The sequence below is a fragment of the Pelodiscus sinensis genome, chromosome 3, assembly GCF_052426305.1.
Source record: "Pelodiscus sinensis isolate ZL-2025 chromosome 3, ASM5242630v1, whole genome shotgun sequence".
Lineage (NCBI taxonomy): Eukaryota > Metazoa > Chordata > Testudines > Trionychidae > Pelodiscus > Pelodiscus sinensis.
Window position 1 is genome coordinate 43445660 of NC_143054.1, and position 144179 is coordinate 43589838.

General features: G+C 43.4%; 1 protein-coding gene across 2 annotated transcripts; it reads left to right on the forward strand.

Annotated features, from left to right (window-relative positions):
- Window positions 1–20414: 20414 nt before the first annotated feature.
- Window positions 20415–94371, forward strand: AGPAT5 (1-acylglycerol-3-phosphate O-acyltransferase 5). 2 transcript variants are annotated; one of them, XM_006137756.4, is made up of 8 exons: window positions 20433–21190; window positions 47592–47661; window positions 49899–50014; window positions 55000–55089; window positions 61521–61611; window positions 76140–76301; window positions 90260–90383; window positions 91661–94371. In XM_006137756.4, exons 1-8 carry the CDS (start codon window positions 20972–20974, stop codon window positions 91884–91886), a joined length of 1098 nt encoding a protein of 365 aa, XP_006137818.1. In that variant the 5' UTR covers window positions 20433–20971; the 3' UTR covers window positions 91887–94371. The 2 variants fall into 2 exon arrangements, with proteins under 2 accessions (XP_006137819.1, XP_006137818.1); XM_006137757.4 differs by lacking the exon at window positions 76140–76301 and having other exon boundaries at window positions 20415–21190.
- The last annotated feature ends 49808 nt before the right edge of the window (window positions 94372–144179 follow it).

Genomic DNA, 144179 nt, shown 5'->3' on the forward strand with positions numbered 1-144179 from the left:
CATGGGGACATAAAAACTCCCTATATTATAATTGACAGGATTCAGAATAGGGCAGGCAACAGCTAACTGCACTCAAGTTCCGTACCAAGATACTTCATCTGTCAGAAGTTACCTATACACTAAGGGTGTGTCTAGACTACTGAGTTTTGTCGACAAAAGTGGACTTTTGTTGACAAAACTATACCAGCGTCTACACTACCGCTGAGTTCTGTCGACATAACGTCGACAGAACTCAGCAGTTTTGTCGACGCTGGTAAACCTCATTTTACGAGGCATAACACCTTCTGTCGACAGAGTTCTGTCGACAGAAGGTGTTATTGCCTGTAGGGTTGTGTCTAGACTACAGGGTTTTGTCAACAAAGCAGCTTGCTTTGTCGACAGAACTGAATGTGTCTAGACGCTCTATGTCGACAGAAGTTTTGTCGACAGTATCTGTCGACAAAACTTCTGTCGACAAAACCCTGTAGTCTAGACGTACCCTAAGTAACTGATATGAAGGCATTCACTCCAGTCTTCTGCCTTTCCCCAAATCTGTTTGCCAGTTGGAATCTTTTACCATCAAACACTGTTTTTCACATTCATAGTATTAATCTATAGCCATACTTTTTCCATGAAGTGGCAATCTCAGTCTCTTCTCTCACCTATGGCATATTTGTCTATAGAATCCTCATCACCGCAGTACAGGTTGTACCTCCCTAAACCAGGACTCTCTGGTCCAGCAATGGACCACGGATGTTTCTGGGCCAGAGAGCCCCGGGTCAGGAAGACCAGTGATAGACGGGGCTGAGGGCTCAAGTGATGTGGGGAATCCCACTGTATGACTAGGAGCCCTGTGGCAGTGGGTCTGCCAGGGCAGGGAGCTTCAATGGCACAGCCAGGAGTCCAGCTGCAGGGGTTCAGGCAGTGCAGGGAGCACCACAGCTGGGAGTTCTAGGGCTGAGGGATCTAGCTGGGGCCAGCAACACAACTGGCTGAGGACAGTGAGGACTGGCTGGAGCTGGAAGTAGAACTGACAGGTGCCTGGGAGGCCAGCTACAGGGGACCTCCCTTGGTCCAGCAAATTCCCTTGTTCAGGATCAATCGGGTCCCAAGGGTGCCGTGGGTCCAACCTGTATCTGAGTGCCTCTGAATCTTTAATGTATTTATCCTCAGAAAACTACTATATAACCACACATAGGAAGGACATTTGAACCCCTGAGCCAAACTGATGATTTAAAAACTGGACTAAGATGCTGAGATGACTTAATCCTATGACAGGTGTTGTTGCTGTACCCCTAGATAAATTATAGTGGGCAGCTGGACTGAAAAGGAAGTTCGGCAAACAAAGAATTACAACGATCACACCTAACATATTAAAAATCATGAATTAAAAGATACAGAGAAGCTATAGATAAGAAAGAGACATAGTTTCACAATGTTCCTAAGATGGTAAATGGAATGCTTAGAGAGACAGAAATCTGTATCTAAATAGGAAAGTAAAATCAGTGAAATGGAGCAAGCAAAATAAATTTGGTTTATGACAAACTACAAAAGAACAGCTAAAAATAGTTTCCACAAATACAAGGAGACTCATTAATTTTAGTGTGACTGCTGTCACTGATCTTACTTCATAAAACAGTGAAGGCTAAAAAGAATTATGGGCCTTTTGTGGTATATTTTTTCAGTGTCTGTTTTAACTTGAAAGTGCTTGTCTCTAGCTTCATCTCCCTCTCCTCCATCTTTCATGCATATAAGAAGCAGCACATCCCTCACCAGTTGGTTGTCCATAAATCTTCAAACAGCATAGATGTACTAGGACAGGAGCCTCAGGTGCCTCTTCCAAAGAAAACTGCCAGTTTGCTAAATGTTAGGAATTAAAGGGAAAAAAAGGTGAAAAAAATTCTAGGGAGAGCACTGTTTCATGCCATCAAACTAGTATATTCAATGCCAAGTTTTCCTCTCCCCTTTTGCAGAACCATCTGTCATCTGTTTATACCTAATGTGGATGAAGAAAGGTAATACCTTTTTGAGGGGGTTTTGATATTTTGTAATCTGGTTTCATTCTAATTAGAAATGATAACAAAAAATGTAGACATTCTCCATAAAAGAAATAGAGTCCTGGCTACAGAGAAGTTCGCATGGTGAGCTTCCCCAGAACTGCAAAGCCTGTGTAACTACCACCAGGTGGATTTGAATCTTGGACCTCTGGAGCTTAGTATAGGAGCCTCCACCCTTTGAGCTAAAAGCCAGCTGGCTCTAGTGGTCTCTTGGTCTTATCTGTTGCTGTAGTCTAGGTGCCACTGCATGGGACATTAGACCACTACACTGTTTGTTTTTTGCGGAAGAGGAAATGCAAAAAATGAGGTTTGCAGGATTTTGCGCAAAAGGGTTTTTTCCCGAAAAAATGGCCCCATCTACACTGTGGTTTTTTTCACAAAAAACCTCTTCCGCAAAAAGAATCAGAAGAGAATATGCAAATGAGAGCATGAGATTTGCTAATGAGCGCTTCATTTGCATTTCCTCTTTGGCAAAAAACAAACTGTGTAGATGAAGCCCAGGTGTGTGGGTTACACCTGCAAGTAAAATTACCCAGTAACATTCCATTTGCGGTCCTGAGGAGCCTGGCAGGTGAACTGGTAGGAAACCAGGCAGGTTTTCATCAGAACGTTGGTGAAATTGAACCCAAAGTTTAGATTTCACCAAATCGGCAAATTCCAACTAAACAGTGTGTTTATGATCAGCTCTACTATCACTTCTCTCTCTTTTGACACTGCTGTCTGGAGAGAGGCAATCACTGGACTTTAATAAATTTCAACTCCTCCTCTCTTCCATGGCCCAGCCCTCTCACACCTAGAAGGGGAGAGATGAAAAGTTCCTGATCTTACAGAAACATGCTGACTCACTGAGAAACCAAAAAAGTGCTATTAAAGAATTCCTGTTTACACTAAAAACAGAATACAAAAACCAACTCCAGAACAATTTATCAGAGGGGTAGCTAGGTTAGTCTGAATCTGTAAGAACAAAGAGAAGTTCTGTGGCACCTTATAGACTAACAGATTTATTGGCGCATAAGCTTTCGCGGACAAAGACCCACTTTGTCAGATGCATGTAATGGTAATTCCAAAGGCAGGTATTAATATACAGGCATAAGAAAAGAGTTCCAATCAAGAGAAAGGCTAGAGATAACAAGGTCAATTCAGTCAGGGAGGATGAGGTCCACTTCTAGCAGCTGATGTGGAGGTGTCCTGTGATGGTACCACATCAGCCTCACCATTACGGGCTCATTCACCTGCACATCTACCAATGTGATATATGCAATCGTGTGCCAGCAATGCCCCTCTGCCATATACATCGGCCAAACTGGACAGTTCCCACGTAAAAGAATAAATGGACACAAATCAGATATCAGGAATGACAATACACAAAAACTTATAGGAGAAAACTTCAATTTCCCTGGACACACAATAGCAGATTTAAAAGTAGCCATCCTGCAACAAAAAAACTTCAAGAACAGACTTTAGAGAGAAACTGCAGAGCTACAATTCATCTGCAAATTTGATACTATAATTTGAGGATTAAACAAAGACTGTGAATGGCTAGCTAACTACAAAAATAGTTTCTCCTCTCTTGGCATTCAAAGTTGTTCTTTGCCCACGAAAGCTTGTGCTCCAATAAATCTGTTAGTCTAAGGTACCACAGGACTTCTCGTTCTTGCAGAACAATTTAGTGGTCCATTTAGCTCAATATACTGCTGCTAGCAGTGACCAATGCCATGTACTTCAGAGAAAAGCATAAAACTACACGATACATAAATTTGGGCAAACATAGAGCAAGTGCAAATTTTTTTCTGATTCAGCTATAGGCCCAATAATTTTATCATAGATAAATTCATTTCATAGGCTATTTAACAATTTCCTCTAGGAATAGGAATTGCAGGTGACTTCTCGGAATACATACATTACACGGGCTAAAGCAGAGATTTTTCCAATGTTCCCATAAACTCAAATATAAAATTACAAATTAATAAGATACTATTGAAAAAAAGATTCACTGAGTAATATATGGGGATAGTATAATCTTCTAGTATTTCTTATTTTGACCTCTTTTTTTACATATTTTAGGAGGCAACATTAAATTTAAATATGTGATGCAAATCAGGTGGAGTATCAGTGAGAGTAGTAGTATGATATGGCAATGGTGGATTAATGAGATTGTTTAACTGTTCATTTCCAGACTTTCTAACTTTAGGTTTGTAAATGTATGTTTAATTTTTTAAGAAAGAATAATATTGGGGGGATTTTAGGTATTAGCTGGACTCAGAAGCATACCTGAAATTTGAACAGTTTTTATTGAAGGTTTTTGTTAATGAATCTTGGTGTATTGTTTGAAGGAGTTGCTTATGTGAAATGGACTAGTGCACTTGTCCGGCTGCGTGGGAAATGTCTTGCTTTTAATGAGTTGCCAGCTTAATGACCAGTGGGATTTCAAATTTCCTTTTTAGATTTCAAGGAAATGATTAATATCTGTCTTTAAATATGATGCCATTATTGTGAAAAAGGAATTCCATTCATTCATTTTGTGTCTAATTTAAATGGGATATATCGGAAGTGAGACTATATTTCTTAAAGGACTTGCCTTTACAAATGATACACAGTACTTTTCCGACAGAAAAACAATGACAATGGTAATAGAGTTCTGAATTTACTAGAAATATTTGAATTCTTACTATAAAAATGATCACGTTTAAATAATTGTTTGACTGAATAACGACTTCAATTTGGAAATGATTACAATGGGATACTAAATTAGTATCAGGTATCAATTAAAATAATATTGTCCTTAAAACAAAAAAAATTAATTGCCCAAAAAGAAAAATAGCAACATTAGGTAAAATAGCAATATTTTTAGTATATTTTTCATTGATAATGAAGCTGGCAAGCCTGGTCCATAGAGAAGTATCCCAGAACAAATCTTCACTGGCTGTCATATGCAACATATCCAATTACCTCTTTTAGGGCCCACATCCTGTGTACAGCCCAAGAAAATGGAATATGATAAGGAATTTCCAGTTTTGAAAATACCATATCATTTCTACAACAGTTCTGTTAGTAATAAGGAAATTAAATTGGTCTTCATGATCTTCTGAGAGTTTATGTAAATGGCACTGTCTAAAAGTCCTATTGGAACCATATTCAGAGACTGACTGGCCAAAATGCATCACCCATTTATGCTGCATCTGTTGGACCAAAAAATTTACTCTCATACCAGCTGCTGTACATCAGCCCTGTTTTCATGATGGGATTCATGATGGAAATAAACTATTTAATTTGACCAGCCCTGACAAATGAGTTCATGTGCTAGCAGTCCTATACCATCGCAGACCCTCTCCCCACCCCCGACCTCAGTAGAGTGTTGTGCAGGCACAAGAGTCTACCTTCACACAGAGTTCACTGAAGAATCAGGGCTCAAAACTGAAACTGCAAAACACACATATTTCAGTTATAATGTACCAAGAGATTTTACTTTAGCTATTTTGAAATATCTTATAACAATTTAAATGGAGGCTTACAGAAAAATAAGCAGAAGGGGTTTAAAATCAGAAAAACACTATTAATCAGATATAAAAAGGATAGTGATAGTGTCAGGACTCTTTGGAATGCATAGAACAGAAGAATCATAGAATAGAATCATAGAATAGTAGGACTGTAAGGGACCTCGAGAGGTCATCGAGTCCAGTCCTCTACCCTCATGGCAGGACCAAATACTGTCTAGACCATCCCTGATAGACATTTATCTAACCTCCTCTTAAATATCTCCAGAGATGGAGATTCCACAACCTCCCTAGGCAATTTATTCAAGTGTTTGACTACCCTGACAGTTAGGAACTTTTTCCTAATGTCCAACCTAAACCTCCCTTGCTGCAGTTTAAGCCCGCTGCTTCTTGTTCTATCCTCAGAGGCCAAGATAAACAAGTTTTCTCCCTCCTCCTTATGACACCCTTTTAGATACCTGAAAACTGCTATCATGTCCTCCCTCAATCTTCTCTTTTCTAAACTAAACAAACCCAGTTCTTTCAGCCTTCCTTCATAGGTCATGTTCTCTTTAATCATTCTTGTTGCTCTTCTATGGACCCTCTCCAATTTTTCCACATCTTTCTTAAAATGTGGTGCCCAGAACTGGACACAATACAGGCAGTCCCCGGGTTACATGGATCCGACTTACATCGGATCCCTACTTACAAACGGGGTGAGGCAACCCCGCACTAGCTGCTTCCCCCCAGCAGACCAGGGAGACGCGAAGCTAGCACCCCCCCCCCCCCCCCCAGCAGACCAGGGAGACACGGAGCGGCTTTTCTCAGCAGACACCTCAGCTTGAGAATAAAGGACTGAGGGAAGTGAGGTGTGGGAGAATAAAACTGAGCTCTGGAGAAATGTTTGGCTAGAGTTTCCCCTACAATATGTACCAGTTCCGACTTACATACAAATTCAACTTAAGAACAAACCTACAGTCCCTATCTTGTACGTAACCCGGGGACTGCCTGTACTCCAACTGAGGCCTAACCAGCGCAGAGTAGAGCCGAAGAATGACTTTTCATGTCTTGCTCACAACACACCTGTTAATGCATCCCAGAATCATGTTTGCTTTTTTTGCAACAGCATCACACTGCTGGCTCATATTCAGCTTGTGGTCCACTATAACCCCTAGATCCCTTTCTGCTGTAAATAGTTTTAAGATTAAAACTTTAATTAGATTGATATAAAGAGTATTTTAGATTTTTAAATCAGTATGGCTGGCCAAAATGGCATATAAGGGAAGATTTCATTTCCTGTGATGTAACGGAAGATTTTATTTCCTTTGGGAGATTCTCTCTCTGACAGCTAGAGGCTGACATAATAGGAAAATCCGTTTCCTATGACATAGTAATTCCATTTCCTGTCATGTAATGGTAGTTTCACTTTTGGTAATGAATGAGTCAGCAAAAAGTCCTAACTTTGATTGAAAGCTGACAGTTTCAAAGGAATAGGCTGGACTTCTGGTGGGAATGCACTACCAAGCACATGTAAGTACATGTGATAGGGTAGGTTGGATTAAGTTATACTAATCTCTGGGAATTAATTGGCTGGAGCTTGATGAGTACTCATATATTAGGCACTTCCCTCCACAACTCTCAGAGGCCATAATTTACCCCGATGGGCTGCATATACCCCACCACTGATATAAGGCCAACAGATGACAGGCTAAACTAGTAGTAGGTTTGGGGCTTAGTGGAGAAAAGAAGCTACCTGAGAACTAGTGGCAGCAGAAATAGACCCTGGGAAGAAGAAGCTGCCTGCAAAGAAGGCATTCCTATTCAGAGTTTTGCCTGTCAATAAAATTGGATGACTGTGTTCTGAAGTCTTCTCTTACCTATCTAATAATTGCCTGATCAATTAAGTATTTAGTAGTGAATGATAAATATTATATGTTTAATGGTAAATGTTAAATACTAGTGTTAAGTGTATAGTTATATTATAAAGGGATTTTTGGGGAGGGGGCTTTTCTGTGCCACTTCATTAATTTAATTGTAAACTTCATCGTATTTATCATTCTTTCCTGCTATGTCTCACATTGTAATTACTTATTTTTCTAAATATATATTATTTCTATTTTCAAAGAATTAGAGCTTGTGTGCCTGTTCTTGATTGGAGGGAAGTATTAATGACTCTAAGGGTCCACAAGCCTAGCTTGATTTCTTTAGGGCACTACAATGGATATTGGTGTAGAGAAATTGTTAATTTTCTGGTAACAACAGAAGCACAAAAAAAGTGGTTTATTTTTCTACACAAGGAAAGGAGAACACCCAGTCTTCCCCGCCCCCGCCCCCGCCCCCACCCCCACCCCCACAATTGGATATAATCACTGGCTAAGTAGCTGCAAATTAAGTTAAAAACTCTTTTGTTGTTCTGTTTGTCCCCTGCTGCGGCACGCCATGCACCTGCGGCAGGGCATGCCCAGTCCACAAGGGTTCAAGCCCTGCAAAAATAGTCACAGTCCTATGCCCTCTGGCAACCCTCATTCAGCCTGCTTAAAGTGTCTGCGGGAGGCTCACCTTGCAGAAGCTTATAAGATCTGCAAAGCCTTCAAACCCTGTGCGTGAGAGAGTCGCGTCTCAAAATCATTTTGATGGAGGTGGCCCTAAGGCCAACACTGACATCGGACCCAGCACCGGTCTTCCAGAACGCACTGGCGTCGGTGTGGGGCCGTTCGGTGCAGCGTGTTTCTCCAGCACCGCACAGACCCCGGCACCAGTCCCAGTCCCCGGTGCTTCAGAGAAAGAGAAGGCCTAACAAGGATAGGTCTCCACCGAAGCACATGCCCTCAGTGCGCCCTCCAGTGGGGCACGTGGTGCCTACAAGTCAGGAGCCCGGGCCATCTCCATTGGGCGGACTTTCATTTCCACATAGGGAGATCAGTTCTCTGGAGGACTTTCCCGAGCCCTCCATACCGGAGGCTCTCGAGGCAGTGAGGGTCCTCGTTGACCCCTCTCCCTCGCCTCCTCCTCTCACTCCGACCCCCTCCAGATGGCACAGGACGAATCAACACCGGCCTCCCTCTAGGAAGCCCAAAGACTTGGCACCGGTGGCCAAGGATCACCGCCCAACCCTCCTTGCTCCGCTGGCACCGCCCGCCGCACCAGCCGCCGAGTCATCCCCGGGCCCAGGACCCTCCCAGGATGCGGCACCAGGCTTGGTGCAGTACCATCACCCAGCCCTGTCCTCGGCACTGGCCCCTGTGGCACGTACCTCTACACGGGACCCCCATGCCGCCGTGCTGCTGCCTCCGCCTCGGTACTGCGGTAAGCCCAAATCCATGGCCACACACGCAACAGCTTCTTCGGTGTCCATGTCGGCACCGCTTTGGTCCTCCTCAGAGTACTCGTCCGACTCCAAGGCAGAGTCCATTTGGTCGTTGAGGGGCTCCCGATCCCGCTCTCGACACTGCATTCTGTCCCATCTGTACCAACAACAGTGGGCGCAACCAGTCCCGGTGCCGATGCTACAACAGACATGGCCTCTGCAATCTCCGGGCCAGCAGCCATTTTACAAGCCTTGGGCATACCACCAGGGCCAGGGTGTGGACCCATCCAGGCCAGATTCTGTCTCTTCAGTCCCGTGGTCCCCTCCTTCGGCAACCCCCATGAGCAAGTCTCCTAACTCAGGGCAGTCGCTACCTCCTGGCCAAACCTCTCCAGACCCTTCTGGATGTGTGGAACTGGTGAGCCAACCTCCCTTGTCCTCGACGCTGGGTCCCTCGCAAGAGCCAGTGCGGATGGAAGCCCCTGTTGGGGAAGCCCAGAAAGGGTCATCATCTTCCTCCCGTGACGAGGCCCTTGGTGATACCCTGTCACCCATGCCCTCCATGGACTCTAGGGCTCATCAGGACCTTCTCTGCTGATTGGCCCAAATTTTGGGGCAGAAAAGGTTCTGAAGATTCAGACCCCATGATGGACATCCTCCAATCTGATGCCCCCTCCAGAGTGGCTCTGCCGGTCAACGAGACCGTAGCAAAGATCTCCAAAGCCTTGTGGCAAACCCCTGTGTCCATCCCCCTGACAGAAAGCGGGCTGAGAGGATGGCAACGAACACCTGTTCCCCCACTCTCCTCCAGGCTCTCTGGTGGTACAAGTGGTAAACCAGAGGGAGAGAAAAGGTCAACCTGCCACCACCCCCAAGAATAGAGATGCCAAGAAGACAGACCTGCTAGGCAGGAAAGTCTACCCGTCTGGTGACATCCAGTACTGTATTGCCAACCAGCAGGTCCTCTTGTCACACTACACCTTCAATACCTGGGCCTCCATGGCCAAATTCACCGACCTGCTCCCCAGGGACTCTCGCTCGGAGTTTAAAGCTCTCAACGTGGCCGATGCTGCTGCCCGTGTGATGGCCACAGGTGTGGTCCTACACCATAGCTCCTGGCTGTCAGCCGAAATGGTCAGGGCAGCGTGTGTGTGTGTGTGTGTGTGTGTTACACCCAAGTCTTCAACTACTGAGACGCAAAGTCTCGTTGCAGTGGGCAGCCTAGGAGGCTGGAGGGTGCCCCGAAAAATAGTTTAACATCTGTGACTTTACTGCTAGGACCGGGGTCGCGTCACAGAGGGCAGCCAACAGGCTCTCAGACACCCCGGTGTGTGTGTGCGCTATACACCCGAGACTTCAACTGCTGAGACCAGGGTCCCCTTGCAGTGGGCAACCTGGAGGAGGTTGACGGGCGCCCCAATAAGTTTATAGGGAGAGCTTATAACACCTCAGATTTTAGCTGCTAGAATCCAAGATTCCTTCGCAGCGGGCAGCCTTAGGGAAAGACTGAGAAGTGCCCCAATGGATCTGCCACCGGGGAGTGACACAATCCAAAATGCCCAAGCTCTCCCTATATCTGTCCCTTTGACCGGCTGAAGTTCTTTTGTTTGTGTTCGGTTCGGGTACAGCAGCACGGGTTCAAGTCAGAAGCTTGACACTCACTGGCTTATTATAGGAGAAAGAAAGAGAAAATAAAATAAAAGAAACTTGGTTCTATATATATATATATATATATATATATATATATATATATATATATATATATTATAAGTGAATGAGGGCATCCCACTTATTCCCAAAGTTTATAGCTAAATCACCTTACCAAAGGCAGTTTACAATAGAAATGAAGCAGTTTGCCTTAAGAAACTATAATAAAGTAACTAAACTTATAACAGAGAGACAATTAGAGTGTACACATAAAGAAAACACATTGCAGGTACAATTCTCACCCCTGCGTTCCAGACTTGGCGTGGCCAGCGTCTTTCTCTCAATCCCTCGGGAAGAAGTAGGGCGAGGTTGGGCGTCCCACGGACCTCGGGAGACAATCAGTACCTGCCAGCAGGTGTAGGTGATTGGAGCTCAAATGGGGTGGGCAACTAAACCCTCTTTATACCCCTTGGGTCACATGGGCTTCTTCCTGGTCTCAAGTGGCCAATTAGGAAAAATGGCTTTGAATGCCAAGTTTTCCACGAAGGGTGCAAAGCATAATTCACACCTGGGAAGATGCAGAAAATGGGCACCTCTGGTATGTGATGGGTGAAGATTCCTCTCCTGAGACAGTGCAGGCGTGTCAATTACTGATACTAGCCATCACGGCGACGGGAGGCCTCCCAGTCGTCAGCTAGCCCATTTACTGTCTGGTTTCTGTTTATGGTAGAGTCAGGGACAGGCACCACACCTGCGTTCCCAGGGCATCAAAGGCTGACTGCCTTTCTCTTGCTCTCTGGGGGGGGGGGGGAAACAAGATGGGGTTCGTGGAAAAACAAGATGGGGTTTGTGTCTGGCTACACTGGCTCTGGGGCTCTGGGGTCCCCCTGGAGCTACAAAACACCATCCAGGACCTCTCCTTCGAAGGTCCCTAGCTCTTTGCGGAGAAAACGGACCAACAGCTCCACGGTCTCAAGGGCAAATGTGCCACCCTGAAATCCTTGGGCATGCACACCCCTGCTATGCAAAGGCGCTCGTTCCCAAACAGGAGCGCTTAGTTCGAACTAGGAAAACCTCATTTTATGAGGATTAAGCCTAGTTCGAACTAGCTAGTTCGAATTAAGGGGTGTGTAGACCCTTAATTTGAACTAGTGGGAGGCTAGCCCTCCCCAGGTTTCCCTGGTGGCCACTCTGGCCAACACCAGGGAAACTTGTCTGCCCCCCTCCCGGCCCCGGACCCCTTAAAGGGGCACGGGCTGGCTACGGTGCCCGTGCCAGGTGCAAGCCTGCAGCACCCAGCCAGCAGACCCTGCACCTGGCACGGATCGAGCCACCCACCCAATGCCCCCCAGCCCTCCCCCTCTTCCTGGGACCAGGCTGGCGGCTCCCGGAAGCTTGCCCGGGACCGCAAGAGGTGGGCACCCGCCTGGGCTAGTGCAGACATCGTGGACCTCGTCCACGATCTCCGCACTAGGCACAGGAAAGTGGCCGGCTAGGGCAGGAGAGCTGCCAGCCTGGCCACCCAGGAGCAGGTGTGCAAGAGAATCAAGGGGGTCCACTGAGACCCCCGACCCTGAGCCCTGAGCTTACAATGGCCGTCCTGGGTCAGACCAAAGGTCCATCTAGCCCAGTAGCCTGTCTGCCGACAGCAGCCAACCCTAGGGACCCTGGAGGGAATGGACCGAAGACAGTGACCAAGCCATTTGTCTCGTGCCATCCCTCTCCAGCCTTCCACAAACCTTGGGCAGGGACACCACTCCTACCCCCTGGCTAATAGCACTCCATGGACCCAACCTCCATGACTTGCTCTCACTTCCCTTTAAACTCTGTTCTAGTTGTAGCCTTCACAGCCTCCTGCAGCAAGGAGTTCCACAGGTTGACTCTTTGCTTTGTGAAGAACAACTTTCTGTTACTAGTTTGAAGCCCGCTACCCATTCCTTTCCTTTGGTGTCCTCTAGTCCTTCTTTATGGGAACTAATGAAGAACTTTTCTGTATGCACCCTCTCCACCCAACTCCTGCTTTTAGAGACCTCTATCCTGTCCCCCCTCCGTCTCCTCTTTTCTAAACTGAACAGTCCCAGTCTCTTTAGCCTCTCTTCATATGGGACCTGTTCCCAACCCCTGATCATTTTAGTTGCCCTCCCTTCTCCCAGCCTCTCTCTTCCCTTCTCCCACCTCCTTTTCCCAGTCTCCCCCAGTTTTGTTCAATAAAGACAGATTCCATTTCGGAAGACACATTATCTTTATTTTGTACATCAAGAAGAGGGGCTAGGGAAGGGTAAGAGGAAGGAGATGAGGGAGGAATGGGGCACGAGCCCCCGATGGGGAGGACTGGGCTGGCTCTGCGGGCTTCTGGGGGTGGAAGCTCTCCTGCAGCCCCCCAATTGCCCCCTCTCCCCAGATGGCAGCCTGCGGCAAGTGCAGCCGGGCTGATGGCCGAGTGGTGTGATGTGCCCAGTGTGGGCAGTCCAGGCACTCCAAGCCAGGACTGCTTTGCAAGCGGGGCACCCCTGAGAACTGTCTGTCCGAGGTGGGGGTCGGGTCCCTTTAAGCACAGCCCTCGGCTAGCCTGAGACAGCATCTCCACGCTCTAAGTCCTCCTCTGATGCCCTCCTGGCACTGCTTCCGGCCATTCTTAAGCCCTGTTCAGGGTCCACTCAATGTGGACATGCTAGTTCGAATTAGCAAAACGCTAATTCGAACTAGTTTTTAGTTCTAGACGCGTTAGTTCGAATTAGCTTAGTTCGAATTAGTTAGTTCGAATTAACTCTGTAGTGTAGACATACCCTAACATCCGCATGTGGACTGCTGAAGGGTGTGTAGTGAATGAAACGGCGAACAATGGATTCATGTTTAAGGCAATTAAAATGTTACCATGAATACTTGGATTCTATCCCTGTCTATGCAACAGAATTCATGTATGATGCTGAACAAATTAAGGAAGCATGGATTAGATAAATGGACTATAAGGTGGCTGGAAAGCTGGCTAGATTGTCAGGCTCAACCAGTAGTGATCAATGGCTCGATGTCTGGCTGGCAGTCAGTTTCAAGCAGAGTGCCCCAAGAATTGGTTCTAGGGCCAATTTTGTTCAACATCTTCATTGATGATCTGGATGAGGGGATGGATTGCACCCTCAGCAAGTTTGGGGATGACACTAAGCTATGGGGAGAGGTAGATACATTGGAGAGTAGAGAGAGTGTCCAAAGTGACCTAGACAAATAGGAGAATTAGACCAAAAAAAATCTGATGAGGTTCAACAAGGACAAGTGCAGAGTCCTGCACTTGAGACAAAAGAATCCCAAGCACTGTTACAGGCTGGGGACAAAGCAGCTAAGTAGCAGTTCAGCAGAAAAGGACCTAGGGATTACAGTGGATGAGAAGCTGGATATGCATCAACAATGTGCTCTTGTAGCCAAGAAGGCTAATGATATATTAGGGTTCATTAGGAGGAGCATTTCCAGCAGATCAAGAGAAGTTATTATTCCCCTTTATTCAGCATTGGTGAGGCCACATCTGGAGTACTGCATCCAGGATTAGGGGCCCCCCCCCCCCAGAAAGGATGCAGACACATTGAAGGGCAACCAAAATGATTAGGGGGCTGGAGCACATGACCTACAAAGAGAGGCTGAGGGATTTGGTCTTATTTAGTTTGCAGAAGAAAAGAGTGAGGGGGGATTTAATAGCAGCCTTCAACTTCCTGAAGGGAGGTTCCAGAAAAGATGGAGTGAGGCTGTTCTCAGTGGTGACAGATGGCAGAACAAGGAGCAATGGTCTCAAGTTACCATGGGGGAGGTCTAGGTTGGATATTAGGAAAAACTTTTTCACTAGAAGGGTGGTGAAGCACTGGAATGGGTTACCTAGGGAGGTTGTAGAATCTCTATCCCTAGAGGTTTTTAAGTCCCGGCTTAACAAAGCCCTGGCTGGAATGATTTAGTTAGGATTGGTCCTGCTTCAGGCAGGGGACTGGACTCGATGACCTCCTGAGGTCTCTTCCAGCCATAGGATTCTATGACTTCATGATTCTAAGTTACTTAAACCAAATGTTTCCCAGATGGGCATTAGACAGGTGTTAATTTCTGGGTACCTGTTAATGTGCTATCGCCACCAAAGCACTGACTCATATCACAATTTGGCATTGCAGGGACTCTTTCTATCACTTGAACTATCTTACACATTATCAAGATAGCTTTCCCAATTATCACCTCTAATACCATTAACTCACAAACATCCCACTCTCCCCACCTCTAATATCGTCAATTCACAGACACTTACCTTCCTCCCCCCCCCCCCCTGCATCCCCCTCCTGTTCTGAAATGTGATTTGTCCTTTTCATATGTGTTCATTTTTTTTAATTGTATCCTTTGGTATATATGGTTGTGACTATTTTCTTCCACTATTTGATCTGAGGAAGTGGGTCTGGCCCACAAAAGCTCATCACTTAATAAACCATCTTGTTAGTCTTTAAAGTGCTACATTGTCCTGCATTTTGCTTCAGCTACCCCAGACTAACACGGCTACATTTCTTTCTCTCTAGTTTCCCTCTATCCTCTGGTTCCACAATGCTTCTGTAGTTTAGCTGCTGGCCAGTCCCCTTCTGACTAGGCCAGGTTTCTAGTGTTAAAGCAGGGTTAGCCTTTCTTCCTTATCCTGGCTTCCTCTTGTATTAACTCCTAAAAGCAGCAAGCCCTTTTTATCTATCCTGCTAGGCACTGATTGGCCTCAGCTTACTTCTAGCCTATGTAAGTGCTGAAAAGCCAGCTTTTGCAGGTTCTCCCTGCAGTTCATCATCAGAGGACTCTCTAGGCAACCCCTGTAGATCTAAACTTGCTTCTCTTCCCTACCAGCAGGGCATCATCTTAGTGCAGAGAGTGTCGAGGTGGTGGGGCTTCCGACCAGGTGCAGCAAATGCCTGATACCTCCTACCAGTGTTCAATTTAAAGACTAACGAGATGGTTTAAAGTGCTACGTAGTTTTTCCTTTTGTTTTAGCAAGATCAGACTAACACGGCTACCTCTCTATTACAGTAAACTTCTGATAATCCGGCACCTTTAGGACCCAGGGGGTGCCGGATTATCAGATATGCCGGACTATCAGAAGGGGGGGCTATGAGGGGTCTGGAGTGGGGTGGGAGCAGATGCCACCCCAGACCCTTCATAGCCCCCTCTTACGACAGTCTGGCTCTGCCCCAGGCGTCCCTGATTCAGCCGCTGCTGGTCAGTTTCAGCAGCAGCTGAATCGGGGATGCCTGCAATAGAGCAGCTGGGGTGCTGCCGGGTTGGTCCCGCAGCGCCAAGGGGCGGCGCTACGGCACCAACCCAGCAGCACCCCAGCTGCTCTTGGGGACGCCTGGGGCAGAGCAGCTGGGGTGCTGCGGGGTTGGTCCCGCAGCGCCGAGGGGCGGCGCTACGGGACCAACCCCGCAGCACCCCAGCTGCTTTGCCCCAGGCATTGGGATTCAGCCTGCTGGTGAAACTGACGCTGCTGGTCAGTTTCAGAAGCGGCTGAATCCCGACGCCTGGGGCAAAGCAGCTGGGGTGCTGCCGGGTTGGTCCCGTAGCTCTGCCCCGGGCTTCCTGGAATCAGCCGCTGATCTGTTTCAGCAGCGGCTGAATCGGGGACCCCTGGGGCAGAGCAGCTGGAGTGCTGCCGCATTGGTCCCGCAGCGCCAAAGGACGGCGCTGCGGGACCAACGCGGCAGCACTCCAGCTGCTCTGCCCCAGGCGTCCCCAAGAGCAGCTGGGGTGCTGCCGGGTTGGTCCCGCAGCCCCGAGGGTCAGTGCTACGGGACCAACCCGGCAGCACCCCAGCTGCTCTGCTCCCGGCTTCCCCGATTCAGCTGCTGGTCAGTTTCAGCTGCAGCTGAATGGGGGAAGCCTGTCCGGCTGCCCCAGCACTTCCGGGTTCCTGATGGTGCTGGACCATCAGGAGTCCCGGAGCATTGGATGCCGGACTAATGGAGTTTTACTGTACTATTCAATGTTCAATTTGATATCTTTGGGTCTGTGGGGAAGTGCTGAGCTTTGGAAGGTGGTGTGCATACAACGTAAAATGTGCTGTATAATGCTAAATATTCCGAAAAATCAAGTCCTAATCATTCTAATGAGACATCCAAAAATTACTGAATACTTTTGAGTTTGTTCTCCCTGTATTAAAAATCCTTAGGTGCAATGCCACAATACACTTATCTTCTCCAGTGTATATCACTTTACTACTCTCTTGTGAAGTGCCCTGAGAAAAATTATAATTCTTTTTTCAGAACAGGGTTCAAATATTGTACAATAAAAAAGGTCTGGAAGGACATACTGAGGAGAAAACACAATATTTAACAACAGCCAGGTAGAAGTTCTGTAAAATAGTATGGGTATGTCTACACTACTCTCCTAGTTCGAACTAGGAGGGTAATGTATGCATACCGCACTTGCTAATGAAGCCCGGGATTTGAATTTCCCGGGCTTCATTAGCATAAGCGGGGAGCCGCCATTTTTAAATCCCCGCTGCTTCGAACCCCGTGTAGCGCGGCTACACGGGGCTCGAACTAGGTAGTTCGGACTAGGGTCCTATTCCGAACTACCCTTACTCCTCGTTTCACGTGAAACGAGGAGTAACGGTAGTTCGGAATAGGACCCTAGTCCGAACTACCTAGTTCGAGCCCCGTGTAGCCGCGCTACACGGGGTTCGAAGCAGCGGGGATTTAAAAATGGCGGCTCCCCGCTTATGCTAATGAAGCCCGGGAAATTCAAATCCCGGGCTTCATTAGCAAGTGCGGTATGCATACATTACCCCGCTAGTTCGAACTAGCGGGGTAGTGTAGACATACCCTTAGTGATCTTGTAACTGGAGACTTTATCATGATGCATATACACAACGGGGCCAAATTTAAGTTGCAAAGTTGTGTTTGCTTCAGAATTTCATCTTTCCAGGTGCAAAAATAATTTCTAGTCCTAGCAGAACAAGATATCAGACTATAAATCATACTGTTCCAATTACCACTTTGGTTGCCTCCTCCATTTGAGTTCTGACATGATCTTATTGGCTTCTATCTCAAACTTATTTCTGAACATGAATTGAAATGGAAGTTTTGAAATGGTATAAACTGTATTAATTTTCACTGCTAGCAATCCAGAAAATGTTAGTGGCAAAAAATCACATCAAAACTGAAGTGGAGAAATAAGATGCTAATCAGAATAATGTGATTTCATGAACTGTTGTGTGATTTGTAGGGGCCTCTTGGCAGGGCAGAGCAGAGCAAATTATTTCCAAACACTATTTTTTCCCAAATACTGGTTCTAGATAAGTGAACAGAAACAAAATATTGTGATCTCAGTAGTAGTAACTTGAAATGCTATGACATCTGTGCAATATGATCGTGTTAATATTGCTATGAGAACTTTGACTTTCCAAATTTGGGAGTTTAAATGTTCATACTTCAGGTGGTATTTACATAGTGTTTCATTTTTATGCATTTGATTTTGATGTGACATTATCTGGCTTCATCCAGTCTAATTAATATTTTCTAGTGTATAGGTTCTTAAATTTGCCAACACCATCATGTAATTAATCCAACAAGGAAGAGTTTAAATATTTTAAGCTGTTGCATTTAATGCTTTACATTTCAGGGTTTTTTCTGAAGGAAAAATGTGGGGGCTAAGCAAAATGCCATTGAGGTATGAACAGTTATGTGGAATTTATATGTGGAAGCCATAAATAGATCAATCAATATGCACACATCTGTGAGTCAAACAAACCTCATTTGCAAGGGCTAACCCAAGTTCCTCTCACCGTCAACCAAAGCACAGGAATTTTAGACACGTCAGCTTGCCATCTCACCTTAAAACTAAACAAAAATACAATTTGTCAAAAGTGCTGTTTCATCTAAGCTGAAATACGTTAGTTTCTACAAAATTTTCAGCATGAAGGGGGAAAGAGTGAGGGAGTGTATACTTCCTGAACTAAAAACTCAATCAAAAATAAATTTTGACACAATTTTATTTTCACAAAAGTGTTCAAAAGGCTTGGATTTCATTCCAGATTTCAAAAGCTGTCATGAAATACAACTGTCGTCTGGTCAGCTCTAACATACAGCATCTGAGGGCTTGTCCGCATGTGGAAATTTACCCACATAATTATACGGTTATATAATTATACTGATGTAAATTCCCACATAAGAAGTGCTGTCACAAGTAGCATTATACCAGTATAACTGCTATGGTATAATTATATTGGTAAATTTTCCCTAAACATCAGTAAGTAAAGAGTTGTATCCTTTACATGATCCTGAAGACTACATGGAAAAAGCTAAATCATTTTAGCTAAAATTAAACAAAACAAAAATAACCCAAAACAACCAATTTGAGGCAGACCCTCAGGATGTAAATTTCAGGCTGAAGTTATGCTATGATAAAACTATAAACAACTGAAAACAAACTTTGAATGGGACATCTCAGGCACCTTAATAACAAGTGGCACTAAGTAGATCTGTCCACAAAAACAAGCAGCCCAATTCCAGAAAAAAACCTTTTTTGCTAGGTAGAAACAATCCACTAGCAAGACTCAGTTTGCCAGTTACTGTATGGCTACGTCTAGACTACATCCCTTTTTCGAAAAAGGGATGTAAATTAGACGTATCACAATGGCTAATGAAGCGGGGATTTAAATCTCCCCCACTTCATTAGTATAAAAATGGCTGCCACTTTTTTTCGGCACGGAGATTTGCCGGAGAAAAGCGCCAGTCTAGACGCTGATCTTGCAGAAAATAAAGCCTTTTCCGAAAGATCTCTTATCCCTCTTGAAATATGTATTTATTATTTATGTCTGTAGCAGTAATATTTTGGACCTCATGGTTCCAGACACTGTACAAATGTGTGTCAGACAGATGGTTCCTGTGCCAAGGAGCTTGTAATCTACCATCCAGCATGGCATTTTCAACTTCAGCATAGCAACACCTATAGGGTGCGTCTAGACTGGCAAGATTTTGCGCAAAAGCAAGCGCTTTTGTGCAAAACTTGCCAGCTGTCTACACTGGCTGCTTGAATTTGCGCAAGAGCACTGACGTTCTAATGTAAGAATTCAGTGCTTCTTGCGCAAATACTTTGACGCTCCCGCTCAGGGATAAGCCCTCTTGCGTAAGAGGGCCAGTGTAGACAGGCACCTTAATTTTTTGCGCAAGAAAGCCCGATGGCTAAAATGACCATCGGGGCTTTCTTGCGCAAAAGTGTGTCTATACTGGGCACGGGTGCTTTTGCGCAAAAGCACCCGTGCCAATCTAGACGCTCTTTTGCGGAAATACTTTTAACGGAAAAACTTTTCCGTTAAAAGTATTTCCACAAAATCATGCCAGTCTAGACTCAGCCATAGAGAAAGATCAGCAGCATACACCAACATCTTGGTATACTGGCATCCCAGCTGAGGGAACCCTCACCAAGCCCACTCCCCTGTGAGCTGAAAAGTGACACCATTGCTATGGCACTGATTGGCTTAAAGGCGCTCTAAGGTGGATGCCCAGAACAGGGGATTGTGAGATGTGTGACAGAAAAGGCAGGATGGGCACTTGGCCTGGCGTGCAGAGACACACTGGATGGTGGTGGATGGGGACAGTGAACAAGGGCCAACATCCAGGTAGGGCAGGAGGAGCTAGGTGCCCATAAGCCAAACTGTACAACAGGAAGTAAGTGCCTGAGGAAGGGCTGTAGGGAGGGGCGAGCGGCAGGTAACCGGGGAAACTGGAACTGCAGGGGTGGGTGCTTGGAATGGGTCTGTGAGACTCAAGAGTGGATGTGTGTGTGGAAGGGAGGCGGGGGGGGGGGAATGGCAGATGCCCACCAGGGAGGTGTGCTGGGCGAGGGCAGGAGTCCAGAGTCGGGGCTGAGAGTGGCAGGTGACAGGACGGGGCTGTGGGGGTAGGCGGCAGCGGCTGACGAGGACACGGCTGCGGTGGGGGCGGGCCAGCAGGGCGCTAACACGGAGGTTAGGATTGGCGGGCACTAGCGGCGGGGCGGGAGAGAGGGTGCCCAAGACGCCGTGGTGACTGACGTCCAGACTGGGGCGGGGAGACTGAGTATCCGGGACGGGATCTATGTGGGGGGCCGAAGACCCAGGGCTCTGGCGGGGTGGCGGGAACAGCCTGGCCCCTGCCAGCCGGCGCTGCCCAGCCCCGTCCCGGGGAGACACCTCAGGCCGCAGCCCCACCTACACCCTCTGCTGAACGGGGCGGGGCGGCGGCCTCCGGTCCTTGCCCGCCCCCGGAAGTCTCCCCGCAGCCACTGAGGAGCCACCTTGTTGCGGCCCGCGCCGCTGCTGCCGCCGGGCAATCTGGTGGAGGAGGCGGCCAAGGGGAGACGGAACCCGGCCCATCCCCCAGCTCCCGCCGCCGCCACGCTTGCTCCAGCCCGGGCGCCGCCCCTGCCCGCCCCCGCTGCGCTGGCTATGCGGCCGGGCGCCGGAGGCGGCTGGAGACAGACCGGACGCGGCGCACGTGGGTGCTGAGGGGCGGCGAGGCCGGGCCGGGAAGATGCTGTTGTCCCTGGTGCTGCACACCTACTCCATGCGCTATGTCCTGCCCGCCGCCGTAATGCTGGGCACCGCGCCCACCTACGTGCTGGCCTGGGGCGCCTGGCGCTTGCTCTCCGCCCTGCTGCCCGCCCGCTTCTACTGGGAGCTGGATGACCGGTTCTACAGCATCTACCAGAGCATGGTGCTCTTCTTCTTCGAGCGCTACACCGGCGTGCAGGTGAACCCCCGCGCCTGGCACCGGGAGTGGGCAGCGAGCAGAGCGGGGGGCCGAGTGGGCACCAAGGGGTCTGCATTTGGGGCCACTGCCAGCCAGCTGCTACGTGGAGGGCACAGGATCTGTGCTGGGGCTCGTGAATGCACCCGTCGCCGCCGTGTTGCTTGGGTGCCGAGCTGTGCCACTACATGAACTGCTCAGACTGAGCCAGGTCATCCCGTGTCAAGCGTTTGTTGTACCTAAATAGACATACATTAGGCAGAGTAGTCTCAGTGAGATCAGAGTACCACGAAGGCAAAGAAAATATACTTAGGCCACTGGCTATCCACAGACCTAGCCCTCTGTTTGCACAACCTCTCAATTCAAATCTTCTTGTCACTCCCTTCCTGTGTTCTTGTCTGGGTTTTACAGCTAAGCAAGCTGCCTTTAATTGCAGCCACTTGACCTTGAAACCCGTGAGCTGCAGCCTTGGAAATCGGTGATAAAACTCCTACAGACTTCTCATTTCTGTAGGCTCTGGCTTTTCTTTTGTAAGCTGGGGTAGAGGTCTGACCCTCTTATTTTGCAAAGAATCATCACAATAAGTTTATCTGGCACTTTTCATTCACAGCTGTAAAAGTGCTTTAAAAGGAAGACCAATATTATTATGTTCATTTTACAGATATGGAAACTGAGGCAAAGAGACATCTGCATAATAACATTGTGGAATCCAGACGCGCTCTCCCCTTTTAGTGTTTTTAACAACAGAACCATGCTGTCTCTTTTGCACAATCACCATACTAGGTAATAAAATAATAGACAGGAGTAAGGCAAACAGGATTAATGAAACTACTAGAAATGACTGTTGCTACCCAAAGAAAAACCTGTGACCTTCCTTGAGTTCTTTGCAAATAGTGGCTTCAAACATATTTGTAGTATTGAATGATCACTATGAATATATCTTGGGTTATATAAAGTTGTTCGTGTCTGACTTGTGTTTCAAGTTAGACTTTTTCTATTATCACTTGGTTCATAGTAGAAGGAGTGTTAAAGGGGTACCTTTGAGTTAAAATAAAATGTAAAAATTAATATATTGTTAATAATAATAACTTCAATTATTACAACCAATGAAAGTAAACATAACTTCCCAATATTCATACTGCTCATTTTCCTAAGTTCACTGAAGTTAATTGGAGCAGTGATTTCTAGTAGCTCTGAATTCAGGTTCAAGATCTCAAGGTAGAAACCCAGAATTGGAGGCCTCTCTTGCAAGTTTCAGCCTGCTCTTTCACCTATCAATATCTGTATGTGTGCACATAACTATACAGGCAGTCCCCGAGTTACGCGAATCCGACTTATGTCGGATCCGCAGATACGAACGGGGATTTTCTCGCCCCAGAGGACTGGAGTGGCGGGACACCTGGTCCCGCCGCCCGCCTCCTTCGGGGCGAGAAAAGCTGCTCCCCGTCTCCCTGGTCTGCTGCGGGAGCCAGCAGACCAGGGAGACGGGGAGCAAAGCGGCGCAGGACCCGGGGCTGCTTCCAGATCAGCTGGAAGAGCCGCGGGTCCGGCCCCGGGTCCTGCGCGGCTTTGCTCAGCATCTCCCTGGTCTGCATCTCCCTGATCTGGCCCGGGTCCTGCGCCGCTTTGCTCAGTGTCTCTCTGGTCTGCAGACCAGGGAGACACTGAGCAAAGCCGCGCAGGACCCAGCTGGACCTGTGGCGCTTCCAGCTGATCTGGAAGCGGCCGCGGGTCCGGCCCCAGGGTCCTGCGCCGCTTTGCTCAGCGTCTCCCTGGTCTGCAGACCAGGGAGACGCTGAGCAAAGCGGCGCAGGACCCGGGCCGTACTGCGGCGCTTCCAGCTGATCTGGAAGCGCCGCGGGTCCAGCCCGGGTCCTCCGCCGCTTTGCTCCGCGTCTCTCTGGACTGCTGGGGGGGACGCAGCTAGTGCCCCCCTCAGCAGACCAGGGAGATGTGGAGCAAAGCCCGGGGCCTGTGGTAGAGCAGGTGGGGTGCTGCCGGTTGGTCCCGCAGCACCGCTCCTTGGCGCTACTGGACCAACCCGGCAGCACCCCAGCTACTCTGCCCCAGGAGTCCTGATTCAGCCGCTGCTGATCAGTTTCAGCAGTGGCTGAATCAGGACGCCTGGGGCAGAGCAGCTGGGGTGCTGCTGGGTTGGTCCAGTAGCGCCGAGGAGCGGCTGCGCTACTGGACCAACCCAGCAGCACCCGAGCTGCTCTGCCCCAGGCGTCCCCAAGTTAGCCGCTGCTGAAACTGACCAGCGGCTGACTACAGGAAGCCCGAGGCAGAGTTGCTCTGTCCCGGGCTTCCTGGAATCAGCTGCTGATCAGTTTCAGCAGCAGCTGACTTGGGGACCCTGGGGTTCTTAAGTTGAATCTGTATGTAAGTCAGAACTGGTGTCCAGATTCAGCGGCTGAATCTGGATGCCAGTTCCGACTTACATACAGATTCAACTTAAGAACAAACCTACAGTCCCTATCTTGTACGTAACCCGGGGACTGCCTGTACTTCATTTTTACAGAGCACATTGTCTTAGAGAATCTCAAAATTCTTGACAGATATTAATGAATGAGTCTCCCAATGTCACTGTGAAGGATTACATCTTCATTTAGATTAGGGAAAATTGATAGATATTCAAGTATCAGAGGGGTAGCCGTGTTAGTCTGAATCTGCAAAAGCAGCGAGGAGTCCTGTGGCACCTTATAGACTAACTGAAGTGTAGAAACATAAGCTTTCGTGGGCAAAGACCCACGTGGGCAAAGATGCATCTGACGAAGTGGATCTTTGCCCACGAAAGCTTATGTTCCTATACTTCAGTTAGTCTATAAGGTGCCACAGGACTCATTGCCGCTTTTAGAGATATTCAAGTTTACATTTTCAAACATGTCTTAGTTATGGATCCCTATGAGTCACCTATGCCGTGCTTTTCAGAGTACCTGAGCACCCTCTTAAGTCCAGTTATAGTCAATAGGAGCTGCAGGTGCTCAGCACTTGTAAATCTAAACCCTGAGTGTCTGAAGATAGGTAACCAAAAATGGATGCTTCTGAAAATGTTGGAGTAAATCAGGAAGTTTGTTACAGAACTTGAAATGGATCCCAGATCTCTTGGTTCTAGTCCTGTAACAAGACTGTTCATCCTAGCATGATCATTCTTGAAGATTCCAGGAGCCAAGTGGGTGATACACATAATTTTATTTACAAGCTTAATGCATTTCATTACTAATCTTAAACTTCTCCTGTGTAGAGGTTAAATGCATAAAGTGCACTAATACACTTGATTTGTTATATAAACTAAAACAGGGAGGTAGGATAATGTTATGTTTAAGGCACAAGATTAGAATCTGGGAGTTCTGTTCTCTGCTGTGCCACAAATTGTGTGACTAGCCAGTTGTAGCGACTTCTGTCTCCATTTCCACATCTATATAATCTAGGGATATAAAAACCTCCCAGAATACTTAACTGGTTAAACAGTTTGTTTTAGCAGTTAACCATCAGCTGTGGGTGGTTGAGGCTGCTCCAGTCCTGGCTCTCCACAGCAACAGGTTGCTCCTTCCCAGCTTGGGCCTGGGTGGTGGGGCCTGCTAGACTGCCTTGGGAGGGGAGGGTCCTCTAGTTAATTGGCTAGTCAGTAAGTATGTCAAGGGCAGATGCTTATTAGTTAACCTTTAACATCCCTATAATTCCCTATTTCAGGGTGATTTCAATTGTTTGCTCTTTGTTCTTAGCTTTGTGTTCATATAGCATCTTCCATCCAAAGATCTTGGTACATTATTATTAATTAGAATTGATTTTCCAGAGGTGTAAGATCAGCTGCTTAACTCAACAGATCGTAAGGCTAAAACTCAAAATCGAGTATATATGTACGATATAAACCATAACTAAGTTTGTATGTGGTTCAGGTTTCCTATTAGGAAGGTGCCTTGGGATAAGTATTATGAACAGGACACTTATTATTGAAAAATACATACTCTGTCAAACATCTAGCACTAACTATAAGAAAATAAGAGCAGAGAATACCAAGGAAAGACAGAGAATGGGAAACATCAAGAAAACCACTGGCTATGCCTATACTGTACTGTGCTTTTTTTCTTAATTTCTCTCTATTGGTTCAGTGCAGGTACAACAGTAATGGCAACATAGGCCTTCAGCTACTATTTTTTATCATAGGATCAAGTAACCCCGCTAAGAGTTGCAACAGAGGATGATCTTTGAAAAAGTGCAGGCAAGACAAAAAGAAAGAGGGAATAGAAAGGAATCAAAAACTAAAAAGCAGGAGAGTTCCTTCAAGACCAATGCTTGTGGAATGACACTTGTGGCTTAAAATCAGGAGATGGAAAAGTAAAGGGAGGGAAAAAGGCAAGCTGAGAGTAAGAATTAGTCAAAGAAACGCCAAATATTTGATCTCTCACCATTTTCAGGGGTAGAAGGAGAGAATCCTTGGAACTTGTTTTATGTATATATTCTATTACTACTTTTTGTTGGAAAATATTCCACAGCTCTTAACTTGGAGAGGGCTAAAGTGATGCATAGGCCCCAGCCCTCCAAATGTGTCAGCATATGTTTGCAGAATTGGGATCATAATCATAAACTGCTATTTTCGGGTTGTCAGCCGACGGTCAGGGCAGTGAGTCCCTTATGACCGGCTGAAGTTCTTTTAAATTGTGCTTGGTTCTGTTACAGCAACTGAAGGAGTCAGGTTAAAGCTTAAACAGTTACTATTTTATTGTTACAGGGTAAACTTAGTTGTTAAATGCTACTGCTGTGTTACAGATAACACAGCCACTACAAAGGACAGGGCAGAAATTACACTAATACGTCACTTACAGGTACCATGAAACCCTTTTGGTTCTCTGAGCTCTTATTAAATGCATGCAAAATAGACACATAGCAGGTATATATTCTCACCCCTGCGTTCCAGACTTGGCGTGGCCAGCGTCTTTCTCTCAATCCCTCGGGAAGAAGTAGGGCGAGGTTGGGCGTCCCACAGACCTCGGGAGACAATCAATACCTGCCAGCAGGTATAGATGATTGGAGCTCAAATGGGGTGGGCTACTAACCCCCTCTTTATACCCCTCGGGTCACGTAGGCTTCTTCCTGGTCTCAAGTGGCCAATTAGGAAAAATGGCTTTGAACACCAAGTTTCCCAGGAAGGGTGCAAAGCATAATTTACACCTGGGAAAATGCAGACAATGGGCACCTCTGGTATGTGATGGGCGAAGATTCCTCTCCTGGGACAGTGCAGGCGTGTCAATTACTGGTACTAGCCATCAGGGCGACGGGAGGCCCCGGGTCGTCAGCTAGCCCATTTACTGTCTGGTTTCTGTTTATGGTAGAGTCAGGGACAGGCAGAACACCTGCGTTCCCAGGGCATCAAAGGCTGACTGCCTTTCTCTTGCTCTTTGGGGGGAGGGGAACAAGATGGGGTTCGTGGAAAAACAAGATGGGGTTTGTGTCTGGCTACAGGGGCACATAGTTAGGTTAACATAGCAGGCAACAAATTTCCCCAGTGTCAAGCCCTCATGCTTAAAATAAAATATCACTAAAGCAGTGTTTCCCAATTGGTGCTCCGCGGAACCCCAGGGTTCCACGAAGCAATAGTAGGGGTTCCGCGAGGAGCCGGCACTCTCACCCCCCACCCCGAAAGGAGAGCGCCGGTGTGATGGGAGGGACCCAGGGACCCATCCCAGAGCGGGAGGACTCACCGATCCCTGCGCTTTATGAGGTGCTCAAATGGCAGATGCCTGTCTGTGCCACCTGTTCTTGTGCGGCAGCACAGTGGGGCTGTACTGCCACCAAGGGAACGCTGAGCTGGGAGATGTCAGCTGACCGCCGGGCCGTGTGTCCAGTGTGGGAGGGGGAAGGATGGGTGACATCAAGGGGAGGGGTTAGCATGGGGGAGCCAGAGCAGGGAATTCAAAATGACTGCAGCTTCAAGAGACAGGGCGGAAAAGGTAGCAAGGGGGACGGGAATGGGAACAGAATTGGAGCGGGGGAGGAAACACCAGCATTATTCCAATGCCTGGAGTTAAGGCACGGAGGTGGTGAGTTTCGGAACTAGGGGAGCACAGGGGGCTGAAGTCGGAGGTCCCCGGAGGTAGGAAGAAGCCAAGGGCGGGGCTTGCCTACAGGTGACCTGCGGGCTGGTGCATTATGGCAGGAACCCCACCAGCCAGACAGGTCCTTACCTGAACCTGTCTTTAGAGCCATGGGGTGGGATCCGTCTCCCTACCCCCACCCGCCAGCAGCGGGGCAGAACTGTTGGAGATGCTTGTGGTATCGGACTACAAAACGGACTGCCATTGAGGCAGAAACAATTGTAAACTGGTTAACAAAAGGACGGCCAGGCGGCCATTTAAGCCAGAGTAAACTGACAGAAAAGGGGGAGAGGACTGCCATCCCTTTACAGCCGGCTAGCCAGCATAGGCGTATGGAGGCTGGGGCAGAGGGAACAGTTGCTCCCGGTTGGCACACCAGGGGAATGCTGGACAGAAGTGACCCCACGTGACCCACAGCGGGGAGGGAAGCTCTTCCCCTCCCCAAAGGAGCCAGCATGTGCCCCCTGAATAGCTGGGGCTGTGGCACCCAGCAACTTAGTTCCCGGGCTTTTCTGTGCGATGTGGAGGAAGGGAGGAAGTTCAGGAGACCCAGGCTGTGCAGCTCAAACTATGAAGGCAGCACGCTCTGCCCTGGAACTCCCCATGCCCTCCCCCTCCCTGCCCGCAGGATCGCATCGCGGAAGTAAATTGTTGGGGTGCAACAGCCCCTGCTGCTCAGGCAGCGCACACACCAGCTGTTTGGGGAGGGGGAGTGCAGTCGCACACTTCCCGGAACCCAGAGGTGCTGCAGGATTGTCAGGTACTGGTCCCAGCTGCCCCTGTCCAGTCCCTCCCCCACTGTCCCCACCAGCACCCAGCAGCACCCTGTCCCTGGCCCCAGACCCTTGCCACCCACCCCAGGATCCAGCATCGCCCTGACCCCCCAGCACCCTGCCATCCACCCTAGCACCACCCTGTCCCTGGACCCAGAACCCTGCCTCCCACCCAAGGACCCAGCACCACCCTGTCCCTGGCCTCAGCACCCTGCCACACACCCCAAGACCCAGCACCACCCTGTTCCTTATCCCAGCACCCTGCCAGCCACCCCAGTGCCCAGCAGGACCATGTCCCTGACCCCAGCACCCTGCCACCTGTCCCATGATCCTGCCCCAGTACCCCGCCACCTGAGCCAGCATCCTGCCACCCAGCAGCACCCTCTCCCCAGCCCCAGCACCCACTAGCATGCTCTTTCCTGCCTCCACCAGCACAGTTGGGACCACATTATTTATGAGAGGGGTGAGGAATCAGAAAAGTCAGTTCCAAAAACCTCCAAGCCTCACTAAAGACAATGCTAAAACCTTTTGAGTTTAACATAATATTTTATTTAAAAATGAAGCCTGGCCAACAAGCCCCCAATTGGGGCCAAACCCCCATCTCAGTGCAGCATCATAATACTCCTGCACCACCTGACCCCAAATCTGAGCCTATCATACACTGGAACCCCCTGTCCTGAGCCTCTTACATCACCAACCTCCCGCACCCCCACATCTTCAGTCTTCTGCCACAACACTCCTGCACCATCCACACATCACAAATCTGTGTCCTGAGCCCATCGTACTCACAGCCTTCTTGCCCTGGGCCCCTCACATATCCAGCCCAAACTCCTGCACACTTGCATCCACAAGCCCATGGCTTGCTCAGCACCCCAACTTTCCACCTGAGCCCAACACTCCCCAGCCTGGAGCCCCCTCCCCGAGCCAACATCCCCTTCTCTTGCATCCAGATTCCTTCCCAGAGCTTGTAATTCTCACCCCTTCCCACACCCAAATCTCTCATTCCCACCCCAGAGCCCGCACCTCCTGTCTCAACCTAGTGAGAGTATATAATGGCTGGGGATAGCAAGTGATGGAGAGGAGGGGAACAGAGAGAATGAGGCCTCAAGGAAGAGGTGGGGGGGTCTTGGGGAAGAGGAATGTGATTTTCATGGATCCCCGCCTCCCCCCCCCCCTTTTTTTTTTTTGCTTGACAAATGTAGGGGTTCCTTGAAATTCTGAAAAGCTGAAAAGGGTTCCTTGGCCAAATAAAATTGGGAAACACTGCACTAAAGTATAATCACACACAGATAGGATACAAGAATGTTAATATTATGTTTCTATGGCACTCTTCATCTAAACTAAATGCTTACAAACATTAAAGCATCCTAACATCTCCCATAGGGGAGGTAAATTATTGGGTGATATTGTAAATTAGTATAAATGGTACATAAATTAGTAGAAATGGAAACAAATCTAGCTTAACTCATTCTCTAGTTTTACAGACTGGGATTAGTCCATATGGCTAATTCTGACAATGCCCAGGAGCACTAGCTTGGGTTACAAACATATAATATGGAAATATAAATGCAATCTATTGGAAAGTGGGACACACTCCTTTCCCTCTTACACATCTATCTTGTTGCAAGATCATTGTGTTCTTAAGACACATTTATATTTTCTTTGGCTGTTGACTCCCCTTCGCTGTGGTATGAGCTACAACAGTGTTACAATATATTTTGCTAGCTGGAATGCTTTTTAAATTTAGTAAAGTGACTAGACGGCTTGACAGCAAAGGATGTTAAGTGAATGACTTGGTGGGTCAAAATTACACTGACACAGACAGGTGCAGCCAAGTCATTGGAGTAGCATTTGCTATGTCTTTGGCCCCAAGTTTATAAATCTTAAAATGTATTTGGGCTGTTTGCAGTTGTTCACTTAGTATATCAACTGTTAGCATGTCTGTTGTTCCTTTTTGAATCCACCTTTATGATCTGAAGGGGTTCTGTACCCATGCCTACATTTCAGGGAGCCCAGAGTTCATATGCTCTTCTTTCAAGATGTGATTGAACATTACAATTATTAAAAATATTTCTGTGATGAGAGTGCTTGAATGGATGAAAATGTTGGTAATGGGCTATGATAAAGCCTTTTGTCTCTCAGTAACTATTTAGACTCTTATCACAGTTACTGTCAGGGTGATAAAATTAATGTCTGTTGTGTTTACATATTTCAGAGCTGATGAGGGATAAATACTCTTGATTGTAATATTTTCCAATTGAATTTGATATTTATGTTGATTGGCAATGTAGAAATGCTAAAGAAGAAGCTTGTGCGATTTATTTAGGAGTTATTTTCAAGCTGCAGGGTTTTGATAGTGATGTAAAATCTGTGACTAATTTACTTTGAATGTTTGTTCATTTTTTTCCTTGGCCAACATGCACACATCTACCTTTCTATCTCCATCTGCACCCTCTTTGAATAAAGAAATGTTAGAAGTGAGTCTTCAACTAGAAGCATTATGGAATTCGAACTTTCATTGCCCATGTAGTACTCAAGTTATTAGGAGATTTGTATGTGTCTTATTGGTAATGCTTCCGCAGTTATAGTCAGCATAACTATATTGTTTCTCACATCTGTTACAGAGTATGTGCTATGCCACCACTACACTATGTTGTGTAATATACTTTTCGCAATGGGTGTTAATAGTTTGTAATACTTAGGTCTTGTCTGTACTGGGAAAATGGCATGGTGTTAGAAAATGTGCTGACTTAATACATTGTTTAAAAAAAAAACATTTGGCACCTAGCTAGACAAGGACAGCTGTGTTTAAAAATGTTAGCTGCTGAAGCCTAGTAATGCCTTGTTTATCCTAGAGGACTCACTGATACTGACCTTGGTGAAGCTATAGACGCAATTGAGACATGTTGAGGGAAAAAATCCAGTATAGTCACAGCCTAGTATTTCTATCTCATGCCAGAAGCTATTAGTGAGGCAAATGGATAGCAAAAGTTTAGGAATGGCTAAGGGGACAGGTTTGAAACTATAAGGAGTTTGTTGAGGGGAATGAAAGTTACTGTTCCCTGGAAAGGGCATCTCTGTAGTGATAGACACTGCAGAAAAGTGCTAAGTCTCATGATACACGTAATTAAACAAGGAGATGTTGGGACATGAACTGACTTGATCTGTAGTTTTAAAATTATAGCCCAGTTGTTTGGGTCTGGCTTTAACACACTTTAGAAAGGATCCCTACTTTTTCACAATTACCAACAGGATACTCCCAAACAGAGACTGGTTTTAGAATAAACTGCCTCACTAGGGATGTTAGGCAGACAAGGTGTGTAAGATGATGTTTTATTGGACCAATTTAGGGATTGTCAACAAGAGTATTCTTATTAAGGAATATGTGCCTTTATATAATACAATATTTATTTGTGTAAATTATTGTACAAATAAATGTTAAATGATGCTGCTTGAACACAATGGATAAATTTTCCAAATGTAGATACCTAACTTTAGATACCTAAATCTACAAATAGATCTAAGTAACTAAAGACTGGAACCTGAGTGAAACTCTGCCCATATTCTATATGTCTCAAACATGTTTTTGGAGATTGAGAAAATGCTCCACTATGGGTGCATATGTGTGTGTAAGATAGATAATGTGTCGATCTGAGCTCAATTTCTATTCTGATTGCCTTTGACTGTCACACTAGAGGTGAAAGTGATGTCTTGTTTAAACAGACAGTGACGGTGTTTCCCATTCAATTGGATGCCAAGTAGAAGTTTGGTATATTGCAGCCTATGACTAACGGTGCGTCTACACTACAGAGGAAGATCGAAGCTCCCACTGTCTATCTTCCAGGGTTTGAATTAGCTGTCTAATTAAGACAGCTAATTTGAAGTAAGAGGGCACTCCAGTCAGTGCCAGTAACCCTGTTTTCACGAGGAGTAAGGGAAGTTGAAGGAAGAGTGTTCTTCTTTTGATTTTTTGCAGGCTAGTCAGTGCCTAAAGCTGAGGTAATCTACTTTGACTTCAGCAATGCAATTAATGTAGCTGAAATTGTGTATTGTAATTCGACTTTGTCCTGTACTGTCGACATACCCTAAGAGACTACGGTAGATGTCAGCACTGTGAGATTCAGTTAAACTATACAGGCCTGGCACTGAGATGTTGTATACTTGAGGCTTCCACTGACTTTGATTGAAGTTGCGGGTACTTAGTAGGCTTCTATTGTACAAGCCAAAAGTAACCTAAAAGCTCAGGTATTTGGCAAACTTATTTGAGTAATTATGTAAATTGTACTGTCTTCTTAATCTTCAGATTATAAGATTGTACATGAGTTTTACAGCAATATCTGTCATCTATAGTTGTATCTGTATCTAGTATTAACATATAGAATTGTCAGTAAATATAAAGGGATGCCTTTAGGGAAATCCTAAGAAGTCAAAAATACGTTGCATTGCACTAAAAAGAGAAACAACTTCTGAATAATACGGAGAGGATCAAAACCAAAATGTGTTTGTTTGAAAGGGTGAACTTCAAGAACAGAAGGATGAACTAAAAGGATAGGCTTTTCTAAACAATTATTTAAACAACCTGGTTTGTGATTGAGAATCAGGAGATTTGACTTAATCACAAACAGGATTGTTAGGATTAAGTCAAAACTCTTGGTTTTCAATATAGTGCTCTACCCTCTCAACCTCCATATAGGGTAGTTTCCCCCCTCAACTGCATTTTACCTGAGTGATGGCAGTTCCTTTCATAAAGGGTGACTAATGTGTAGGAGTTGCTTTATTCCTACATAAGCTGCTCGTTATTTCAAAATATTTTTCAAAATAATGAGTGCGCTGTTTTGCCATTCCGGTGAACCTCGTTGCATGAGAGATAAGGGATGGCTTGAAATAGTGCATTATTTTGAAATTTGGTGCTGTGTAGGGACTCCTGTACATTTCAAAGGTGGAATGTACAGGCTCCCCTCCTCTCTGCCCCTTGCTGCCTCTTTCTGATAGACAGCAAGGGTGGGGAGGGAGTGCCTAGTCGACTAGTGTGTTGACTATCCGATAAGCTTTTGCTTATCAGATAGTCGACTAGTCAGTTAGTCGCTTACATCCCTAAGGGTTGACATGGGTAACACAGGATCTCTACATTTGCACTGTATCAGTCTCAGTATATTGACCATAACTCAGCGCTAGGGGTGGCTAGATGTCCCAGATTTATAGGAACAGTCACGATATTCTGCGCTTTCTCTCATTAAAAGCATCGCTTACCCACTACCTCTGTCCTGATTTTTCACACTTGCTATCTGGTCACCCTACTCAGCACTGCTGGGGAGTGGTGTTATGACGTAAGCATAAAGAAAAGCTTATATCAGTGGGAGACAAATGTGTTGTAGATACATGCACAGCTATATCAATACTAAGTATCTTACGCAAGCCTAACTTTGTAGTATAAATTAGGCCTCACTTTCTATGGGGCTCCAGTCCCAACTCTGCTAATGACTTTCAGAATGATGTGGGACAAGTCACTTGCCTTTATTTTAAAAAGGGTCCATTAATTGAAAGTACTTGAAGATATTTAGCATGTTTGGTTGTTCAGTATCTCAAAAACAAACAAACCTCATTTTAGTACCGCAAATTAGTAAAACACTTTATGCTTGTAATTTTATTGATTTCAGAGTAGATTCTTAGGTATGTAAGTGTTTTCAGGATTAGGATCTAAGAATAAAACAGTTAAAACATAGGTTAGCACTATACATCAAATGCATAATCAGAATAAATAAAATACTAAATTGATAGCTCTATGTATAATTTCTAGACAGAATGAAAGTAAATCAAAATAAAGTAAATCAAAGTATCTTCATTAAATCCTCTGCCTCAGTGCAGCCAAGTAAAGGATTTCTCAAACATCTTAAATTATGCATCAGACTCCCTACAAGGTGACTGTGAAGTTCAATCTCTGGGGTTTGGCAACAGTTTCTTTCCCTGAATGCAAATAGAACACACAAGTGTACTATATTTCTGCTTTATTAATCTGGTTTGGATGAGGTTTTCAAGCCAGGAAACTGTACTTTGTGTCTAGGGATATAAGTGAGCAGTCGAGTGGTCAACTACCCAATACGCCTAGGCTTACCAAGTAGTCAAGTCCATTACTCGCTTCCCCCTATTCTGGGACAGGAGGGAGCAGGAGACGGTGCTGTGGGAGCTGGCTTAAAAGCTGGTTCCCCTCCCCTCCTCAGTAACACCTCCCCCTGCCCCACCATGCTGCTGCCTCTGTTAGAGGCAGCAGCTGGGGGAGTTGAGGGGCGACTGCTTCAGCAGCAGCCCCTGTCTGTGGTGGCCTGGGCTGGCCTCAGGCAGAAACTGCTCTGCAGACGGGCTGCTGATGGACCTGGCATGAGCTGGGACTGAGCAATCCCAGCTTGGTCCGAGTTTGCTACGGGTCCGTGAGCTACCCTGGCTGTGCCTCTGTATTTTAAGTGTAGTAAGAGCTGGGCTGCCTGCACACCCAGCTCTTACTACATTTAAACTGCAAAGGCATGATGGGGGTAGCTCCCGGACCAGTGAGAGCCAGGACTGAGGAAGCCTTCCCCTATCGACCAGTCGTGTAGTCGATAAAAGTTTTATTGACTACAAGGTTAGTGGATTACATGCCTCTTAACATACTTGTGGCTATGAAGTCACTTTTGTCCATTGTATTGCTACATCTCATATCTGATTAAGCAGTTGTATAAAAATAAATTTTATGTGAATGTAAAATATAAAGGATTTTTTTAAAGAAAAAATACGATGTAAAACCAAGAAGTTTGGAGTTGCTCTTTCCTCACAATTAATGGACTAAAAAATTAAGGGATTCTTTCCTTCCCTCTTCTTTCATCTCTCCTGTCAGATGGTAAGTCGCAGTAGTCTTACCATCTGAATGGAGGTTTGAACAATACTTAAAAATAAAAGGTAGAGAGAGCATTTTGTTACCCTTGAAGCACTAATCCAGTGGTAAGGATATTAGCCAGGGAATTGGAAGACCTTAGTTAAAATCCCTCTTCTGCCACAGATGTTCTCTGTAACAAGTAATTCAATCTTTGTGCTTCACCTACCTATATGAGTGGGGAATGGGAATAATACTTCCCTACCCCTCAGAAGTGTTGTGAGGATAAATACATGAGATGTTCCGATACTATGGTTTTGGGGGCAATATAAGTACCAGAGAGAGAGTTCAGTGTTCTAACGCCTGCAGTAGTATTCTCTCTCAAGTCCATTACTGTCAAATGAAGGAGAAAGCTCAGTGATCTGAACTGCTCCTGAGAAGCCCAATATGGGCTGTTCAAGGGAGGGAGGGAAGATTTTTTTTTTAAGTACAAATTTGAACAACTTCAGATATAGTTGTGATTGTTATAGTACATAAAATAGTCATCAGCAGGGCTCGCCAAACCGCGGCGAGCCCCACTCGCCAGCCGCGCTGTCCAGTGCAGATCGTTCTACGCATGCGCAGATCACCCAAACCCGGCTCGCCACAGGCGAGTAAATTGCATTATTTGTCGAGCCTTGGTCATCAGAATAGTTATAAATAGTCATTTGTTTCCTTGAGTGAATGTTTTCATAAGATTAGTAAAATTACAGGGTGTATATTGGTTTCTGAATGCATAACTTACAGCTCATTTGTGGGTGAGACCCTACTGTACACTGCTGTCTACTCCTTCCTAGACAATCATTTCCCATTCTGTATGTGTGAAATAGATGATTCCTTCCTAAGTGCTTTTGTTTACCAGGTAGTGCTTTTGCTTATGTCCTTCATCCATGTCCTTCAGACCATTTTTCTAGTTTGTCCAGATCATTTTCAATTATGACCCTATCCTCCACTGTATTTGCAACCCCTCCCAGCTTGGTATCATCTGCAAAGTTAATAAGCGTACTCTCTATGCCATCATTTAAATTATTGATGAAGATATTGAACAGAATCTGTCCCAAAACTGACCCCTGTGGAATCCCACTTGTTATGCCCTTCCAGCATGATTGTGAACCCTTAATAACTACTCTCTGAGAACAGTTATCCAGCCAGTTAGGCACCTAACTTATAGTAGAACCATCTAAGTTGTATTTGCCTAGTTTATTGATAAAGAATATCATGCAAGACCATATCAAATGCCTTACCAAAGTCCAGGTCAGGGGTGGGCAAAAGGGCCTCCGCGGGCTAGATCTAGCCCGCCAAGTGGATGGATCCGGCCCGCGGAGGCCCTGCTGCTCCCCTGCCCCCAAGCCAATTAGGGTCTAGGGGTGGGGGAGCACCCGAAGCCTTCTCCTCTCTGCCCCCACCCTGCGAGCAGCACATGGCGCTTTGAAGCACGGCATACTGCTCGCAGGGCTGGGTGGGAGGGAGGAGTGAAGGAGGCTTAGCGGCCTCCCTCACCCCCAGGCCAGTCAGGGTCTGGGAGCGGAGGAGCTTCATGAAGTTTCCTTTGCCCTTCCCCAGCCCTGTGAGTAGCCCGCGGCACTTCAGATTGTCACGTGCTCCTCGCAGGGCAGGAGGAGGGTGGGGAGCATGCCAAACCTCTTCCAGGGCATGGGTACCTAGTGGGAAGGGGAGGCAAACGGGCTCCCCCACCCCCAGACCAATTATGGTCTGGGAATGAGGTAGCCCTGCCCCTTCCGGGGTGGCCCAAGACTACTTCAAACATTTTTGAAGTGGCCCCAGGCAAAAATTATTGCCCACCCCTAGTCTAGGTATACCACGTCCACAACTTCTTCCTTATCCACAAGACTTCTTATCCTATCAAAGAAAGCTCTCAGATTGGTTTGACATGATTTGTTCTTTACAAATCCATGCTAGCTGTTACCTATCACCTTATTATCTTCTAAGTGTTTGCAGATGAATTCCTTCCTTATGCTCCATTATCTTTACTGGCAAAGATGTTAAACTGACTGGCCTGTAGTTTCCTGGGTTGTTCTTATTTCCCTTTTTATAGCTGGGCACTATATTTTCCATTTTCCAGTCTTTTGGAATCTCTCCTGTCTTCCATGGCTTTTCGAAGATCATAGCTAAAGACTCAGATAACCTCCTCTATTTGCTCCTTGAGTATTATAGGATACATTTCATCAGGCCCTGGTGACTTGCAGACATCTAATTTTTCTAAGTGATTTTTAATTTGTTCTTTTTTTAAAATTTTATCTTCTAAACCTACCCCCTCCCACTAGCATTCACTATGTTAGGCATTGCTTCATCATCATTGTTGTGTATTTTGTGTTTAACATGGACCTTGAATAAATTATTTTTTCTTTGATCATGCACATGGAAAAACTGTTATGATGTAGATATTTCATAAAGAATATTCTATTTAGAAAAGCTTTGTAATACTGTTTTACCAAAGTGAGATTATAAAAAATAAATGATAGTCAACCTTGTAGAGACAAATTATGCAAGTTACCTCTTGGATGTGGTGGATAATCATGGCTATATTATAGGATGCTGTCTTGGGATACAGTACTGTTTTTAAAATCCATCTTTCTAAGTTGTTAGTCATAAGGAAATTATGTGTATCAATACTGGTTTGGAGAGGGAAAGGGAGACACTAGAACTTTGTTTTATTAAAATATTTGTTCCCGACTTGTAGCATATCCCTCTTCTTTTATACAAGGTTAGTGATAATACAGTAAAACCTGTGTTATCCGGCGCGCTCAGGGATTAGGGCGTTCTGGTTATCTAAAAATTCCGGTTATCTGGGGGGGTCTCATTAATCTAGGAAAAACCAATGGACAATAATAGTAAAACTCAAGTTTTTAATATTCGTAGTTTTGTAGTGTGAGGCAGTTGGTCTCTCATTTCTATTATGAGTTAAAGATGATTAGTACTTCTTAAATAAAAAATTAAGCCAATCATGGTAAACCAAGACAGGCCTCAAGTATCAGACAGATAGCCATGTTAGTCTGGATCTGCAAAAGCGACAAGGAGTCCTGTAGCACCTTATAGACTAACAGATGTATTGGAGCATAAGCTTTCGTGGGCAAAGACCCACTTCATCAGATGCAACTGACAGGCCTATGCGCCTGAAGATGTGACAGTATTGTGGCTGAGGGCAATGCCGGTTAACAAAGTTTTCTAGTTAACCGAGTGCCGGATAACACAGGTTTCACTGTATACAATTTTTTGTTGTTCTTACTCTTCCAGTATTTAAATGGGAAAAAGATGGTAGTGATTGGTGACCTTCTGCATGAGATTTTGCTTCATAGGGATGGATTTAGATGTGGGTACCCCTCTTCATCTGAAGCATTATCTTTGCCAGGAAAGGTGCAATAGAGACAGTGCATCGAAGTGAGAAGAAAATACCTTTTAGAAGTAACGTGTAACATTATTAAACCCTTTCTCCCCTGAACACAATGGTACCAAACATGGCAAAACTAAACAATTATGTAAATGTATATTCAATAACAATTTTAAAAATCAACAGTTTAAATGATATGCTGGTACTGGCATATCAAACATGCAGCTCCACAGTTAGACTATGGCCTTGACTGACTGACTGTGCTTTATCACTGAATGCTCAGAAAATGATGCCTAATTTTTTTTTTTTTTTAAGATAACAGTTTAAATGGAGAAGTGCTTCAAATTGGCTTTCCATCATGGGCCAAAAAAGGGCAGTTCAGTGATCTGATCAGATTTAATTATTATGCTAAGAGAGTTGTAATGAGGCAGTGATTAAAACATCACCATCTAACCAGAAATTACTGAAGTCCTTTTGCAAACAGCATGTGCTTATTTACATAACATACACTACATAATATAATTAATTACAATCCCAAAATAACTTGTTACAAAATCTTTTATTTTATTTTGGTCTTTATGATTTTGTTAAACATCAATAGGGAGAAGAAGCCTACAGACTAGTAGCTGGCTTTTTGTACTTTACCTCTTGGGAAGACCTGGTTAAACACAACAGTTGGTAGCATTTTACATTCTGTAAGAAGTGTACTCATAGACTGAATTTGGTGAGGCTGGAGTGGAAATCTATCCGAAAACAGTTGAAAATTCCAGGACAAATTCCAGCTGTGTCATGGGACTCACCTTCTGCTAGGTCTCATGACATGAGTTTAGAGAAGAATGCCTGCTTCTTCTGCCATAAGCAGGAAAGCCAAAGGCATCCATTTAACAGTTTTAACACGTGAGATAGGTGAATACCTCTATGAAGAAGTCATTCTTAGCAATAATGTTGCATGGAAAGTAAATAGCAGCATTGATTTCAAAAGACATCCATCCATACAATGTTGCATGTGATGCGTCAAGAATAAATGTAATGTGTTGTGCCAAAAGGAAAAAACAAAAGAAATAAATACTGATTTTATTACCTTGAACTGTGCAACTCAGCTGGAGTTCATAAATTGTCTCACAGAGGCTCTAATGGATAGGAAAGTGGTAGTGATGACCGATACAGAGGCTAGTACAGAGAAATGCGTGCTTTGTAGGGATTGAAGAGGAACAAATGCTTAGTAGAGAGGCTTTTAAAGCACTTATTGGAGATGAACCGTGGGATATGGATGTAGATTTTAGCAACCCTATCTGCAGAAATGAATCGTAGCACATATCTTCAAAAACTGCCACATAATTGATCCTGTCAAAAGCAGAAGAAAGTGATGATGTCGACAGCAATAGGAAGACTGTTTGCAGCTGCTAATTTTTTAAGGGTGTTCTGTCTGTTATGGGGGTTTCAGAGATTCTTAACTAATTGAAACCTGAAAATGTGTGCCCTGTTCTACTTGAAGTTTTGCATCAGTAATTGCAGTGACTTCATCATCAAGTATAACTAAGCAAATTTGCATAAAGATTCTACTTCATGCAAAGCCTCATATGTACATGTTTGAGCAAAAGATAGCTTTCTTACACTTACACAACTACCGTTTGGCATTTTATAATCTACCACTAAAAACTGCTGTTAGTTTAACTGTTTATTCTAAAACCCAAAGCAAATTCTGTGTGCAGCTTATGCATAGGATAGGCTCCTCCAGTGACTATAACAAAATAATCCATCTGGAGACTACAATTGCAAGTGAGGCTCTGCACACACAGAAGTGAATGGAGCTTGTGAATTTTCCCAGACCTGATCAAGATGGTTTATATTTTGTGCTGCTAATAACTTAGATTTCTTTGATGGTGACAAAGGTATCCTTTGTGCTACTGTTATGGTCTGCTGTCAGGAATGTATTAATGGAAACATATCCTAGTCTCAAGTCCTGAGTGGATCAGCAAAGACCATTCCATGAAGGGGCTTATTATCTTTATGGCTTGCTTACTTTCCTGCCAAAATCCAAAAATTGGAGCCAAGAAGTCCAGATTTCGATGAAGAAGCAGTTGAAATGACTTAAAGTAGTACTACCAACATTCACTAACCTTGATTTCACCTGGTCATTGTGCAAAAGTCAGGTACACTTCAGGGACAACAAATCATTGAGCATACCATCATCTGAAGAAATAGAAGACATATTCTCAAATGATACACATGCCCACACCATTTGAGGAGAAAATTACATTCCAAAATGGGTCAGCCTTTAACTTGGCACTACGGAAACTGCAGGTACGAATGACCTGCATATGAATCCTGCCAATCATTACTGTTAGTTCTATGGTTGCTGTTTTGAATGCAACAGAACAATGCACAAGTGCCTGTGGAAAAAGCAAACTAATGCACATCTTGCATGGTCTTCCTAAGCCAGCACCAACTGAAAGTGTGGCCAACAGATCTCTCAGCATAACAATCATAGATGGTATGGCTAAGCTTTTGACTGTCAAGAAAAAATTAACCTTCTGAGATTCTTCATTATGAGGCTACCAGGAAAATAGTGAACTTATGACAAAGTGTGCTTTGTACTTTACATAAATATGCAGAAGAATCAATTAAAAACATTACCAGAAAGAAATGACTCCAAGGTATTGCACGAAATCATTTGTGAAGTACAAAATTGATTTTTGTGGGGTCAGTGTTACAATGAAGAAGCTACTGTCTCGCTCATGGGAATGATGACTTAACCACATGTCTTGCAGGAAAAATGCTCCCAGCATATAAAAAATGTTGTCATTGCATGGCATAATAAAGTTGTTGATTTTACACTGTTCCATGGAGTTTCTTTGTAAGTCCCATAAGTATGCTGATACTAAATTTATCTTACATGCCATCAGTGTCACACAGAGAAGTGCTAGTAAATTCTGGATTTTTGCATAAGACATAGATAGTCTAGTGTACTCTATGGAATGCTACCAAATAATTTTACAAGGCTTTGTTTTTATGACTACTGCTGTGGATCAGCATATAGGTATGTCTCCTATAGGTGCTGATCCTATTATTGGACTATTAAAGCCTCCATGGTGCTGGGTTTCCCACTCCCTTTCCAAGATGTGATGCTACTAGAAGGTTGGCTGGAAAGACCAAATTATCTTTTCTGGAAAACATTTGATTCAACCTCTGAAGACTCTCTTCAGAAAATGCTCGGAATAGCTGAGAGATTTGTGATGTGCATTCTGCACAATGATCATCAGCTGTTTATCAGTGGTTCTCTAGACTAAGACAACACTGATGATAACTTTGAATAAATGTTTTCAGTCCTACATATCAAGGCTAACTTCCCTAGAATTACCAAAGATCATTGTCTGTTTTCTACAAGTATAGTTTTAAAAAGTTGATTTTAAAAAAAAAACCACTCAAATATATAGCTAATAGGGATGTCAATGAGTAGTGAATAGACAATTAACCAATAAGCCTAAGCTTACTTGTATTCCCCTCCCCCTTTATGCCTCAGAATCAGAGGCAGCAAGGGGAGGAGCAGGAGTCAGTGCTTAAAAGCTGGTTCTCTCCTTCCTCTTCCCGCCCCCCCCCCCCCCCCCGGCACTGGCTTGTGGTGCTGTCTGGTCCCCACCCTGCTGCTACCTCTATCAGAGGCAGTAGTGGGGGAACAGTGGAGGCTGCCGCGAGCTGGAGCTGGGAGTCGGGACAGTAAATCACCCCCCCCCCCACACACACACACCATTTTGTAGAGGGTGATACAATTGAAACTAGGATTCTATAGATGTTTACTAATGAAATGACACATCCCTTTCTATCACTCAATTGCCCATGGAGTAAGATTTGACTATAGGTTGAACCTCTCTGGTCTAGTGCTGGACCACAGATGTTGCCAAAGCAGAGAGCCTCTGGAGTTTGGTGACAGGGACCAGCTCGGAATCTGTTAGCAGAGGGGCCAACCTTCCGTGTCTACAAACTTCTTCCTTTGGGATTGGTCAGGGTCAGGTCCCGAGGGTGCTGGACCAGGGAGGTCCAATCTGTACATTTTGCTCCCAAACTGAAAAGAGAAAGTTTAGTTTTGCAAGGTAGATGATTTATTATTTCAGTGGAATTCCTGTAAATTGTCAGATCAGGCCTGTAAACTGTTGCTTTGTTTCTGAAAATGTATAGTATCTACAGTCCGCATTAAAACTTCATATAATTTCCAGTGTAATGTGGTGGCCAAAAGGGCTAATGTGATCATAGGATAGTGTAAACAGAGGAATAGCAAAAAAGAGTTGGGAGATTATATCCTCTTTGTATTTGCACTGGTGCAACTACTGTTGAAATACTGGTGTCTACAATTCAAGACTAATGGTGATAAACTGGAAAAGAGCCACGAGAAAGGAAATAATTGTAAAACATGTCATATATTGATAGACTGTTTAGCTTAACAGGAAAAGACTAAGTGATAGCTGTCACAATTCATGAGGAACCAAAATTTCATAATGAACTTTTATTGTAGCAGACACAGGTATAGTAGGATCCAATGACTGAAAGTTGATTACAGGCAGTCCCCGGGTTGCGTACAAGATAGGGACTGTAGGTTTGTTCTTAAGTTGAATTTGTATGTAAATTGGAACTGGCGTCCAGATTCAGCCACTGCTGAAACTGACCAGCGGCTCACTACAGGAAGCCTAAGGCAGAGTTGCTCTGCCCTGGGCTTCCTGGAATCAGCCGCTGATCAGTTTCAACAGCGGCTGAATTTGGATGCCTGGGACAGAGCAGCTGCGGCACTGCCGGGTAGGACCCCACAGTGCCGCACCTCAGCGCTGCGGGGACCAACCCGGCAGCACCCCAGCTGCTCTACCCCAGGTGTCCCCAAGTCAGCCGCTGCTGAAACTGATCAGCGGCTGATTCCAGGAAGCCCGGGGCAGAGCAACTCTGCCTTGGGCTTCCTGTAGTGAGCCGCTGGTCAGTTTCAGCAGCGGCTGACTTGGGGACACCTGGGGCAGAGCAGCTGGGGTGCTGCTGGGTTGGTCCAGTAGCGCCCCAGCTGCTCTACCCCAGGCATCGTCGGCGAGAAAAGCCTGGTCTGCTGGGGGGGGGGGGTGCACTAGCTGCCCCCCCCCCCCCCAGCAGACCAGGGAGATGCGGAGCAGCTTTTCTCGCCCCGGAGGATGCGGGCGGCAGGACCGCGGTGCATCTGGGAGTCCCGCCGCTCGTGTCCTCTGGGGCGAGAAAAGCCCCTTCGTAAGTCGGATCCGCGTAACTCGGGGACTGCCTGTATATTTATCGGTTAAGGTATTTAACCATTGAAACAGGTTACAAAGGCTTGTGGTGAATTTTCCATTAACTTTTAAAATCAAGACTGATATTTTTCTAAAACGTTGACCTTTAGATAAAATTCAGGAAAGTCTTGTTTCCTGTAGTTATGCAGGAGATCAGGCTAGATCAGGGTTTCCCAACTTATGGGTCAGGACCCAAATATGGGTCACCATTACATTTCAAAAGGGTTGCCAAGTGTCTCCCCAGGTGTCTCTGCCCTCCCTCCTCCCCCCGTTTTTGAATTGCCTTGGGACATCAAGTCTTCCTGAATTGTCAAAATGGGTCCCCATCTGGTCTAGACGATCAGTGATCTCTTACGGCCTCATAATCTAGGAAATCCTTACGCAAGAAAATGCTTGACAATTTGTGACGGTTTTGTCATCTATTCTGGATATTTTCCTGGCTGACATCATACAATAATTCAAATTACAAGAACAGTTTTTAAATTGGAGTATTAACTATTGAGCTAAGGTTAATTCATTGGGAGTTACATCCATTGATGCCAGCCTTGAATTTGATGTGTTTCTTTGCCCATGGGAGGGTGCAATGGGTGCAAACGTACCCCGTCATGGTCCCCCAAATAAGCATGAGGGGGCTGTGTTAGGGCAGTGGGTCCGTGGTTCGAGCTCAGCCTGCCTCCTTTGCCCTGTGGCAGGGAGCCCGTGCTGGTGCTCCAACCTCCCCCCCTCCCCCCCCCCCCCACACACACGTGAATTTGAAGTGCCCGTGTTGGCTTTCTGCTTGGAGGGGAGAGAGAATGTGCGTCGAGGCTCAGGGCTATCTGGTTCGTGGGGAAGAAGCGCTCCCTCCTCCCCTGGGAGTGGGAGCAGCAGCGCATGGACACGCTGCCTGTGCGCTTTCCCTGCTGCTCTCATTGGCAGGAATCTGGCCAATGGGAACAGCACAGGGCACAAAGGCAAATGTGTTCTCCCCCACCCCGTTATGTCCAGGCTCCTGCACCCTTTCCCCCTGGCCAGATACCCTACCCCCAGCCTGCTCCTACATCCTCCCTTGTTCTTGTACCACCATCCCCATACCCTCAGCAGTTTCCTGTATCCATCCTGGCTCCTGCACCTTCCCTACTGGCCACACACTGCACCTTCCTTTTGCTCTTGCCCCCTCCCCCGGCCAGACACCCTTCTCCCAGCCTGCTCCTGCACCCTACCTCCCATCCAGACCTCACACCTTCATCCCCTTACTTCCCACCCAGACCTTGTACCCTTCCTCTCTCCTTCCCTCCCACCCACACTCCACCTCCCTCCCAGATCCTGAACCCCTATTCCTCTTGCTGACAGCCCTGTCCCACACACTAAGTTCCCCATTTTTGTCCCAACCCCAGAGCGTAGGGAGGGTTCACAAAATCCACTATATTTGGAACCTCAGAAGAATAGATCAGGCCTATGGGAAAACCTGAACCTATCCACCCTGTCCCTCCCCCTTCCCCAGTGGGGCTGGAGGGCCAGAGAAGTGAATTGGCTCAGTTGGGGGCCACATCAGTGAGGTGGGGGGAGAGGGGGTTGGAGAGTTTTTTGTTTTGTTTCTCACTTGTGTTGTCCCCAACTGATTTTTTCTGTGGGTCAGTGGCCCCTGACCCAAAAAAGGTTCCCCATCCCTACCATAAATAAAGAAAACATGGGAACCTTTTCTGTTGGACATAAATTAATATATTATTTTATTTAAAATGAAGTTTGATAAAATAACATGAGAAAGTTAAAGCTTAGTGTGTTTAATAAATTAATAGTTCCTTTCTTACTGGTTAAATTAAACCATTTTCCCTAGCTGCAGCACTAGCAAAATGATGGCTCGGGCGCAATTATATAATTAATGGTGAGTTTCTATTAGCAGCTGGTGGTTTACAGAAAGATTTGCCTTGAGCCCGGTGGCCATGGCCCAAAAAGTTTGAGAACCACTGTATTAGGGAGATAGAAAAGCACTATGTTGCCGGCGGATGGGCGGGTGGGGCTGGTGGCAGCATGGCATGGCCAGGGGAACGGCATTCCCCACCCATGAAGAGTGGCCCAGGCCTGACCAGGAGACCTGTCTGCACTCACCGGCACTGGCCTCACCAAGCAGGTGGAGCAGCAGCAGGCAGAGGGATCAGGGGGCTATGGTGGCCACGTTCCCCATCATGATCCCAGAAGGTAATTTCTATAAAACCTTTATTACTGTAAATTTTTAGTATGTTACAACAAAATCATTTTACCAATCTTTGTTTCCACTCATTGTTTTCATTAACCTCTCTTATGAACACTTATTGCAGTCCACATTTACAAAAAACACTCCCCACCAGAAATTCCTCCATACAGACCTGAACATAATAGACTTTTGTTAGCCATTTCATTTAATGATGCGCAGCTTCCTGATTTAAAAATTTAGCAGTGGACAAGATCATTAAATCTAGTTAGCAGGTCTCAAAAAGTTGTTGTTAGGGAATCATAATTTAGTGGTGTTGTTTCTAGTTGGATTCCATAGTGATTAGGTCCCTGCTGATACTGTTCAATATTTTCATTGAGGATCTGGAAGTAAGTATAAAATCATAGTTGACAGCAGATGATGCAAAGACTGGCAGAGTGGTACCATAATGGTGAGAGGGCGTTTATACAGAGAAATCTGGATCACTTGGTGAACTGGTCCTATTCAAACAAAGTGTTTTAATGCAGCTAAATGTAAAGTTATACCTTTAGGAACCTGACAAATAGACCATGCCTACAGACTGAATGATTGTCTCTTAGATAGCTGTGAGTCTTAAAGTCTGTGTGTCCCAGTGACCAAACAAATCAACATGAGCTCCCAGTGTAATGTTATGAAAGAATGGCTACATGAGTTTGGACTCGTGTCCGCATTTTAAAAAGAATATTGAGAAGTTAGAGAAGGTGCTGAAAAATACCACAAACGTGATTTGAGGGCTAGAAAAAATGCAAGAACTTAAAGATCTAAATCTGTTTAGTTTATCAAAAAGATCAGGAGGTGATTTGATTGCATCATTTGGGGTGGGGAACCTAAGGCCTGGGGGCTGGATGCGGTTACCCAGCTTGCCTAGATCCAGCGCCCAGGGCTCAGGGCTCCTCCCCTGCATAGCTCCAGTCCATCCTTTGTCCCTCCGTGAGTCTGGAGCACACAAAATCTACTAACCTAGGCCCCTTAGGCTCTCATGTGCAAGGGAAATGCAGGAAGTGTCTTTCTCCTTCTCAGTTGGGGGAGGAGGGGGCTGTTGGTTGGTCGTGGGGGTTTTTTGGTTTGGTTTGGTTTAGTTGTGGGGTTTTTTTTTGCTTCTCTCTTATGTGCAGCCCCTGACACTCCCCCCCCCCCCCCTCGTGGGTCAGCAACACCTGACCCAAAAAAGGTTGTTTTCCCCAGCATAAATACATTCATAATGAAAAAACATTGGATACTAACATGCTCTTTAGTCTATCAGGAGAAAGGTGTCTTGAGACAAGAGCACAAGAACCAGTGTCTCAAATATGAAACCAGACACATTCAAATTGGAAGTTAAATACAAATTTTTAACATTGGGGCACACTATCAAGAGAAATGGTGGATTCGACATCTCTTGATGTCTTCAAGACAGGATGCTTTTCTGGATGATCTATATTGGTCAAGTGCAAGTTATTGGGTTCAACATTGGGGTAATTTGGTGTTATTTTGTGTCTTGTGTAATCCAGAAAACCAGGCTAGGTGATTTAATGATCCTTTTTGTCTGAAATGCTATGAATTTATGAATCACTTGGGTATAAGTATCTGTCTGCATGGATCCAGTTGTAGGATTGAGACTCAAATAAGGAAATGTCTGTCTTACTTCAAAAGCAGTGTATACATTGCTCACTGTTTAGTAGTAGATTGTCCTGATAAGATCTCATTAGAGGTTATTTTAAATAACGATGGTAACTGGCTGAGAAGTTCTGTTGCTTATTAGTAAATTTGTTCATTAAGTCTCTTTATTAATTAAAGCAATGAATGTAAATAATGAAGTAATGTTTTATTTCTTTTTTAGGTTATAATCTATGGAGATTTGCCAAAAAATAAAGAGAATGTAGTATGTTTATCAAATCATCAGAGTACAGGTTTGTATCTCATTTGCACATTTTTTTCTTTGTTTTTCTACCTTGCAGCAAGAAATCTTAAAGCTATTGGGCATATTTTGTAAAGAGACATATTTCAGATTTGCCTCAGTAGACTAGGTATAGATAAGTAAATATATTTTAGCTAAATCTTTCTAGTATTTATTTAATCTGTATTTTTAAGAACAACCTTGGCAACAAATTACCTGGAAAATTCTCTGAGAAGTAAAGTAGACAATAGTTAGAGATCCCAGAATTTAATGCTGCTTTTCTTATACATTCATTGATTCTCATTAAGGTAATAGGAGGTATTTTTAAGAGAAAATTGTAAACTGATCTTGAAAATGAGCCTTATAGCCACTTGTTTCTTTAAAGGAGGGTATCACAAACAGTTAACACCGATTATGGTTTTGTATGGAAGTTTCACATCAGAACCTATGTTTTACATTTCTCTGAGTATTTCTGGACCTGAACCTGCAAAGTGTCTTTTCACATGATTCTGCTCAGCTCTGAGCACAGTTAATGAGAGTTGAGGGCACTTGGCACCTTGCAAGGTTCAGCCCTATCTGAATTACCACAAAATGTAAGTCATAACATTTAAATTCTAAAATCAAGATTCTTTCTCATCCCCTCCTTTTAGGGTGCAACTAAATTCAGCAGAAAAATAATTTTCCCCCCTCAAGCATCCTTCAGGATCAGCCCCTGAGTATTTTAATTTTCTTTGACTTCAGTGAAGGCACTTAGCTTCTTGGAGGAATAAGCCTTTTAGTCCAATCTCCTATACTTTATAAGATAACTTGGTCCAGCTCTGTTCATCCAAGTTCCTTATGTCTGGATGGATAGATAGATACCACCTGTAACTCAAGGATCAAGATTCTGTCACCTCCCTCCTAAACATTTGATTGGGTTTGTGCACCTTATCAAACAAGGGTTGTCTGAGTGAGAAATCCCACTGAAAACTACAGCTAAGAATTGATACCTAGAAATTTATAGGCTTTAGCGCCCATTTGTTTTAGTGGATTTTTTGGTTTAGGTGTAGAGTAGACTGATATCTGAAGATGTTGGTATTTGATTTATGTTGTGCTGCTTGTTACAGGAGAGAGCTGATAGTATTGTATTTTGGTTTTGTACTGTTAAAGAACTGGCTGTGTCAGTGGTGCTGGAACAATTTCTCTAGTGAGGATGCTGAGAGCCATTGAAGCAAACTATAAACCTTGTATATAATGGCAGCTGCTTCAAGTCAGTGGGTGCCGCAGCATCCCCAGCAATCCTAGTTCCAGCCCTTATGGACTACGTGCTCAGAGTTTCTGTATGAGAGATTTTTTTATTTTAAATTGAATGAAAAGACATGTATTTATGAAATTGTCCATATTATAGAGTCTGGGTAATGATCAACAATAATGATTCCATACCTAACCTGTTGATCGTGGTCAACTCAGCAAGAATCTCCTCCATCATTTAAATTCTATAGCACCTGCTAAATACCCACAAGAAGGCAAAAGCCTGGGAGAAAATAGTCTAGCACTGTACCTTGAAGATCAGTTGAATCTAGTTTTGGCAACCTAGTGAGGGCAGAAATCCCAAAACAAAGGTCCCTCCACAGGAATGATGTCATTGTGGTTTGATTGATTTGACAAAATCTGTTCTTTGTTTAGATAAGTGTTTTGCACTATTCATCATTGGGTTTTGTGGCTGATCTAAAGAGCATCATTGAAGGACTCCATAGGAGAAATCCATGGTGTCCTTGGAGGTAGGGATCATAAAAAAGAAAAAGGCAAGGAAATGAGGGAAAAGCTCAAGCTTAAGTAGGGACATTCATGGTAGGAGACCTTCCAGGCTTGGAGGAAAGGAAAAGTATATTTATCATACATGGTACAGAAAACTAGTAACTTAAAACAAAATGTCCTAATAAATGATCTGCGCCTGATGGCTCTTTGTGCTAGCAAATTGGTCATAATTAAATGCCACAAATTGGGCTTGCAGTTGATCAATGAAACTTGTAAACAGGCAAGGTATCTTTAAAATAAGATTTCTTTGTATTGCCATTGAAAAAGATATGTTATCTTGAGTGTTTGCTACATGCTTTTTTATTCTATTGAGATTTCTGGTATGAGTATCAGAAACATAATTACTGTTTCAGAAGCACTTTAGTGCTATCCCTGGTACAAAATATATTTTGTTTTCTCTGGGATATTTGAAGCGCAGCTTGACTAAAAAGTATTTGTTCTTTGTCTTTGCAGTTGACTGGATTGTTGCAGACATGTTGGCAATCAGACAGAATGCTCTTGGGCATATCCGATATGTTTTGAAAGATGGGTTAAAATGGCTTCCCTTGTACGGGTGGTATTTTTCTCAGGTAACTCCCATTTGTTTGTTTTTTTCCTACTGTTTGCACATGTAGTGTAAAATTTTTTATATTTTTACTGTGTATTTCTAATACTTATTATTCAAACGGAATAATAATTACTCCGTTTTTTTGGCATGCCTTTTATTTAAACAAGAAAATTGCTTGGTGTCATTCAGAAGGGTGTGAATTTGAACATTTATATAACATTGATTTAAAAGACAGCAGTTTATTAGAGGATGGAGTCTATTTTAACTAATATTTATTTAATCTTTCTAACGAATAAAATATTGTGCTTTAGAGTATTATCAGAATTAAAATCATGGAACAGAATTTAGAGGTGGTGTGTAACATGGGTTCCTTTATATTTTTTTCTCACTTTCAGACATTTACATATGTATACATGACAATATGTAAGAGACTGATTCATCTTTCCTTCTATAAATTGGGGGGCAATTTCTTTGAAGACAGTGGAATACCACTCATGTAAAATCAGTAAGAGAAGCAATGGGAGGATAATCTCTCAATTCTGTTGTCAAGGGAGGTTGAGGTTTGCCTTCATATTATTACCACTATAGAATGGTCAGGCTCGCCTTAAACTGCAGGTGTCATGAGAGCTCTGTATAGATATCATGACACCAATAATGGACTAGTACTTCTGCACAATTATCGAGGTTAATCTGTCCCTCATGACAGCATGGCTCCCTTAGTACAGTAGAACCTCAGAGTTACAAACCTCTTCAGATTGAAGGTTGTTTGTAATTTTGAAACATTCATAACTCTGAACAAACCTTATGATTGTTTTTTCATAAGTTTACTACTGAACATTCAGGTTCTCTATTGCATCCACTATCACTAAGTGTCCAAAGTTATTTTTGTAATTTTCCAAAATCTTGCTATGGCTCTCTGAAATATCCTGTGTTCAACTTCCTGACTATTTATACAGACTGTTAAGACTGTTTCTCTGAAAAGTGGTGTGAATACAGGTTACACTTTTATACACATCATAGTTATTAACTTTAGTTTTGTGTGTCCTATAACTCTTGTCACATTATTAAAGATATTAAATAGAAATGGATATACTAACTGTTTACAGACTTCGATGTTGTGTGGGATACAGTAGGACTGTAGTGCAAGCTAATAGGCATTTTATTGTCTTTATCATACCAAACACTGCAAAAACATAAAACACTTCCTACTTTTCCTGTTGACGCTCCGTCAGTGATGTCACTCACACTCCACTAAAACTTTCCAGTGATATGTACTTACGGAATACTCATGGAATTTATATTCACTACATCAAGTAAACATCCTGTTTGGAATATACACCATTTTTTGGATACCGAGTTTTGCAGAATTCAGGCGCTAAGGAAACATATTTGTAAACATAGTTAATTGTTCAGCTAGAAACAGGTTTTAAAGTACAAAGGGGGGAAAATTGAAATACAGACAGCATACTTACAGACGTCCAGAAATCTATTTTGAGACATACAGATATATTTTGATATTACTCAAAAGCAGAAAAAGTAGAAATTCAGTACGAATTAGGGAACTGGATCTGTAGAAGACTGTAGGATGTAAGTGACTAGTCAAGAAGTCAACTACTCACATTTCCCTTCCCCCGCCTTCGGTTACTTCTGTATCAGGCAGCAGGGGGGGGAGGGAGCAAGAGCCGCCTCCTATCAGAGGTGGGCGGGCCTCGGTTTGTGGCCAGTAGGGGTAGGTGCCAGCATAGGCACAAGCTGGGAATGAGCAAGTTGGACTTAATCCCAGCTCACGCTGGTCCAGGACCGCTGTGATTCCGTGTTTTGAATGTAGTAAGAGCCACCCAGCTATTACTACATTTAAACTGCAGAGCTGCCCAAGGGGTAGGTCCTGGACCTGGCGCAAGCCGAGACTGAGCTGGGCTTGCTCAGTCACGACTTGCTCCGGGTCTAGGACCTACTCTCGCTGAGGCTCTGTAGTTTAAATGTAGTAGGAGCCAGGCTACAGGCAATAAAGAAAAATTAACAGATGCCCATAACCTGTCTGTGACTTTTACTGAAAAAAAATCCGTGATACAATTTTAGCCTTAAGAAGTGGATTTTAGCGATTCTCCACGGAAGATATTCAATACAATTTAAACAAAGTCCTTCCAATCATACTTCCCTTACCTCTAACTAGTACCAGTTGAGATCAGAGTTTCTAGTTCTCCTCCAAATGGCTCAAGAGGGTTTCATAGGGGAATTAAAAGTAATGAGGTTTTATGTTTAAAAAAAAAATACCATTCTGATTCACACACACTAAAGGGTGGGAGCCTTTGCCTTACACTAAACCTCAAGAAACTCAATACTTTCATCAAGACATCTTGTTTCTTTATGCCACCCTATCCTCTATCATATCATCCTTTGAAAGATTGGCTTGCAACTCCTGATTTAAGAGAGAAGCATTTACAGATTTCCTCCTGTTTTAATTGAAAATACTTTTGTTTCATAGTGGGAGAGGACTACTTGCTGTACAGGATGCTTCCGTTTGGACTTTGTGCTGCCTCCGAGTATTCAGCAGTGGCATTTCACCAAAAAAGAGAGGGAATGCTCCTATACCCTTATTTGGAGGATTAGCTAAGAAAAGTATCATTAAAGGAACATCTTTGTATCTCTGCACATGTACTCTCTTCAGAAGTATGATTTTGTGATTAGTCAGAAGTGATTTCTTAGGGTTTAATCAGTCAACAAATCTTATCTCCTGTAGACTCTAAGATAAGCAGAGTGCTTTTTCCTCGAGAGATTTGTGAATGTAAAATTAGCAGTAGAAACTCAGCACTCTCAAAGGGTAATGTAGTATCTCAAGTTGATGGGACTCTTAGCTTCTATAATATATGCAGGTCTCAAAATAAAACTTTACAACACTGGCTCTTAGCCATCTACAAAGTACATACAGATGAATCAAAAGCTTTCCATTCCAAAGAAAGTGCTCCTATCTCTGATAGCAGGCTCAACCTTGTAGTGTCCTCAAAGGACACTGTTCAGTCATCTTACATCAATAATGGATGCTCAGTATGCATCCAAGATAGAATGGTATGCTCACTCCTGAAGGTTCACAGTCCAGAAACATTGGAATCTCCTCAAAGACAATGTTACATTAAACTTCTAGAGCTCAGAGCATTTTGTTAGAATGTTTTAAAATGCCTAACTTTGTGTCCAGCATTACATTTTAAAATAAAGGCTCACAGTCATAGAATACTAGAACTGGAAAGAATCTCGAGATGTTATCAAGTCCAGTCTCCTGCTCTTACGGCAGGACCAAGCACCATCTAGATCAGGTTAGATAAACATCTATCAGGGATGCTCTTAAATATCTTCAGTGATGGAGATTCCACAACCTCTCTAGGCAATGTAGGCAGAGGATGATGATGATCCTATCTCATGATCTCAATCTAATGTATACCAGAGCACCTCTTCCAGCTCAAAATAGCTGACCTATCATTCTCTTCAATTTAAGGTTATTTTTGTTAGCCTTATATGCCTTCCATTCTCTCATTGATAAATTGGTGTTTGCTCATGTCACAACATATTACCATCATATTGAAAATCCAGCATCAGCTTGGGACCTAAATTTAGTTTTCATATAGTTAAGGAAATATCTATTTGAGACTATAACAGAATGTTCTTTCCTTATGTATTTAAATCTGTCAAAGATTTTTACTGAAAAAAAATGAATGTAGTCTAATATAGTATTTAGAAAAAAACAGTAATTGTGCAGCAAAGATATAAAAGTGATTTGGAAAGATAACTGATTTTAATTTTGAACATACAAAAAGATTATTATTTATAACAATTAAAAATTTTTAAGTAGCAAATTTTATTTATCTCCTCATATCTTTTTTTCTTACGTTTCTCTCTTTTCAAATCTAACAGTGCACATTCAGTTGTTTTAAAATTTTAATAGTAATCTATGAGGAACAAATTATACAACTAGTGTTTTGCAGGGAATAGTTTAGTTTTTCATAAGGCTTCCCAGGAGAATGTTGTTATTGTGAACCATTTGCCACCTTCTCAAACAAGTACAGGTTGAATTTCTCTAGTCCAGTCCAGGATCTGACTATTGCCAATCCTGAGAATTTGCTTGATCACAGAAGGTCAATATTGTCTAGCAGCATTACCAACACTTCCACTACTTTCTCAGCTCTTAGAAGCTATTTGGAGTAAATTAGAGCTAAATAACACAGAACACGGAGAGCCAAGACTGATGTGTGTAAATAAACCTTACAGGCCTGCAGGAAGTTTGGCCACACTCATTAAAAGTTGACATCCAGATGTTGCTGGACCAGAGAGTGCTAGACTAGGAAGGTTTAACCTATTGTTATTTTAATTTGAGTATCATCGTATCTAACTTTTTCTTTGCAGTTATCAGACTTTTTTTTATTTATGACAGAGTATTATAGTATGACGTGATCTGTGTTGCTTGTTTACTACTTACATGTATTTACAATACAATACCCGTTAAGTATGTGTTCAGTATTTGTCTTGTATTACTATTTGCATTAAGATACCCAGATTTGAAATTCTAACATGCAAATACTTGAGCAGTAGAATTCACTCATGTGAGGAGTCCTACTATTTGCATGAATAAAGATACTTCCGTGTCTGTATTTGTAGAATTAGATCCTTTTGTGTCATTTCCAGTGTTATCTTTTGGTTCAGTGACATTATTAAACAAGACAAGTCAGGTGCTTTCTAATTCATCATGTGGACATTGTAATCTGCATGTATAACAATTCCCCTTCTATGTAAATTTGTTGAAGAGTATATATTGCTTGTGAAAATGTAAAATAGTGTGTCTTTCATTATGAAAAATAATGTTCTCTACTATGCAGGTTGCTATCTTAATAGATGCTTCTAATGACCTGTGATAATATCTAAAAATATTTGTATCCAAATGCTGACATTTGTTCTTTCATCAAATGTAATATGTGGTAAATACTAAATACTTTTAATTTTTAATTTTTTATATGCTAGCATGGAGGAATCTATGTAAAACGAAGTGCCAAATTTAATGAAGAAGAAATGAGAAACAAGCTGCAGGCCCAGGTGAAAACTGAGACTCCAGTAAGATTCATCTTTTTCTCTTTAATTATTATTTTTAAATAATTGATCTTTGTAACTAGAAATTACTGCATCAGAGGAATTATAATTAACTTCTAATTTTCAGACATTATGACAAACGATCATGTTCATGTTGTCTTTTATGTATTTAGAATGCTTATTTTTGATAGTTAAATCTTCTAATTAGTCACTGAAAAGCTTTGACCAATCAAATTAAAGTCTATATTATGTAGGAAAAAATCTTTTCCAATAAACCTTAGAGCTACCATTACAGCAGCTGTATTTCTTTCCTGAAACAGCCAATTTCACTGTTCCCTATATTTTAAAACAACATTTTGACTGCTGTAGTAATGCCTGTCATACTGGTTTTTTTTAATTGTATATCAAATTAGTTTGGTCTTTTGAAAATCAAGAAACATTCTTACAAAATATTTATTAATCAGCTAGCAGGATGATTAGTCATTTTTAAAGTAAGTGACATTTTAAAACTAAATAACTTTGCTACAGAGAAAAATCTCTTGACAGTTTTCTATTTGAAGAACAACTGTTGCTGCCAAGTGACTTTTCTCATGACTCCCTCTATGGTCTGTGTTTCAGTGGTTGGAATCCCCATACTTTCATTTGCATTAGCTACTGTGCATTAGTATATTGTGTTTTTCCTCTTTGTTGGCTTAGTGCATTATAACCTACTTGGTAACACTTCAGATATGTCAGTTGATCAGCTATGCTTTACATTATATGAAAAAGGAATCTGACAAAAAGCAGAAACATGGACAAATTGCTAATGTTGTGTACAAAAGACTAGCACAAGCATGTAGGGACAAAATAAACAAGGTTAAGGCACAAAATAGGTTAGACTAGGAAGGGACATAAAAAGCAGTAAGAAGTGGTCCTGTAGGTACAGTTTCAGCAGCGGCTGACTTGGGGAAGTCTGGGGCAGAGCAGCTAGGGTGCTGCCAGGTTGGTCCCCTAGCACCGAGGGGCGCATTCCCCCCACTCCCCTTATAGCCCCCCCCTTCCTATAATCTGGCATATTTGATAATCCAGCTCCCCCTGGGTCCTAAAGGTGCCGGATTATCGGAAGTTTACTGTACTACTCAGTATTTTTATTAATGACTTGGATACTGGAATAGAGACTGTGCACATAAAATGTGCAAATAACTCCAAACTTGGAGGTCAAGGTTACAATTCAAATTACAGTAAAACTCTGATGGTCTGGCATCTGATGGTCCGGCACTCCTGATGGTCCGGCACCATCAGGAACCCGAAAGTGCTCCGGGCAGCCGACCATTGGAGCTGCTCTGCCCCCAGCTTCCCCGATTCAGCCGCTGCTAAAACTGACCAGCAGCTGAATGAGGAAGCCGGGGGCAGAGCAGCTAGAGTGCCGCCGGGTAGGTCCCGTAGCGCTGCTCCTTGGGGCTGCGGGACCAACCTGGCAGCACCCCAGCTGTCCCCAATTCAGCCGCTGCTGATACTGATCAGCGGCTGACTCTAGGAAGCCCAAGGCAGAGCTGCTCTGCCCCAGCTTCCTGGGATCAGCTCATGATCAGTTTCATCAGCAGCTGACTTGGGTACACGTGGGACAGAGCAGCTAGGGTGCTGCCGGGTTGGTCCCCGTAGCGCCGAGGTGCGGTGCTGCGGGGACCAACCTGGCAGCGCCCCAGATGCTCTCTCCCAGGCATCCCGATTCAGCTGCTCTGCCTCGGGCTTCCTGGAGTCAATCGCTGATCAGTATCAGCAGTGGCTGACTTGGGGACACCTGGGGTAGAGCAGCTGGGGTGCTGCCGGGTTGGTCTCGCAGCGCCAAGGGTCGGCGCTACCGGACCAACCCAGCAGCACTCCAGCTGCTTTGCTGCAGGCGTCCCCGATTCAGTGCTGCTGGTCAGTTTCAGCAGCGGCTGAATCAGGGACACCTGGGGCAGAGCCGGACTATCAGAAGGGGGGGGCTATGAGGGGTTTGGGGTGGCATCCCCCCCAGCCCAGACCCCTCATAGCCCCCCCTTCCGATAGTCCGGCATATTTGATAATCCGGCACCCCCTGGGTCCTAAAGGTGCCAGATTATCGGAAGTTTACTGTACCTTGATAAATCGGAGAATTGATCTGAAATTAATAAGATGAATTTTAATATAGAAAATTGCAAAATACTGTACTTAGGAAGGAAAACTCATGCACAACTACAAAATGAAGAATAAACGAAAGGATATGTAGATTATAGTGCTCCATACTTTGGGTATGCATCAAGAAAGTAATACATTTTGAAAAGGGATGATGATCAATTGTTCTGTGTCCGCTGAAGGCAGGAAACAAAATAATCAGCTTAATATGCAGCAAGGGAGATTTAGGTTAGATATTAGCTAAACCTTTCTAACTTGTGGATAAGGGAGAAGCGGTGGATGTCATATACCTAGACTTTAGTAAGCCCCTGTGAGAACTTTTTATTAAGGCTTGGTAGAAGGTGAATGAGTAGATGTGTCTTGACTATTACATTTTCATCACTTTTCTGTAATGCTGGCTTAGTTCCATTTTAGTAGCCATATATTATTATGCCTGTGTTTGTGTATTTTTTGTTGTTTAAAGGGCCTGATTTTCCCATCTCTTATATGGTTTTAATTTGTTTTGAATTCAGTTGTATCTCATAGCAATTTCATGTTATAATTACCAACAAATGCTCTCAAAATTGTTGGCTGCTTAAAAATATTTCTTCTAATGAAAGTGATCATTCTGGGCAAAATGCAAATTTACCTTCAAATGTTTGTGGTGTATCTAACCACTTCAAGTATTAATATTACATTCAAGTAATATTCATGTTGTTGCATTTGTGTTTGAAATTTCATCGCATTAATATATTAAATATTTGTGCTTCTTCTCAATCTGCATAGGAATCCTTCCATTTTCTTTCAAGTCCATTGTGCTATAAAATACATACTACAAAACTACACTCATACTACATACATACTACATACATACTACAAAACATACATACTACAAAACTACACTCATACTAACCAATGGCAAGTACCCAAATTGCAAAATAGTCTACAGAAGAAAATGCTCACATTCAATAGTTAAACTTTGTCCTCTCATAACAAATTAGAGCCATTTTATTATCTCTGTAAATAGACTGAATATTATTAATAGCTGTAAGTTTGCCAAAAGAATCTATCTTTGCCTTTCTCACGTGCAAAAAAGTCTCAACATAACTTAAAGACCCAGCTTGAAATAACCACGAAAAATAGAGCTGCCGATTAATTGCGTTTAACTCACACAATTAACTCAAAATTCATCACAATTTAAAAAATCATGATTAATCAAAGTTTTAATCATACTGCTTTAAAAAAATAAAATATGAATTGAAATGTATTAAATATTTTTGGATTTTTTCTACATTTTAAAATACATTGAGTTCAATTATAAAATGGATAGTTCTCACTCTATATTATTTTTATTGCAAATATTTGCACTGTAGAACTGATAAACAGAGGAAATAGTATTTTTTGCTCATGCAAGTTTACCTCATGCAAGTACAGGTTGATCCTCTCTTAACCAGGATTCTTTGGTCCAGCCATATCCCTGATTGGGAAGGAAAGCCCATGGATATTTCAGGACCAGAGAGTCCCGTGGAGGGCTGGTGGCTTGGAGCCCGGTAGCAGGGCTGGTGCCCAGTAGCGACACTACAGAGGAAAGGGGAGACGGGAGGCAGTGGGATTCCTGGCCCTACCACCAGGCAATAAGAACATAAAAATGGCCACACTGGGTCAGACCAAAGGTCCATCCAGCCCAGTACTCTGTCTGCTGACAGTGGCCAATGCCAGGTGTCCAGAGGGAGTGAATCGAACAGGTAATGATGAAGCGATCTCTCTCCTGCCATCCATCTCCACCCTCTGATAAACAGAGGCTAGGGACACCATTCCTTACCCATACTGGCTAATAGCCGTTAATAGACTTAACCTCCATGAATTTATCGAGTTCTCTTTTAAACCCTGTTATAGTCCTAGCCTTCCCAACCTCCTCAGGCAAGTAGTTCCACAGATTGACTATGCTCTGTATGAAGAAGAACTTCCTTTTATTTGTGTTAAACCTGCTGCCCATTAGTTTCATTTGGTGGCCCCTAGTTCTTATATTATGGGAACAAGTAAATAACTTTTCATTACTCGCTTTCTCCACATCACTCATGATTTTATATACCTCTATCATATCCCCCCTTAGTCTCTAGTTTTCCAAGCTGAAAAGTCCCAGTCTCTTTAATCTCTCCTCATATGGGACACATTCCAAACCCCTAATCATTTTAGCTGCCCTTCTATGAACCTTTTCTAATGCCAGTATATCTTTTTTGAGATGAGGAGACCATATCTGTACGCAGTATTCAAGATGTGGGCGTATCATGGATTTATAGAAGGGCAATAAGATATTCTCTGTCTTATTCTCTCTTTTTAAATGATTCCTAACATCCTGTTTGCTTTTTTGACTGCTGCTGAGCACTGCGTGGACGTCTTCAGAGAACTATCCACGATGACTCCAAGATCTTTCCTGATTAGTTGTAGCTAAATTAGTCTCCATCATATTGTATGTATAGTTGGGATTATTTTTTCTAATGTGCATTACTTTAAATTTATCCACATTAAATTTCATTTGCCATTTTCTTGCCCAATCACTTAGTTTTGTGAGATCTTTTTGAAGTTCTTCAAAGTCTGCTTTGGTCTTAACTACTTTGAGCAGTTTAGTATCATCTGTGAACTTTGCCAACATACTGTTTACCCCTTTCTCCAGATCATTTATGAATAAGTTGAATAGGATTGGTCCTAGGACTAACACCACTAGTTATCCCTCTCCATTCTGAAAATTTACCATTTATTCCTACCCTTTGTTTCCTGTCTTTTAACCAGTTCTTAGTCCATGAAAGGTTAAACTCCTCTCCGCGATGGTGTAATACTTAGTCCTGCCTCAGTGCATGGTACTGAACTAGATGATTTATTAAGGGGCATAATCTTATGATTCTATGACCATTATGCTCCCCTGTCATTCCAGCTGATGTCATCTTTGACTCCTCCATCTCTTTTCTTCTATACATACATGCTGCATCCAAGTCCTGTCCGTTTTTCACCTGCAATCTTTCAATTCTGTTCTGTTTTTTTTCCTCCATCCACACAGCTGAAGCTTTCTTGTTCAAGTCTTTCTCACAGCAATCAAGATGTTGCCTCTTTATCTACAGCTTTGCAAACCACCCATGTTGCTCCCTCCAGTTACTTTAAAATTTAGCTGCTATGATTATTACATATTGCTCTGACCATGTCACCTCCATTTGCTTACTAAGGGCATGTCTACACTGCAGGGCAAAAGTTGAATGAAGATATGTAACTTCAGCTACATCAATTGCGTAGCTGAAGTCAAAATAACTTAATTCAGCTTTTGGCTCTGTCTACACAGAAGGGAGTCAAGGGAAGAACACTCTTCCTTAGACTTCCCTTGCTCTTCATAAAATGAGGATTACAGGAGTCAATGTAAGAAGTCTTCCATCTCAAAATTATTTAGAAATAACAGCTTGCTATGTAGATGCGCATTTTGCTATTTTGAAATGACACTGCTGTGTAGACGTACCCCAAGTTCCACTGCGTAAATCTTAAGCTGCAGCTGCCTTTCCTATCTTTTAGGGCCCTTCATAACTTTGACCTTTGACAATGGTACATTCCTATCTCTTATCACATTCCTTTTCCCTCCAAAGATTTCATACCATACATAACAATCTTGTCCTCTCAGGTGTCAGCTTTTTAGTCAAACCTCTCCGTAACTTCTTCTCCACTGCCCTTATTCATGGAACACCTTCCTTTTACTATCTATGAAGCCACCAGCTTTTCTTCCTTTCAAAGTCTTTTTTTCCACAAGACCCGCCTCTGTTATGAAATCGGAGAAATCAGCTATTAGGGTTAACAAAAACTGGCTGACATGTTTTTACACTGAGTACTAAATCATGTTTAATAGTTAATTGTCATTGAATTTTGACTTGAATAGTGTCTATATTACTAAAGGTTGTTACATAGGAACAAGAATTTTGTTCGTATCTTAGCTGTTCTTGCTATTTATTTCCTCAACTCACTTCCTAATCTTCCTTTTGATATGTGGGTTTTTTATCTTTCCTCTTAAAATTTGTTAATTCACCTAGTGGAATTTTATTCCAAGCTTATAAAACCTTGAAAATTGGCTTAATGGTGGAAAACAGTTTTAAACCCTAAATTTTAACATTGCAAATGCAACATTGTTTAAGTAAGCCTCCTATAGCTTTATAAAGAGCATTTATTTTCGTCCAGTACTTATAGCTGTATCTGGCATTTGTTTTTAATCTTGTGTATGAGACTAAAATTGTATGATTATTTTCAGAAATTATCTTCTAGGTCTGATTTTTTTAAAGTATATGCATATGTATTTTTAAATCCCACAGGTGTATCTTGTGATATTTCCAGAGGGAACTCGTTACGATCCAGAAATGCGAAAAGTCATTGCAGATAGTCAGTTATTTGCTGAAAAAGAAGGTAAGCAAAAATTTCAAAGAACTTTGTTGAATGAAGAGGGAGGGAACATTATTCTATTTTAATATCATATTTATGTGTTTGTGTGCAAGTGAGCTAGAGCAATGTTTCTCAACAAAGTTCTTTTTTTATAAAGTACACCTTTTTTAAAAAAATATTAGTACCCTCAGACGCACACAATTTTTTCTACCATTGCAACACATTTGTTTAAACAATTTAATCGTAGCTGAGCGGACAATGAAATTTTGGGGTGTAAAAAGTACAAAAATAATAAAGCGATGTAAAACTTAACTGAAATTTGAAAAACTGAATTTTTGTTTTGTGTTGATGTACCCCTCCAGACTTCTCTCGAGTACCCACAAGGGTACTCGTACCACTGGTTGAGAAACACTGAGCAAGAAAATGAGAGACTTTTTATGTAATTTATAGTATAAAATATTACTTCATGGCCACCCCATAAATAACTCTTTAACAAAAGCAACTATCAATCTTATTGATTTAGAGATGTTTTTAATAAATAAGTAATTAACTGAGGATTTAATGTATGTTTTCACATTGTACAAACTTGTGGCCATTTTCAAAAACAAGGTTGCCTCTTTGATTCAGGGGAATTACTTCACCAGAGCTTTTAGAAACATGGATCAAACCACTAGTCCATCAACATCCTGCTTCCGATAGTTAGTATGCTATCAACATCCTACTTCAATATCCTGCTTCCGATAGTCAGTATGACATGAGTAATGAATCCTTCATATGGAATGATCTGCCCAAGGAAAAAGTTAGTTCCTAACATTCACTTTAAGGAGACCTAGTCATGAATCAGGACATTGAAACAATATTGGTCAGCATAACAGGCTGGTCTCAGCACCATAGTCTAACTGTGGAGGTTTTTTTAGCCATTAAGACAGAGGAAAGTTTTAAGGGGGATAGTGAGATCATTAAGTAGACAATACAAGTTGGCATAATGAGCCAATTGGAGGCAGGAATTAACATCTCAAAATGTGTAAATTTTTAAGTATAGCACTTGGAAGAATACATTTCCTGGTTTTTGTTTCTTTTTTTATTTTTACCTGTTGATCAGAAGTTAAATAAAAAATACAGCAGTGGTTCTTAAAGTCATTTCTGTGATATGGAATTGAATTCAAAAGGATGTGAATTGCCATAGTGTTTTGTCAGGCTGTTGAGCTTTTGTTATTTTTATCCCAGAAGGATATAGATTTTTCTTCTATTTCTTAGGAAGAACGGAATGTGTGTGTGGTTTGTGTGCATGTTTAAGTCATGATGTATACTATTCTTCAGTATCCTGCTGATATTCTTCAGTATCCTGTTGAAAATCAATGGTGGGTATTAGTGATATTTTTGTCCTGGTCTTAAGTATACTCTGCTATTCTGTCACTTTACTGTGTTTTTTCATGCTCCTTGATGTTTCATAGCATCTGTTTACTAATTCTAGTACCTTCTGAGAGAAATATTCTGTTCTAAATCTTAAGACAAAATCTTAAGGTAGAATAGCTCAGTATGGATTAGTTCTCCCATTGCTGACTCTGGAAAGAGTCTTAAAATAAAGTTTACTTATGTTATTAAATATAAACTTAGCTTAGAACTACAGTTGTGAAAATAGTGTGTTTTGTTTGCAGTATCCTTTTATGTTCAGTTATAATTTCACAAAATTTAGTTACTGTAATTTCACAATTTAGTAATTCCGAATTCATTATTGACTGTTTAATGTTTTCAGGACCTGGACAATAAAAATAGTTTTTGTCAATTTCATCTTTTGTTGCAGTCAGTTGCACAATGGATTAAGGTTTCAGTTGTCAACCTTCTGGGGAATTTTTTTCTTTAAAAAAATTGAAACTTGAATAAAAATACAAGGAGACATTTTTGTCAGTTTGTTTATTTTTGTTAAACTTAAATTTAAGTTTGCTTAATTTAAATTTAATACAATTCTCTTAAAAAATTCTTTATCGGTTGAAGTGATGAGACATAAATAATAAAAAAAAGTTTGCTATAACTTGTTAAAGATCACAAATCTGTCTCAGATCACAAATCTGTCTCAGATCACAGGGGAAAAAAAGCTGTTCTTTCATACTTTGTACAAGTATCTGAACTCTGGAAACACTGACTATTTTGGGCATGATTTTATGAGTATGCCTAAGAAGTTTATTTTGTTTTTAGAAAGTGAGAACTATGAAAACCTTTTTCTATTTTTACCTTCTGTAGGCCAAATTGATTCTCTGGAAAAAAGCTTTCTGAAGCAGACCGCATTACAGCAGGATGAATTTATTCCACCCAATCTTTGTGTATAAGATTGATATGTTTCTTTGTCTCATTATTGATATTAAACATCATTTATAAAAAGGCTGCAGTGAGTACACACCCAGATTGAATGCATTGCAAGATAATTTTGGGACTGTAGAGGGGAAAAAATCAGATACTTCAGTGAACATCCAAGGAATTTATTTGCAAGTTACTGACCTCAAATACTTGACCATGGCATGATGCAATATGAAAGTGTAAATAAGCTTAACTGCGCAAAAATTAGATGGAATAGTATTGAACACAAAGAATTTAAACTAATTGAGGTCTGTGGTGAATGATTCTTTATTTTAGTTTTTTTTTAAAGAGACTTCCACATGATAGTTTACTGAACCATGAAATGTCAGGTCTTGTCTGCCTGATTTAGTCAGGAAGCCTCCTGTTTCTGAAACAAAAGCAAATGAGATGTATATAATAGTTTGTGCCTTACGGTTGTCTCTTTATGAAGAAGCTGATACTGAAGATTGTGCAACATAGGGAAACTTCCCTGTTAGGAAAATGGGCCTCCTCCTTACGCCAGTGCACTCAGAAAAAAGAATAGGGTTCTCTAACATGAAGAATGAGCTCAGTGAACTGAATTTGAAAATTGCCATAATGCAGTCTGCCAAGTCCTCAGCTGAGAATACTGCCAGGTTTTTTGTTTTCTGGAATTCTTTAGATTTTTGTAACTTTTGAAGGCTAACAATGAATTAGGGGGCATGAATATTCTTGTTTGGGGGAAGAAACTGAGGTGGACACATTGATTAGACAGTACAATCAAATATTCCTGTATATCTGAAGAAAAATACTATAAATCCAAGGTGTCCAATATGCTAACCACAAGCCACAAGTGGCTGTTTGGCCAGTTGAGTGTGGCTAGTTCGCTATAGCAGCAGCCACTATAGTAGCAACTGCTTCAGAATTGGTTGGACAGCACAGCTATAAATGGTTCCACGACTTTAAACCTGTGTATGCAAATAGGACTTCATTTGTAGCCTACAATCTATCTTGTAGATAGTATTTGTAGGTATGAGAAAGGAAGGCTGAAGATGGATACAAATACATAGTCTATTCTGTTGAATTTAACTTTATAACTGGCTTGCTGCAGAAATAACTTTACCTCTTTAGCATTGTAGTACCTCATGCTGGCTGTTGTAAACTATACTTGAGATTCAAATTATGCCCCTCTGAGTATGAGCCAAACCCTAATGAGCTGCAAAGTTAACTTTTTACTGCTGCTGTAGTATAAGTAACCTCCATGGTGATCTTGGTGTGGACTGGGTTGGGACAGGAAAGTGTACATATATATTGTTAGGGTGTAATGAGTAAATTCCATAGATTCTTCTTACTATGCTGGTAGGGTGGAGTTTCCGATAGGTAAGATTTGGAATTTCACAAAGGTCCTTAAATTTTTGGTAATCATAGGACTGATTTCTTCTTGCCTTGCGAAGAGAAGACTTTTTATTTTCTTTCTGGATGAGGAAGATTGAGGAGGAAGGGAGATGATTGCATTCTCTGTGTTCATACCTCATGATCTATTCCACAGTTGGATTTGTTCTGAGTTCAGAGACTGAAAGAATGCTAATGTGAAATTTTTGGAAAAGGAGAGTTTAGACTGCTCAGAGACTTTGTAAAGATGTTTCTTTTACAATTTAACAAGTCTTATGAAATCCATTGCCCTATTAGACAGTGTCTTTATCAGTTCCTTCAGTGTCTGATTTTAAATGAGAACAAAGTCCAGGTTAGTCCCCTTGGTCTCACAGTTGAGTTACTCAAAGGAGTCTCATTCAAATTAGAGTCTCCTGTTTCTCGGCATGGTAGGAAATGGGCAGAACATTTATACATTTATATCTATTTTTAATTAAAAAGTTAATTTCTGAAGATGGTGGTGTTTTGGGTCTTCATACTCATAAGGGAAAGCTTCCCATTCATCTCTGATAAATACTTTTTTTTCTGTGTTGAAATAATCTTCACTTTTATTTGAATCTGTTTACCAGAATGATACTTGAAGTATCATTGTACTCTTGATTTTCTTTAGATTATCTGATCATTTTAATGGAGGCCGGTTCTTTTTTGGTTTTATTGACCTCCCTAGCTTATCTGGTAAGACTTTGTATTTTTATAATAGTTTACTGAGTTGGTAAAATTAAAAAAAATTTCCTCTAAATATTAGCAATGAGAATGCCATTACAAGGTAAAGTTTGACATTATTTGATTGTTTTTGTTGGCTTTTAAAGTAAAATCTCATGACCTTAAATACTTTAACATAGAGTCCTAACTTTGTATTGCCTAACATTAAAAACAGTTTTAAACATAGTGAGTTGAGTTGTGAATTAGAAGCAGGCAGGATTCCAAAATAATTTTAACTAGCTGGGTTTAAATTATAGTATGTTGACTTTAGCAAAGATTATCAAATGATTGCAAGAATAGCTAACATTTTTATAAAACAGATATTTTTAAAAGATGTGTTATATGCCCCGTACATTCAATATACTGTCTACAGTATACTGTACTGTGTCTACAATATACTGTACTGAGCTAGGTATAGTAAATAACGCATTACAGCTTTTAATTTTTAATATATTTTTGGACATCTTCATTAACCAGATGGGAGGCCCAGAATTAGATATTACCTTGTGCTTAGATCTTCAAAGCTTACCAGTAATTCCTGGAATGGGAAAGAACTCCATTCTCCTTTTACAGTTAACATCTCACAGTGACCACTTTAGTAAGAAGATAACGTAAGAATGTCCATACTGGTTCAGACCAAAGGTTCATCTAGCCCAGTATCCTGTCTGCCAATAGTAACCAATGCCAGATGCTCCCGAGGGACATAATCTCTAATATAAGATCATATTTTCAAAATTTCATATTCCGTGAGTGCTTGCTCATGTGCATACCACATGCACTGTTGTCAGTGATTTTTTTCCCTCCATAGTATCCATCAGCCCAGCTCTAGCACCGTCTGGTGCCATGCACTTATGTGCCAGTATAAGGCGTGTCACTGATCATGAAACTGCTGAATCCCTTCTTTCCACCTGTGACAGTTGCTGGAACAAACTCTCCTGTTTTGGCAAGACTTCTTCTCTGTGGTTTATGTACCCTGTTTTCATAGCTTGTTAATTTTAAGTAGGGCTGGGCATACCCCGTGCCTGTGCATCAAATCTTGTGGTAGGCTTATGGCCATGAGCGACTTTCAGACCATAAGAGACTCACATTCCAGGTTTTAGGAGAGAGACTGGTATGAGAGACTGATGCCAAATCACTCTGGACTTTTGAACCCCTTACAAAGAAGTACAAAGATTAGACTGAAGGTTATCCTAATGGAAGTTGTGTTCAGGCTGGTCTCTGAGTGAAGAGACTTCCATCTTACACCAGTTGTGGATTTTTTTTGCATGAAGGGAATTGCTGGGATCAGTGGGTCCAGTTGGTGTTTTCACTTTCTCTTTCCTCCTGCTTTTCTTTTAGCTCCCGTTCTCTCAGTTCCCGTAGTCTCCGGTGCTCTTTTCTTCAACCAACAGTCTGAAAAGCTCTAACTTTGCAACAGTTTCATTGTTTTCACTCATTTTCCTGCTTTTTTTGTCCCCACATCTCTTTCAGAAATAAGAAAACAGAAAATAACAAACCAGTATTCTCCTCTTGACTGTTCTTAGCTAGCGTACCTCACTTAAAATCTTTCCTCCAGTGCAACAGACTCAAGGTGATGCCAGGTTTGGAAGAGATGTGCTGTCATCAGCATATTCATGAACTCCAAGTCCACCGCTTAATGTACTGCTTGTGAGTCACCTAACATGCAATAGACATAAGCAAGCAATTTAAGAAGAGAAAGCAGTTACTACCCTTCCGTAACTTTTACTCATGTCCATTCTATGACCCACCCTTGTTGGAGTTAGCCATTACTAAGGAACTGGAAAGGATGTATGATCGGCAGTATCTATTATGCAGGCACCTAAGCATGCATTACCAGAGGCACGAGAGCTAGCCTGATGGATATCTTTGAGGGAAAAATCTCCAGCAACGGTGTATGTGTAACACACATACCTAACGGGCAGGGCTCGCCAGCCACGCTGTCCGGCGATCTGCACATGTGCAGATCATTCTGCACATGCGCAGATCACCAAACCCGGCTCTTCCGGGTTGCAATCTACTCGCCCCGGGTGAGTAGATTGTATTATTTGTTGAGCCCTACTAATGGGAATGGACATGAGCAACACAGCTTGAAAAACAACAGCTGTGAAAGGAAAGTAACTTTTTAAAGAATTGCCTACATAAGGAACAGATAAGTAATAATGGGCTCTCTAGCAGAGAAAGGCATAATGCAGGCTAAGGCTGGAAATTAAAGCTAAACAAATAAGATAAATTTTTAAGTGAAGGTACTTAGAATAGTTTTCCCAGGATCAAGGTGGATTCTCTTTCACGGGCGATTTTTAATTCAGGATTGGATGTTTTTGTGAAAGATGTAGTCTAGGAATTATTTGGGGAAGTCTGACCTATGTAACATAGGAGGTCACACTAGTTGATCAGTCATCCCCTTCTGGCTTTTGAATTTATTAAAACAGTTCAGCACTCAATAGCTCCCATATGGACTACTAAATGAATGGTTCATGAAAAGAACTCTATTCCCATTTAGAGCATGATTTCGTATAGTACACCTCCCTATTGAGAGTAAGGACCCTATTCTTGATCATACTTTTTAAAAGCTAATAAAACACCTACTCTTCAGTGAGTAATATGTAAGTGCAGAGCTTGAAAATCAAGTCAGTATAGAGTTAATTGAACATGCGCAAATCATAGAGCATTTCTTGAATGTCGAGATTGTTGGAGTTTTTTTCTTTGCCTGAATGGATGTAAATGTTTCCAGAAAGATCTATTTTGGTGATGGTAGCAGGGCAAATGCTAGATTTCAGGCCAAAAGGAATATATTTGGGTGTGTTTAATGACATGTCCATACCAATAGCTATATAATTGCAGGCACAATACTGTAATATTCAGCAGTACTCACTAAATATTTTGAAACGTAACATAGGATTATTGGAAATGACAGTTTACAAACTTAAAAAAAGGCCGCCTATTAGCTTTTAAATATTTACAAAATTGGTATAATATTAAATAAACACAACTGGTAGAAGTAAGGCTTGTTGTACAGGCAGTCCCCGACTTATGCGGATCCGACTTATGTCGAATCCGCACTTACGAACGGGGCTTTTCTCGCCTCGGAGCTCACGGGCGGTGGGTCGCCACCCGTGTCCTCCGGGGCGAAAAAAGCTTCTCCCGGTCTCCCTGGTCTGCTGGAGGGGTCCAGCAAAGCCGCCGCCTGGGCGGCTTTGCTCGTTTGCCCGGGAGCAAAGCCGCCCAGGCAGCGGGACCCCCGCCGCCTGTGCGGCTTTGCTCCTGTCCCCCTGGTCTGCTGGGGGGGTCCAGCAAAGCCGCAGCGGCTTTGCTCGGGTGTCCCTGGTCTGCTGGGGGGGGTCCAGCAGACCAGGGGGACAGGAGCAAAGCCGCGGAGCACACCCGCAGCGGGACAGCCCAGGCGCTCCCGAGCTGTCCCGCTGCGGGCGTGCTCCAAGACTTTGCTCCCCGTCTCCCTGGTCTGACCAGCAGACCAGGAAGTTGGGGAGCAAAGCCTCGGAGCACGCCAGCAGTGGGACAGCCGCGGTGCGCCTGGACTGTCCCGCTGCCCGCGTGCTCTGTGGCTTTGCTCCGAGTTTCCCAGGTCAGCAGACCAGGGAGGCGGAGCAAAGCCGTGGAGGACTTGGGCGGTCCCACCACCCCCGTCTCCCTGGTCTGCTGGGGGGGGAGGGGTGGTGCAGCTAGTGCCCTCCTCCCCCCAGCAGACCAGGCTTTTCTTGCCTACCCCCGGACCAACCCGGCAGCACCCCAGCTGCTCTGCCCCAGGCGTCCCCAAGTCAGCCACTGCTGAAACTGACCAGCGGCTGACTACAGGAAGCCCGAGGCAGAGTTGCTCTGCCCCAGGCTTCCTGGAATCAGCCGCTGATCAGTTTCAGCAGCAGCTGACTTGGGGACGCCTGGGTTTCTTAAGTTGAATCTGTATGTAAGTCAGAACTGGCATCCAGATTCAGCCGCGGTTGAAACTGATCAGTTTCAGCAGCGGCTGACGCCAGTTCCGACTTACATACAGATTCAACTTAAGAACAAACCTACAGTCCCTATCTTGTACGTAACCCGGGGACTGCCTGTATATATGGTGCACCTTAGTCAGTGTGCTTAATGACCCAATAACAGCTGTACTAATGAAATAAAACAATCACTACACTAGGGTCAGCAATAAGCAGCCTGCAGGCTTGTTGCCCACCTCTGCGCTACACTCTCAAATAAACTTGCATAGAACAATGATGAAACAAAAACACCATATTACTGTTGAGTGAACACTTTTCACAAAGTAATAACTCTGTAGCTGATCTTTGAGTCCTCATCCTCAGAGGATGAGCCCTGGGAGCTTAAATTCATAACTTCTTGCTTGATACTAAAATAATGGACTGAATAGAGATACTGGATTTATGGCATATTATAGCAATCAGTCACCCATTTTACCCTCCTTCCCTTTCCTGCTTTTTTATTATTATTCCTTGATCCCCACCCCATGACTGATAATGGGCTACTTCATCTTAAATGATCCCTTGGAATATGGTAACTATTTACACTGAACAATCTGTTCCATCTTGTAGGTAACTGTGACACGCTGGATCTACACTGCAGTTAAAAAATTATGCCTGGCCTATGCCAGTTGACTTGGGCTTGGGCACTGTTTAATTGCAGGGTAGATGTTCAGTCTTGGGCCTCCCTATGTGATGGGGATATCATTACTCAGGCTGCAGCCAAATCCTGAACATCTGCATGACATTTAAATGGCCCCTTAGTCTGAGCCTGGGAAGCCTGAGTCAGCTGGTTTGGGCCAACCAAGACTGTCCAATTGCAATGTAGACATACCCTTTGAGTACCTTTCCAAGACCTGAAGAGTTCTGTGTAAACTCAAAAGCTTATCTTTCTCACCAGCAGAAGTTAGTTCAGTAAAACATATTCCTTCATGTAGCTTGGTGCTCTGATACTAACATTACATATACAGGCAGTCCCCGGGTTACATGGATCCGACTTACATCAGATCCCTACTTACAAATGGGGTGAGGCAACCCTGCACTAGCAGCAGACCAAGGAGACGTGAAGCTAGCGCTCCCCCCAGCAGACCAGGGAGACGCGGAGCGGCTTTTCTCAGCAGACACCTCAGCTTGAGAATAAAGGACTGAGGGAAGTGAGGTGTGGGAGAATAAAACTGAGCTCTGGAGAAATGTTTGGCTAGACTTTCCCCTACAGTATGTACCAGTTCCAACTTACATACAAATTCAACTTAAGAACAAACCTACAGTCCCTATCTTGTACGTAACCCGGGGACTGCCTGTACCTAAAGAAGCAAAATAGAGATAATAATTTATACAGATCCTTTCAGTTTTCACTTTGGAAACTGCAATTGTTTAATAGCACACAGCAGTATTATGAGGAAGTTTCACAGTTTTAGGTCAGGAAGTGAAAAAAATTCCTAGAGGTTCTCCCAAAAATACTTCATGTTATCTCAAACTTTGTCATAGCATTCTTGTAGTCTTCTGCACTGTAAAGAGTTATTTAAAGAAAGTAGAGGTAACAGTCACTTGCAAATCTTTTTAATTTTGCAGTGTTTTTGTCAAGGCCTAAGCAAAAAGAAACTGTTAATATTTAACTCTGTAAATTCAAAAATTCTTTAAGCAGTACTCTTTGCTTTGGGAACTCTGGTGTTAAGTTAGCAGGCAGTCTGAGACCAGGCAGTTTAAAGAAGAACATTTTTGATACACAACCAACAAAAGATAAAATATCTTCTTGTAACAGTTGAGGCTAAAAGTGAGTAACCTCCAAAGCCTTCTAATATTTTACTTGGAGAAAAAGTTTTGTTAACAGCAAGAGACTGGAATTTTTCACTTCACATGTGGTCCATTTTATAGAAGTATTTTTAAAAAACCAAAACACTGACTTCAGACCATCTGTTTCTGAGATTCAGTGCACGTTCAAACTTTGTGGAACTAGATCATAGTTTCATTGTCAAACACAGATTAAAGTACATATATTCTGTGTTCAAAAGTATTTTTTCTTATATAGAAATGGGAATGGTCAGATGAAGTAATTATTGATTTTAAATATTTTGATTAAAAGTTTTAGAAGTCTATGAAACTATGTACTTTTTTTTGTCCAGTCACCTACATCTCCCCTCATTCAGACAGAACCAGGGTGAAAGACACTGTCTTTTAGTGGACACGTTGGTATTCCTCAGGAAAACTCGGGAACTTTAGCTGTTCAGTTAATGTAGACTTCTTGACATTCCTTCACAGTTGTTTTCTTAATTCCACATTTTGCCACTACCCATAGAGTCACATCTGCCTCGACCTCTCTTCTGTTTTCACAGAATCACAAAATACTAGAACTGGAAGGGACCTCAAGAGGTCGTAGAGTCCAGTCCCCTGCCCTCATGGCAGGACCAAGCAGTCTCAATCATCCCTGATAGATGTCTATCCAACCTGCTCTTAAATATCTCCAGTGATGAAGATTCCACGACCTCCCTAGGCAATTTATTCCAGTGTTTAACCATCCTGACAGTTAGGAAGTTTTTCCTAAGGTCTAAACTAATGTCATTTTGTCCCTTGTTGCAGTTTAAGCCCATTGTTTCTTGTCCTATCATCAGAGGCCAAGGAGAACAATTTTTCTCCCGCCTCCATGTAACACCCTTTTAGATACTTGAAAACTGCTATCATGTCCCCTCTCAGTCTCTCTGAAACTAAACAAGCCCAACTCTTTCAGTCTTCCCTCATAGGTCATGTTCTCTAGAACTTGATCATTTTTGTTGCTCTTCTCTAGACCTTCACCAGTTTCTCCACATCTTTATTGAAATGTGGTGCCCAGAGCTGGACACAATACTCCAATTGAGGCCTAATCAGTGCAGAGTAGAGCAGAAGAATGACTTCTCATGTCTTGCTCACAACACTCCTGTTAATGCATCCCAGAATTATGTTGGCTTTTTTTGCAACAGTGTCACACTGTTGACTCTTGTTTAACTTGTGGTCCTCTATGTGGCCTTTCTGCAGTACTCCTTCCTAGACACACTCTCCCATTCTGTATGTGTGAAATGGATTGTTTCTTCCTAAGTGGAGGACTTCTCATTTGTCCTTATTAAACTTCAGACCATTTCTCTAGTTTGTCCAGATCATTTTGAATTTTGACCTTATCTTCCAAAATACTTACAGCCCCTCCCAGCTTGGTATCATCTGCAAATTTAATCATACTCTCTGTGCCATCATCTAAATCTCTGATGAAGACATTAAACAGAACCCCACTTGTTATGCCCTTCCATCATGATTGTGAACTGTTAATAACTAGTGAGAACGGTTATCCAGCCAGTTATGCATCCAGCTTACAGTAGCCCCATCTGGGTTGTATTTCCCTAGTTTATTGATAAGACGGTTATGTGAGACCGTGTCAAATGCTGTACTAATGTCTAGGTATATCACATCCACTGCTTCTCCCTTATCCACAAGGCTTGATATGCTATCAAAGAAAGCTATCAGATTGGTTTGACGTGATTTGTTCTTTACAAATCCATGCTGGCTGTTACCTATCACTTCATTATCTTCCAGATGTTAGCAGATGAATTCCTTAATTACTTGCTGCACTATCTTCTTATGTACCTGTCAGCTGGAAGCAAGCAAGTCAGGCACATGCTTGAGTATCTTTTTGAATTAGATCTTCATCTGCTCATCTTTACTGTGTTTGAAAAAATGGGTATTCCATGAGGAGTGAGTATTCCATCCACCTCATTATGTGCCTGCTTTCTTAATGGAGTTGAATAATTTACCTTTGAAAACTGTATTTCCACAACTTGTTGGTCTAGTCTTAAGACATATATTTATTTGCAAATAGCAAGGTGTTTGCTTGGGGATCTATTGTACCCTAAGATCACATCAAACTTTGCTACTTTTAATGGGTGGTGTTATAATTTATTGATGGAAGGCTGTAGGCCCTTTTAGCAGTCATTGGTAAATACAATTCATTCCTTCTCATATCTTGACTTTTGTAACTAATTTTTTTCCTCCCTGGTGGGAAAATAATTCTTTCCTAGCTGTATACTAAAGAAGATACAGAAAATAAGCTGAGTAGTCAAGGCTTATGAGTAGTCAAAGCTTATGAATGCTTCAGTTAGTATGAAGAGATGTTTTCTAAAGAACACTTTTGAAAGCCATCAGATTTTAAATTAAATAAAAAGCACGTATGGCGAGTAAAATTCACAAATAAAAGTTCAGGTTTGCGTTGCTAAACAGGTCAGAAATGCAAAGACTTCAGTTTTCATGCTTGAAATACAGTGTTTTTAAACAAATCTTATCAGTTGCATTATCAAATATTATATATCAAATGGCTGTGCTGAGCCAATCAAAACACACAGCTACAATTACTACTGTCATAAGGCTGGATTATTTAGTAATCTAAAAGGCTTACTTAGGAAAAATGGAACAGAAATTAGGTTGAATCAAAGGAACAATATAATATGAGATATCAGACTGTATAGTAATCTTTCAAGTGAAGTTGTGAAAGACCTGCTGCTTGATTCTATTTAAAATTGGTGTGGAGAGAACACTCAAATAGATTTCATAGTGAACAGTTATCCACTGCAAATATCTGAACAAAACAACCTTGTCTCTTTTCAGTCTCTGGCTTCATAATAATGTACTCCATGATTCACATTATTAGCAAAATATTATTTCTGTAGAATACTTATTTCACGCCTTATGTATAATCATTTTCCTTCTATCCTATCCTAACTTATCTTTTGCCTGTTTTCTGGCTTGATTTTATAAAACTGGAAACAGGATTAATCATATATTTTCAAGTTAAATGTGATGTGGCACTGGAGAATATGCATGTTTTTACTGTCCTTTGCTTTTTCAAAATTCTTAATAGCTGGATCCCATTTGTAGAGCCCCACCAGATTCACAGTCCACTCTGGTCAATTTCATGGCCGGAGAGATTTCAAATTGGTTAATTTCACAATTTCATATGTTTACATCTAGAATTTCATGGTGGTCTCACTGTGCAGGTCCTGACGCAAAATGGGATTGTGGGGGAGGGGCAGTTTGCAAAGTTGTTGGGAGGAGGTCCCAAGAATGCCACCTTCACTTCTGTGCTGCCTTCAGGCCAATTTGTGGACCCCTGAGAAAAATGAGTGTCCCAGCCCCGGAAGGAGCCCCAAAGGCTGTACCTCTATCTACTTAGTCAGTCATCCCAGATTCTGTCAGGAGCTATGGGGGAAGAACCCATGCTCTAGCTGGAGAAACCGGTGGCAAAAACATTGTGCCTGGGCTTCCAACAGCATGGGGAGATTGAATTTCATGGGGAAGGGCAGATTTAACCATTCATAACAAGCTTTTCACAGCTATGAAATTGGGTAGGGTCCTACCCAGTTGTGATGTTGCTGCTATTTCAAACAGCGCTCCCTTGGCAATGCTGGCATAAGCAGTACTGATGTCATGTTATGCAAAGTGAAAACAAATTCGTAGAGAAAATGGGATGAGGAACAGAAGTTGCAAAGAAACATGCATACGCAGAGAGGAGGACTGAATTATTCAGATACCAGCATCATTTTAGTTAAGAACAGAATTTGGTTCTTTGTATAGAGAAAGATATTTGATTGCTCTTAATCAGCCCCCTTTGGCAAACTGAAAAGCTGGCATTAATGGGTTATCACAGTATCCATATTTGTGGCTTCTGAGACAGTCAGATGATTGTGGTTATTCAGTACCTTGTGGAAGAGGGAGAATCAATATTTCAGGAGGAGAAACAATGTAAGCATATTGAAATCACCACTTACACTTTGCAGGTGGGGCCAAGAATAGCATCCTGTCTAATCATACATAATTTGAATAGATTTCTATGTTACTGAGATCAGTGGGTAGTGGGAACTCAATATTTAGTGGAGGAATTGTTTGCACTCTGGGAGTAAGATGTTGGGCGAATATTAAACTTTTTTGAATTTACCTGTGTTCATATTTCACTTTCTTGAGTTGGTTCCAGCAAATTTCAGGAAACAATCGTTATGTTCTAACATATCTTCCCAATTTCAACTCACTTTATATCCCAGTGAGATGGGAAGCAGGAACATAGGTCCAGTTAATTTTCTCCTATCAATGTGTGTTTATGCTCTTTTCTAGGGCTTACAGTATTAAAACATGTGGTGACACCACGTGTAAAAGCAACTCATGTTGCCATTGACACAATGAAGAACTACTTAGATGCAGTTTATGATGTTACAATAGCATATGAAGGTACTATGGACCACAAAGGGCAAAGAAAAGTGGCACCATCTATGACTGGTGAGTTGACATTATTATTTATTATTTCATACACACACTTATAGAAAGACAAGTCCAGATCCACTGCACAGCTCCTGCTAATTTGCACTGCTCAGATGACTAACAGCAGTAAAGCTTGATGGATCCAAGCTACTGAGACCTTTGCTTTGAGGGTCCATGGATGATAAGTATACATAATATAGTGACTCCTAAACAATTTGGTAAGAGGTTCCCAGACTGTAGGCTCCTACACCTGGTCACCTCTTCTGGCCCTCAGTTCAGGGAGTATTCCCGTGGCCTCATCCTTTCTATGTTCAGGTGGTTCCAAATGATTAAGATGAACTCTTGTGGCTATTGGCAGCCAGGAGACATTAACTTTTAGGCTTGTGCTGACTTCAGGTTTGGGAGACTATAAAAATTCCTTAAAGCCTCCCTCTTTCTCTCACTCTATCCCCATTTTTGTCATGCCTTTGTTTGTTTGTTTGTTTGTTTGTTTGAATGTCTTAGACTATTATTGGTAAAATTTATGAGGGAAAGTATACACTTAATAACATTATTTGAAAAATTGCAGGTAATATTAATAAAGAAGCTTCAGGGGGTAGCCGAGTTAGTCTGTACAGAAAAAAACAGCAAATGGTCTGGTAGTACTTTATAGACAAACAAAATATGCAGATGGTATCATGAGCTTTTGTAGGCACAGCCCACTTGTTCAGATGACCGGAGTTTTGAGTTTAGGATGCGCAGACCCAAAATAAATAGGAGAGGAGCGGGTGGGGAAGGGAGCAGAGGGTATAGAAAATCAGGAAGGTGGAGGGAATCAGTAAGAATCTGAAGATTGGGTAGTCAAAGTCAATTGATAGTATCCTTCCTGACATAGGAATCTACACAAAGAGCTGTTTGCACCTTCATTGACTGTTAGGTAGATAGTGTCCCAACCATCCTTCATCACGATTGAGTCCATCAGCTACATTCCAATCTTCAGATACTTACTGATTCCCTGCACCTTCCTGATTTTCTATACCTTCTGCTCCCTATCTCCCACTCCCTCCTTCGCCCCTCCCCTCCTATTTATTTTGGGTCTGCAAATCCTAAACTCAAAACTCCGGTCATCTGAAGAAGTGGGCTGTGCCCAGGTAAGCTCATGATACCATCTATGTGTTTTGTTAATATTAATATAGTTAGCGAAATTTAAAATCTTTTAGAAAACATAGCATGCAGGTTATTTTCAAATATGTAGGAGATTAGGATGAATTCATGGATATTTCTAACTAAACTAATTGGTGGTCGTTCCTATTAACACTCTTAAAATAAGAGGCAAGATTTTTTTTTTTTTTTTACTGTAGCAATGTAACTCAAGCTTACTCAAGACTAATATTGGCATGAACCTGATCTATAATTGTCATTTGTCTTTTCAGTACTTAGAAATCTGACTTTACATACTAGCTGATTGGGTCTCATTGACTTCAGAGTCTGCTTTGGTGCAAAGTTGGGGGTGAAGTTCAATTGTAACAAGAGTAAAAAGGATTCGTTTTTTTACTTATGTTGTTTGAAAGAATTGTATGCAAAATAAAGTATCTTTCTTGAGATGAGGCAACCAGAACTGTACCCAGTATTCGAGGGGTGGGCGGGTGGGGGTGTGTGTGTGTGTGTGTGTGTGTGTGTGTTTGTGTTTCATGGATTTATATAACATTTATGGTATTTTCCATTTTATTACCTCTTTCCTACTGGATCCTAACATTGTTAGTTTTTTTTGACTGCCTCTTCATGTTTGATATTTTCAGGGTACTATCCATGATGATTGCAAGCAATGCTTTTTTTGTGATGGTACTGCCTGGTGCGCAGTACAGGCACCTCCAGATGAAGTACCAGCACTTCCAGTCAGAGCTTACCTGGAAAGAACAGAACATACCAGCACCTTTGTATGTTAATGTCCGACAGTCGGCTGGGCCGCATGTCTTAAAAGGGCAATGCTGGCTCCACTTCCATCACCACCACCCCTTTTTTTTTCCTCAACAACTTTTCCCCTGGAGTGCCAACATTTAAAAAAAAAAAAAAAAGCACTGATTGCAAGATATCTTTCTTGAGTGCCAATATCTAATTTATACCCTGACGTTTTATGTGTCTAGAGGGAGGGGATTTTTTTCCAATATGCATTATAGGTAGTACTCCCTTAACTGGGGCTCCCTGATCCGGCAAATCCCTTTGTCCGGGACCAGTCAGCTCCCCAGGGTGCCAAACCAGCGAGGTCCAACCTGTACTTTTCAACAGAATATCACCTTCTATTTTGTCACCCAGTTTGTGAGATTCCTTTGTAATTCTTCACTATCTAGTTGTCCTTCAATTTATTTTTTGGCCTGCTTTTTGTTCTTACACTTGACTTTGTCCCTTTCTATTTTCCTCATTGTGATTTGATTTCCAATTTTTAAAGTATGATTTCTTTGCCTTTTATCTCCTCTTTTACTCTCTTGTTTAGACATAGTAATATTTTTTTTTGGTTCTTTTTTGCTTTATTGGGAATATGCATTTAGTTTGAGTCTCTATTGTGGTGTTTTAAATAGTTTCTATGCAATTTATATGCATTTTGCTCTTGTGACTGGTCCTTTTAATTTCCATTTACATAGCTTTCTTGTTTTTGTGTAGTTTCAACTTAAATATTACTGTGATGAGTTTCTTGTAGGGATGTAAAATCCCATTTAGAAAGTTAAACATTATGTTTAACCTGGTAACCAATCCCAAAGTCCAAGGGGCTGTTCCAGGCTGGCGAGGCTAGAGCAGTCCACCACTTGTAGTATGGCATGAATGGGAGGCTTTTCCACCCTGGCCATGTCCACCGTGCCGCGGGCTACTCCAGCCTGACTGGGCCAAGCCTGCCACACCGCAGATGGGAGCTCCTCAAGCAGGGCCCTCCGCAACATGCCACAGGATGGAGGGCTCGCCCAGCTAGGGCCCCTGTACCCAGGTTGGGCACTGCTCTGGTCAGACCCAGTAGGGCCTGCCACACCATTCCATGGGCAGGGGACTTCTCCAGACCAGTCAAGTGCCAGTTAACATACTTATTGGGTGACTGGTTAACCCTTTACATCCCTAGTTTCTTTGGTATATTCCCTCTCTCCCCCCCCGCCCCCCCCGAAGGATGTTACATTTAGTTCTATTACAATCACTATTTCCAAGCTGTTTGACTTGGAACACATACTTACTACTGAAATCAAGAATTGCTTCTCCCCTTGTGGGTCCCAGGACTAGCTTCTTCAAGAAGCAGTCAGATGTTATCTAGAAATATAATCTGTGCATCCTGTCCTGAGGTGATGGCTCTCCAGTCAATATGGAGATAATTGAAAGCCCCTATTATTATTGGATTTTCTTTGTTGTTAACCTCTCTAATCTCCCTGGGCATTTTACAGTCAAAGTGTTCTTTCTAGTCAGGTGGTCAGTAGTATATTATTATTGCTGTATTCTTTTTCAGGCATGGAATATCTACCCACAGGGGTTCTATGGTACAGTTGATTCATTTAAGATTTTATTATATTTGGACTGTTTTCTTTGACATATATTGTCACTCCCAGCTATTCTGTCATTCCTGGATATTTTGTACCCTGCTGCTGTTGTGTTTCATTAATGATCACTGTTCATCACAGAAACTTGTTAGACTATTATATCCGTACCCTTAATTAATACCGTGCACTCAATTTCACCCATCTTATTATTTAGCCTTTTAGCATTTGTATACAAGTACTTATATAAAATTTGACTATACAGGCAGTCCCCAAGTTACATGGATCCGACTTACGTCGGATACCTACATACAGACGGGGCTTTACTCACCGCGGAGGACGCGGGCGGCGGGACCGCCCAGACGCACCACAATCCCGCCGCCCGCATTCTCCGTGGGAAGAAAAGCTGCTCCGCATCTCCCTGGTCTGCTGGGGGGGGGCCCCGAGCAGACCAGGGAGACGCGGAGCAAAGCCGCGGAGGACGCGGGCGGCGGGACCGCGGCGCGTCTGGGCGGTCCTGCCGCCCGCGTCTCCCTAGTCTGCTGAGGGTGCGGGGGGCGCAGCTAGTGCGACCCCCCCCCCCCCCCCACCGTAGCAGACCAGGCTTTTCGCGCCAATGCCTGGGGTAGAGCAGCTGGGGCGCTCCCGGGTTGGTCCCCGCAGCGCCAAGGTGCGGCGCTGCGGGGACTTACCCAGCAGTGCCCCAGCTGCTTTGTCCCAGGCGTCCAGATTCAGCCGCTGTTGAAACTGATCAGCGGCTGATTCCAGGAAGCCCGGGGCAGAGCAGCTCTGCCTCGGGCTTCCTGTAGTCAGCCGCTGGTCAGTTCCAACAGCGGCTGAATCTGGACGCCAGTTCCGACTTACATACAAATTCAACTTAAGAACAAACCTACAGTCCCTATCTTGTACGTAACCCGGGGACTGCCTGTATTAACTTATCTGCCCTTATGTGATGTAATGAAATGGGACTCTTTCTCTTATGCATGTTTTCCTTCACTTGTGTTTTACCAACTTCTATCCTCTCTTCTTCACTAGACTAGAGTGTATCTCATTTAATAAATCCTTCTGTAAGGGATGTCTCTGTTCAAACCCTGTCATCTTTCCCTCACATCTTAGTTTAAAAACAGTGCCAAGCATACTTGTCCTCCATTCCTCATTCCAGTCTCAGTGGTGTGTTTTTGATGCATGTTTGAAGTAATTACTATTATTAACTCCCCACACAGAGAGGCAGGGCTTCCATAGGTCCTTGTTCATACACAAGGTAATATTTATCGCCAGAAGGACCATTGTCAAAAAGCATGTCAGAGTAGAGGGGTTAGAAGGGCTCAGCCTTCCCCTCACCCACTCACAAGAGGCAAGTCCTCTCCAGAATCTGGCTCACATGAAGAGGGACAGGGAGGGGAAGGACACCCATAAATTGTTGAGGAACCCCAGATCCTGGTGCGCACACACAAGAACTCAGAGTGTAAGGCTCACATACCCCTTCTCGGCTCACATACCCCTTCTCAGCTCACATGCGGTGAGGAGCAAGGAGAGGGAGAGGCTGTGACCCTCCTGGACAATCCTTGCTCTTCCAGCTCTAGGATTCTATGATTCACATGCACAGGTAGAATCTCCCCCCTCCCCCCCCCCCAAACACACACACTGAGAAGGCAAGAATGTGGGTCTGAGACAGCACTGCCCTTGTTCTCCCCTGCCATTCTCCCCTGCCACTCTCCCTTCCCAATGCCCCTCATCTCCTCAATCCTCCTTCAATTGAGGTCAACCCAAAGCTCCTTACCTTTATTCCCTCCCCCTCTCCCATCCATAAAATGTCTCTCCCAGCAAGCATTTGCATGTCTAATTTTTTTCGCAAAAATACTTCAATCACATTCACCTTCCCCCACATATGAGACAGATTTTTAGCAGTATGTCTTCTGGTTGAGGGTGGACTCAAACTGACTCTCATTGGATATGCTAGGTTCAGAAGGATTACTGTTTAATCATCTTTAGCCATCTAGCTGCTGTGAAATTTTCATCACTAAATCCTTCTGGCTCCTCTGTCACTGTAATCTGTTTGGTGCAATGACAAACATTGCAAAGTTTAAAGTGCCTAATTGAAGAGCTAAACACTTTGGTTAGTATTTTAAAGGCTAATGGATGGCAGCATGCCCTATATTGGAGTTGCTTACAAGGACTTGATACCCCCGTGCGATTATCTCAGCCCTGGTTTGATCTGTATCTGTGTACAAAAATTAGCTGCCAGAACATGTCAGTTTTAAGGAAAGCTGTTTTGATTCCATGGGCTATCCTGGGAACCTTTTTAAATAGCCCCTAATTTGGATCATGCTCCTAACCTCTTGGCCCCACGAGGCACACAAAATTATAAGTCAATCTGAGTAATTTTACAGAGTTTAAAGTACTTAAGAGTTGAGCTTTAAACATAATGCTGGTTTTAATCTGAACTGATGTAGAGTTGATGCAAGGTTCCTCTCCTGTGTGATACTGCATCACATTCAACCCCAATCACTGACTGAAAGATCTTCCTATTTGTCAGTTATTCATTGCTTCTTGTGTCATGACAGTCAAGTTTCTTGTGAACATCATATCACTGCTTGAAGCAGTGAGTGCAGAGAAATAATAATTACAATACCTTCTCCCACACCTCTGAAGTTGGTATCTCCTGGTAAGGGATGAGACAGTTTAGTGGGCTAATGTGAGAGAGCATTGTACGCTAGTTACCTGTTTAATTTTAATTTCTGTTAGACTCCAGTATTTTTGTTGGTACTTCAATGAACACTAACTTCATATTTGCATCTTTATATACTCTGCCTGAAGTTTTTAAAGCTAGCATATGGTATTTATATGGGGATTCTAGATTAACGTGTAAAATAGTAATGTCTGGCAATATAACCAGATAGGTTTTACTTCCTTGAGGGAAAATAATAGATAAGTAACCCTGTGAGAATAACTTCTTGGATTTTTTAGAAGAATTTGGATTAAATCTCTGTGTTTAACTATTTAAACACTTAAACAGGATTTTACATCCCTAATCCTTATCTGTGAGGATTTCAAGGTTCTCATAAACCTGGTATTGCATTCAAAATATATCCTTTACCTAGAATAGAAAATAGGTTTGCCTCAATAACTCTGGGTAAGTATTTCTGACTGAGCGTGGTCTTAAAACAACTTCAAGAAAATGTGAATTTGTCAGAGGTTCAGTAACATACAGCATCCACATTGACAAAGATGGTTTTTGTAAATTCCAAGGAAAAGTTTAAATGATTCTTATATCACCTGTAATGCAAAATGTCAGTCACCTTCTTTTCTGAAAATGATCAGTTACTACAATAGGTACCCCCTACCTCATGTAGCAAGAGTATTACCCCGAATGAATTGTGACCAAAGAAACAGAAATAGTGTTGGTCCCTAGAGTGTAACATGGTTTTTGATTAAACCAAGAGGCTCATAATTTGAAATGGTTCCTACACACGTAAAGACATCTTTTTTTCTGTAAAGTTAGCTTGTGGCACTTCCTTGCATGGAATAGGGGCGGTATTTGAACTGGAATATCGTACTGAAAAAGCCTATTGTCTTTGCTTCTAAATCTATTACTTCAGCATAATGTAACAATGCTCAAATTGATAGAGAGAAGTTGCATTTAATCTGGGGAGTTAAAAAGTTTCACCAGTGTCTCAAGAGGAAACAATTTACAGTAAAACTCCGATGGTCCGGCATCTGACAGTCCGGCACTCCTGATGGTCCGGCACCATCAGGAACCCGGAAGAGCTGCGGGCAGCCGGACCATTGGAGCTGCTCTGCCTCCAGCTTCCCCTACTCAGCCGCTGTTAAAACTGACCAGCGGCTGAATCCGGGAAGCCAGAGGCAGAGCAGCTGGGGCGCTGCCGTGTAGGTCCCCTAGTGCTGCCCCTCAGGGCTGCGGGACCAACCCGGCAGCACCCCAGCTGTCCCCGATTCAGCCGCTGCTGAAACTGACCAGCGGCTGACTCCAGGAAGCCCGGGGCAAAGCAGCTCTGCCTCGGGCTTCCTGGAGTCAGCCGCTGGTCAGTTTCAGCAGCGGCTGACTTGGAGACGCCTGGGGCAGAGCAGCTGGGGTGCTGCTGGGTTGGTCTCGCAGCGCCAAGGGACAACGCTACCAGACCAACCCGGCAGCACTCCAACTGCTCTGCCCCAGGTGTCTCTGATTCAGCTGCTGCTGGTCAGTTTCAACAGCGGCTGAATCAGGCATGCCTGGGGCAGAGCCGGACTATCGGAAGGGGGGGCTATGAGGAGTCTGGGGTGGCATCCACCTCACCCCAGACTCCTCATAGCCCCCCCTTCTGATTGTCTGGCATATCTGATAATCCGGCACCCTCTGGGTCCCAAAGGTGCCGGATTATCGGAAGTTTACTGTACTTTTGTTACAGATCATCAACTGCTAGCTTAAGTTTTTAGAAAAGGAGCAACTGACAACAATTTTAGCACAGAAATGGGCAACATTCTCGGGTGCTCACTGTAACAATAATGAGTTAAGGGTACCAGCCAACATGGTAAATTGCTTAACACATCTGCCATTGCAACAGGCAGGAAAAGATCAATGAAGTGGAGGAAGAGACAGTAAACGTATTCTGAATGGTACAAATTAAACCCTTGCCAGTAATAAATGCTGTGATACAATATGAAATTTAAAATGATCCAATGCTGGCTAAAGTTTATGACACTAGAGTGAGTGGACAGATTGCTGGGGCTACAAACTCCCACCACCTGCAAAACGAGCCCGCTCCAGCTTCATGCGGTTTAGGGGGGAAAGTCCCAAGACTTCATGCCAGAACTGGCTTCTTAGAAAGCGCATATGCTGCTCCTCCCCTTCCCAAGCAGTGTGTGCTCTTTCTTGTCTTCCCTTTCTTCCCCGTGCTCCAGGGGAATCTCACTTGTGTGGTCCCTGACTGATTTTTCTGTGGGTCAGTGACCCCGACCCAAATCAGGTAAATAAAGACAATGTTGAAACATTTTGTGTGGGACATAATTTTTTTTTAAAATGAGCCCTGGGCAACAAGCCCCCATCTGGCCACAGCATCGTAGCACTTCTATACCCCCTGCACACTCCAACTCTGAGTCCATTATACACCTGAACCCCCTGCCCTGACCCTCTTACATCCCCAAACTCTTGCACCACTCATACCCCCAGCCTTGTTCCACAACAATCCTGCACCACTCTCACACCCCAAACCTGTGCCCTGAGCCCATCATATGCCCCAACCCAAACTCCAGCACCCCAACCCTCCACTTGACCCCAACACTCCCCAACCTGGAACTCCCTCCCTGAACCAGCATCCCCTTCTCTACCTCCTCCTGCACCCAAATTCCCTCCCAAAGCTTGCACTTCTCACCTCTTCCCACACCCAAATCCCTCATTCCCACCTCCTGTCTCAACCCAGTGAGAGTGAGTAATGGCTGGGAACAGCAAGTGATGGTGAGAAGGAGGAATGGAGAGGGCAGGGCCTCAAGGAAGGGGTGGGGTCTTGGGGTAGGGATGGGATAGATCTTGGCTTACCCTTTCATTTTAAAAAGTGATCTTGGGTATAAAAAGGTTGACGACTACTGTTTTATAGTGTATAAGAATTGGGGAATATTTATTTAAATAATTTGAGGGACCTGTAATGTGTCATCCTGTCTAGTGTAGAAACTACCTGAACCCAGTCACATCAGTAAGGATGTTCAGAAGCAGATAATTGACTAATCGTGTACTTGATACAATTTTTATCGAGTACATGATTAGTCAATAAGCTGCAGCTCTGTAGTTTAAATGTAGGAGGAGTCGGGCTACCTGCCCCTGGGTCCCAGCCCACTGCAACTCTGCTTTTTAAATGTAGTAAGAGCCTTCTGGGACCCAGTGTGAGCAGGGGCCCCTGACTCCTGGCTTACGCCACGTCTCCCACTGTGGCTCTGCCTCCCCTGTCCAACCTCCATGCTTCATGGACATGGTACTGGGCGGGGGCGGAGGGGGGGGGCAGCTTTTAAGCCAGATCCCCTCAGCATCAGCTCCTGCTCCCCCCTACCCCTTGCTGCCTCTGATACAGAGGCAGCAAAGTGGGGGGGGGGAGTGAATAGTCAACTACAGGCAGTCCCCGGGTTACGTACAAGATAGGGACTGTAGGTTTGTTCTTAAGTTGAATCTGTATGTAAGTCGGAACTGGCGTCCAGATTCAGCTGCTGCTGAAACTGACGCCAGTTCTGACTTACATACAGATTCAACTTAAGAACCCCAAGTCAGCTGCTGCTGAAACTGATCAGCAGCTGATTCCAGGAAGCCCGGGGCAGAGCAACTGTGCCTCGGGCTTCCTGTAGTCAGTGCTGGTCAGTTTCAACAACGGCTGACTTGGGGACATCTGGGGTAGAGCAGCTGGGGTGCTGCTGGGTTGCTCCAGTAGCACCGCTCCTCGGCACTACTGGACCAACCCGGCAGCACCCCAGCTGCTCTGCCCCAGGAGTCCTGATTCAGCCGCTGCTGAAACTGACCAGAAGCGGCTGAATCAGGACGCCTGGGGCAGAGCAGCTGGGGTGCTGCCGGGTTGGTCCAGTAGTGCCCAGAGCGGCGCTGTGGGACCAACCGGCAGCGCCCCAGCTGCTCTGCCCCAGGATCCACAACAAAAGCCTGGTCTGCTGTGGGGGGGCACACTAGCTGTGACTGCCCCCCCCAGCAGACCAGGGACACAGGGAGCAAAGCGGCAGCAGGGGGTGCCTCGCCTCTGAAGCTTTGCTCTGGCGCGGGACCGCTTTGCTCCCGGTGCCCCTGGTTTGCTGGAGACGGTCCCCAGCAGACCAGGGGCACCGCGAGCAAACCCGCAGCGGCGGCGGAGTCCCCCGCTTCTGAGGCTTTGCTCCGGCAAATTTAATTTGAGCACAATAAATTGTTACAATAAGATTTCGTAGCTTAATTACAAATGCCATCTGTGTTTTCTCAAAAGCAGCAGCTCAATAAATTGTTCCTATCCACTGAAGTAGTTAAGTGGCTGCAGTGACATTGTGTGTCTAAAAAATTTAAAAAATGGATTAGTCGCGTTCAACCCTAAAATGAATTGCATAATAAAAATAGCTAAAGTAGGTGGCATGATTGGTTTCATTAGGGCATTTTATATAGATGTACTGGACAGCACAATTTAAAAATGGTCCTTGAGCTGAGAGCAAGAAGATTGGCTGAGGAGGGAAAAGGATTTTTTAACACTTGCAGCTGCAGATAAGAAAGTAGCACAGCAGCCTTGGATGCAGGCCAATCTGGCCATTTAGCTGCAAGGGTGAGTTTGGTGCAGATATAAGTAAAGAGATTGGATTTACATAGAGGGAAAACCTTGATGGGTGGGAGGGATAGGACTTTGATATTGGTGAACTGTTCTGAAAAGCTAGAAGAGGAAGTAAGGATCCATATGCATTACCTTTCCTCAGCAAATGCCATCATCAGTGCTCAGATACATGGAATTTCTTTGCCATGAAAGAACAGTTTCTTTTTAGGTTTGATTTTAAAATCACTTTTTTTTTTTTTAGTAGCAAACCATGAGAAATCAAATCATCCTTTGTTTTGCTATATTTCAAGAACTGCAGACACTGTGGGATTTTTTTTCTGTTTGCTTCTGTTTGTCTACATTTTTTTTATGTTGTTGTTGCAGTACTGTCGTGGGCTAATGTAGTTCTTTGCTATTTTGCAGTGACATGGGGATCTAATCAATATTCTATAGAATTTGAGAACAGTTGTAAAAATGCCATTTGGCTGTTAAACAATTGTTTTGAAATGCTATTTTAAATGGCTGGGGTTTTGTTTGCTTCTACTTAATTGTGTACAAATAAATGTCAGGGAAGAGCTATTTGTTTCTTTATCTAATGAAATCATAAAATAAAACTTGAAATGATTAATGTACACTGTTAAAGTTCCACAGTACTCCAGAACACTAGTTTAAATATCTTTTAAACCTAGTTTTCAACTTTGATATCTTGCTGGAGTTCTTTTAAAGGTAAACCGTATATATGGTAAAATGCTGCCTAAAATCAAATAGAAAAGTATTTGATATGATAGCTTCCAACCATTTGTTTTCTATAATCCATTTTTACATATTTCAGAAAGTTCCATGTTCAGGCTTCTAACCTTCGCCCAAAGGATGAGTTATGCCCTAATGAAAGTTCATGATTAGCATTTATTAAAATAAATCCATTCCCCTTTTGGTTTTAAAATATAAACTGTGCATCCTTAAGCATCTTTACTCCATTAGTTTCAGTATTAGATTCTAAGATATGAATCTCTCGTTTGTTTTGTTAAATTATTTCAGAATCTTAAATATGTGAAAATTGAAATACTTAGATACTCTTCCTCTAGAGAGATGTTATATGCCACTTCTGAAGTTTTTGTCCTACTTATTTTGACATCAAGATGTGATGTCCACTCCTCATCCCCACCTTTTAAAAAAAATGTCAGGGAATAGTTAAGAACTGGCAAGTATAGCTTTTGCACCGTGGTATCACAGAATAATACTGTTATGGTTGTGCAAGAATCAGGATGGTTTTCAGTTTTGACAGGACATGATATGGTGCATATGTGTGTCTGACTTTTTGCTCAAGTGTTGACTATTCCTGTATACCCCATATTTTGCATGGGTTGCACTGTTTGCTAAATAAAATTACAGGCACTCATTTTATTGCAGTGGGAATCTGTTTTCCATCTGTTGCCTGTCGATGATGTGTAAATGAATTTTGGACCCTTTTTAAGGTTTAAGATTGTCCAGATGTCGAGGTACTGCCACCTTCTCCAAAAATTCAGCATCAGGATGAGGTGCATAGAAGGCTTTTGTGGGTGGGACATCATGGTTACTATCTGTTAAACTTACATTTTCATCATTATTCATGAACATAGTGATATTGTCCACACAAAAAAACACAGCATGTAAGATCCATTAGTATGTAACAATTTAAATAGTCTAGCAAAGGAAACAGCTTTTTCAACTATTAAAGTGTTCTATTCATAATTGTCTTAGTGTTTGTGTAATGAACTCCTCTAAACATAAATATTAGGTAAAAAAAAGATGAAAAGCAACTTAACAGACAACAATCGAGCAATATAATGCTCTCTGTAAAAACTGAAAAATGAAAAGGTATTGAGCTGAGGGGTGAAATAATTCTAGGTGAATATATTTTAAAACAAGTTTACCATCAATGAGATGATATTGATTATCATTGTAAAACATAATGTAAACCCTGTGCCCCATCAAGAACACAGAAAAGCCAAGATTTGACCACCTACTACTAGCATCCCTACAACTTGTCCGTGGTGATGCCAGTGTAAAAGAAGCCTTTATAAATCTCAGACAGCCAAGTTAGCTAAAGAAAAAAATACCCAAGTTCTGTGTGATTTAGGATGCACAACAGTCAGGCCGTTTCCCCAGAATTTTATTGAAACATTATTATTCGTGTAAAGTAAATGAAATACCTGATTTGGAAGTAAAAGACACAATTCCAACTCAGAATGGGTTGGAACTTTCATTCACTTTACATTGTTCTATCAGGAATGTTGTGATACTGAAATCAGAAGCACTATAAAATGTAAAAGAAGTATACAATTCCAATTAAGACGAGAGGGGTACTGTTAATAGAGGACAAGAGTATGTTTTGAGGACTGCAATTTATTTTTAGCTATTACAACCTTAATTTATAGGTTATTTCCACTGTAATCCACATTTTCTTAGGCCTGGCCTACACTAAAATTGAAGGAAGAGAAGGCTGAATCAAGATATACAGCTCCAGCTACATTAAGTACATAGCTGGAGTCGATGTAACTTGATTTGAGATACTCTGCTCCCATCGACATATCTTACTCTTTGTAAGAGCAGAAGTACTGGCCACTGATGGGAATGCCCTCTGAGTTCAATTTAGCAGACCCACTAAATTGAACTCTGGAAGTTCGATCGTTGCTGTGTCGATCTTCCACTGAGTGCAGACATGTCCTTAGAGATGGCCAGGGAAGCTAAAGTAGCTTGAATTTTGTTATACAATAGTTCAAGCTAGAAGCAATTTTTTAAAAAAAATCTCTAACTTTTTATTTTAAAAGAAACCCAAAAAATTTGTATTAAATCTTAAGCCATTTAAACCAAAATTTAAAAATCATAGACTGGATAATTCTATGACCACTAACATGTAATAAATATGCTAAAGCAGAGGTAATCAAATCCCACATTATATATCATCAGTTGATTGCTACTAGGATCTTGAAAGAACTTTCTCCAAGTTGTCCAGTTGGGTTGGTTGATGTCTGATGCAGTTTGGAAAAGCAAATAGATTAAAAATTTAGAAGTACTTGTATCCCTTAGAAGCCTCAGTCCCCTCAGTGCTTTTGAAAATGGTATTTGTGTTTCAAAGTCACTTAGAATAAAATGTTCAAAACTTCTATAGCTATATCTTTTAGATTTTTTTTCCATGTAAAAAGTACTTACAAGACTTGGTTGTGGTTCTTTGTTGTTTGTTTGTTAGAGTTTCTGTGTAAGGAATGCCCAAAAGTTCATATTTACCTTGATCGGATCGAATTGAAAGATATTCCAGAAGAACAGATGTATATGAGAAGATGGCTTCATGAGCGCTTTGAAATAAAGGATAAGTGAGTAATGTTATTCGCCTCTGAGACTTAAGATTTTATATACTTCAGAGCAACTTATTTTTAGTATTATCACAATGACCAGTTTCAGATCTCCTATACGTGTCCATGGACAAAATCACCTACTCTGTTAATAACCCAATGGTAGGGATTTTCTGGAAACTAATTCTGTTTGCATTTCCAGAGCTTGCATTGCCTCAGATTGTTCCATTGATGGTAGAAGATAGTGTTTCCCACATTGGAATGTCCTATGGGGAGAAACACTCCCAGTGTGTGTCTGGCATACTTACAGATGTCTATGCCTCCACATCAGCTGAGAGTCCCTTCCAATTCTCTCTTGTTCCCCTGCAGCATGGCTCAGCAGGAAATAGTCTGCCATAATTTCCTCAGCTGGCAGCTATTGCTAGATATAAGTAGGTAAATACTAATTCATCTAGTTCCAAACCTCCTAGATACCCCTGCATATGTTCTATAAGTGAAGGGCTGCCACTTGTGATTGAAGTAGTTCTATAAGGATATATCCCATTTCAAACTCACAGGATAGTCGTTGTCCCTGGTGTAACTTCATTGAGGACAATGAACAAATTAATTTGATCTTTGGATCCCTATATATAGTACTGTTATCCCTTCTATACAGATTCAGAACAGAGCCATAGGTAGAAGTGACTTCTTCAGAATTTAGTTAGATACTAAAATATTGCTCTCTAAAAACAGTAGACGGAAACTGATTTTGTTGCTGAGCGAGTAAAGCAATATCCACTGTAGACATTTTGACTTCAGAATGTAAGAATAAAGTGTCTGAGTTTATTTTTAAAATCCTTTGAGTCTCTAGAGACTTCATTTATTACCTGTTTTGTTACATGAAGACACTTTTCCTTTTGTTCTCAGAGTTGCTTTGTTATGAATTATTGACAATAAAATATTATTTTTTTAAGATATGTATGTTACAAGATTGGAGACTTGTTTTGCTAGGTGCTGAATAAATATAGAAGTAGACACAGTAATATACAGTGAAAAGATTTGTTTTCACAGTTAGAATGGGATTACAAAGAAAAAATCACTTGTGGTGTTTTAAGGGATTAAGTTTGAGCACCCAAATAAAAAGCATTACTTTAACTCATTAACAGTATTTCTATAGCATGCTGTCTATTATTACAAAACGGTTGCTATATGCACTGCTAAATAAGTGTTTGTTAGGTAATGGAGGATGAGATATAAAATTATTAGACAAAATGAAATTGTTTTAAACCTGAACTAACCCATGAATTTGTCTCTCACAGGTTACTAATGGAGTTTTATGATGCAAAGGATTCTAAAAGAAGAAACAAGTTCCCAGGGAAATGTGTTCATTCGAAACTAAGCCTCAAGAAAACTTTACCATCCTTGCTGTTTTTAGGTGGCCTGACTGCTAGTATGCTTCTAACAGAATTTGGAAGAAAACTTTATGTAAACACATGGATATATGGGACTTTAATTGGCTACCTATGGGTTAGTATTAAAGCATAAGTAACTGCTGGTCTCCAATGAGAGAAAAATGTTCTCTTGTCTTGCACATTGCACCAAACTTTCTCCTGAATTTATAAAGAAATGCAAAGAAAGCCTTATTGATTGAACATTGGATAAATTAGAATTTATGATTTACATCTCTGTGTGGTTGATCTGGGGAAAATACTCTTAGTTATACAAATTTGCTACTGATTTTGCTGTAAAAATGACAGATAAACTGAGTTATATTACACATTGCTTTCCCTATGAATGAACATCCATCTGTATCTGCTGAAGATTAGTGGAAATATGTCTTTATACATATGTAACTTAAGTGCACCAGTGAATGTATTTACTAACAATAATTTAGGGAATATATATACATATTCTCCTACTATTATTCATGTTTCATTTTTGTAACTTTTCAGTTCATTGCAACAGCTCAGTTATATATTACAACTAACAGCAAAACTAATATTTTTTTAGTTGCTTTTCAATTTTATCTAAATATGTTCCTCAAAAGCTGATCAAGTAAATTCGTAAATCATGAAACGTTATGCAAGGCAGAGAAAAAGTTGCTAAGAACCATTGTTCATTGGGAAGAAGTTTTGTTTTTTAGTGCATGATCTTTTGATTACATTGCATTATTAGCTGATTTAATTATTTTACATATGCAAAACATTTAATTATAATTAATATTGAATCAATTGCTTATTTTGTGTCCTCTGTGTTTGTGCAGAAGAGAATATGTGCAGTATAATGAAATGTTAAGTTTAATTGTGGCCTAACCAGATTGTAGCCTACCATATGTCTATACTATGTCTACCATATGTCTTCATCAATACTTTGTTGAAGATTCAGCTAAGCTAATAGACCTATTGAGTATATGTGCCATAAGCAGTGTGAACTTCAGAAGTTTCCTGTTACCACATAATGATCTCAAAGCAAATTGATGTACTCTGTATTATACATGGTAATAATATAACTTCAGCAAGAGTGTATGTTATGGTAACAAGGAACTTTCAGATGTTCCTACTAAACTTGAAGCATGTGCCTTTTAATCTATGATTTAACATATTCATTGTCAAAAATCATTTAGTGTTATACTATTACCTTAGACTTTCACAGCTCCCTAGCTGATATATACTTCAGATGGATTGATGATTTTGGTGATGAATAATTGTGAAAGAAATGCATATCTGACCAGTATTTTACCTGTTTAAAAATGTATATTTTTTAAAAACCTCTTGTCAGCAGGTTCCTGTGACTATGGTTTCTGTAACTATTGTATCTGTGTATTACGTGGGAGATTCCCTTTTCTTTTGTCCAGGGAATAGACTATCTGCAGTAGGGTTCAGCTAGAGAAGATAAATCAGACTCACAGCATCGAAATGTAAGATCTAGAGTATGCTTTTATCTCACTTCTCCAACCTTTAAATGTGCATCTTCTATTAGCTTTAAAGGTGTTTACATTGCATAAACACATTAAAATAATATACATCTTGAAATTATCATAGATCTCAAATTCATCATAGTCAGTATAATTGAGCAAGCGCTTGCTTTTAATACATATTTTTCTTAACATTTTATAGAGGAATATTTACAAGTCCACCTTAACAATGATCCAGTACAGTTTTCAGTTTGTAACTCTATATTCTGTAATAATGGATTTTGTCACTGGGCATATTTATGCCTTTCATTCCGCAAGAGGTGTTGATGAACCATATTAAAACAATGACAGGGAACAATGTTTAGAACAGTATTGTTGTGAGACTCTTGAAACCATGGAAAAATAAGCCATTTTATGTAACAGGCAAATGTGCTTCCCATGTGTGTCATGCAGCTTGAGCTGTTCTTGACAGAATGGCCTCAGTGGATACAATCAGAACTCAGTGTTCTTCTGGTAATCTGACTTTGACGTGTGAAATATAAATTTACAATGAATCCTCGCTGTGTCATGATTTCATGTAACAGTCCAAAAATTAATAGTAACACTTAAGTATACAATACAAATGAATGCAAATGATTTAACTCACTTGTAGCAGAGTTACTGCTGTTTTGGAGGTGCTAATGACTAGAATTTTGGCTCTCCCATGTTTATACTATCTATACTGTAATTGATTCAGCAAAACAAAACAATTGGCCTGTTTATTTTGAATGTTATTCTCCTGCTACTTTTACACCATTTTTTTTCACAATTGATAAATTTTTGAAAATTGTTATGATTTGTTCATGTATAGGATGTTTGGAGCATTGTATGTGATTTCTTAATATGCACCGAAGTCAACTTGAAATATTTCTTCATTAAACAGAAAAAAGCCAGATGCTGCTTCAACTTTTTTTGCTGTTCCTATTCTTGTTTGAAATATTTTTTTGAAGATTTTATGATTGTAACTGTTGATTGCTGAATTATTCTTTACAAAAACAGTTAACATGCATGGTTTTAACAGTCTTCATTAAACAGGTTTGTGTGAACAAAAGTCAAATAAAAATGCCATTGTTTTTCTTTTCTGTCTTGCTAAAAAGTTTCAGGAACTTGGAATGTTTTATAAATGCCCATGTATGGTACTGAGTAAATGGTTATACAGTGATAGTAGCTTTGCAACTGAGTGCCTGCAAGATCTTTCATATATTATTAATCATGTTTATTATAGCAGTGACTAAGAACCAACAAAGAGCGGGGCATTGTACAGATAGCGTAGTCTGCAACCCCTACACCAAAGACCTTGCAGTCTAAACAGCCTAGGCCAGGAGTGGGCAATCATTTTTGATGGAGGGGCCACTCCAAGATTTTGGAAATTGATCAAGGGCTGCACTTTTCCATGATATCAATGGAGGAAGTGCAGAGTTTGGGATAGAGGTTGGGTGCAGAAAGGAGCTTGGTGTAAGAGATTAGGGTACTGAAGGGAGTGTGGGGTTTGGGAGGGAGTTTTGGTGAAGGAGGTGGTTGTGATCTGGGGCACTGGTCTGGGGTGCAGGGGTTTGGGTTGTGACCTAGGGCAGGACAGGGTTGTGACCTGGGGCAGGGGTTTGGGTTGGGACCTAGGACAGGGGTGGGGGTTTGACTTGGGGCAGAGGATTGTGGTGCTGGTTCTGGGAAGGTATGTGGGTGCAGAAGAGAGCTGAGAGTTTGGCTTATGTGGGGTAGGAGGGCAGGAGTGGAGGGCAGAGGGTTGGGGGAGGGCGAGCCTGGAGTGCCAAAGGCTGGCTGTCTGGGAGACTTACCTGGGTGACTCCCAGCCACCAGTCCAGCACGTTTCTGAGGCAGTCTCCTTGCCTGTCCCATCCTTGCACAGGCTTCAGGAGTCACATGAGTGTGCTAATAAGTATAAGCCAGAGGGGAAAGGGATGTGAAATCGGCCAGTGGGATTATGCTGGGAGCAGGGTCAACTCATGAAGCCTCCTACAGGCTCAAGAGTTTTGAAAGAAAAACGAGCCATCAGCCAATTTTTCTGAGCTGCATGCTATTGGGGTGAGGCAAGCAGGAAGCCTTCCTGGGGCTCCCTACTGCATTCGTGGGCCGGATCCAGCTTGAGGGGCTCAATTTTGCCCAGACCTAGGCAAGGCAGACAGGGAGTAGAGGAGAGGAGAGGAGGAAAAGCTGTATGATGGCACAGACTACCACTTCAGTGTCATGATTATTTTGTTAGGGGAATTAGGTGATAAGCTAAAGTAAAAGGAAGACAAGTGTGACAGGAAAGGAGAAGGGGGAAGTTGTGGAGTGAAGCTGAGAAGAAGAGATGTAGAAAGTGAGGGTTGGAGCAAACAGTCCATCAGCACAGCGTACAGGAAATCCAGTCAAATCTGTAGAAAGTTGTGTGTCCAACAAGCCCCTGCGTTAGCTGCTTCTCCAGATGAGTCTCTGGTTTGTGCTCCTCTGCAGTTCTTTTTCACCAAGGCTTCGGTGAGTATGAAAAAGGGAGGCACCATCTGGGTCCATGTTGGAGAGGAATCTTTCTTGCAACAGTCTTCAGCTCCTTGTAGCTCAAAAGAGAATATTGCTTTCTGTAAATGCATCAGCGTGATACAACGTGGACTGAGGAACAAATATATCTATTTGTTCTAAACTGCCCGTCAATAAGCTAAGGCTTGAAACTGGACAAAGGTTTCTAACCATCAGAGAAGTGAACCCCTGGAATAGTCTCCCAAGGAGAATAGTGGGGGACCAAAAAAAAACCCTAATTGGCTTCAAAACCGAGCTACATAAATTTCTAAAGAGTGTAGTATTATTTGACTGCCTGCACCTGCTAGTAGCAAATAAACAGGCAGGTGAGGAACATTAGAAGGGGAAGACTCTGATTTACTACAGAGAATTCTTTCCCAAGTGTCTAGCTGATGGGTCTTGCCAAAATAATGAGGGTCCAACTGACCACCATATTTGGAGTCCACAGGAATTCTCGCCCCACTATTTCCCCCTCCCCACTGCCCAGATTAGATGGGCAGAAACCCTGTGGGTTTTCCCTTTCCTCTGTACATGAGCCCATGGGTCACTTGCAGAGTTAAATTAGAATAACTGATGCATTCTGTGTAATTTTATATCTTTGAGGACTTCAGTAACTCAGCCGGAGGTTAGAGGTCTATTACAAGAGTGGGTGGGTGAAATTCTGTGTCAGGCAACGTGTGGATCCGACTTAGATGATCATGGTTGTCTCTTTTGGTCTTAAAGTCTGAGTCTATGAAAGCACATCTCTCTCTCAAACAGAAGTTGATCCAATACAAGATATTACTTCAACCACCTTATCTCTTACTGTGGCATGTTTCTTACTGCTAGATTTTGTGGACTTTAGATGTCTATGTGCCAAGAATAAGAAATGGAAGTGGAGGTTTTGTGGGGCTTTTTTATTTGGTGAAAAATAAATAATGGAAAGTAATTTTATTTAGATTGTTTTTCTTACTTAGAGATGGATTCCCCTGGTTTGGGGACTGTATGATCAGCCATGCTCACAAGGGCCATAGCAACAACTATTGACAGCAGGCTTTACTATTCTCCCCCTTTATAAGTCTGGGGACCACAGAAGTCTCTTGTCTGCTGCAGCTGTGCTGTAATTGATAGATCTACTCCAAGTACAGGAATTTAAGTAGAGGTGGTAATGGCTTTTGTGTGCTCACCCTTTCCAGTATTTTTTTCCCTGTTTTGCTCATCTGGCCAGTCTCACTAGTGTGGAGCCTTGTGGTCCTAATGATATGGAGCTTGGAATGTTTTTCAACAACTTGCAGACATGAAAGAAACAGAAATATTGTATCTATTTTTGCATAAGTCTGGTCCTTGATGCAATTCAAGTAACAAAACATAGTGATAATTAAAGTGAAAACCAGTGAAAAATACCAGTTTGTTTCATTAATTTAAAATGTTTATTATAATTTAGGGTAATTGAATTTCCTATTTAATAGTTCATGTAATCTCATTTTCTGAGAAATGGTTTGGCTTTGTGATGTTTTATGAGCTGTGTCCCTCTTCTGAAGGGGTTATGATCCATTATAATGAAATGGATTTTGCTGTTCGAAGTGTGGAAACTAAATATTTATGCAAGGTCTGTGTTAAACATACATTCCACTAGAAATAAGGGTGTGGGGAGAATAATATCAAAGAGCATACTATTGATTTTGAAAGTGCACAATGACAAGTTAAATATTGAAATTGGAACCAATATTTCTAAATAGTCGCTTGTACCTGATTCATGTTTATACAGTGAAAACGTACCCTTATTAGTTATTCTTGTACAAATTGAATATTTCTCAGCTTCTCTTTGATTTTTTTTAATCTTGTATAGAATTGTCTCCAATAGAAACATCTTGATTTTTTTTGTGTTAGATTCTCAGTGTAGCTCTACATTTGATGCAGGATTTTCCATCAAATTAGAATTAACCTAACCTATAAACCTGATTTTATTATTTTTTGTGTGGTTGTTATGGCAGCCATAGCCAGGGGAGTCTCTATCAGTGGCCATTGGCCAGAGCTACTGCAGAGCCTCTGTGGAGAATATCCTGGCCAGCTGTTGATGTGCTATAAAACATGTAAGCAGATGAGCGCCTGCTCTGTTTTCGTGTTCTGTAGAATTCAGTGGATGTTGTATCAGGCTGACAGAGGAAAGTCAGTTGAGTATCAAGTTGACCCCAGATGGCACTCAGATTGGGTAGATATCCTAGCATTATCTCCCCAGTAGAGCCCTGTGTGACTACACATTTCTATCTGCATATGTGGATATCCATGGATTAGAAATCAGTATTCATTGAACCACAGTTTCAAAAGAAGAATATGGTGCTGTCACTCCCAGGAGCCCTACACGGATCACTCCTCCGAGCCATGGCACTCTACCACTCCCACTTGGAAGCATCTGTGTCTCCTGTCTGGGGTCATACAGTACTGCTGGGGTGGGGCTATGGGCAATGCAGCTACACTGCCAGAAGAAGCTGCCAACATGTGGCACTGGCTTCTGGGAGCAGTGGCAACACATTTCTCCCTTTCTGCAGATAGAAGTTTGTATCCACACAGAGCTCTAGTCACCAGCACATTTTTAACATGATGCACCAAGTCTTGATGTGCTGAGCAACTCTCCCTTTAAATAATAATAAAAAAAAAGCCTTTAGAACCTTGAGTGCAGAGGCTTAAGTAATTTTGTTTCTAAAAAAAAAAATTGTGTATGTGAATTTGTGCTAGTAAAATACAAAATTGATAGCCCTGGTACAAGCGTCCCTGCTGATGTGCTTCATCATGACCTTAGAGGGATTGACCCTCAGGATGAAAGATCGTTTAGTCCCTGTGTAAATGGGATAGTTCTGGCTGGGCACAACTACGCTTGCATATAGCTTGATTTGAGTGCCAGGTTCAACAATGCAACAGGCTGTTTTCAGGAGATGGTGCTTTGGGGTGAGTTGAGATCATTGGAAACCTCCTGAACTGATAAGCTTCAAATGTGGATAAGATGAGGACATTGGTGAGGACCAAATGATTGGTCCTTACATGATTTTAAAAACAGTCCTTTCATGATCCATTTGAGATTCAAAAAGCACAGATGTTAGTAGCTAGTAGAAATGTGCATAGTGTGAGAGACAGTTAGGAACCGTGATGTCACTTTGTACCTAAACTAGCTACATCTAGGCCTGTAACAGAGTGGATTTAGGACTGTGACAAGCCTAATAAAAATAACCTGAGTGATGAGCTGGAGTTGAACTGAGGTTTTGTGCATCCCAGAAGACCAGCTGGTATGCTCTCCCAGAACTGGACACGGTGCTTTGAATAAGCTGAGCAGCTAAGGTCTTAGAGAATCCCATTCATTCCTTGGCTTCTCTCTTTAATAAATAAGCCACTTAGGATGGGGGGGGGGGGGTGGGTGGTGTGTGTGTGTGTGTGTGTGTGTGTGTGTGTGTGTGTGTGTGTGTGTGTGTGTGTGTGTGTGTGTGTGTGTGTGTGTGTGTGTGTGTGTGCGCGCACGTGCACCTTTTCACTAGGACATTAGAACCAGGAACTTAAAGCTGAGTGCTCCGTACTATCCTGTTACCCTCTCCAGGGCCTATGCAGTCATCTGTGTTCAGTCATTTTATAAACCTGATTTTATGCAGTTCTTGGCTGGGGGGAAGCTGATGAGCCGTGATGCCCAGCGAAGCAGCAGTGGAAGAAAATTTATTTGTGAATGAAGGGTTAACTTTTTTACCTTAAGGACACATTTACCTATTCTCAGTAACTTGTAATGAGGACAAGTATACTCTGCCTAGCCTCTTTAGTGTTCTTGTGTTTCATCATAGCACTTCTACCCTTGATACAGCATGGCTCCCCACTACCAGTATCTGTGGAAAGTTGGACACACACACACACACACACCCTTACACCTCGCTGTCCCTCCTCCTTCCTCTTCCCCCCCACCCCCCCAGTACGTACTATTGCTAGCAGGAGAGTTTCAATTACCTAGCATACCAATGCTTCCTGCCCAGCTGTTTTCTGCAGATGACTTGTGCTTGAGCAGGGAACCACTTTGGGCCCCAGTAGCAGGAAGCATCTGCCCAGTCTTCTGCTGCAGGCATATCCCATCTCCCCAGTGCTGCTGCTCTACAGTCAAGTGTGTGCCAGAGTCATACACTTGAGTTCTGTTTCCAGCTCTGTCACAGACTTGCCTGATGCCTTGAGGAAATCAGTCACCCTCTTTGTGCCTTGTTTTATGAAGAATTAGAGAGAGAAGACAACTTGCTTCTGAGTGTTTCCAAGGAGCTGTTGTTTGACCAAATCAGAGCCAAATATCTTGTCTACTTTCCAGCATTCAGGAGATTAAACTGTTCTGTGCCAGGCAGAGAAGAGAGACCTCCAACACCTGAGGCCCCTATCATGACAGATATCAGTGGGGTAGCTGTGTTAGTCTGGATCTGCAAAAGCGACAAGGAGTCCTGTGGCACCTTATAGACTAACAGATGTATTGGAGCACATAGATGGAATACAAGCTGTCAGGAACAGTATCCCTGATGATGCCACAGCACAACTGGTGGCTGAGCTCTGTGACTTTATCCTTACACACAACTATTTCAGATTCGGTGACACTATATACCTCCAAACCAGTGGCACTGCTATGAGCACCCGCATGGTCCCACAATATGCCAACATTTTTATGGCTGACCTGGAACAATGCTTCCTCAGCTCTTGTCCACTAGCACCCCTTCTCTACCTACACTACATTGATTACATTATCATCTGGACCCATCGGAAGGACACTCTGGAAGAATTCCACCACGATTTCAACAGCTCCCACCCCACCATCAACCTCAGCCTGGACCAGTCTACACAAGAGATCCACTTCCTGGACACCACGGTGCAAATAAGTGATGGTCACATAAACATCACCCTATACCGAAAACCTACCAACCGCTATGCCTACCTTCATGTCTCCAGCTTCCATCCCGGACACACCAGACGATCCATTGTCTACAGCCTAGCACTAAGGTACAACCTCATCTGCTCCAACCCCTCAGACAGAGACAACACCTACAAGATCTTCACCAAGCATTCTTGAAACTACGATACCCACATGAGGAAGTGAGGAAACAGATTAACAGAGCCAGACGTACCCAGAAGCCTCCTACAACAAAACAAGCCCAAGAAAGAAACCAACAACACCCTGGCCATCACCTACAGAATTGTTGGTGCCAATTCTGCCCTCATATCTACACTAGCGACACCATTACAGGACCTAACCAGATCAGCCACACCATCACTGGTTCATTCACCTGCACATCTACCAATATAATATATGCCATCAGGTGCCAGCAATGCCCCTCTGCTATATACATCTACCAAACTGGACAGTCCCTACGTAAAGGAATAAATGGACACGAATCTGATATTAGGAATGCAATATACAAAAACCTGTAGGAGAACACTTCCATCTCCCTGGATACACAGTAGCATATCTAAAGGTAGCCATCCTGCAGCAAAAAAACGTCAAGACCAGACTTCAAAGAGAATCTGTTGAGCTACAGTTCATCTGTAAATATGACACCGTCAGTTCAGGATTAAACAAAGACTGTGAATGGCTAGCCAACTACAAAAGCAGTTTCTCCTCTCTTGGTGTTCACACCTCCACATCAGCTGCTAGAAGTGGGCCTCACCCTCCCTGACTAAATTAACCTGTTATCTCTAGCCTGCCTCTGGAAATTTCCACTACGTGCATCTGTTGAAGTGGGTCTTTGCCCAAGAAAGCTTATGCTCCAATACATCTGTTAGTCTATAAGGTGCCACAGGACTCCTTGTCGCTTTTATCATGACAGAGAATTCATTAGATGGGATGTTATGCCAAGATGATCCTAGCAGATTATTCCATGCTGCTGAGGAAGGTGAACCTCCTTGCCCCCAAATCCTTGCCAATCTGATACCAGGGAAATTCCTCATCGCTGATGTTGATTATGAAGATGGGGAAAAAACCCAAGATGCATCTGGCCAGTTGCGCATTGGGAGGAACCAAATACAGGGTTTTATAATGGGAAATGTTGAGCTACATTAATAATAAGCAATTCTGCCACCTCTATCTATAGCATCTTTGTTTCTGATACAGATGATTATTCAGGCAGCTAGCTTTTCCTTAAGTAGTTTCCAGAATTAGGATGTGAATACATGTAAACAATTTAGAAAATTTAGAAATGTTCTGGTTTCTAAATTACCCATTGGTAACTTAGCTTTTCTTCTTGAACTCTTGGGAAAATCACCATGTAACTTGGGAGTTAGCCAGTTTCCAGGCTTTGAGAAGGGCACTAAGGAGCTCTGTACTAGAGAAGAATAACCGTCTAAAGCTACTTTAAAAAGGAGTTGTGTAGAACTCCTTCCTACAGCCAATCTTGCTTTGCCTTGCTACATCTTGGTAATAGTTGCCTCCTCTCAGCCGAGATCAGTGGTTTTCAAACTTAGGGTCTTGACCCAGTACTGGGTCATGGAATGTCGGGCATTGGGTCTCATTATTGCAGGGGGATCAGGTGACCAGTTGGGGATGCTAAGGCAGGCTACCTGCCTATCCTGGCACTTGCCGACTGAGCTGGGCCCCAGAAGCAGCCAGCAACAGACCCAGCTCCTGGGGGTGGAGGAAGGGGAGAGCACACAAGACTCTGTGCACTGCCCCTGCCTGGAGCACTAGCTCCACACTCTCATTGGCTGGGAACCTGCTGCTGGGGTGCACATGGTCTGCGCTGCCAGGAGAGGCAAGAAGCTGCCTTAGCATGCACACCCCTGTACCACTGACTGGGAGACACTCAAGGTAAGTCCCTCCTGCCCCAACCCTGACTCCCCCCAAAAGCCAGAGCTCCCTCCTACTCCCCAAAGCTCTCATCCTCAGGTACCACCCCACCCCCCAGAACTCACACTCTAGTCAAATTATGCTGGGTCATGAGAAAAAAGTTTGAAAACCACTGGCCTAGAGAGCTGTAATGTGAGGCAGCATGTGACTGCAACAGAAGCTAAAGGGCTTTCTTCCACTGAGCCCAGAGCATGCTGAAGAGCACTGCTAGCCACAAGTGAGCAGGGAGGACAAGCCTGATGTCTTGGGGATGGGCAGGACTCTTCAAACCCCTGTAAGAGGAGCTAGCAGAGAGCTCCAGAGAAGTTGAGCTCATTTATACCAGAAAGAGAAGGAGAAATAATGGTGTTAGCATGGAGCATAGGCTATAAGCAGAGGAGCAGTGCAGGCTGCAGGTCCACTGGATGAATGTATTAGTCTGAGGCATTGCAGGACATTGTAGTATACTTGTCTTGAGGGAGGGAGAGAGCTTGCTCACCTGGGGTGTATCTACACAACACCATAACACAAAATAAGATATGCAGTTTAAGCTATGCAAATTGTGTATCTCATTTCACTGCTATTTCTAAATAGCTGGAGAACATTTTCAAGTTACATTGTTATAGTTATTGCTCTTCGGTGAGTGCAACTATAGTGGGGAAATTGACAGCCAGGCTATGGCCCTGACCAGCTGTTAGTAGTTGGAAATTGTGTCCATAAAAAGGCATGCCTGTTTATGAATTACAAGGATAGGTCTGAGTAGGTTTACATGTCTGTACCTGCCAGGAAACTACCAGGATTTGTGCCGACAGTTCAATTGCACTGCAAAATTGGGTGCAGATTTTTGTCCTTAAGAAAGTGATGGGTACAACTGCTTTTAAAATGCAATCTTCTGAAAATGTAGCCCTTTAAGTCTTTAGAGTAGCGCCTTAAATTAGGTTCAGCTAGAACTGTTGAATGTTGTAACATGATCATCATGATGTTAACTCTGAGTCAAGAGTATTATGGGTTGGGGCTGTACTCCAGCTCTTTGTTCATTTTGTGTTTTCTGCCTTCTTTATTTTTATATCACTGAATAGAGCAACATGTTTCCAGCCTGGACAACTGTCTGCCAAGAATGTCTCTTGTGCATTGCCAGCTCCCCTACAAAATTGGGGCAGCCAATTATTTCAGTGTATCAGCACTTTAAATGTCTCATGTTGGGGTAACCTCTTTTCTTTGGAATAGTAAAAGAAGTTATGGCATTAATAGTATATGAATACCAGGCATGGGACAGTTTTATTGTGCCACAATGAAAGGAAACCCTGTGCTCCAATACCAGTTTGGAGAAACAGAATTTCATAATTGCTGAGAACAAAGACACAAGAAATTTAGGATACACTAATGGCTTTTTGCTACAAATTTATTAATCAGTTTGGAACCTCCTTTTGCTGTTGCTTTTAAAAAACAGTGGCACAATTATGCGACTTACTGCACTATATTTTATTTATGAAGCCTGCATAATGCACAATTGGATAGTTTTAATGTTTGAAAATCTCTTCTGCCTGCTAATAAATCACAACATTTCTCTAGTGCTTGTTTTGCTTGGTGTGTGCTTGTTAAAACTTGAACCGAATGAGTGGGAGCTGAGAGAACACTCAGGAGCTTCAGGCACAATGTGTTTTACTGACTGATTTCATTAAGCAAATGTATAAGTAAGCCTCCCAGCTCATGAGGCAGACCTTTAGCACACCATTTTTCCAATAGAGAGCAGCTGGGCCTGCTTCCATCTCAGATTCTGCATTGCACCATTAAGCCCCAACAGCTCGCCTTTCTTCTGTGCTGCATCTAGGCTTCTAGAGTTCTGTGAAAATCCATAGAAGGTCACCAATCATCATGCACTGGACCTTCAATCCGAGGCTCTGAAAGCATCTTTCAGCTATTGATGGATTGAGCCTTATGGATCCCAGTGAGGTATAGGGTAATATTGTTCCTGTTCTTCATACAGGGAGGCTGATATCTGGAGAAGGTGATTGGCAAGTCAATGTCACGCAGAGGTATCCCAGAAAAGTGTTTTTTCAGCATCCCTGTTAACCTCATTCTACAAGGAAGAAGGGATGTTCCGAAAGAGGCTTTTTTCCCCCAACAATTAGCCCAGTGTAGACAGGCCAATTGTCAGAAAAGCCTCTTTCAGAAGAAAAGTGGAAAAAGATATGCAAATTTCAGTTTGTAATTTGTGTATGTTTTTCCGGTAGAACTTTATAGTCTAGACCCATGGTCCCCAACACAGTGCATTTTTGTGTGCCCGCACCGGCATTTTAAAACTACTCACATTCACCCCTGCTTAGAGCAGGGTCGGCAGCCTGGGGCCCGCGAGGGAGCCCGATGCGGCACTTTAGAGGCTTGAGCCCCGCCCCCACCGCAGCAGGCAGCCTGTGAAGGCGCTTCAGTAGCTGGAGCAAACCTCACGCTGGTCGGGTCCGGCTGAAAGGCACAACAGCCCCCGCTCCCCCACGCAAAACAGCCGTGGTGGGGCCCTTTGTGGTGCAGGAGCTGCGAGCCAGCAGAGGAGGGTCCCTCATGGCCGCTTCTGCTCCCCCGCACAAGCCCATTGGCCAGACCTGGACAATGGCAGCTGCAGGAACCTACCAATCCCCAAGCACATGGCCAGGCAGGTCCTGTAGGAGAAACAGGAGAGCAGCGCGTCTCGCTGGTAAGTGTCCAGCCCCCCAGCTACTCCCACTCCGATATCTTCACCCACAGAACTCTCCTCCCAGACCCTGCACCCCAATCCCCTGCCTTGAGGCACAATTCCAACCCCTGGCCTGACACCCCCACCCCCCATTAAAATGTCTGGTATTTTCAGTTTCTCAGCTGGAAAGCCACTTGGGACATTCTTCCCCTGCCATGTAGAAGGGAGTGTGAAATTTAAAGGTGCCATGATTTTTTGGGGAGGCGGGGGAGAGGGTGCTTTTTTTTGCTCAACATTTGGACATCCCCCCTTTTTATTAATGCAGAATTTTGTTTAAAAATGAATTAAAATATAATTAAAATAAAAATTATCCAACTAAAATAAGTTTCTATCAAATTTACCCAATTCACATTTAATATGAAAATAGCCTTCCATTTCACATTTGACGCCTTTTTTTTGTTGGCGCCAGCCACACTCTTCTGAAAACATGAATATGCTATTGTCCACAAAAAGGTTGGGGACCACTGGTTTAGACACAGCCAAAGTCTGCGGTAGTGTAAGGAATAGAACCCAATATGAGTCAAAGGAATCTGTGTTTGTGTGGAAAATTAGAAGATATCTTGCCTTTGAAGACTCTAAATCAAAATACCCTTAAGCCCCAAAGCATTGAGTACAGCTCCATGCCTTACTCCTCAGAACTAACAGCTTTGATTACATTTTCTGTTTTGCAGTTATCAGAGTGAGAAAGAAGGGGAGGGGAGAAACAGATCCCCTGACTCAGACTTTCATCCCTTTATAGCAGAATATTATTGGGGTATTCACCTCCCAGTAGTGTGATGGGAAGGGATGCAATCCTCTGTGTGGAATGGTTTGCCTCCAGATCCAATGCTTTACCTCAGAGTCTGTTTTTCAGTCTGACAGTTTATTTATAGTGTCCTCTAGCAGGATTTATTAACAGGAGTATTGTGTATGTAAGACCTGGAAGCTGATTGTACCACTCTACTGCACCAGTGAGAATTCAGATGAATTATTGTATCCAGTGTTGGGTATCACATTGGATAGAGTCCAGAGGACATCAACAAAAATAAGAGGTTGGGGAAACCTAACCTATGAGGAAAAGTTAAGAATTGATCATGTTTAATCCACAGGAGAAAAAACAGAGAGGATGTAAGTCTTCAAATATGTTAAGGGACCAAAGAGAATGCTGATCAGTTCTTTTTTTCCACTAAGTATTTGGTGGTGCTTGCAGCATAAGAGATTTAGGTGAGTTATTAGAAAAAACTTTCTAACTATATGGCTACTTAAGCACTGGAACAGATTACTAAGGGTGTGTCTAGACTACAGGGTTTTGTCGACAAAAGTGGACTTTTGTTGACAAAACTATACCTGCGTCCACACTACCGCTGAGTTCTGTCGACATAAGTCTTAGTGTGTTGCCTGGGCACCCAACTCTTACTACATTTAAACTGCAGAGCCATAGTGGGGGAAGGAAGTTCCTGGGCCTGGCATGAGCCAGGACAAAACACCTTCCTTTACCGACTAATCGTGTAGTCGATACAAATTGTATCGACTACACAATTAGCCAGTTACCCACTACTTAACATCATTTGTCTGGATTGACTGTTTAACAGTGAAGCACATGGACGTATCAGGCCCCTTGTTGGTTTGGATTTAGAAACAGATCTGCTCAGGCCCAGCCTCAGGGTGAGGCGAGAAAGGCAGTTGCCTGGGGCCCTGCACTACCCGACGCTCGGCCACTCGTTGCCCAGCCAACCGCCTTGGGCCTTGCAAACTTTTCGACCAGGCCTGGATCTGTTGTTGTATATCCTGTACTCACGGTCACGAGTGGTGGGTGAAGCTGCTGCTTGGGGAGGGAAGCTTCCAAAACTATGGTCTCATCCATACTTCACCCCGCTCCACTCAGGCCTCGTCCCCACTCTGCCCAGACTACACCCACTCTCCACTGTCTGTCTTCTCTTCCCTCCCTCCCTGCTTGCCCCTTCCAGACAAATCCCTGAACCCAAATGTAGCAAATGACTTTTTTATTTTTAAAAACCTGCTCTTCTACATTTTTTTTCAAAGGACAATAGAGCATGTTTTCCACTGCATGCCGGATTGTGAAGACTGGGCATGCAGAAGTTACCTAATTAAAAGCATTATATTTGGGAAGATGGTCAGATTTTATTTGCAAAATCTTTGTAGTAAGGCGAGTCTGTTGTCCCACTGAATGCAACATTAAATATTATAGACTATATGAAGCATCTCTGCTCTTACATTTTCTTCATCAGTATTTCTAAGCTGATTTTAATTTTTTAAGGTACTCTTAAACCTTCATAAAGTAATCATTCCTGATTACTACATATTTAACACGCCAAAACAAAGATATTATTTGAAATCAATCAGTCAGATAGTGTGTTCATAAAGTTAATTGCTTTTAGAAAAGGAACACTAATATATGTTGTGATCTCCATAACAATAGGCATCTTCATGAAATTTCATCATCCATTTATGTTAAAATATTTTCCCTAAGATTTTAGGCTTAACAAATGATTTTATATTTTAATAAGGTATGATTTTGGTAGAGTGTTCTTTTTAAACTAGTTCATCAACTAGTCAGAAGTAAAGAAAAGGAAACTAATTTGCCCAGCTGTCTGGAAAAAAAGGAAAAACTTAAATAACAAATAGACTAGTAGCACCTTAAAGACTAACAAAACATGTAGATGGTATCATGAGTTTTCGTGGGTGCAACCCACTGCCCACGAAAGCTCATGATACCATCTGAATGTTTTTTGTTAGTCTTCAAGGTGCTACTAGTCTATTTGTTGTTTTAAGATTTCAGACTAACTCAGTGAATCTGAAGCTTTTGGAAGAAAAGGGATATTGTCCCTGTAAGAGCTCTTTTCAACAGAAGGGTGAAAGGAGAGCAGGGATGGACACACAGGACAAGAGGACTTTGGAAGCAAGTATTTTCACTGTAATAGTTCAAATTAAAATGTGTGTGTTAGATAAGGGTGGTCTTTTGAAGAATTTATTTTAAACTGAAGATCCTAGCATTTAAGATGAAAGCTAAATACTCAGCTTGTGAGTAAAAAAATCTGTGCAAGATTTTGTTTAGAGAAGTGATTTTATAATTTTCAGCAACAAACTAGCAATTTTTCAAAAAGCAAAGTTTTAAAAGAAGGTCCTGTAGACATATTGCACTAATGCAAAGCTGTTTTTCATTACCACATAATGGCTTTTTCACAGATTCAGTGTTATGCTAATAGGTCTGGCAAGCTGGAAGGTGTTTCACTTTAAATATAATAGATCCACTTCCCAGGAAGACTCACCAGGCTTCAAGAGCCTTCTGTAGGAGCCTGCATGGATGGTCAAAATAGAGATAGGAAGAGGGAAGAGATTGAACACTAAGACCCAGAAAGGCACTGTCTCTCCTTGCCTTTGATATCTAGAGCCCTGCCTGGGTACAACATTGTATCCACATCTGTATCTGCCACATTTGTGACTGTAGATATCCATAGATATAAAGCCGGTATGTGTAGATTTGTAGGACTCTACTTATACCCGCCACCAATGGCTCTACTTTTAATTGTTTCATGGATTCTTAACAGGTAGTGCCCTAGTGCTAGCTGTATTGAATCTAGTCCAAAGATGACTAAAGAAAAGGGACATCAACAAACTCACTATTAGACATTCTCATATGAAATGTTAAAAAGGGCACAGTACATCTTCTGGGAGTGCATACTGTACTTCACACACTACAGTATGGACCACTGTTGTGATCCAGCCTGGCAATTAATATGTTCCTATTGCCAAACTAACCAAAAACCTAAACAAAATAGAATAAAACTCATAAACATCTACAGTTTTCTCTACATATCCATTGGGGAACGTACCCAAAAATAAAAATAATAGTTCCACAAACAGTAATAAAAGGTAATAAAAGGCATTGTACCAATACTCTGGCACGTTTTAAAAAAAAAGGTGGTTTAAAAAAAGGAAAAGATCAAATGGACATTAACTGTTAATGGTGCTGTATAGTGTGGGGGATTGGGACTCGCAGAAATTGCAAAATGCCTGATAGGACAGGTTCTAGCTAAGCTGGTCTTTTCTACTTACGTTTGAAAGTTTGCATAAATAATAAGCTTGTTATGCTATTGATATGAGTTATTTGTCCTATGTGGAAGACTCTGTTTCTGTTTGGCATTGACAATCTTTTAAACATTTCTGTTGTTTGACTTTCCATCCTGAGCCATACCCGATGAAAAGCTGCATTGTATTATGTTACATTTTAATAGTGTTCCTCCAACTGACATAATGAAATACCTGCAGTGGAGCCAGAGTGTCCAAGGCATCCTGGTGTGTATTCAACAATATACGAGATGCAGCTGTGCATATTTCTACTAGTGCAATCGGTGGTCAAAGAAAACTGAAGAATTTAAAATGGAGGAACTTCTCTAGGCTAAGGTTACAGAACTGGGCACTGGAACAGTACATTGTTTATTTATGGAGGTCTGTATTAAGTTAACTGAACAGTGGAATGATAGACCAAGCAGTCTTATCTGTTTAAAATAGATAACTGCTGTAACTTTTTATAATTGTATATATCCTTTCTATAAGCCTATACTGCCTGCACTGTGCTGTATCCCCTTATCTGTGTATCTAACACCCACTCTTACTGCTTACACAAACAATAACTTGTACTGTCAACAACTTGGTTTATGTTTAATAGTTATTTTAGAAGTAGGAGGAAAAAGTGAAAGAAAAGGAAGAAAGTGGTGCTGGGAAGAACCCTGCACTGCAGGAGAACAGACTAGCTAACCCACTAGGTCTCTTCCATCTCTCATTGCTGTGATAATCCCTGCTGCTTAGAAAAACTCATATGGTTAGAACAAATTCAATGAACAATTGCTTACATTTTTCTGTATTTGTTTTGGGTTCATCTTATTATGTCTCATCCCACGCTCTCCCCTCTCACCTTTGTCTGGTGGTTAGCTTTTCTAAAGGGTTCTTTCACTTTCTGCAGGTCTCTTATCTTCCCATTTCTTTGTTCTCCTTCCTGTCTATTTGTTTCCTCACTCTTCTCCTGACCTCTACTCTTTCTCCCATTTGCTTCTATTCTTGCCCTGTATGCCATCTTTCCCAGCTCCTTTTCTTTATTACTTTCTCCCCTCTCCCACTTTCCCCCTTCTCTTTCAGGCTGAACAACACAGAGTCCTGTGGAGCCTTAAAAACTAACCCGTTTATTTGGGACAAGCTTTTATGATGCATGCATCTGGTGAAATGGGCTCCAAACCACAAAAGCTTATGCCCAGATAAATGTATTAGTATTTAAGGTGTCGCAAGACTTCTTGTTGTTTTTGCTGAAGCAAATTAACACAGCCACTCCCTGACTTGTTTTTCTGGATGGTTTCATGTCTATTTTTGACTGGTCTTGAAATGTTCTTTAAACATGGGATTCCTCATCTTACTCTCTCATAAACACGTTCACTCCGTTGATTTCAATGTCACCCCAGGCACTTGTGCTGGTGTGAGGGAGAGGCAAATCAAGTCCCTGGCACAGCACAATGGTAAAGTAAGGGAGAGGAGGCAAAAATCTCTGGGGTAAATGCTTCCCTCCTGCAGGGAGAGGAGGAAATCCTTCAAAAGGGTAAAAGCTGCTGGAACCCTTCCCCAGAGACCCTTGTGGCATTAGTGCCATATTCTGCACCCAGCAGAGCACAGGAGTACAGCCTGTAAACTTTTGAATATGAGGATCTTACTCAGCAAAGCCAAGGTTACAGTAGTACAGCTTTTTGCATTGCTTTTCCTAGCTGCTGCTTAGAAGTTCCATTCCTACCCATAATCCTCCCACATTCTAAACCTGAATTTGTGACTCCAACTTCAGATTCATAGGAAAGGAGGAGGTGCCATGTAGTCCCCTTTTCTCCACTCATTCCATTGGTGAAAAAAATGTAGCTACCCTTTCTTCTGTATTGTTTGCCTTTTTGCTTTGAAGCAGAGAGAGTACTTGATCCCTTTTGGTCTTTTAATGAAAGATGGAGCCACTCAGTTTTTGCACTATTTTGGTTAGGGAAGTGATTTTTTCCCCCTCCAAAATAGTTTTACCAGTATAAGCTTTGGTGTGAATGCAGTGATACTGCAATAAAGGTGTCTTATGCTGTTGTAACTTATTCCTCTCCTTGTACTTGTTTAATCAAGGGTGTGCTCATCACAACCTTTTATTGTGGCATTCAGAGTATTTTTAATTTGTGCAAAAATGTGAAAGAGCAAATTTGAGGAAATAGGCTAAACAAAAGTCCTTCAAACCCATCTCCCCCAAAATTCATATTTTAAGACACTCCCAGTAATTTTAATCTCTCTCATTTTTCACCTCCTAATGTAGTGCTGTGAGCCTACATTAGAAATTGGAGGAAAGGCTCCTAAAAATAGTCAATCAGTCTGCAATCATAAAATTTACAAACAGTACACCCTTCTATAGTCAGAACTATTTAATATATGAAACATGGTAATCTCTCCTGATGCCTATTAATAATATTGAAAATTCCCTCTGTCATCCAAAAATGTGATTATCCAAACCCATTCAAAGTCCCCCATGACACAGATAATCAAGACTGCACTGTAGTTTCTTCAGCTGCTCTGTTTCCTGCTATGCAGGGCCATACTTACTTTTCAGGCTCCAAACTAAGAACAATATTTGTGTATTTAAGTTTTTTTTTCCCACATTGTGTGTGGGTTTTTTGTTTGTTTTGGTTTATAAAATTGGCAGACAAGGACTCTGGAGAAATGATTTTCTTGGACCTGACACTCTGAATCACCTTTAGTTTGCAAACACAGGCCTTCGATGACAAAGATCAGCTCAATGGATGTTGACCCATGAGAAGGGCAGAACAGCTATGGTTTGGGTTTCTGAGCATTACAGTGACTTCTACATGCTTTCTGAGCTGCAGAATGGATATTAGCAATCGACACTGATCACAAGATTGAGGCGCATTGTAATTTAAAACAGATACTACAAAGAGCTACTGTAAAAACTGGAGATGCCCTGGGACCCCAGAAAAATAGGGTAAGGGAGTTGCGAAATGTTAGGAATAAGTAGGTCACCTATCACTATGCTATTTACACATTAGAAGTCTGGCTTGGCAAAATCCATGATACAACAGGCTGCAATTTTGTGGCTTGTATGTAGAGTAGTTTTAGGGAAATATAAATATACCACAAATCTTAAATGCTTTATGTATATTTTAGTGATCTGAATGAAATAAATACTAGATTAAACTTATAGTATATAAATTTTTCATGGCAGGATAAACATTCCTCCCCTCTTCCACCATGTGAGTTTAGGAGAAAACAGAAGAGAGAAGTCAGTCAGAGACTTTAACTGGTAGGGGAGAAGCCCACAGTGAGTGGAACTCTAATTACCAGTGCTGAGTTAGGAACCCGGAGTTTGAGAATCTAGCGATTGTTAGCCTTATAGTAAGAATTTTCTTACGCAGGCTTGAACCTAGGGCTCTGGTGTTCATGCAGACCTGAGTCAAACCAACCATATCCCAGACTCCTTAGCATCCTCCTCTAGCTCTTTGACCTTTGGGCACTGTGGGAAAACTTGACTGTCCACCCAGCAGGCTACTGGAAGTTTGAACACAGCCTGTTGAGTCCTTGTGGCCTGTGAGTTCCCAGCTACCAGTGACCGTAACATGAAGAAGGTACTTCTCTTGCTTGTGCTTTCATTCCTGTTTTAGGAAATAGGGAGAGTGCCTGTGGAGAGCTGATGGACATGTCAGTGGTGTTTTCTGACCCACCAAATGTACCTGACACAATTTATGATGGAGCAGGAGGAAATGGAGGGGGCAGAACAGGAGGAGGCAGACTTCAACTGGCTGATGCTGCTCCTGACATTCGATGTAGCTGATGATGCCCCCTTTGTAAACAGGTGCTTCTGATGCAGGGCCACAAGCACAGCCTGGGGTGCTCATATACTCATGCAGACTTGGGATGACCAGCATTAGGCCCAGAATTTTTGCATGAAGAAAGCTACATTTCTGGACCTTGGTGAGCAGCTTGCTCAAACCTGCCAACATCATGTATAGGGGTGGCCCTCTTGGTCTAGAAGCAGGGTACTATAACCATGTAACATTGCTACAGATCTGTTGCCAGCCAGTTTGGTGTTGGAAAGTTGACTTTGGGTAAAGTGGTGAATGAGGCTTCTGGGGCAATCAGGCATGTATTTACCCCCAAAGTGGCAGGCAAAAAAGATATTCCTGAGGGAATTGCTGGCTTTGAAACATGGGGTTTCCAAACTTAGCTGGGGCCATTGATGGGATTAGTGTGCCCATAGTTTGTTCTTTATGTGCTCCTTGAGAAGGGCAAAGGGTACTACTGCTCCATTGTTATGCCGGCCTTTGTGCACCACAGAAGGCAATTTTTGAATGCTAATATGGGCTGCATAAGAAAATTAGTGATGCCAGGCAGCATTCCCTCTAATTTTTTCCATTTTTATGTGCACCTGCTTGTCGGGGTGGAGATAGAGCTTATTGATGGTGTGGGGGATTTAACGCTTATGGAGAGGAGGGAAGTTTAGTGCCATGCAATGTACTTGTGCATGACATGACAACTCAGTGGGGGAACTAATGTAAAGAAATTATTGAAGTACGGACTGATACAGATAACTGTATTGAAGATTAGTGCATGCATGCTGATCGTATGGTCACCTTTATTTTGAATGCACATTGTATGATGTGATGCAGTGGTATCAGCAAGCTTTCTGGACCTAAAAAGTTTCCATGGTTTGGAGGATGTATTAGAAAAATTCAATATTCACCCATTGCCAGGCAGGCCAGCTGTGGTTCCCACTCCATAGCACCAGTAACAGAATCCTACAGAGGCAAATAAAATAAAAGCCAAGCGTGTGTACAAGTACAAACAGTGAAGCCATGTAACAAGGCAGAACTCCCCTGCCATTGCATGGGCCCTGGCCCCCTGTTATCCTTTCTCCATTTGCTGCATTGTTGGCAGTGGTGGAGATGGGAGGCAGCATCCACAGGGGAAAGGGTCACTATAGAGGACTGCTGGGACAAGGGCCCCAACCACTCCGGGGGCCCAACTGCATAAGCCACTCAGCCATGGAGATTTCCAAGCTGTTTCTGGACTGCATAACAGAGGATGCTGTGGTGTGGGTGGTTGCAGCAGCCACTGGTACTCTTGCAGCGATTGGTGATATAAGCTGCTCAAACAGCTCTTTCTTCTGTGCTCTGTCATCCCCCCTTAGTGACTGTTCTTGTTCCAGAAGCTGTGAAGCAAGTGCCTGCTGCCCTGCAGAAACCTTGCCCTCAAAGGCTACATCTAGACTGCAGGCTTCTTTCGGACGAAGCTTTTTTCGTCCGAAAGAACTTCTTCCAAAAGAGAGCGTCCACGCACAAAAACATGCTCTCATATAAAAGGCCACCCAGAACCACTTCAGCCAGGGCTTTAGGTCACCAATCGCTTCCGAGTACTGGTGCGGGAGCCTTGCAGAGACACACACTTAAAGGAACCCCCCCTCCCCGGACAGCCGTTTCTCTGCTTCTGCTGCCTGCTTCCCTACCTCTTCGAGAGACAGCAATGCTCTTCCAGCACCTGCTGTGATTGCCCTGATTTTGTGGATTCTACAGGTTTTCTCTTGGTGCCATGGAGCCAGAGCTGCCCCATGCGTTGGCCCCACACAGCCATGCAGCCCTTTGTGCCAGCTGCCTTCCTGGTCCTGACCGAGCTCGACCCCAAGCTCATTCTGGGGATCCTCTCCCTGGGTACGGGAGCTACACTCTAGTAACTGCAACCCACTGGATGCTCAACACCAGTTTGGACTGGTGGGACCAGCTAGTCATGGAGCAGAGGGATGACCAACAGTGCCTCCAAAACTTCTGCATGCCTTTTTGAAGCTGTGTGACTGGCTCACCCCCACCCTCTGTAGACACGACACCCACCTGCAGCCCACCATCATCCTGGAGAAGGGAGTCGCAATCGCCCTCTGGAAGCTTGCCACTCCTGACAGCTTCTGGTCAGTGGGCAACCAGTTTGGCATGGGGAAGTCCACCATCAGGGCTCTCCTCATGGAGGTAAGGCACTCAGGGGCTGCAGTCCTTGCATGGAAGTGGGGGGCAAGTCCTGGAAAAGAGGGACCCTTGGGAAAGGTGGTTTGTGGGCTGTGGGGGGTAGAGTGAGGGTGGTGGAAAGCCCCGTCCTTAAGGGGTTGTGCCATCCTGTCCTCACACAGCCCTACTGCTGACAGGGGGGCCTCATAGTGGCTGGCTCCTGGCGTATTTGGGGGAGGGGAGGTGAAGAAAGGGGGGCAGGCACCTCCCAAGGGCTCAAGCACTCCCTCTCTCATTCTTTGTTTTGTGTGTTTGTGTCCTCCTGCAGATGGTGAGGGTCATCAACTCAATCCTGCTGCAGAGGGTCATTTGCCTGGGAGACCTGGACCCGATCGTGATTAGATTTGCCACCCTGGGGTTCCCGAACTGCGCTGGAGCCATAGGTGGAACCCACATCCTGATACAAGCACCAGAACATCAAGCAGCCCAGTATATTAATAGGAAGGGCTACATCTCCATGGTGCTGCAGGCCCTGGTTGACTATCATGGACACTTCACAGACATTTTTGTCGGGTGGTCGGGCAGGGTGCACGCATCTTTAGAAACTCAAGCCTCTACGGCAGGCTGGAGGTGGGCACGTTCTTCCCCCACCATGAACTTGCCGTTTGGTGATGTGCAGATGCCACTGTGAATTGTGGGGGATGCAGCCTACCCCCCTCATGCAGTGGTTTCTGAAACCCTATACTGGCCACCTGGACCCCAGCAAGGACCAATTTAATGCACGCCTGAACTAGGCCCAGATCCAGTTGGAGTGCGCTTTCAGCTGCCTCAAAGTGCATTTCAGATGCCTGCTGACCTTCCTCAATGTGGGGGAGCACAACATCCCCAAGGTGATCTTGGCATGTTGTGTCCTCCACAACATTGTGCAGAGGAAAGGGGAGGCCTTCCTGCCAGGGTGGGGGTCAGATGCCAGCCGCGAGGGGCAAGCCTTCCAGCAGCCATGGACAGCTACCATCTATCAGGCCGGGGTGCACATCCAGGAAGCCCTGAGGGAGAGGTTCTCTCAAGGACCCCAGTAACTCTCCCCAGGGCCTCCCCAACAGGAGCCTCTGGCTTGCTGCCTGATCCCTTCCCCACCAAACCCCCTCCCTTTGCCCCTTCCCTGACCTCTCAATAAACACACCTGTTTGGTTTCCAAAAAAATGAAGTCTGTATTTTATCTTACATTAAGAAAAGGTGGGCGGAGGGGGGGGGGTGGCTAGATGTGCCACCTTAGGTGCAGGGACCTCATCGTAGTGGGGGTTAGGTGGGTCTGGGGGCAGGAGCAGGGTCAAGGATAGCAGGGGGGAAAGGGAAAGGGGCCTGGGCATCACCTGGGGAGGGAACAGAGGCATTGCATGTGGGGGCAGGCGGAGGGGGAATGGGCATAGCGGGGAGCGGGGGGACAAGAGGGTGGAAGCCAGGAGCAGTGACAGCAGGCAGTTGTGCCCTCATACGTGACATGATAGATAGCACATATGATATCACACCGCTGCATGAGCTGGTCCCATACGTAGTTCCACTACTCAGCATCCTCACGTATCTTCCGCGCCAGTGTCTGCTGCATGTTGCACAGGACGCTGACTTGCTGGCACATGAGGTCTTCCTGGACCCTGGCGTATCTTCGGGTCCTCCAGGCTCTGGCAGCTGGTTCAGTTGATGTTCACCCCTCAGTCCTGGCTGGTCTGGCTGTGGAGAACACAAAGAGGGAGAGGCGGTCAGTCATCCATGCAGACACTGTCCTTGAGGCCATGCCCTCCTCTGTGAGCAGCAACCAACAGTCCTCGGGGCAGAGGAGGGGGATGTCCTGGGAGCAAGGCCATGAGTGGGCTGCACAGCAGGCCATGCCTCACAGAGGACCCAAGGTGCCCAGGGGACTGTGCTGCTTGCTTCTCAGCCACCTCCGCACGTCCCCCCCCATGCCCCCAGCCCATGGACAAGTAGGCTAGAGAAGTGTCCAGCCACAGTGGGATTCCCTCGTGTGTGGCAGAGGAGCCAGGAGCAGCCTGGTGCTCCCCAGTGTCCGCACACACACCTGCGGTTCATAGTGCTGCCTGTGGGAGTGGGTGGTGCCTTGCATGTTCAGGCATGCCCGTGTGCTGTGTGCGGCACTCCTCAGTGTGTTTGTGTTCATGCCTGAGCCCTTGTGGCTAACCTGCTTCCAGCCATGGCAGGTGCTGGGAGGTCTCCCTGCCCTCCCTCGACCCCCATGGCAGGACATGTGTGTGGCCTCTCCTGCGCCTGATGGCAGGATCCCACCCATGCTCAGGGGCTGCCTGCTGCATCCGCGTGCCGCACACTAACACTGCACGTTTCCACATGCCCAGATCACAGCACGATGTACAGCCCAAACAGGCCGAGCGACACCCTCTGTATGCACCCCACCCTCTGTATGCCAGCCTCCCCCACCCTGCGTGTGTGACAAACTAAGATCCCTCCCTGGCATCCGACTAGACCTCGGAGACATCCTGGCTCACAGGCACTGGCTCCTGGGACAGGGTGACAGTCTCCATCTCCTTCTCCACTGGGTCCTCTGGCCAGGTGACAACAGGGGTCTGTAGGCCAGAGTCCACCATGACAGGTGGGGAAGATGTTTCCCCACCCCTCAGGATCTGGTGCATCTCATCGAAGTAGGGACAGGTATGGCATCCTGCCCTTGAGTGTGAGTTGCACTCTCCGGCCGGACATATTCCTGGTGGATCAGTTCCAAGGTCCGGAGTGGGTGTCCACTCTCCGCCAGAGACTCTGCCATGCACTCAAATATCTCGGAATTGCGGTGCTAGGAGTTCTGCAATGTCTTCTCCTCACCCCACAGCTTGAGAAGGGACAGGATCGCCACTCTGGACCAGGAGTGTGTCTGCCTCTTGGGACCCCTGGGTGGGTCCTGGGACCCCTGGGACGGCTCCATGCAAGGGCCAGGGAGTTGTGGGGGGCTTGAGGCTGGGCCATGAGTGGCAAGGCCTGTGGCAGGGAGAGCTATGCAGTGAAGTGCTGCTCACAGGCCAGCTTCCTGCCACAAGGCTAGTCCAGAGTGCCTGCAGCTTTAAGAGGGGCCAGGAGACGAGAACTATAGTCCTGATTAATTTGGATCGAGTGTCCACCAGGGCACCTGTGTTATTTCCTGGAGGCCTCTTCTTTCAAGAAAGAACCCTCCTCCCTGTCCACACATGCATTTTCCGAAAGAGCTCTTTTGGAAAAAGGTATCTTCCTCATAGAAAGAGGATTACCAATGCTGGAAAAACCCCTCTGTTCTTTCGATTTACTTTTGGAAGAACGCAATTGCAGTGTGGACGTAACTCAAGTTTTGTTGGAAAAATGGCTGTTTTTCTGACAAAACTCTGTAGTGTAGATATACCCAAACTGTACAGCCAAACTCAGCCTTTCCTCTAGCCCACGGGTGGCCAACCCATTAAATGAAGAGATATGAAATAATGGCAGAAAAAATGCAAAGAGACGCACCAGAATTGTTAAGCAAAAAAGAAAAAAGGAAGAGCTCCCCACCAGTCAGAATTATTGAGCAAAAAAAGGGGGAGGTTAGGCTTTTTGGCCACATCAGGCTCCCGCTGGCCACCGCCATCTTGCCAATGCCATTTTACTGTGCCGGACAGCTCCCCTCCAACTGGTGAGCACAGGGAGCTGGGTGTTGTTTGTAGGGGCACATGGCCCAGCTTCGCAAGCCACGGGGGATGCTTCATGAGCCACATTTTCAGGAGTGAAGAGCCGCATGCAGCTTGCGAGCTGTGGGTTGGCCACCCCTGCTCTAGCCATAAATGCCTTTGTCTTTGGTGCTGGACCTGCTTGTTGGCTGTGGCCAGAACTTCAACTTACTAGGCTCACAGGCAGCTTCTGTTCCTTCTGTAGGTTGCATGGTGGACTGCATCTTAGAGAAGGCATCAAACAGCTCCTCCAAAGATGGCCCTAGGAGCTGCTGCTGTTCCAAAGTTGCCTTTGGGTCCAGTTTCAGCAACCGAGCAAGTTTGCTGTCCTCACTCAGCCTCTGTTGCTGACTCCCATCAGTCTCCATCTTAGATTCTGGGCCCAGCAGGTTACCATCCCGGCTGACCAGGTCATTGTACTCATGCACCACTGTTAGCACCATGCAATGTCTAGCATGCCTCATAAAACAGGCATGGTGTTAATGAGTTGCCCAAGGTGTGGTTCTGGTCCCAAGGTTTCCGGTGTTTGTTCTTTAGCCACTTGTTCACTAGTATGGTAAATGTACAACTCTGCTAGCTTCCTTCCTATTTGCTGGTCATTCCTGGTACTCCTATGAAAGCCCACTGTCTTGTTGGCTTCACCCAGAATCTGGCTGTGCTCCCATGTCCATCAAGCTGTGTGCTTTATAAAAGGCTTTTTCTGTTCAGTCTCCTGTAGAAACACAGAAGTGTGTCTGATGGTGTCAGCATCAGAGGGGTAGCCGTGCTAGTCTGAATCTGCATGCTTCAATAAATCTTTTAGTCTATAACGTGCCATAGGACTTCTCGTTCTGATGGTGTGTTTTCAGCTCAGTGGTTAGAAGACAATGGAAGGGTTAAATGCCAACTCCCCAAGCTGTTGCAATACCCTGGTGTGAGGGTGAGGCAGGAGGAGAGTGGGAGAGGACTTCCATTTCATTTGAGGTGACTGGAGAGTCTTGGGATAGAGAGGACAAAGGAAGTTAGCCCATGGGATGCTGGGATACTTTTAGCGGATTCCCAAGACGGGGTTGCATCTGTACTGCAAAACAATAGGGTTTAAAGCCTGAGTCCTGCCTGGATTCTGTTTTTGGCCATCCCCCTTGCAGTGTTCAAGCCCTGCTCTGACAGATTTGTGAGTACACAGAAGGGGAGTATGGCCACAAGTGTGATTCTGAGCCTGGGCTTATGCTGCATTGTTGACATCCCCACAGAGAACTTGCTACAGTTTTGACTCTGGACTGTGCTGATTGGCTCTTTAATCCAATCTTTTCCTTCAGTCTTTTTCCCACATCTTCACTCCACACCTGTCATGTCTTCTCCCTAGCATTCCTTCCCTTTCCTTTCCATTAACCTATACCCCACCCCAAAGAACTCCTCCCCAAACATGTACAAGCCCAGTGGAGAAAATGTGATGCTTGCTGCCATTACCCTGTTCATGTTGACTGCATTACCCCTTCCCTCAGTCTGCCTTCTCTGGTTAGAATGTAAACTCTTCATGGCAGAGACTGTCTGCTACTCTGTCTGCATGGGGCCTAGCACAATGGGGTCCCATGTAAGTACTACCATCCTAAACATGTTAAATTACCATACTTATATGGCTATAGCATGTAAGCACCAAGGTAATTCTCCCATGCTCCTCTACTCTCTTATTTTTGACCTGTAGCAACTAAGGGCATTGATTTATAGTGAACACACTGCCCAAATTCCACATTCAAGCTTGGCAATCCCAGGACTGTAATGGTTTCTGATGAGCTTGTGGGTGGGTGGAGGGAGAGGACAGGGTTGTTTGTCATGCAGTTCTCTGAAATGTTTCATACAGCTCGGTGCCCTCCAGTTCCCCCCATCACATCACTCCTCCTGTTTGGCCTGCTTTCTTTTTGCTCCCTACTGAACACTGGAAAGTGTCTGAGTGGCACTTCTGGAGGGAAGAAGGGGATTCCTGGGCCTTATGCTCCAAGATAGGTGCCATTGGCTCTCTGATTCTTTGGGGGAAGATGACTGCTTCTTCTCAGAGCACCTAATGTAGTGGTTTTACCTAGAGGGACCGGATGTTCTAGTGGTTAAAGCACTAGATTGGGCCTTGGGAAATGTGTGTAATTCCCAACTTTGTGATCTCGGGCAAGTCACTTTAATAGCTCTGTGTTAGTTCTATACCTACTTCTATACCTATTTCCCTGCAAGTTTTGTGGAGCAGCAGCTGACTCTTGTTGTGTGTATCTATAGTGCCTACCCAACAGAGTCCCAACCTCATCTGAGACCTCTAGGTTCTACAGCAGCTACTCAAAATCAAATAACTGAGACACAAATGATCTTACTAAGAAACCAGATATGTGATGACTAGTGGAAAAAAATCAGAGTAAAACAAAAAAAATGGTGAAAGCCCTACAATCATCAATATAGGTATAATCTGTACAATCTGTGTAGTTACCATGGAGATGAAAAGGATTACATGTCTAGTGGTGTGTTTACACTACCAAGTTTTGTTGACAAAAACAGCTTTTTGGTGACAAAATAGTGAGAGCATACACACTGCAATACAACTCATGTTGGGGAAAAATGCCCAGTTTTGGCACAAGAATAACCTTCTACCCCTATGACAGCCTTTTTTTTCTTTCCCCCTCCCTTTATTGTCAACAAAGAGTCAATGTAGACTGATGTTTGTTTTGGGGACAAAATTAGCTTCTGCCAGTATCCACAATGCCTGCCCTGATGGCAATGCTTAGTGTTTTGTGATTGCTGTCTCCCTGCAGGCATACGCCTCTTCAAAGCTCTGGGAAGTATTTGATAGCGGAGAAGACTGCTCTGTTTGGGGAACTAACAAAGAGCAAATCATTGGAATGATCCTTTTCTGCTGCAGGGGGAGTGGGACAGGCTGCTATGCTGCGTTGACATTTCTCAGCATGAAGAGCTCACAGAGCAACTTATGCTGCTGCTATTGGCAGATGATGAGGCAGTGGAAGAACTCCAAAGGAGTCGCAAGGTACACAGTGATCAGCTTCACCTTCCCAAAGCTTGGCACTGTGGGATATATACCTACAGTGTATTGCTCACACAGTTGATGATAGTGCCCCCAGTGTGGATATGATCTGTAAACAGAGGAAATAAGTGTGAACACCCTATGGTGATTTTTGTGGTCAACTTTTGGATGTTGACTAAGTTTTGTTGACAAAACTTTTTAGTGTAGTTATACCCTAAAACAATCCACTTCCCCAATCTTCAGTCCTTCAGACCTCTTGGTGGGACTCAAAGTCAGAATTCTCTCTTCGGATAAGTGTATTGTTGACATCTCACTTTGTTTCTTCCCAGGATCTAAATGTTTTATAGTCTATCCCTTGTGCCCTAATAAATGTTAGTCTCTAAAGTGCCACCAGATTCCTTCTTGTTTTTGTGTGCCTTTAGCTGATGCAGGTGCAATAATATACATACTCCTATCAGGCAGGAAGGTGGAGAACGATATCAGCATTGAAAGTATGTAATGTTTGATCAGGTGCGCTATCTGAGGGTTGGGAGACGGCAGAGTTCAAACAATCTCTTAAGTGTACAATAGCTATTGTTTCCTATATCTGTTCATTCCAGAGTTAGACAGAGGAGCTGTTGTTTCCCAATTTTCTCTTTCAAAGGCTAGCATTCAAAATGCCCCTTTGATCTTGCCTTTTCCTAGAGTGCAAAGGTTACTGGATCCTGATTTTCATAGAAGGGCTCTCTTGTTTCACTTGGAGGACTAGAGCTAATAAGATTTGGGGCCTGGTTCTAGAGCCTTCCCCCCCTTCTGTTGTCATTTATGCCTGTGCAAAGAAGGTGTAGAATACAACATTCCTGATCAAAATGGCAGCATACCCACTTTGCAGAGCTATATATGGTTGTTCGAGGTAGGAGAGCAACAAGCTCTACAGGGTTCATATTTCCTCCTCATCCTATTTTCACTCCAAACCTTCTGTTGCACATGATATAAAATATTGTTCCCCTTGTTGGCCCCCCTTGTTGAGCTAGTCAAAGTTCAGGGCCATGGGGATGTTCTGTTTGGAAGTAGAAATTGATGGAGTCTGGTACTTTCTTTAATGCAATTTTGTTTAGTTACAAGGCACCCCTGCCCAGTGTTCCCTCTAAGCTGTTCAGCAGCACAGCTTCACAGGTGATTAATCAGCCTCACCAAGTCAGTCAGCTCTATGCATGGAACCCTGAGCTCTGACTGGGCGGGGCTGGTTAATTACCTATGAAGCTGTGCTGCTGAGCATTTTAGAGGGAACACTGCCCCTCCCCCTCCCACACCCCAACTTACTCCCCCAGATCACCATCCAAACATTCTGCATTCCCCTGCCCCAGGTCATAACTCCCTCTGTACCCTCTCTTACAGCCCTCCCCCAAGCCAGAATTGTTTTCTGCACCAAAACACCTTCCCAGACCCTGCAGCCCAATCCCCTGACCCAGGTCACAACCCCCTTCTTCACCCAAACGCCCTCTTAGACCTCACACCATCTCCTGCACTCCAGTCCCTTACCCAGTGCGCCCTTCTGTACCCAACCTCCATCTAGACCCCATAAGTGGTCTTGACCATTTTCCAAAATATTGGAGTGGCCCCCCCACCAAAAATTATTTCCTGCTCCGATTAAGTGAGTTTAGTAAGGACCTCCTAAATTGACCACTGATGGCACCCTGATCAACCTCAGTATTCCATGGAGTTGTGAGGACTAAGGGAAATTGATGGAGTTTCTCCCATTGACCTCCCACAGTGGGAGGAGAAATTCAACTTAAGGCAAGTCGACTCCAGCTATTCTATTCTCATAGCTGGAACTGCATATCTTAGGTTGCCTTTCTTGTGTGGTTTCATTTTGCTTGTGGCTTCATTTTGCATATGGCCCCTTAACTGTTGCACAACTATTTTAAGTGAAAGGAGCATCCCATTCACACATCACATCCAATTATGTTTTTGCCATTACCTTTTATCTCCCACTCTCTATACATTATTTACATTAATTGTAAGTAACTTGGTTCAGAATTCTCTCTCATTACACATAGATCTTACTTGATAAGGAAAGAGGTGCCAGGGCTCAAAGTGGCATCCTCTACAGAGTACAACCTCAGATGCACTGTAGGTGTAAGGTCCCATCTTGCATGGAAGTGTAGATTGCATGCATTACTGAACACTACTCACAGAAGAGGAGCTCGGGCTGTACCCCCATATGAAAAGAGGGGCTGACTGTCAGCACCAACAAGCCTGGCACACATTAAGCTCTGGTTGCATGTCTGTAAAGTGCCTAGCTTGCTTTTGGGTGCAACAGGCTGAAAATGGAAGAAGGGATGTCTACTGCACAGGGTTCAGTTACTCACTGAGATGCAGTCTCCTTGTAAGGCCTTATGTACATCACTTAATCCATCTGTCACAGTTCCTCATCTGTGAAATGGAGGCAATATTTCTTTGTCACAGGGGCATTAAGAATGTGAATTAATTGTAACCCTTCTCCCGGTAGCAATCGGGCCGTGTTCAGTATCTAGGGAGGTTCTTTCAACAAGGTGATTAAAACTGGCTCAAGCCCCCACCCAGTAAACTGTGAAAATTCTAACCTACCCACTGGATGCCTTTAGAGACAATTCTTCCCCTCTCACAAGTACTGAGTCGGAGATAGAAACTGTCAGTTTAAAAACAGTAATCAAGCATCAACCTACAGAATCACACATAAATGAAGAAAACCCAAAACACGCAAGAAACCTGTAAGCAACGTACCATCCCCAGAGTCTTCAGGGCAAAGTCTTTTGCCTAAATATCTTTAGCCCAAACACACTTCAAATACTCCACTTACAGCTCTGTCCAGTCAGTGCAGACCAGATACATCACCCTCATGTCTTCACTCATTGAGCATGAGGCAATGCCACCTATGTGCTGCTCCTGTTGTCCACTTCCTCCTGCTGGTTGCTCCGCTGGCTGCCTGCTGCTGCTCCCAGCTGGCTGCCTGCTCCTGCTAGCTGCCCTGCTGGCCGCCTGCTGCTGGTCCTACTGTCCGGCCGCCAGTTGGTCCCACCAGCCGCCCTGCTGGCCGCCTACTCCTGCCAGCCTCCCTGCTGGCTTCCTGCTGCTGCTCCCACTGGCCATGCCCACCAGCCATTTGCTCCTGCCAGCTGCCTTGCCGGATGCTTGCTCCTGCCTGCTGGCCACCTACTGCTGCTTCCACAATGGGTCTGGCTCTAGGCCAAACCTAGTGATTTCAGCTCTTTGTTACTTTCGTAGTGATTTCAGCTCTTGGCCACCACCGAGGCTGGCCAAAAGATTCCAGCTTCCACTGGAATAATATTTCAAAATAATTTAAAAAAAAATGCTTATGGAGTCTGTTTTAGGTGTATCCTTAGAACAGGGGGGAAGAGAGACAGGTTGAACCAGTCTTACAGTTCATACCTGGAGGGCATGTAGCTGCTGGTTCAAGCTCCTCTCCCCCAGAACCAATCCACTTGAGTCTGGAGGGGGAAGGCTTGTCCATCCGAGACTCTTTACAATGACAGTGTCTCTCCTGCAAGCACTGGTGGTCATATTTTACAATTCCTACATTTAGGGTTGACATGGTTTGTGACCCCACTACAGTGAAATTAGTTATAATACACAGCATTCCATTCCAACAGTTGACCATCCATCAGGCCTATAGCACTGGCTCAACTGGATTTACATAACCACACCCCGGATTCCTCTCTCATTACAGCAAGAGCTGTATTTACATATAAACAGTTGATTATCTTACAGGGCTAAACAATTGAGTGAACATAATCACACCCAGAGCTCCCTTCCCCTTTCAGCTGCCTGCATTGGAAGCAGTGGTTCAGACCCTGCTTACATAATTAATGACTATGAGTTGCTCAGATGCTAATGATGAAGGCCATATTTAGATGGATAGTATAGCATGCCCTTTGAAGCTTGTAAAAGGAACCCTCTTGCTCCAGGTCTAGCTGTAGCAATAACTGCACAACAGAGAGGGAAAATGCTGCCAAAAAGGATAAGACTTGTCTTGGAAAAAGCAAACTACAATTTAGAAAGAATCCCTTCCTGCCAACCCATGATTCAGGGTCCAAGGGCAGAGTTCCTTTAGCACGATGGGCTGAAGCTCCCCTCTTCCCTCCAAAGGGAAAAACATGACTAGTTATTAGTAGTTCCCAGTTGGCCTCTCTCCATTGTCATGGAATGTAAGGCTAGAATGGACAATCAGATCATCTAGTCTGACCCCATGGCTACGTCTAGACTGGCATGATTTTCTGCAAATGTTTTTAACTGAAAAGTTTTTCCGTTAAAAGCATTTGCAGAAAAGAGCGCCTAGATTGGCACGGACGCTTTTGCGCAAAAGCACTTTTTGCGGAAAAGCTTCTGTGCCAATCTAGACGCAGTTTTGCGCACGAAAGCCCCGATCGCCATTTTCGCAATCGGGGCTTTTTTGCGCAAAACAATACCGCGTTGTCTACACTGGCCCTCTTGAACAAAAGCATTTGTGCAAGAGGGCTTTTGCCCGAATGGGAGCAGCATAGTATTTCTGCAAGAACACTGACAATCTTACACGAGATCGTCAGTGTTCTTGCGGAAATTCAAGCAGCCAGTGTAGACAGCTGGCAAGTTTTTCTGCAAAAGCAGCTGCTTTTGCGGAAAAACTTGCCAGTCTAGACGCAGCCCATGTGTATCAGAGGCCCTCAGCCCCCACATACTAAACCCAACTGAAATTGGAGCAAAGTATATTAGCCTTCAGGAAACTAGACTATTATTTGCCACAGGCAGAGCTGAGATGGGGTGGCCAACTCTCTAATTTGCAAAAACTGGACACTGAGCATGGAATCCTCCCTTGCCCTGCCTCTTCCCTTGAAGCTCTGGCCCTCCATTTGCTTCCCTCCCTCATCACTCACTGCTCTCTCCACCTCCCCCCTTCCCCCGTAAAGAGCAAGTCTCTAGGGGTGGATTGGTAACTGGGGCAGGACACTTGAGGGAGAGCTGCATTCTAGGGGTGAGGGACTGGGCTAGGAGGGGGATGGAGAGGTAAAACTGCAGTCAGAGAGTCATGCTGCAGGTGTGGAAGGGTGACAGGAATAGGACTGGGGAAGATGAGCTGTGCTCTAGTGCTGGTGGAGATCATTGGGACAGGACCAAAGAGGGAGAGTTGTGCTCTAGAGCTGGAGAGACTGAGAGAGGGGCCAGGATACTGAACCCAGACACCAGCTCTGCTACTCAAATGCTGCACGCTTCAGGATCCCTCTTCCCAGGTGCTAGAAGCTGATTGAGGTAATCAGATTTTTAGTGTATGGCCAGCAGGACACTGTCAGATTCCCTTTTCAACCGGACTACGCAGTTAAAAACTGGTGCCAGGAAACTCTAAGCTGAGAGCCAGGCAGGCTGAGATATGGCATCCATGGCAACCATATTTGTTGTCCTGGATTTTGGCAAGGTCTACTGGGAAATAGGAATGTGGGTATACAAACATCACCCTTCTCACAGACCAAGCAGAAAATTGGAGGGTGCCTGCCTGACTGGGAGAAGCATTGGATAAGCAATTTATTGTTTGTTTTCTTTTCTAATAGTCCTTTGTAAGGAGGTAGACATTTCCATAAAAAAAAAGTGCGGTACAGACCCTGAGACTGGATGTAGGGATGTTTCCACTTTTTTCATGAGAACAGCCATAGTGGCTCAGACTGCTGTCTTCTGACAGTAGCCAATGCCAGGTGACACAGAGAAAATGAACAGAACAGGTGATAATTAAGTGATCCTCCCGTGTCACCCATTCCCAGCTTCTGACAAACTGAGGCTAGGAACACCAGCCCTACCTTTCTTGGATAATAATCATTGATGGACCTATCCTGAGTGTACCATGGCTTTCTATAGAGGCAATAGGATATTCTCTGACTTATCTATTCCTATCTTAATTATTCCTAAATTGCACTGTTTTCAGAGAAATATTCACAATGACATCAAGATCTCTCTCTTATTCCCCCTGATTATATATATAGTTGGGATTCTGTTTTCCAATGTGCATTACTTTGCATTTATCCAGATTAAATTAGTCTGCCATTTTGTTGCCCTGTCACCCAGTTTTGTGAGATCCCTTTGAAGTTCTTCACAGACTGCTTTGGACAGAACTATCTTGAGCAGTTTAGCATTATCTGCAGATTTTGCCACTTCACTGTTTATCCCTTTCTCCAGATAATTTATGAATATGTTGACTAGGATTGGTCCCAGTATGGACCCCTATGGGAGATCACTAGTTACCTCTCTCCATTCTGAAAACTGACCATTTATTCTTACCCTTTTCCTTTCTTTTTATCAGTTACCAATCCATGAAAGGACCTTCCATCTTACCCCATGACAGCTTACTTTGTTCAAGAGCCTTTGGTGTGGGACCTTGTCAAAGCCTTTGTACATTATATCCCCTGGGTACCCCTAATCCAGATGCTTGTTGCCTACCTCAAAGAAGTCTAGTAGATTGGTGAAACATGATTTCCCTTTACCGAAGCCATGTTGACTCTTTCCCCCAACAACTTATATCCATCTATATGTCTGACTCTGTTCTTTACGATCGTTTGAACCAATTTGCCCTGTACTGAAATTAGACTTACTGGCCTGTAATTGCTATAGAGCCCTTTTAAAAAATTGGCATCAGATTAGCTATCCTATCTTCATTAGGTACAGAAGCTAATTTAAAGAATAGGTTACAAATCAGTTAGTTTTTTCTCAGTTTCACATTTGAGTTCTTTCATTCAGAGCTATATGAAACAGACTCTGGCAATGGGAATTTTTGTTTATAAAATTCAGAGACTTCCTGTTTTGTGGCTTGACCTGTAATCAGAGATATGTAGCTAGCTAGCTAGGTATTTTTGTGACCTGTCATTTCTGTGGAATCCTTTGTCTTTCCTTCAGCTGCCCCGTACAATGTCTGCCCTTTGCTTTTCAAAATCCCTCTGAAGCATCAGTGAAAGGAAGTGCTGAGAGCCATGCTGGCACTCTGTTGCAGTCCCCTCAGTAGATTAGCACCAACAGGGCTGATATAATATTAGAATCAAAATCTTTCTTACACCATGTGAGCAAAATGGCAGCTTTCATGCTGTGGGAAGCAGCTGATGAAAGACATGGTTCTGAGCAGACCTAGCAAGTCTAGGGTTACACTTGAGAAGTGTACAAGGGCAGCAGCAACAGAGGCTTAAGAATGGGAGTGGGTGTGGGAGTCCACAAAGGCAACAGTAGATGACTGGGGACCTGATATTTACATACCAAACAAGAATTCCACATTTTCCCTAGGGTAAAATTTGCATGTTGCCTGGCTTACATTTGTTTGTGTGCAAAGAAAAGACACTTGTCCCTGATAAGTGAGAGTCAAAGCTGAATAAAGATAAAGTTCTAAATACAGATACAGATAGTGAGAGCAGCTGTCCAGCCAGCCTGCTGGGGAGGAAGATAGGCTGTATTTGTACAGTTATATTTCTATCATGAAAAAGCTTGCAGAGGCTAGTTATTTATTTTAAAAGTTTGCTGCTGACAGGACTGCATTGCTGAGATACACACATTGCTTTTAGGAGAGTCCCAGGGGATGCCAGTTATTATTTTACCCAAGCACACTTCAATGAGCACACAAATAATGACAGCACATACCACCCATGCAAAAGGTACAGACAATACTGAGCCGCCGGGGTGGCACCAAGAAGCTTTCCAAATGAAGCATTAAAATTTTCATCAAGTCAGAAAACATGGGAGCCTGTTCTAATGGACAAGGGAGCTGACTCCAGGCACAGCAACCCAAAAGCCTGCCTCTCACGGTCTGACTGACTACTGGATATTTGGATAATAATAGCACTTAAACTCTTTCATCTGTAGACTCTAAAGCTTTCTAAAGGGAGAAACTAAGGCCTGCAGAAAGAAGTAATTTAGATAAGGTAGCCCAACAAGGCTAGTATCTGGCATTGAACCTAGTCTCCTGGTCCCCATAGATTGCACTGTGCACTAAGATGCATTCTTTCCTTTGCTATAGCTATCTATGAGTGTTATCAAAGATGGCTTCCAGCCTGCATGACATCTTTCAGGTGACCTGCAAAGGTAAAAAACTGGTTACAATATTAATTTGGTGCTTCTTACTATATGGCTAGCCTCTGAATAAGAGCAAGGCTTTTATGGAGCCAAAGTGGCTTTCTTTCTCCCACCCCATTAACTGAGTATCCTGAGAATACTTTATATGGGAAGGTTGGTGCTTCCTGGAAGATCCATTACCCCCCTGCTCAGCACGTGATTATTTGCACTCTTTTAGCTGCACTACCCCACAGGACAGAGCCGTCTAACTGAGGGGTACATTTCCAGTGTACAGAGGCTCAGGAACAGAATTTCCATTATCAACATTGGCAGAGGTTGTGCATCGAATCCCTTGTGTATTACTCCAATCGTGACCTCACTGAATTAACCAGTAACACTCCCATTAACTTTAAGGAGTACAGGTGACAATGGCTTATTTAGGCATAGTGGCCATGCGTAGACAATCTTAAAAAAATGTGCATAATATGTCAGTGAAACCTAGTCAGGTGAATGGAGTTCATAGAATCATAGAATACTAGGACTGGAAGTGACCTTGAGAGGTCATCGAGTCCAGTCCCCTGCCCTCATGGCAGGACCAAATACTGTCTAGACCATCCCTGATAGACATTTATCTAACCTATTCTTAAATATCTCCAGAGATGGGAATTCCACAAGCTCCCTGGGCAATTTATTCCAGTGTTTGACTACCCTGACAGTTAGGAACTCTTTCCTAATGTCCAACCTAAACCTCCCTTGCTGCAGTTTAAGCCCATTGCTTCTCGTTCTATCCCCAGAGGCCAAGATGAACAAGTTTTCTCCCTCCTCCTTATGACACCCTTTTAGATATCTGAAAACGGCTATCATGTCCCCCCTCAATCTTCTCTTTTCTAAGCTAAACAAACCCAATTCTTTCAGCCTTCCTTCATAGGTCATGATCTCTAGACCTTTAATCATTCTTGTTGCTCTTCTCTGGACCCTCTCCAATTTCTCCACGTCTTTCTTGAAATGTGATGCCCAGAACTGGACATAATACTCGAACTGAGGCCTAACCAGCACAGAGTAGAGCGGAAGAATGACTTCTCGTGTCTTGTTCACAACTCACCTGTTAATGCATCCCAGAATTATGTTTGCTTTTTTTGCCACAGCATCACACTGCTGACTCACATTCAGCTTGTTGTCCACTATAACCCCTAGATCCCTTTCTGCCGTACTCCTTCCTAGACAGTTGCTTCCCGTTCTGTATGTGTGAAACTGATTGTTCCTTCCTAAGTGGAGCACTTTGCATTTGTCTTTATTAAACTTCATCCTGTTTACCTTGGATCATTTCTCCAATTTGTCCAGATCATTTTGAATTATGACCCTATCCTCCAGAGCAGTCACAACCCCTCCCAGCTTGGTATCATCAGTGTAAAACTGCAGTAACAGAGGAATGAATCAGGGCCCCCTCTATGTATGCTATTCTCCCTTCATTTTATAATTACTCACCTTACAGCTATAATACAGTATTTCCCACAGAACTTTCATGCTTTGCCCTTAGCTTGCTGCTTAGCAGGCTTTTTCTTCCCACAGAACCCATGTACACCGCTACCAGTGGGTAGGACCAGCCACAGTTCCAGGACCTGCACGCAACAACTGGAGAGCAAAAGGGGTGAGAAGTTGACAAGAAACAGTGGAATACTTTTAACGTCCCCCCCCCCCCCCACACACACACACACACAGAGTAAGGAGCAATCTCCAACATGTAGAAGGCTTGGATTGACAAAATGGTGATATGATCTCTTATGAATTGGATATTGATCTGAGTGTTTCCAGGATTGATGGAGGCTGGTTCACCTGTGGCCCCAATCTCTTTATATTATTTCTGGTAACTACCATCAGTATGAAGTGACTGAGTCAAGCTTTGTGTGTATATATGGCCCTTGACTGTGCAAGGAGCTCTTGCTGAGCTCCCTGAGGGCTTGTCTACACTGGGGAATTATTTCAAAATAACTCCCTTTATTTCAAAATAACACAAGTGTCCACGCTACCACGCCTGTTATTTTGAAATAAGGGTCTTGTGATTTCAAAATAATAACTCCTGCTTGTGAAGAGGAATATGCTTATTTCAAAATAGTTATTTGGGGAGTTATTTAGAAATAGTTTATTTCAAAATAACCTGGTAGCATAGACATAGCTTGACAGAATTACCATGGAAAGAAGAAAATTGAGAACAAGAGTGGTAGTGCTTATGGCAGTGGCATTGGCCTCAGGATCTTTGGGTTCAAATTCTAGCTCTGCTGTAGGCTTCCTTTGTGACCTCAGACAAGTCACTTAACATCCCTGTGTATTAGTTCCCCATCTGTAAAATGGGAATAACAATATTTCCTTTTTGCTTCCTTTTGTCTGATCTGTTATTTCGGATTGTAACCCTGGCAAGGCAGGGATCACCTCTTACAGCATTTCACCCAGATCCTAGTATACAAGGCTGTTTCTCACTCTGTTAAAGCCTCTTGCACTCAGATAATATTCTTATCATTAATAGTAATGGAAATGAGAGAGGAACACTGGGAATGAACAAATCTTGGAGCGCATGTATGAAACCCTTGTATGAAAATGTTTTATAGGAGAAAATGAGATGATGAACTTCCATAATTTTCAAAAGTATGTCAGTATTTTGAACTGCTGCCGACTTTAAATCTAAACTGACATGTTTCTTATGCTATTGTGTGTAGGGGGAGATAATTACATCTCATTTCTCCACGGTACACTGTGCAAAATGCTGAACCACAAATCTACTCTGTCTGTTCTTCTTAACTCTGAGGAGCTTTAACTACTTTTGAGTCTTGAGTCCCAGAAAGCCACTACTTAGCAATTAACTTTTTTTCCTGAACTATTAAGCCAAATATGACTAGAGATGCCAACAAAAATATGTCTGAAAAGATAGATAAGATGGCTGTGCCAATAGAAACAGATTGTCACACTATCTGTTTCCAATGTATTTAATGAACATTTTGTAAAATGAAACAGAATGCTGATTTTTACTCTCTAAAAGTAATTGTCTTAAAACTTGCATTGAGATAAGTTTCAGAGGGATAGCCCTGTTAGTCTGTTTAAAAAAAAAACAGAAATAATTGTCTTAAAACTGGGAATTTTAAAAATGCAAATAATACTCCTTTGCTGCAGCTTTAAAAACACAAATTCTTGAACTATCCATGTGTGTTTCTTTTGTGACCTGCAGTTCAAATTTCTCTGCTGTTTCTCTGTCTACAAAAATAAGATTAACAATTAAAGTGAAGCTGGAAAAAGCATATTTGGTTTTGCGCTCTAGCACTGTTACACAACTGTGAAGACCAAGCTATTTTCCTTCTGTAAGCTAGGAAAGACAATAGTTGCTTAGTGTAGTGTTTCAAAAAGCATTTCCCTCTCTGTAATATCATTCTGTACACAAAAAAGGGATTTCTCCATTCTTTAATTCCAACTTCTATTCAAAGGCACCTGATTAGAAAGATTAGGTTAGGATTTTCATCACTTTCTTGCTTTCATTGCAGAAGACTACTTGCAATGTTATTACAAAAGCGAGAGCTGAGTGGTTTTACCCAGCAAGGCACAGGGGTTCTTGCTCATAAATGGTCTTGGTAGCATAATTTTAGTGAAGTGTGTGTTTGTGCATCCTAAATATGAGGTACCACGTTTTGCAATGTTTGCCAATGCACTGTGAATTACAATATCAGTACAGTATATTTTACTGAGGAGTCACTTTAGTACACTTCCATATAAGGATGTTAAATTTAGTTTAATCAATTAATCGATTAGTCAATGGATTTTCCATAGATTAGATGATTAGTCAATAAGTGGGGGAGCCACAGTGGGGTTAGCTCTCAGGTCCGAAGCTAACCTGCTGCGGTTCTGCCTTTTAAATGTATTAAGAGCCTATCGGCAGGAGGGACCCAGCACGAGCTGGGGCAGCTGATTCCTGGCTCACGCTGGGTCCTCCTCCCTCCCTCCCTTCCTCCCCGCATACCTGCCTTTTAGATGTATTTAAATGTATTTAAAAGGCTTGTGCACAGCCAGGAGGACCTGGCATGAGCAAGGAATCAGCTGTCCTGGCTCATGCTGGGTCCCTCCTGCTGCACTTTAGCCTTTTAAATGTATTAAGAGCCAGCAGGCTCTTAATACATTTAAAAAGCAGAGGCATGTCTGAGACTGGTTGTGAGCCGGGAATCCTCTGATTCCTGGCTCACGCCCAGTCTCCGCTACCCCCTGCCTTCCCTGTTTCCCACTGAGATGGTGCTGGGGGGAACCAGCTTTTAAGCCAGCTTCCCCGGCACCAGCTCCGTTCCCCCCCCACACACACACTTTGCTGCCTCTAATAGAGGCAGCAGGGGGTGGGGGAAGTGACTAGTCAAGGGTCTAGTTGACTATTCAATAAGTTTTTGTTTTCACATCCAGCCTAGATTCCTGCCATGTCATATTCCTGCTAATCTTATCTCCCTCTCCCCAGGCCTGCACTTTTCTAATGGAAAGCACTGAGAGAGTTGTCGCCCCCCCACCGCCTCCATCGCCCCCCCGGATGTTAGTGTAAAGAAAGCAAGTTGGTTTACTAGGACAGAAATAGTGATTTATGAAGGCTGAATGGATGTGACCCACAGAAAGGATAGAACTAGTGTAACCGAATCACTCTTTGTCCAAAGAGATATGAGGTAAATGAAATTAATCTTGGCAAAATTAATGAATGAACACCCCTTGAAGCTAATTAGCTATCAGAATCACTGATATAGTCTTAGCAATTGAACTTTGCTGTCCTTGAATTCTACTTTATTTCATAAACAATTCTTAGCAATCTGCATGTATCTTAATATGTGACAGTCAATGTAGGTGATGTACAGATGGTGACACTGCAGTTGTTGTAATTTATAGTCTAAGCATACAGAAAAGCTGAGGAAGTTTCATCACATTTTCAGGGATACAAACTGGACACTTGAATAGGAAACAGTCCAATATTTACAAAAAATTTGTAAAAAATAGTCATACGAATTTTAATATGATAAAGTATTTAAGTAATGTCCATTACTTCTGAAAGCCATGAGTAATGGGAATGTGGTAGACCTTGGGAAAACCTGTAGGACTTGTGTTCCTAAATGTTTTTGTAAGTCTGAAGTTGTGTAATATGGGAGAGATTTTCAAAGGCATAGAGTAAAGTGAGATACTTTAAAAATCTTCCCCATAAAACACAACTACATAGGAGAGGTTTTCAGAAGTACACAAAAGATTTAAGTGCACAAATCTCATTGGCTTTCCAAAGAAGATATCTACCATCACATAAAACTTTTAGAAGTACCTAGCTCCCTGGAAGCTCTATGGTTATTAGGCACATAACTCAACTTTAAGTCTTTGAAAATCTCTCCATAAGTGTAACTGGTATTTGAAATGAATCCTATGTAGAAAGCAGAGTTTTCAGAATAATGATTCAGCTGCAAAACAGTTATGATCCCACACAATGTAAGTGGGGGAATTAAAATCCTGGAACGTGATTTGCCATACAAAAAGGGAGAAAGAAATTTAGTCAAGTTCATAAGACATAAATATAAGGTTAGAAATGGCATTTGGCTGTGAGGCCATCTTTAAAACTTTTCCAATTTGGTTTGCTGCCAACATGCTGCCTTAGCTCCACATTTTTGTTTAATAGTTTACATGATTTGTGCTTCTGCTTGCGTGTTAGGAACATGGAATGTTAGCTCTGGGATACTTCTCCTGTAGGCACAACACTTATAGCCTAAGTTGCTTTTACAGAAATGTTTGGAAATACACAGGCCAACTGCCTTGCCTGACGATTGTGTAAAAGTGCTAGAGCGCGCCTTCCTGTAATGAAGTTCTAAAGATTAGAGGTATTTGCAATGATTTGTTTTTTTTCCCACGCTTGGATAATTTTTCTTTTGGTTCAAACATGGACCTACCAATGAGTAATACCAATGATCATTTTGACCCTTTGTGGGTAGCTATCATGTATGGAGCAGTAAGAGCTTGAGAAACAAACATGTTTTTTTGGAAGAGACTCAGAGGTTTGTGGCACACCCATAAGATTAAAGGGGGAATTCCCCATTTTGATTACCTTATGGGAGAGGGTCTGGGATTGAAACAAAAGGGTAAGGAAATATAATTTACGAAGTTGTTCTTAATAACTTATTTCCGTGGTCCACAACACGGTGCCCGCGGGCACCATGGCGCCTGCGGGGACATTTGTGTGCGCCCGCCAAGTGCTCAGGGCTGGCCTGGCCCTGGGCATGTGGCACATGCGCAGTGCCGGAGCCGGCCCCGGGCACATGGCGCACGGTGAGCGCCGGCCCCGGGATCGCCGCAAATTGGCCGCCCGCGCTCTGGGCGCGTGGCGCTTGGGGGGGGGAGAGCGCCGGCCCCGGGTGCGCAGCGTTTGCAGGGGGCGCTGGCCCTGGACGTGCGGCGCTTGGCAGGGGGAGAGCGCCAGCCCCGGGTGCGCAGCGCTTGGGGGGGAGAACGCGGCCCCGGGCGTGCGGCGTTTGCAGGGGGTGCCGGCCCCGGGCACGCGGTGCTTGGCGGGGGGAGAGCGCTGGCCCCAGGCGCATGGTGCTTGGAGGGGGCCCCGCCCCCGGGCATGCGGATATGGGGGGCCCTGCCCCCGAGCGCGCAAGTGTCTCCGCTCCCTGGCGCCCAGCAGGCGAACGGCCACGCCCCCTGGCGCCCGGCAACCTCTAATCGTTGGGGACCACTGTCTTATTTGTATAGTGCTTTTCATTCAAAATAATCTCATGCACTATAAACCTACATGACTGCTTTTCATCCACAACTGAAATGTAGTTATTTCTTACATAGAATATGGAAGTGATTTATGATAAGAAGTTAAAAATACCATATACAATGAAAACTGCAGAAAGAAGTAGGAAGAATGTTCTTAATGAAACTAGATTGGCCAAGACCCAAGATTGCCACTCAATTTACAAAAGGTGATATGGCTTCTTAAATGACTACATTTAGTCAGGACCTTGGGAAAAACATCACCTCTAACATCTCAGTGGCCTCTAGCACTGGGCTGGGATATTGCTGTAGTACTGACTCAGAGGAATAAATGTCATTTACTAAACCAACAACACCACTTCCTATGGCCCAGTCCTACAAACTCTCCAATCCTGACCAATCTCCCAACTCCACACAAGTGTACTGCTAGGTCAATGTTCAGCAGCTTCTTCCTATTGCCAAAAGAAAATACTATGGCAAGGCAGAAGAGCCTTCTCTCAAGTGCAACAAGCATTTTGGAAAGTGGACATCACAGAAGCTTACCGTAAAGCTGGCATATGATTCTTCCGTTAGATTAGGGATTTCCCTATACCCCCTCTCCCCATTTCCTTCAACACCCCCTAGTTGTCAACTAGTTACATCACTGTATTGCCAAGTGATCCATTTTTCGCAGGTGTCAAATTACAAATCACTTGAATGCCAGGGTAATGTTGTTATCCTTTTTGCATGAATAACAGGCAGAACTGTACTTAGCCTGCCCAAACTGTGGGTATCTCTCTGAATTGAAATGCCAGATCGCAGTGAAGAGGGAGGATGGGGGACAAGTGTTTTGCTCAGTGGTCTGCCTAAGAATCACAAATACTTCACAGCATCTCTGACTAAAAGTTCCATGACTTGATTGTATGTTGTTTGAAGAAATACTTCCTTTTGTTACTTTTAAACCTTCTGTCTTTTAATGTCATTAGGTGACTCCTAGATCTTGGGTTATGTATGTGAAGGATTAAACAACACTTCCTATTTCACTTTTTCATACCAGTCAAGATTTTATAGACCTCTATCATATCCCCACTTAATTGTCTTTTTTCCAAGCTGAAAAGTCTGAACAGTCCCAGTCATTTTAATCTCTCCTCCTCTTTCCAACCCCTAATCATTTTAGTAGCCCTTCTCCGTATCTTTTCCAATCCCCCCTCATATTAACAATGTATTTGGGGTGAGGAGTCAGATTATGGTTTTAGCAGCCGTAGCCAAACTCAAATATATCACTTTCAGGGTTTTGCCTGAAGGCTCGGTGATATACAATCTACATCACTATGTATGTGTCATGATACCCATCCACATACTGGGGATAGTGCAGCAATGATAAAAGATGCAAACTTAATTGGGCAAGTTCAAATCAGATTAACTCTTCTTCTTTTTTAGGCAGTTTGGCTGATACAACTGACACATTCAGTTTATTCTTGAATGGTATATGAAACCCTTACTTTTACCCAACTTTATAGCTAAGATGGCTGAACTACAAACTCAAGTAGATCACAGAAGGTCATATCTTGAGTCCTAGCAATAGAACTCTTCTCTTCCGGGCTCTAGGTCCTTTGCTCTAATCTTAAGTATACAAAATGTAATGAAATGTTGGCATAACCCCCAAAAGAGAGTTTCGCTTAAACCATTTCCTCTGTAGTTCACTACCACAGACCTCAATTTTGGGTTTAGGCACGTTTCCAGCTCAAATATATGATCCTAAACAGCAATGTTTTAAGTTAAATTTCAAGCAGGATAATGAGCATCTACAGTACTTCAAAATATATCTTTGTTCTAAATTTAAATGAAACAACAAGAAGGAATGTTAGTGAATATTCAAGGGAACAAGCGCAGGAAAGGATAGGAAAATATACGACAGGCTCATTGTTAGTTACTACTCAACATGTTTAAAAACAGTCCATGGCATTTAATAATATCTGTTTTTCGCCAATTTTTTTTCCACTTAAAATATCCTTTCCTCTATCCCAGAATAAAGTGAAAACTGAGGCGATGGTAAAGCTAGCTGACTTGCTGAGAAAACATAGATAACATTAGATTTTTTATTAAATGTTTACTATTTAATCACATAGGCAACATCTAGACTGGCATGATTTTCTGCAAATGCTTTTAACGGAAAAGTTTTTGCGTTAAAAGCATTTGTGGAAAAGAGCGTCTAGATTGGCACGGACACTTTTGCGCAAAAGCACTTTTGCAGAAAAGCGTCCGTGCCAATCTAGATGCGGTTTTGCACAAGAAAGCCCCGATCGCCATTTTCGCCATCAGGGCTTTTTTGCGCAAAATGGTTCTCAGCTGTCTACACTGGCCCTCTTGTACAAAAGCATTTGTGCAAGAGGGCTTTTTCCCAAACGGGAGAGTCATTGTATTTGTACTTACATTAGATCATCAGCGTTCTTGCGCAAATTCAAAGCGGCCAGTGTAGACAGCTGGCAAGTTTTTCCGCAAAAGCGGCCGCTTTTTCAGAAAAACTTGCCAGTCTAGATGCAGCCATAGTGTAAAGAAGGCTTCAGTTTATACACTTTCAGGGTGTTGGAAGGAAAGATATGATAATTCCCATGTAGCCTCATAAATTTTCTTCCTAGTCCATCCTGAGTCTATGAACACTCATAAAATTCTCATGAGAACACAGTATCCATCCATAAAAACTCCTGAACTCCCCATGGGAATAGGCTGGCTTAGGAGGGTTCAGGGGTTCAAGTTTGTGGTTTATTTATTAAAACATTCTCAGTAAATACATCATGGTTCACTATATAACGTACTGTTCAGTACAAGGAACAACCATTCTTTTTATAATACATGAATATTAAGCCTTAAAAATATAGAAGAAGTTTAAGTTAAATTTGAATGCAAATGTATTGGGTTTTCTCTTTAAAGAGAGTCTCAAACCACAAAGAGAGGTTGCTTTGCTTTAAATACAAGAAGCAACTCAAATTTTGTTGTATATTTGGTTATAAAAAGAAAATTCAGTTCACCTGAATTGTTAATAATAGCTTGTAGTGTAGCTAGGTACATATTACATAACTGAATCAAAGAAGAGAGTGGTGAATTGAAAGACTGATATTAGAAGACTGATTCTGATCCAGAAACTTGGAGGAGGGCTGTCAATGCCAAATGTTGGAACTTTTGTGTATTTTGTGGTTACAGCTTTTTTACCATAATGGTAGAAGACCCACTTCTCAAAAGCTAGAAGTCCAAGCAGATCCTCCTGTAGCTGGGGAAGAAAAGTTGAAGACTCCATTAAGTCCACAAGGGACTTTCTATGAGGATATAAAATATATGTGAAAACCATTGGGGCACAGCAGCTAGAGGATGAGCAAAAGTTTGCTCTGCTCTTCACAGTAATCAGCACAGAAGCCCTAGGTGTCTATAATGCATTCCATACAGAAAGGATGTGAAGTCATGAGGTGTGGGAGGAGAGCCTTGTGGAAATAATGAAAATGTTTAAGGACTATTGCGTCCCTAGAAAAAGAATGTTACTTATGAAAGAGATATGTTCAGGATAAGAACACAGACTGAATGAGAAATAATAGAAGAGTCTGTCTTAGTCTTAAAACTAAAAAGTCAGTCCTGAGAATATAAAATATTTTAAAACTCTCAATAAAAAGAGAGTTATAACAAATGCCATCAACAGTTACAAAGGGAGAAGGATCTGACTCTAGATAGTGCAATATATATATATACCAAGCAACAGTATGCACAGGAGCAGAAATAAAAAGCCTAGAGATAGACACAGTGCACATGGCTGTGAGTATTATAGATAAATGAGCCAGGGAAAAGATCACAGAAATTAAATTGGCCAAGGACGAAACATGGAAAGTAGGAAACAATCCCAATGATATGGCAACCAGCCTGGGTCTAGGAAATGCCTAGCATTCAAATATAGAGAGACTGTAAGAAATCCAACCAGCATGTTAAAATGTACAGAAAGAGATTACTTAAGTGAAGAACAAGGGCTATTCTTAAGCACAATAGCTGAGCAGTCTGAAAAAGGCAAAAAATTGGCTACTTAAATTGCACAAATGGCACTTATGTGATAGACAATAGATATGAGGCACAAGTACATGTAATAACAGAAGCTGAAATAGAGAGCTGTAAGGATCATATGAAAGTGGAAAAGTTTAATGTGTGTGTAAAATTGACTACAATGGAGGAACAATTCCAGTGGTGGGAGAGAGCATTGTGACACTCTAATACAAAGAGGAAATGATTAAAAAAAGACTTTCTGGTGGTACACAGTAGCAAGCAGATGTGTGAGGAGCTTGGTCTGATTAAAAGCAGACCCACCGATATGGGGACAGAAGGGGTAATTGCCCTGGGGCCCGGTGATTCAAAAGGGCCTGGGGCTTCGGGCTGCTGTCACTACTGTGGCCAACAGAGCCCTATGCCTTTAAATTGCTGCCAGAGCAGCACATGAGGGCCGGCTGGCAGGGAGGGAGTGTGGTACAGCGAACTCTGGGTGGTGCTGTGGACTGGCTATCCCCAACACACCCCTTCTACCTACTCCTTCCAGGAGCATGGCACTAACCCTACTCCCAACCCTTCCCAGGGCCCAGTAAGGTTGTTGGCCCCCCGGTTAAGAAAATGCATACCATGGAGTGACAAAGACAACACTGACCCAGGTAGGAAAGTATTAATAGCATTCTATGAAAGTGTCTTCACAAGAAATAGATGCCTTCCAGGAATATACAAGATATGATTATGAAAAGAGTTAGAACTTCTGGTATATGCTACCTGGGAAGTTCCAAAAGGCTTAAGAAGGAAGCTGAAGAAGAGCTGCAAATCATAACAGCAAATGATATCCTTTGGAGTACAGATTAACTCCCTAGTAACAGTAGAGGAAAAAAGCAGGATGACTGTGCATGGGTCAGGGGTTGAACAAAGACTTAGAAAGAGCCCACAGGAGCTAACTGTTGTTTGAGATTGCAGGAGCCAAATTCTTCAGCAAATTACATGCACTGGCAGAATTTTGGCAGAATCCCTTGGACACTGAGGGTATGTCTACACTATGTGTTCATTTTGAAATAGCTATTTTGGGAGTTATTATTTGGAAATAGCTATTTTGAAATAGCACATCCACACTACAAATGCCCATCGAAATAGTGCAGATCTCCGGTGACATAACACGTCCGCACTGACTGAAGCCTGAATTGCATTTAAGGTGCCCTGGAGACACTTTGGGCAGGGCATCAGGGCAGCAGTCACTTCCTGTAGCTGCTGCCTGAGGCTATCTGAGGCTCGTGCTTAAAGGAACTCCCCTCAACAGACATGTTTCAGGCCTTTCTCCTTTGCCTATCTCCTTGAGGTACAGCAAACTTTTTTCACTGCCTGTTCTGGTTGCCCTTGCAGACACCACACTACTCCAATCATGGAGCCGGAGCTCCTGCAAAGCGCTCACCGGCTATTAGATGTATTGCCACACCTCCTGGTGCAGTTACTGCACATTTCCCACGCTGCCCCAGGACCCGCAGCTTATTGTAGGGCACCTCCTTACCTCTCTCCACATGCTGCTCATGCAGCACAACCCCTCACACCTTCCCCTGTGCACCATGCACCACTGCTTCTGGTGACGGGACGCCAGTTCTGACTGGTGGGACTGGATCATCATGGAGCAATGGGCTGTGACTCCAGAGCTTCCATGTGCAGAAGGACACTTTCCTGAAGCTCTGTGAGTGGTTTGCCCCGCCCTCCAGTGACAGGATTCCCACATGTGACCTGCCATCTCCCTCCAGAAGCAGGTTGCCATTGCCCTTTGGAAGCTCACCACGCCGGACAGCTACCACTCCATCAGGAACCAGTTCAGAATGGGGAGATCAACCGTCAGGGCCATGCTCATGCAGGTCTGATTCTCTTGCTATTGTCCCAGAAGGGTGGTGAACTGCTAGAATGGGGTTCCCTAGGGAAGCAGGGAGTGGAGGATTCTCCCTCCCCAGGAGGTTGTCCAATCCCAGCTTTACAAAGCCCTGCCAGGGATGGGGCTAGTTGGGGTTGGTCCTGGTGTGGGGAAAGGGAGTTGGACTTGGGGAATTTCCGAGGACTCTGGCAACCCTGTGATTCTCAGTTTGTCTTTTTCTACAGGTGGTGAGGTCCATCAACGCCATCCTGCTGCACAGGGACATCACCCTGGGAGACATTGACCCCATCATCACCGGATTTGCTGCCATGGGTTTCCCCCAACTGCAGGGGGGCCATTGACTGCATCACATCTCCATCTGGGTCCCTAACCACCAGACATTAGATTGTATCAACCAGAAAGAGTACTTCTCCATGATTCTGTAGGCCATCATGGACCGCTGAGGCTGCTTCGCAGACATCAACATTGGGTGGTTGGGGAACTGGATGTGCCTGTGTGCATCGTGGTGGATGTAGCCTACTCTCTGTTCCCCTGGCTTATGAAGCCCTACATTGGACACTGGGACCACAGCAAAGAACGTTTCAATGGCAGGCTCAGTAGGGCCCACATTGTTGTGAAGGGTGCCTTTGGCTGCCTCAAAGGGGGCTTCTTCTGTCTCCTCACCTGGCTTGACCTCAGAGAGCCGAACGTCCCCCAAGCGGTGGTGACCTGTTGTGTCCTGCACAATATATGTGAGAACAAGGGGGAGATGGTCCTGACAAGGTGGGGGAGAGAGGACGAGCAGCTCACAAGGGCCTTTAGCAGCCACACGTAGCTACCATCTGGTAGGCCCATTGAGGTCTGTGCGCATCTGGGAGGCCCTGAGGGAGAGTTTCAGCCAAGGCCATCTGTGAGACTCTCCCCTAGGCCTCCCTACAAAGGGCCTGTGCATTGCTTCTCTGTGCCTTTCCTCCCTTCCTCCATTCTCTACTCCATCCCTCCTCTGCTGATACAATATTCCAGACTTTATGTTTTGAACCAATAAATTGTTTTTTTTAATTGGGGTATATATAACTGGAGAGGGACTGGAGAAAGTAAACCTGGGAGGGGAAAGGAAGGAGATGGAAGGGGGGAGAAGGATTCAGGAGTGAGGCTGGGACTGGTGCCTGTCTCAGGTGGTCCCAACATCTCTTATGTGGAGCCTTCAGTGGACACAGGGGGGCCTAAGGAGAGAAGCTGGAAGGGCAGGAGCAGGAGCTGGAGCAACAGCAGAAATGGCAACAGGAGTGAGGGCAGAGGCAGCTGCTGGACTGCTCAATGGCAGCCACCAAGTGGTCGATGGTAGCGGTGTGTGCTGGGCACATGATCTGGGCCTGCTGCAACAGCTCCTACTACATGGTCTGGCACAGCTCCAGGTTGGTGTCCAACCTCTGGTCCTGACACTCGAGACTGCTGCAGGGCATGTAAGCAGGCAGTGTGCTTCTGCTGGAG

Excerpts from the sequence above, each read along its gene's own strand:
- AGPAT5 (XM_006137756.4), top strand. The coding sequence starts at position 20,972 with ATGCTGTTGTCCCTGGTGCTGCACACCTACTCCATGCGCTATGTCCTG. Across the intron at positions 76,302-90,259 it reads AGTGGCACCATCTATGACTG|AGTTTCTGTGTAAGGAATGC; the intron begins GTGAGTTGACAT and ends TTTGTTTGTTAG. Across the intron at positions 90,384-91,660 it reads CGCTTTGAAATAAAGGATAA|GTTACTAATGGAGTTTTATG; the intron begins GTGAGTAATGTT and ends TGTCTCTCACAG.